We start from the raw sequence: 123,350 nt of genomic DNA, 5'->3' as shown, positions 1-123,350 counted from the left end.
CTTCTATTGACTTTCAATGCAAACACCATAAACCATTCTTTCGACCCTTTCAACCTTCCACCACCAATTATTTACCCTCTACTTCTAAACCAATTTTATCAACCCTCACCACTCCACCTAAACCATCTTTTTCAAACACAAAGCCAATTATTACACTTCCTCCTACACCCACTAAACTTGAACCCAATACACCTCCAATTAGGAGACCTACCCCAGCTGAGATGAAAGTAAGAAGAGACAAGGGTTTGTGTTATAATTGTGATGAACTTTATAAACAGGGTCACATGTGCAAGACTCAACAATTGTTTATGTTGGGAGCTTCAGATGATGTTGCATTACCTTCTTCTGAAGAAATTGAAGATGAGGTTGCATCTCCTCCTTCCCCTGCAGTGTCTACCATGGAAATATCCTTACATGCCTTAACTGGATTGGTAACCCAGAATACTATCATAGTACCTGGCCAACTTTATTCTCATGACATACTTATCCTGATAAACACAGGCAGCACCCACAATTTTGTTGATGCTAAATTAGCTGAGCAGTTACAACTTCCTATTGAGCCCACAGGTCAAATGCTAGTGACAGTTTCTATTGGTGATTCAACTATCATTAGAGGTATCTGCAATCTATTGGAACGGCATATGCAGGACTACCAATTCAGGGGAGACTTAAGGGTTTTACCACTTGATGGGTGTGACATGGTTCTTGGTGTAGATTGGTTCAAAAAATTGGGTGACATCACCTTCAATTTGGCTGAACTGAAGCTTACATTCTTCCATCAAGGGCACCAAATTACTTTACAAGGCAGCTCCACATTACCTTCTTGTCACTTGATTAGTGGTAACTCTTTTCTTAAATTCTTAAAAAATAATACCCCCACTATTATTGACCAATTCTTTTCTATTTCCATTACTCCCCTAGAGCCAATTCACCCTAACATTTCTGCTTTATTGGACTCCTATGCTGATTTCTTTGAACCACCTACTTCCTTACGTCCTCAAAGAGCTATAGATCACCAAATACCTTTGAAGCCTAATTCTGCCCCTATTTCTCAAAGGCTTTATAGATGCCCTCATCTACAAAAGTGAGTGGTTGAAAAGTTAATTCAAGAAATGCTTGATGCTGGATTTACCTTTGCTTCACCTATACTTTTAATCAAGAAGAAATATGGCTCTTGGATATTTTGAGTGGATTACGGAAAGCTTGATGATATCACATCAAAGATAAGTACCCAATTCCTTTGATTGATGATTTACTAGATGAACTTCATGGTGCTGTCATTTTTACAAAAATTGATCTTAAATCTGGGTAATATCAAATCTTAATGAATGTTGCTGATATTCAAAAGACTGCTTTTAGAACCCATCAGGGGCACTATGAATTTAGAGTCATGCCATTTGGATTAACAAATGCACCTGCCACATTTCAGTCACTCATGAACACTATTTTTAAACCATTCTTGAGGAAGTTTGTATTGGTGTTTTTTGATGACATCTTGATTTATAGTAAATCTTTGGAGGAACATACAGTGCATTTGGCTCAAACCCTTTCATTATTGAGATAGAATTCTTTATTTTACAACAATAACAAATATTTTTTTGCTCAGTCCAGGCTCTCTTAGTTAGGGAATTTAATCACTTCTGAGGGTGTGGTTGCTGATCCTGACAAGATAGATGCAATGCAACAATGTCCCCAACCCACTACCTTAAAGCAATTGAGAGGATTTTTGGGTTTGACTGGTTACTACAGAAGGTTTATCAAGGGTTATGGAAACATTAGCAAACTATTAACTGGTATGCTGAAAAAGGATTGTTTCTCTTGGTCACCATCAGCTCTGCAAGCATTTTTATCTCTTAAAAAGTCCATGACGTCTGCACCAGTTTTAGCCTTACCTGATTTCTCTCAACCTTTTGTTCCTGAGATTGATGCTTTTTCTACTGGAGTTGGAGCAGTTTTGATGCAATCTGGTCAACCTATAGCATTCTACAGCAAGCCATTGGGACCACAAGCTTTAGCCTTGTCCACTTATGAGAAGGAATTATTGGCTATTGTAATGTCTGTGCAGAAATGGAAGCATTATTTATCTCACCATCAGTTCATTATTCACACTGACCACCAGAGCTTGAAATACTTCATGGAACAGAGAATCACTACTGTGTTACGACAGAAATGGCTCATGAAACTTTTAGGTCTGGACTACATATTCAAGTACAAGAAGGGGCTGGAGAATAAAGCAGCTGATGCTTTATCAAGAGTTCACCATGATACTTCTGTTTGTCAATCTCTATCATTGGTTCAACCACAATGGCTCAACACATCATTTCAAGTTACACTAATGATATTGTTGTGCAACAACTCATCTCCCAATTGCTTATTTCACCAGACCATCCTCATTACTTAGTGCACAATGGCATACTCAGGTACAAAACAAGAATTTATGTGGGCAATTCTTTACAGCTTAGAAATAAAATTATACATTTTATGCATGCCTCAGCTGTGGGTGGCCATTCTGGCATGTTGGGTACTTATAACAGAGCAATTGATTATTTTTATTGGCATAAGATGAAAGAAGATATTTTTCAATTTGTTGCTCAATGTGATATCTGTGAATGCAACAAAAATGAACACTCTTCACCAGCTGGTCTCCTTCAAACTTTGCCAATTCCAGACACAGCTTGGAAACACATATCAATGGACTTTATCGAAGGTCTACCCATGTCTTACAGAAAGAATGTCATATTGGTTGTGTTTGACAGGCTGACTAAATACAATCACTTTATTACCTTGAGCCATCCATTCACTGCAATATCTGTGGCAAAGGAGTTCATGCATCACATTTTTAAGCTTCATGGCTTACCCAGCTCAATTGTGTCAGACAGGGATAAGGTATTTCTCAGCCACTTTTGGCAGCATCTATTTAAATCTCTAGGTACTCAGTTAACCCTAAACAATTCTTATCACCCACAAACTGATGGGAAAACTGAGAGAACAAATGCGTGCCTTGAAAAATATCTTAGATACATGACTGGATCAACCCCCATATTGTGGATCAATTGGTTGGCCTTAGCAGAATGGTGGTTTAACACAAACTACCACACCAGTCTCAAGATGACTCCATTTCAGGCCTTATATGGTTACACTCCACCTCACTTGGAATTTCCAGTCCAAGCTACTACTTCAGTTGCTGATGTTCATGACTACCTCCTTGAGAGAGATCACATGCTCCAATTACTAAAGGAAGACCTCTCTAAAGCTCAACACAGGATGAAACATTTTGTAGATATCCATAGGACTGACAGATTCTTTGCAGTGGGAGATTGGGTATTCTTGAAGTTGCAAACTTATAGACAGTCTTTTGTTGCTCTGAGAACCAATATGAAGTTGTCTGCTAAATACTTTGGGCCATTTGAAGTGTTACAGAGGATTAACAATGTGGCTTACAAGCTCAAACTACCAGTGGAGTCCAGAATTCACCCTGTTTTTCATGTGTCTCAACTGAAGAAAAAGGTAGGCCAACATATTACCACTGCCACTATAGTGCCACTAGTTGATGCTTCTGGTTCTTTCATAGTTACACCAATAGCAGTTCTAGATTCCAGACATATTCTTAGGGGCAACAATACAATTCTACAACTACTCATCAGTGGGCTGGAAATCCTTCAGAAGATGCAACATGGGAAGATGCCAGCCACATTCACTCTCAGTACAGACTTTATCCTTGAGGACAAGGATCTTTCAAAGGAGGGGGTATTGTCATGTAACTAGTAACACTTGAACCTAGTTAGTGGGTCTTTAGCCTTTGGTCTTTGTTTTTACGCACACAAGCCCATGTTTGGGTACTCCTTTCTATTCAGTTTATTTCCTTAGTTAGGGTTACTCATTGGATGTTTACACCCGTTGGGTGATTGGTTAGAAAGAAGTCGGCTATTTATTGGCCGTGCTTGCTGTAAGAGAAACCAATGAGAAATTTAATGAAATTCAGGCTCTATCCTTAAGTTAGGAATATAAGGTATTGTTGTTAGTGAATCTGCAATTTTGTTTCATGACACATTGATTGCAAACCCTGATTTGAAGACTATATAAGGGAGAACTCTAGCAAATGGGAATCTAATCCCCACACTTCCTGTGTGATACTAGTTGCGACTAGAGTCGATTCTCCTTTAACATAGGTTTTTATAAAACCATTATAGGTTAACGACTTAAACACTTCATTGGGATTCTGAAGCCAGAACCAACTATTTTCTCTGTAGTTAGTGTGTGTTCTGATCTTACTTTGTTCTATCTTATTGAGTACTATCTTCTCTAAGATTTGCTCGAGATTCAATCTCCGATAGGTAAGATAAAAAGTAGTCACAAACATTTTCGTCACATCATTTGTGATTCCACAAATATCTTGTATTGCTACCATACGATTAAGATCATTGTGAGGTAATTGGTATTACTAGGATGTTCTTCGGGAATATAAGTCTGGTGTATCAATTGGTTCCTGTTCACCTTGATTTATCAAAATACGGAACAAAAACTCGTAGGTATTTCCGTGGGAGACAAATTTATCTATTCAATTGACTTTTCTGTGTGAGACAGATTTGTTTATCAAGTCTTCGACTTTGGGTCATAGCAACTCTTAGTTATGGGTGAGATCAGCTAAGGGAATCAAGTGCGTAGAGTCCTGCTGGGATTCAAAGGCGTAAGGAACGCGACTGTACCTCAATCAATGTGATATTGGTTAGGGCTCAACTACATTCCAGTCCGAAGTTAACATGTAGTAGGCTAGAGTATGTAGCGGCTTAATACAGTGTGGTGTTCAAATCTGGACTAGGTCCCGTGTTTTTTTTGCATTTGCGGTTTCCTCGTTAACAAAATTTCTGGTGCCCGTGTTATTTCTTTTTCGCATTATATTTTCTATATAATTGAAATATCACAGGTTGTGCGTAGTTCAATCAATTGGTGAATCCAATCTTTGGTTTTTGATTGAAATTGATTGACGCTTGGATATTGGTCTTTGGTACCATCCAAGTTATTTCTCATATAATCCGGCTCATAGATTTCTATCTGTTCGATTGCATATTTTTTAATAAGTTAAGATATAACTCTTGGATGTACTTTCCTTGATTGAGTCTGACTGTCTAGTTGATTCTCTTGGATATATATTGGATTTAATCCATACGGATTGCCTAAACGAGATATTGGATGTGGTTGTTAGACCCTCACTTTTTCAATTAGCAATGTGGGACTATTTCCACAATTATTCATTAATCATCGTTGTTACCATTCAATAAAATTATCAAATAAAAAAGTATCATTATAGTGGTCAGTATTAGGATTTTATCTTATAACAGGCAACACTTCCATCTTGATTTAATATATCCATACAGTGACAATCAATTGGCGCAACATTTTTTCCTCTTTGCCTTAAATCTCTAGATCATGATCTCACCGCGTCATCTATTGGTGGTACTGAGGTTTCTCTATCTATTATATGGTGTATCCATTTGTTGTGTAGATTTATTTTCTTATATGCACGATAATAATTGCAAGTTTATTGTGATTATAATGGCAAGAACAAAATTCACCGCCATTAATGAAAAGTTTAAGTTTTGGTAATGGCAATTAGGGTTAGAGTGAAAATCAATACGGAATAAGAGAGTAGATCTGATAATGGCTCGGTGGGAATGTGTTAGAGCATAGTTCGGTTGAACTCACCAAGCGTTGGTATGTCAAGTTTGGTTGTCATATTTTAGTGTGTCTAAACTCATCTAAAGTCGCTTGATTGTATACTAGAGTCAACTTCGCTTAGGTTAGACTAGAAAATCTAGGAATGTTGAGACATACAAGTATTACTATGAAGACCTGAAGAATGTGAAGAAGAAGAGAACTACAACGACGACGACATCATCCTTCCTCTTGAGGTTAGTAATATTGACTTGAACTGTTTAATTCCTAACATATCTTTCAAGTCGTACATGCTATATTGAAAACATAACTGCGAAGCTGTATATACTGTACATATTGTATAATACTATAGTGATATGACATGGTCATATTTGTATGATCATAATATTAGGGAAATAGAATACGAAGTATAACGCTTATCTTTTGAACTTCGTAGATATGGCATCGACATAATCTTGTATATACCTTTATGATTATGTGAATGGGTTATGGTGAAGACTTCATCCTAGGAAACAATGTTTTACATTTGTTTAAAGAAAGTACATTCATGAACTTGTTTTATGAATCTAAAGGGAAATCATTAGGCTTATTGGTACGACTATTCATTGCAAATCTTTGGATTACCAATATGTGTGAGATGGTAGAAACCAATCGTAACTTTGTTATGTATCTTGGTATAACTAATCAGAAGACCCGACTTACTATTTGTTATGACTAGTTTTTATTAATTGGTGTAACCGAACCTAAGTAATCACCATGACATGGTATGATCGATATTTGTAATTGGTGTGACCGATCCTAGTAATTGGTGTAACCAATCCTAGTAATTGGTGTAATCGATCCTAGAGTGTTGTGTAATCGATCCTTGTAACTGGTTCTGGTAATTGGTGTAAATGATCTTGGTATCTAGTGTGACCATTCACAAGCAATACCATGGGAATATGGTAACCTATCCTGGTAACTGATGTAACCGGTCCTGGTAACTTGTGTGACCGATCACAAGTATTTCTATATTGAGGTATAACCGATCCTAGTAATTGGTAGAACCGATTGAACCCATGTATGTGATTTGATATTTGATCAATCACTTAAGTATTTTGGAATACAGGTCAACCAATTCTAAACTTGTTTGGAAGTGTGGTATAACCGATTCCAAAAATGTAAATCCATGTAAATATGAATAAGGATTTACCGTGAAAAGATGTTAACATACTTTGAACACGTACAATAACTCTTATCATTTATTGTTCAAAGATATTCCTCAGTACTCAAGGAGATCCTGTGCCGAAATAAATTGAGAATCTTTTAATTAAGGTTTTTGGTTTTATATGCTCTAATTACCAGCAATTAAATGCATATCTATAGAGAATAAAAATTAGTAATGTGCATTTACTAATTGGAGATTCTCTATTGAGAGATTTCAGAAATTTTGGACAAACAATTTTTAGAATTAGGAAAACCAAAATTTTCTATTCACTGCATATCTTGAGAATATTTTCGGTTTTGGAAATTCCATGGTGTACAAACATCCTTGGTCTATAAATACATAAGTTTGCATTTCTAGCAAACTATCCTAAGAGCCAGGAAAACTTCATTTCTTGTTGTTTCTGGTGGAGTCGTCTAATCGGAGTGTAAAATATCCTAATTAGGTGAAATCTCTTACGACCGCTCGTTTAAAGACTTCTGTGGAATCAAGAAGCTCTACGAGTACCGTTGGTGGGAAACTAGATAATTGCAGTGTTATTAGTTTTCGATTGATTTGATTGACTAATGGTTGTTGAAACTTTGATTGTACCTAGTTTGTTTATTCTTGATAATCTTCTCTTCTGATATAAGATTCACTCAAACTAGATAGAAGTACCGACGGGATCTTTAGAACTGTTTGTAGATCTAAAGACATCTTGTGATAATCCATTGTTAACCGACTCCGTTCTGTGTGTGATTGATCACAAGAGATTCAAGTGGTGTTGTACAGGTGTTTATTGAAGATTAAAGAAGTTTTGAAGACGAAAAAGATTTCTTATTAGTTCCCATATCTTTGTGTGTGCACAAACCTTGATCGGCTGGGATCCAACTAGAATCGTATTTATTCGATTGATTAGTTGCATGAGATCGGCATTCTCAATATATCTCTTTGAGATTTATTTTGATTGAGTGCGAATCTAAAGTTAACTACTTTGTAGTTATTGGATAGATTGATCTAACCAGGCAAAGAAGGTTATTAGATTAAACGGAAGAGCCTTTGCGTATGTCTTGAGATATCTTTATCTTGAAAGTATTAATAGAGTTGTTACCAAACATATTTGTGTTCCTTTACTGTTTGGAATACGATCCAAAGAAATCGTACCAGTGCGTGACCTTCGAAGTCGGAAGCGCAGGGATACTGAGGAAACTAAGTAAAATAGGGGTAGTTGTTTGGTCTCAACTATACGAAGTTGGTGTAGATTTTGTGTAGCGACTTAATTCTGAGAGTATTCAATGCTTGACTAGATTCCGGGGTTTTTCTGCACTTGCAGTCTTCCTCGTTAACAAAATCTTGTTGTGTCTTTTATTTTTCTATTGCCGAAATTATAATTGTTTTTTATAATTAAAAGTAAAATACACAAATGTTAACTCCGTTATACTTGATAGTGATCGTATAGAGTTTCGTTAAGTCCGAACCTATTATCAAGTATCACACTTTGGTAGTCGTATTGTCTCGATCACGTATCCATATACAATCACACAAAGTGTGAATACCGAAGTTGTTGTATTGTCTCGACTTTGTCCATAGACGATCACACTTGGTAAGAGGACTTATAGGTTGAAACAAAAAGATTGTGGTGTACTTGGGTGCCCTCCTCTTTTCAGTATGTGAAAAGTTCGTGTGGCTAAAAAGGGTAATTCAGTCCGACTCATACATATATATATATATAACCATGTTTAATTAGTGAGTTGACAACGATTTTCGCACTCCTCAAATCATTTTTTTTCCCCTCTAACAAAAATCAAATTCAAAATCACTAGTAGATTTTGAGAGCATTTGCTCATATTCCTTCAGTTGCAGTCGTCCGAGTTGCCTCCTGATGAGTAAATTTTTGATGGGGCGTTTTATGATGGGGGCATGGGGGACAAATCATGTCTTGACATGTGTTTTTCCAATTGATTATTTTAACAAATTCTGCTACCAAAAATATAAAGGATAAAATATCACCAATTAAGATAACCAATATTTTCACCAAATATACACTTCTTTTATATATTTGGAAACAAAATTTGATGGAATCAATTTATAACAAAGACACGTGTCATGACATGATTTGTCCCCCATGCCCCCATCAGAAAACGCCCCATCAAATATTTTTCCCCTCCTGATACTCACAGTGAGACCCATCTGGTCATGACAATGTTTTCTCTACATATGTATTCCATCAGCATTTCGCATTAAGATACCAGAACATGTTTACAATGGGAAGGGAACATACTTTTTAAGTTCACAAGTCTCTTTCTCTTTAGAAAAGTGAAGCATTGACAACACTTAGAAACACTAAAGTATAATCCAATACAAAACACACATTATTACCAAACTTCATATCATCCGGCCCTTATTGTTTCATTTTTAAAAATGACAACTTATGAACAAGAATACAGTCTGATTTCGTGTATTTAAAGTAACGGACAACTAAGACGACGGCTTGGAACTGCCACAAGACGGACAACTCTAGGTGCAGTGAGCCCAAACACATCCATCATATCCATTTCACTAGGTTTCATTCCATTAGGTAACTCCCATGAAAAACAATGAATCAGATGAGCTACAGAAGATTCCAGTGCATAAAGCCCGAGTTGCATACCTGGACAAGATCGTCGACCGGACCCAAATGAGAGAAACTCAAAATTATTACCCTTAAAATCAGCTGCGCCTTCTTTACAAAATCTAGATGGCTTATATGTTTCTGCATCTTCCCATGAATTCTGGTCTCTTCCGACTGCCCATACATTTATCATAACTCGAGAACCTCTTGGAATCCTATACCCATCAACCTCTGTATCTTCAGATGTTTCGTGAAGGAGTAATGGTATTGGTGGGTGTAATCGTAGTGTCTCTCTAACAACAAATTTTAAATATGTCAAGTTTTCAAGATCTCTCTCTTGGAGTCTTTTGTCAACACCAACAACTTCGTCTAGTTCCTGTTGTACTTTCGATAGATCTTGCGGGCTTTTCATTAGCTCAGCCATGGTCCATTCGATTGCAGATGCAACTGTTTCTGTACCACCAAACATGACATCCTGCAGAGAAACCATAACATCCAATTAACATCAAATCAAAGTGAATCAAGTTATTTTTTATTAAAGAATGACATATCAAGCACAAAAGTTTGATATAAAAATGCAGCCGATGTCATTGTAGTACAGTGCGATTAAGTCATTGAATTATGGTATCAGTGATTTGAGTTTGAAACTCTTCAACACCAAATCAGAATTCTTTACCGGTCAAGATAAATAAATAGAAGAAATGCATTATAGTAAGTATAAATTCGTTAGTACCAAGTTCTTTACGGATCAAAATCAGAAAGAAAAAGAAGAAGAAAAGTGCATTACTAAAGTATAAAATTAAATGCTTCGGAAAAAAAAGTATTAAAAAAATTCTAAAACTAATAGATTAATTAGATAATATTAAAAAAAATCTAAAACTAATAAATTAATTAGTTTGCTAAAAATTAGATTTACGCACCATAATGATAGCTTTGATATTATCTCTAGTAAGATTAATTGAAGTTTCGTTCTTATTTGCAGCAAGAAGTTCATCAACCATATCAGCCTCTACTCCTAAAGTTCCATCACCGTTTCCATTCCGCTTTTGCATCATTTTATTTTCATGATCATCAATAATACTGTCAATAAACCGATCCAAAGACAGCCGAGCTTTAACGAGTCGTTTATTTAATCCCTGTGGATCGATCCATCCAAGTCCAGGGAAAAAATCAGCAAGATTGAAAGCACCAAATAGTTTAGAAAACTCTTGCATTATAGAAACAAACTCATCCTGACCCTCATTTGAAGCTGTTCCAAAAGCAGCTCTAAAAATTATATTCTTCATAAGGTTAAACACTAATTCCCCTATGTTAACCGGTGATCCAACTTTAGAATCAATAAATCGAACCATCGACTCAACTTCATCACGTACCGATACCCAAGACTCGGCACGTTTTCTGCTGAACAGATTAACTACACAAATCTTTCTCATTTGACGCCAAAACGGGCCATAATGAGCGAAAGCCATATCAGCACGATCATAAGTTAAGTATTTAATCGCGATATTTGCTGGACGGTTTGAAAAAATACTGTCTTGGACTTGAAGAACTTGACGAGCCATTTCAGGTGTTGAGATAGAAACCATATGAAGAAACCCGATCCTGAGATACATGAGACCATTTTTGCCATGTTGTTTACTTAATTTAGCAAGTCCGCGATGAGTAAGTTGATCCATCATGAACATGTTTCCTAAAAGTGGTAACCCTTTCGGACCAGGTGGGTATGGAAGCTTTTTACGTGCAGTAAGCAAAATAGTCATTGAGAATATGAGTACTGGAAGTATGGTGAAGTAGAGTAACCATTGTAAATCAAGAACCATTGCTGCTGATTGTTTCTTGTTCTTCCTTTTCTCTTCTCACTTTTTAGTTTTCTCAAATGTTTATCCTTGATTTTACATTTTGGATGTAGGAACAATATGTGAAGTCCATTTATAGAGAGAAGGTGGATTTTTCTTCTACTATTAATGGTTGATTGTGTCAAGTCGTCCAGAAAGGTGCTTATTTTCTTGATTGGAAACTGTATTTGTTTCTATTACCAAATACTTAAGTTAGCATTACGTCATCATCCAACCCAAGACCACAGTACTTAGGCAGGTAGGTCCATATGAATGTTCCAGACAGGCACACTGCGCAGCTGCAGAAGAAGTTACAAGACTGGAAAATCGTGGGGCAGAACTTACAGTGGTGCTAGACGTACAGGCCTCAGCTAATAACGCATTAGAAGATTCTCGTGTTTTACTTCGCGCCTGGTCGTCTGAAAATTTTGAGAAATCTGATATACTGAATAGTATAGGGAGATTCTAAACATGTCGGACACGGTAAAAACATGTTCGGCACCGAAAGAGTTTGTGAATTTCCGCAACTGGATTGTGATAATCTAGCTTGTTAGGTACATCTTACTATCTTAGTCTTACTATTTTGGGCTTCCAAAGCTTTTCTTTCTTTTTCTCGTTGTTCACATGAGATGAGGTAGACTCGAGAAAATGAAAGCGAAGTTGTTCTGATACCAATAAGATTTGGTGGTAGGTGACGGATTCATCCCCACCGTTGCCTGATACTGGTTTTTTGCCCTGTTGATCCATATATGCTGTTGCAATCTCAAGCTACCTAATATTCATAATTAATTTCCAAAGCTAACACATTATGTATAATCAAGATATTGATGTTTAACCTCTAATATTGTATTTATTTGGGTCATTATCACTGTGATTAGTGTGATAATATCACTTGCCAATTTTTATCCAGAAACCAATTCCAGTAAAGCAAGTTAGGTACTCAACTAATGCAAATCGCAAGCCCAACAGTCCCATGAATTTAGATTATGAAGATTTGAAATTAAGACAATCTTAATGGTTGTCGCATTTTATTTCCTTTTGGTACTTTGTTGGGCAACCTTTTCTTTAATGGCTGATCTTTTATGTGGTTTTAATCGGTCCTTGTAAGTTGTAAATGATACAGGACCAGTATCGATCATCAACATCCATTTTTGCGCGTTTTCTCCCTTCTTCTTTTTCTTCTTTTTTGATAATGAAATAAACGCATGTTTTCTCGCCTCTGAAAATGAGAATTGCATATTATGGGCCTCTCAAAAACACCAAAGTCGTCAGCAATGATAGAATAGTCAAGATTTTGGACTTGGGTTGTTTTGTAGTGGAACGTCCACAAACTAAAGAGTGTGCATGATGAATATATTGGCACTAGACAAGTTTTTAAGCTATCTGGGTATAGTGATTTTATTTGTCAACTTCCGAGCTGGTTCTAGAGTGGTACCGACTGCGAATTTCTACTTAATTTCGGACTACCTTTATTTCCTTCCATTTGGTGTGATTGTGAAAGACTACCCTTTCTTCTAAAGGCATGCATAAATTATTCGGCTTGGGGTTTGCGGTTGCAGATAATTTAAGGGTTGACAACTTGACATCCTACCAAACGAAATCTCCAGTACTGTTGGACCAATTGGTCTTATCAACGGCACCAGATTACTAGCTAAGAGGTGGTGTGAGGTAGGAACTAGGAAGGCCTTAGTTCCGTAAGACCACTAAGCAAGGATTTTATTTATTCTAGTACCTGCATGGCTGCATTAGTTTGGTTTGGAAGGGTGTTGTCATTTTGTGTCACTAGGGTCAATAATGCTACTTTTGGTTGTGTCAACGGGTGCCTCAAAGAATTGGGGGCTTTGCATGTGGAATCAAATATGGCCGAAACTTTGTTTGATTTGCTGAGGGATCTGGCCAACAATTTCAAAATGAAGAAAAATTGGCACGAGGTTATAGGCTAGTGCATACAACTGTACAAGTTTCATCATTAAGTCCATCATAATCACTTGAGAAATGAACGTATTGAATCTATCGACATTGAATAGTATAAAAATTAATTCACAATTTAGGCTTATTTATTCAACCCATTCATTAAACAACAGAAATGAGGCCCGTTCAACTGAGAATTTGTCAAGACTTGGACAAACTAGATTTTTCGTGTTTGCTTTTCTTTCTCATTATTCCTTTCACATGGAAGAAACTTCAAAAACCAAACTGGTAAACTCCATCGACGCTGTAAGACCGTGGTTTGTATCGGTCCACACATATACAGTGCAATATAGTTAGTGATCTCTGTTTATTCTGCAACACAGAAAGAGAAACAATAGAGCATATGTTATTGCTTCTGAAATTTGGGATTATTCCACTGAGGCTTTTAAGATTTCTTGGCCTATGCCCGGAATTTTGATTGAGCTATCAGATGCATGATCTTGTAATGGCCTATCCCTGTTAGTCGTCCGTGAACAATCATTTTGGGGTGGGTAACAATTTGAATCTGACAAACGAACCTCGTCTGTTGGACCATCATGATCTTACCCCCATTCCACGTTTGGTCCTAGCCGCTCGTGACACGGTAACTAGGTGTTTTTCACATCCCTGATCATTGATTGAATTACCCTCATCTGAAATATAAAGACACGTGTTTAAGAAGCTACCAGGTGCATGCAACGTGTAATATCTTGTGTGTTGCCGCATAAGATAATGGCTATCACTGCATTCTGTTGCCACTTTTGTTTGCTTGTTCATGAAATACGGTGCTGGGCCTGCTGCTGGCTATATATGTATAGTGGCTGTGGTTATAGTTTTTGTAATCATTTTGAAGGGGAAATTTAAGTTCTAACATTCATTTCTTCTATTATTCAGCCAACATTTTGAAAATATTCTTCCTCGGCTTGGATTTGCATTCCTTCTACTGCTCTTTATACATATATTTTGTGTTCTTTGTTCATTTTTCTCTATTAGAAGAAAGAAAGAAATGTGTGGAATATTAGCAGTTTTGGGTTGCTCTGATGAATCACAAGCTAAAAGGGTTCGAGTGTTAGAGCTTTCACGAAGGTTTTTCTTCATTCTAAAAAATCTTTGATTGCAATTCATTTAAGCGGCATTCATCTCATATCATTGTAGAATTGACGATATTATAAAATTTGTGTGTTTAGGTTGAAACACCGCGGACCTGACTGGAGTGGAATGTACCAACACGGAGACTTTTATTTGTGCCATCAACGTCTTGCGATCGTGGATCCAGCGTCCGGTGATCAACCTATGTATAATGAAAACAAAGCCATTGTTGTAACTGTAAGTGTGAACACATAAATCATGAAGTCATCCACGTGTTCACAAACAATATTCGTATGCATTCTGATTCTAGAATTGTACGTCGTATGCGTAAAGGGATGATTATATCGATTCATCGACTCGAAGCCTTCGAGCTTGTCATTGTCTAGTCGAATATTATCATAAATAATGTTCGTATAAAGGAATAAACAGAGAATCAAGTACAAATGTAAAGCACATATAGTTCAACGCTGAATGTAAGGTGCTGAAATGTAAACAAGATAAAGATTTACGTGGTTCGGCACTAAAGCCTACATCCACGGGGCTGGTGTTTCACTATGTATTGAATGATTAAAAAGATAGTCGAATGACTTTAGAGTATACATAGGTCTGCGGAAGTAGGGGGATTACTTACTCTTCCTATTTCTATCTCCTATATTCTCCTATAATTGCCCTCGATTGGTCGACCCCTTCTCTCTTAGTGGAGAGGGGTATTTATAGGGTTGGAACGTGGGTCCTACTTCTGAGGTGCCGTTGTAATCTTATCTTCTTGTGCTTTGTGCCCATTACGCAGAGGTCTTCGGCATATGCTGCGGCCTGAGCTTGAATACGAAGGGTTATCCTCGCCTCTTCCACGAGCTGATTGACACGTGTATATCTCTTTGGTATTTAATGCGGGTAGATGGATGTCTGCTCGTGTCAGGCAAGTGTCTCTTTGTCTGGTCACATCTGTGTCAGTCAAACTTCCTCTCAGCCGTTGATCTGGGATCTTCCTTGGGATTGGGTGTTTTAACACCCAAGGGGAATTATCTGGTGCTCCTCTGAGCCATCATACCTCTGTGATCCTCTGCCCCTGACCGTCAGATCTGCTGACCGGTGGAATCTTCTGATGAGATGCTTGCTATCATGTTTTGATATCTTGTTTTGCATGCCTTCCACGTGTCTCTTTCTGTACACGTGGTGGATGATGAAAGGTGTACATACAATTTGCCCCTCTTCTTCTGACTTGGGCGTATTTTGCAATTTAGAAGAAGAAAGGTCGTCCTACACGTTTCCCACTTTGCATTAACTTTCCCCATAACTTCTCCTTGGTACGAGGAACGGTTATTGTCTTCTCTAGCTTCATAAATAGGAAAGAGAATGTGAAAAAAAAACTTTTATCCTCTTTTTATCGGTGTTAATCCTCTTCTTGTTTTCTATTCTTGTTCTTTTGTCATTTATTATCGCCATTCTTGTGAGGAAGATAACATCATTCAATTTTCTGTCTCTTTCGCTCTCGATTATTGTTGCCCCCTGTATCAGCATTAAATTTTGATATCTCCGATCCTCCTTTCTTCGACTGTGGTTGGTGCTTGTCGTCCTCTTCTATACATGTATGGGGTTTTTCATTAACTGCTCATCATTGATTTATCTATGTATCTACCCGTTTGTTTCCTGTTGCTGTATTCTTGGCTTTGTGATGAAGAATACACATGTCGAAGCATATATGCTTGCCCCTGTTCTTTCTTACAAAGTCTGTGAGTCTGTATCTAAGTATTATCCCTGGAGTTGGATGGAGTATTTCTGGTTATTTTTGGTTCTTAGGGTTTTTAACGTTTATCCGGATGAACCATAAATTATGGGTTTTTTGATATTTAGTGATCTCCTCGTATTCTTCTCTAAACTGTTTTTGTGTTTCCTTGTAGATATGTCTGATCGTCCGCGGGCTCCTTACCAAACCTCGCCATCTAGTCCGCCAAGATCCCCTCCGCGTCGAGATTCTGACAGATCTCCACTTGGGGAAGGTCCTTACAAGTCTTCGCAATCGGATCCTCGGGGTCATAGGGTTTCGTCTTCCTCTGGTGCGAAGGTTGTGCCTACTAAGAAAGGGGATGTGCCGAAGGGTCCTTCTGGATCTAGGTATGTTGTTAACCGTGCCCCTTCTCGTCCTCGTGAAGATCCTAGGAGTACGAAGGATCCTCCTCGTGATGACTCTAGGAGTGCGCGGGCTCCTCCTCCTCGTACTGAAACACTGGATGTTCCGCCCCTTCGTTCAATGGCTCCTCCTTTAGTGCCTCCGCAGAAATCTTTGCCGCCTCCTCCCGCGGTTTCTTTCAAAGGGAAGTACTCCAAGGGTACTATGTCGAGAGCTGATCCTTCTAAAAATCTTCCTTCTAAAAGGAAAGCTTCGGAATTGAGTCCTACTTCTGATTCCGCAGACGAAGAAGAAATTGTCCCCGTGATACGCAGCATTTCCGTTGGTAAGAAGAAGGTCACTTTCAAGCATATTGATCTTGAGATGTTCAAGGAAAAACATGAGCTTCAAGCTTTTGAGGTTCTCTTCTATGCCCCTGACGATGATATCACTTACGAGCTCCTTGCTAAGTATCAGTTTGACGAGTTTCATCTGTTGACTACTGTTGGAGCCTTCGAGGCGGGTCTCATGTTTCCCCTATATAAGTCGGGTGACTCCTTTTATTATGACGTATTGGCTAGTCGCGAAGGCTCTCCTACGAACAATCATAATCGTTCCGTGTCACAACTATCTGGGAATTATCTTCGTTCACTGAAGGAATGTTACCTGCGAAGCAAGGGGGAGACTATGATGACCTGCTATGTTCCAAATCCTGCTGAGAGAGAGTGGTACACTCCTCAGGATTTTAACAGTTCCTTTGGGGATTATGTCAACAGTAGAAACCGTAAGCCGTGGAGTGTTAGTCTTCGTAATATCGCTGCTCCCCGTGGTGAAATTCGTCTTTTGAGTGAGGTATGTTCCTGGTACTGAGGGATCTGCTAAACGGAAACTCTTTCCTGCTCGTGAAAGGATTAAGCGTGACCATGATTATGAATGGCATGCTACTGTTATTGAGGTAGTTGGTCCTTGGGCTTATGGTTGGATTCCTGGTCCGCGCGGCTGGCGTCCTTCTGAAAACAACAAGCCTCGTGAAACTCCTCCTGCTCGTTATGGAGATTTCTGTCCTTGGCGTCCGAATTTTGCGGGCATGAATTTTCCTTACGCTCTTGATGTTGTTGATGGAGATGAGGAGGAGGGTTCTGGTGATACCCATCCACCGAAGAGTGCTGCTGCTGCCAAGGTATAGTTTCTTCTTATATTATCTATTCTATTTGCCCCTTTTTCCCGAAATGAAACGGGCGTACAGTAATACCGCAAGTGCACGGTCGTCGGTTGTAGCTCGTGCAAGTACGGGTCGATCCACAGAGACTGGGTGTGTTTGGAGTATTTAGCTACTTTGGGCTCTAAATTTCTATTGGGATATGAATAATCAATGGGCTTTTGAGTGCTAATGGGTTATGAATACCCTTGGAATGAGTTGGGCTTTCAGTGGTTTTGATGGGCTGAACTTGGGTTCAGTTGGTTTCTGATGTGAATTGAACTGGGCTTGATCTTTGGATTGAACTGGGTCTTTGCCTCAGTGAACTGGGCTTCAGTTTGTACAAACAATGGACAGTGGGCTTAGAGAGTTTTTGGTCAAGAAGAAAAGAAGTGACCAGGAGAGACAGGTAACAGTGAGCAACAATGGCTCTAGGCCAAAACAGCAAAGATAGAGGAAGAAGGCAGTGAGGCAATAATACAAAGGCAGTTAGCCTAAGGCAAAGACAATGAAGAAAATTAAACAAGACAATGACTAAACAGCAAAGAACTAAACAACAATGCACTAAACAAAGCAGTGACAAAAGATTGTGAAAGTGATGAAGATAGTAGTGAAATAATGAGGCAATGGATGATAAAACAATAAACACAAGGTAATAGTGAAGTAAATGTGACAGTACAATGAAACTACAAGCAGAGAACAATGGAACCAAGGCCTAAGCCAAGGGCAGGGGAGATGGTGAAGGTGAAATGGTGAAGGTGAGCCTAGGCATACTACTAGAGTGGGAAGAGAACTAGTTTGCTCACAGTCACTAGTGAGCACTAGTTTCTCCCCACTGCTCAATCAATACAGTGCCTCAAAGCTAAACTTCTACCACTAACAGTGAACAAAACATGAATTTAAACACAATAACATAACATGGGAAGCACATAACAGTGAAGGTGAAATGGTGAAGGTGAAATGGTGAAGGTGAAATGGTGAAGGTGAGATGGTGAAGGTGAAATGGTGAAGGTGAGCCTAGGCATACAACTAGAGTGGGAAGAGAACTAGTTTGCTCACAGTCACTAGTGAGCACTAGTTTCTCCCCACTGCTCAATCAATACAGTGCCTCAAAGCTTCTAGCCTAACATTCCATCACTTCTTGACAGTGAATTGAAACAACAGTTGAGGAACTAAACCTTTAAACACTAAACATAACATTGAACTAACATTAAACACAAAACTAAATTGAAATTAGAAACAAACAGAAATTATAAGAACATAAATTAAATGAACATGGAATTAAACATGAAATAAAACGGAAATTGAAAATTAACTAAAATTGATTTGAAACTGAAATTGAACATTAACAGAACTTCACAGTCCTGGACACTGGCTAGTCCAGCATAAGCCAATTTCACACCCACAGTCCCCTTTTTATACCCAATACCCAATTTAGGGTTTATAGAAAAATACCCAAATTCAAACAGTGAAATTAGGTATATGATTTACCTAATTTTTGACAGTACAAATTGAACCCATAACTAATTCATTGCTTCTCCTAACAGAAATTAGGGTTTTCTATAAAAATCCCAAAAATTGAGAAATTAGGGTTTCGTAAAATCTTACTTTGATGGCGCAATTTCTTCAATCAATCGCTGACCCATCCTTCCTCTGACTTCACTGCTCCTTCCCATGCCTTTTCTAGCTTCGATTGATAACATGCAATCATTCTCATCAATTCCACATGTCACTGAAATCGTGTGATGTTGATGAAGTTGATTGAAAGTTACCATGTGCGGTAGGTGGTGGTGATGATAAAGAAGGTGGTGTGGTTGTGGCAGAGGTATGGTGGCGGAATGGGTGTTGCAGTTGCAGCTCTGCAACTGTCGGGTGGAGGAGAAGAAGAAAGAAAGAGGAGAAGAATGGGTCGACAGTTTAGGGTATAGGGTATCCGTTTTTAGGGTGTTGAGCGGGCGCATCAAAGTTAGATGTTGGCGAAGCTGAGCCACTGGAATCGAAGCTGGTAGGTGAATCGGACGGCTCCGCCTGAAGAGGCTGGTATCGACCGTCGGATGTCTTGATACAACGAAGTTAACGGCTCTAGATGGGGTTAGGTGTTGAAGTGTTAAGCGGAAGTATCGAGATTTGATGCGCAGGCAAAGAAGCGACCGTAGGATCTAAATGTGATCTAATCTGAAGGCTTGGAATTTAGGCACTATGGTGTTTTGCAGGTACTTCAGATTTTGATGAACGATGAAGAAGCGACCATTGGATGATGAGATGGATCCAATCTAACGGCTGATAATGGAGGCGGGTATGGATATAGAAAATGGGTTTGGGTAAGGGTTTTGGGCCTTGGGTATGCCAAGCCCATATCTTCTTTAAGAACAATTCTTCCTTCTTGAGCCCATTCCTAGCTTTTTGGACGTGCGCTCCATTCTTTGCGGCTTCCTTGCGTAATTTCTTCCGGATTTTCACCACTCTTCCGCTCTTTTCCGCTCCGCAAGTCATCCAGACTTTATTTATTACCTAAAAATGCAAAATTAAGTAAGAAAAATATTTATTCTTGAAAACAATGAAAATACAGAATATGGGATAAAATGTAGAATTACTGCACAAAAGATGAGTTAAATGCCAACAAAAAGGGATAAATATATACAATATTTGGCACTCATCAAATACCCCCAAACCTGAATTTTACTTGTCCTCAAGTAAAACAAAACTAAGGAAATCCTAACTATACCACTGTCGCTGGTCTCTCGAATGCATTTAGCTATGCACTAAGCCTTTTAAACCACTAAGTGTCCCTAGTGGACGAGTTGAAGTCTCGTGAAGGTTTGCTTAGAACGTACCTACAAAGTTCTAGGTCAAAATATAAGCTCAGATTCCATCAAATGTGATATGTGCAAGTCAGTTTAAGCTCACAGCAAAATGGAGATGTCAATCTAGCTATCAAAGGCACAATCCTAGCACTGATAACAAAAAAAGACATGTGATAAGAGTGTAAAGTGTATCTACACATGTGTAAAGAAAGATCGGATGTTATGACTACTAATCACCAAGAGATAGTTTCTCAGGCTAAGAACCAAGGTCGAAATCTAGCTAGCTGTCCGGACTTTACGAGAATTGTGAATGAGTTGGAGGTATTTCACAATTACTCGCGTTGTACATCAATGGCATACACCCTCCTTGCTTATTACAATGAAACAACAAAATGACTATTTACATGACTCTTATTTACATTGACTACTCTCTTTTAATTTTGGAACAAGAAAGAATGGAATTGATAAATACTTGATTATTATTTATTTTTTTTGTATTTTTTTTTTCCTGAATATATACATTTTTTTTTTATTTTTTTTTGAATAAAGAAACACTTTTGATACATAAACAAAAGGAAACAAAAGATTACATGACACTTTGCAAGAGGTAGCCCTTTTTGATGCACCCAGTTAAATTCGATGGTTGTCTTTCTTAATGTAACCTCCACCTTCTATCCCAACCAACCAAAGAACAAGCTAGTCAAGTTTCGTTCAGTATTCTAAAGTGATTGGCAATCGTAACTTCCTATCAAACACCTTGAAGATCGAGGCCATACATGTATTGGTAGATCGTGCGCGTGCAAATTTCTTATCACAATGTGAATTGTGCTAGAATCAGGGTGCCTAAATATCTAGACTAAGACTCCTAATAATTACATATTTGCACAAGAGTCAACATTTCAAGGTAAATGAGCTCCATTTTTTATGTTTTTTTTTTCAATTTTTAATTTTTAATTTTGATTTTTTTTTTTAATTTTTTTGGAATTTTTCAATTTTTTCAAAAAGAATGAGTTCTTGTTTTCAATTATGGCATATTATCAAAGTATCTACTTTTCACCCCCAAACCTAAACTAAACATTGTCCTCAATGTTTCAAAATATGAACAAAATTATAATACAACATATGAAGAGGATCATGTTGAGTAGAGAAAAAGGAAAGAGAATACCCGATTTCGGCGAAAGCAATATTAGAACTCCGTTATTCAAGGTAAGAATCCAACATATGTCAGCCGAGATCATATTGGATTAGAAAAATATATACAAAAGGAACAAAAGGGTTTTAAGAAATTTTATCTACTGGATTATATACAAAAAATTCACCATACACTAACAATCTAAAGAGTTGAGGATCAACCCAAAATACGAAGTGTAGAGGTTTCAACAGCTTCACACAATAATAAAATGGAAAAAATGCACGTGAAACTGTGAAACAAAATGAGCTACCCCCAAACCTGGATTTTACAGAAGATATAGTTTTGAATACTAAATCTCGCAGTTTTGGGGGTTCATCATGCACAAGGTCTAACTCGAAATGGACTGTGCTAGGGACGGGCAAACATGCTATTTCCAACTGTGGTTCCTCAAATGTATTATACTTAGAAGCAAAATAATCCAAGAGGACTTGGGAAGCATACAGTTCCAATCCTAGATTAGGAATTTTCAGAAAAATCGGTTTGACAATATGGGTACAAACCAAATCTAGGTTGGGTGGAAGGCCATCAGATTGTGACTTAGGTAGAAGAATATGCATATCATTATCAATCAAATCAAAATCTCCTAACTCATCTACACATGTCACATCATGCTCACAATCATCAATCAAATTGGCAAGATCACAATCAGAATCATCAACATCATCAACAGATTTATTCTCGTGTATCGGCACATCAGGGGAAACATCACATGGAATACTAGAAGAAATATCATGCATTAAGGTCGGGGCAGAGAAGCCTAATGTATTTGAACCCAAAGGTTCCATAACATTTTCAGTATAGACATTTTCTTCTAACATAACATCATAATCATCATCATCATCATGATAGGGATTTTGCAATCTAGGATAATTTTCAATCCTAAGGTCGGAGCCATTACAAGAATAAAACTCTAATTCATGGGGGTGACTCATATCATGTGGTGTTGTTCCTGTTTCCCTAACGGATTCCCATTGATGGGTTTTCTCTGCAATCTCGGCTAAAAAATTCCATGCATCATCCACAGATTTATCAATAAACTCACCATTACACATAGACTCAACCATGGTTCGAGATTTAAAGTCTAGTCCTTCATAGAGGATGACGACAAGTCTCCACTTCTCAAATCTATGGTGCGGACATTCGCTCAACAAATCATTAAAACGTTCAAAATAGTGAAAAACAGTTTCCTCATCCAATTGGACAAAACAATTGATACTTTGACGAATAGCGATGGTCCTATGATGTGGAAAGAATTTTCTGAAAAATAGATCTGTGAGTTGGTCCCAAGTGTTGATTGATTGTGGTCTCAAACCGTAAAACCATGTTTTGGCCCTTTCCTTTAAAGAAAATGTAAACAAACGCAATTTCAGAGAGTCTTCGGACATATGATCAGGTTGCATAGTCCGACAAATTTGTTCAAACTCTCTTACATGAGTATAGGGGTTCTCAGAATCGAACCCTCGAAATATAGGAAGTATTTGTATCATGCTTGCATTTATTTTAAAAGGGTTATTGGTTTGAGGTAATACAATACATGATAATGGAATTTTTATTGACGGATACATGTATTCATGGAGAGCACGAGGTTGGCCCATATTGAAAAGACACAAGCCCACTATTTGGTTTTAATGGGTTTTCAAAAATTAGGTTTTTTATGGGAAAATTTTGGTTTTGATGGGATATATTTGAAAAAGAAAATTTGGTTTAAAAATGGGAGCAAAGTAGAAATTTGGTTTTAAAATTGGGAGCAAAAGAAAATTTTGGTTTTTTTTTTTTTTTTTTTGAAATTATCCTAGCATAAATTAGCACAACCCATAAAAGAAAATAAAAACAACAATAATAATTACAAACCCATAAAAGAAAGAAAAAGAAGAAAAACAAAAATTATTACAAGCCCACAAATTAAAAAATAAAGAAAAACAAAAATTATTACAAGCCCACAAATTAAAAATGGAAGCCCACAGGTTGGGTTCTCTTAATGGGTTTAGGCTTACCTTTGAAGCACAGCCCAGCTGTTCAGTTTGGTTGCAAAAGCCCAGTTGGGCTTTGGATCATCCTAAGCTTTGGCTTTTCTGAGGCCCAGTTGGGTCACGACTTCTACTCCAACAGCACCAGCCCAGCCCAGATCAACAGATCAGCAGCTCATCAAGGCAGGTTCAGGCTTCAAGCAACAGTTCTGGCACCAGCAGTGTTTTGTTTAACTCAAGCCCACAGAACTGACTGTGTAGCAACTTCAACAGCTGCAGTCTTTGGTTCTCAGTGCTGCTAGCAACAGCTTCTCAAGTCCATTAACAGCTCCTCAGGTACCTGCACCAGATAGAGTTAATTAGTTCTTGCAACAACTCAAAATTGGCTCAACAGAGATAGCCAACATAGCACAGAAACAATGGTTCAGTGCACAACAATGGGAATGAACATAGAAATTGCAGAGATTACAGTTCTTAGGAACCAATTTGAACTGGTGCAAAGTGACTATTGCATAGCCAAGAAGAACAAGATTCAGGTGCAGTGCAGCTACGTTACACTATGATACAATCAGATTTGTAACTGAGATGCTGCTGTAAGCAAGAAAAGAAATGGAGAACATGACAAGATGCAGTGATGCAGTGATGAAAAGTATGCAAGTTATGATGCAGAACAGTATGCAAAGAAGATGCAAAATGCAAATGCTACTAGAGCAGAGAAGATGAAGATGTAGTGATGATGCAAATGAACAGCAAGAGAAAAAGCTAAAAGATAAATGCAAGTACAGCTAAGAAAGTGCAAGAATAGCTAAGATACAAGCCAAGAAACTTCAACACACAACGCCAAGTCCCCGGCAGAGGCGCCAAAAACTTGGTGGGCCCGGGAAAGCGTATAGAATTAAGCGAAATGAAACGGGCCTACAGTAATACCGCAAGTGCACGGTCGTCGGTTGTAGCTCGTGCAAGTACGGGTCGATCCACAGAGACTGGGTGTGTTTGGAGTATTTAGCTACTTTGGGCTCTAAATTGCTATTGGGCTATGAATAATCAATGGGCTTTTGAGTGCTAATGGGTTATGAATACCCTTGGAATGAGTTGGGCTTTCAGTGGTTTTGATGGGCTGAACTTGGGTTCAGTTGGTTTCTGATGTGAATTGAACTGGGCTTGATCTTTGGATTGAACTGGGTCTTTGCCTCAGTGAACTGGGCTTCAGTTTGTACAAACAATGGACAGTGGGCTTAGAGAGTTTTTGGTCAAGAAGAAAAGAAGTGACCAGGAGAGACAGGTAACAGTGAGCAACAATGGCTCTAGGCCAAAACAACAAAGATAGAGGAAGAAGGCAGTGAGGCAATAATACAAAGGCAGTTAGCCTAAGGCAAAGACAATGAAGAAAATTAAACAAGACAATGACTAAACAGCAAAGAACTAAACAACAATGCACTAAACAAAGCAGTGACAAAAGATTGTGAAAGTGATGAAGATAGTAGTGAAATAATGAGGCAATGGATGATAAAAAATAAACACACAGGTAATAGTGAAGTAAATGTGACAGTACAATGAAACTACAAGCAGAGAACAATGGAACCAAGGCCTAAGCCAAGGGCAGGGGAGATGGTGAAGGTGAAATGGTGAAGGTGAGCCTAGGCATACTACTAGAGTGGGAAGAGAACTAGTTTGCTCACAGTCACTAGTGAGCACTAGTTTCTCCCCACTGCTCAATCAATACAGTGCCTCAAAGCTAAACTTCTACCACTAACAGTGAACAAAACATGAATTTAAACACAATAACATAACATGGGAAGCACATAACAGTGAAGGTGAAATGGTGAAGGTGAAATGGTGAAGGTGAAATGGTGAAGGTGAGATGGTGAAGGTGAAATGGTGAAGGTGAGCCTAGGCATACAACTAGAGTGGGAAGAGAACTAGTTTGCTCACAGTCACTAGTGAGCACTAGTTTCTCCCCACTGCTCAATCAATACAGTGCCTCAAAGCTTCTAGCCTAACATTCCATCACTTCTTGACAGTGAATTGAAACAACAGTTGAGGAACTAAACCTTTAAACACTAAACATAACATTGAACTAACATTAAACACAAAACTAAATTGAAATTAGAAACAAACAGAAATTATAAGAACATAAATTAAATGAACATGGAATTAAACATGAAATAAAACGGAAATTGAAAATTAACTAAAATTGATTTGAAACTGAAATTGAACATTAACAGAACTTCACAGTCCTGGACACTGGCTAGTCCAGCATAAGCCAATTTCACACCCACAGTCCCCTTTTTATGCCCAATACCCAATTTAGGGTTTATAGAAAAATACCCAAATTCAAACAGTGAAATTAGGTATATGATTTACCTAATTTTTGACAGTACAAATTGAACCCATAACTAATTCATTGCTTCTCCTAACAGAAATTAGGGTTTTCTATAAAAATCCCAAAAATTGAGAAATTAGGGTTTCGTAAAATCTTACTTTGATGGCGCAATTTCTTCAATCAATCGCTGACCCATCCTTCCTCTGACTTCACTGCTCCTTCCCATGCCTTTTCTAGCTTCGATTGATAACATGCAATCATTCTCATCAATTCCACACGTCACTGAATCGTGTGATGTTGATGAAGTTGATTGAAAGTTACCATGTGCGGTAGGTGGTGGTGATGATAAAGAAGGTGGTGTGGTTGTGGCAGAGGTATGGTGGCGGAATGGGTGTTGCAGTTGCAGCTCTGCAACTGTCGGGTGGAGGAGAAGAAGAAAGAAAGAGGAGAAGAATGGGTCGACAGTTTAGGGTATAGGGTATCCGTTTTTAGGGTGTTGAGCGGGCTCATCAAAGTTAGATGTTGGCGAAGCTGAGCCACTGGAATCGAAGCTGGTAGGTGAATCGGACGGCTCCGCCTGAAGAGGCTGGTATCGACCGTCGGATGTCTTGATACAACGAAGTTAACGGCTCTAGATGGGGTTAGGTGTTGAAGTGTTAAGCGGAAGTATCGAGATTTGATGAGCAGGCAAAGAAGCGACCGTAGGATCTAAATGTGATCTAATCTGAAGGCTTGGAATTTAGGCACTATGGTGTTTTGCAGGTACTTCAGATTTTGATGAACGATGAAGAAGCGACCATTGGATGATGAGATGGATCCAATCTAACGGCTGATAATGGAGGCGGGTATGGATATAGAAAATGGGTTTGGGTAAGGGTTTTGGGCCTTGGGTATGCCAAGCCCATATCTTCTTTAAGAACAATTCTTCCTTCTTGAGCCCATTCCTAGCTTTTTGGACGTGCGCTCCATTCTTTGCGGCTTCCTTGCGTAATTTCTTCCGGCTTTTCACCACTCTTCAGCTCTTTTCCGCTCCGCAAGTCATCCAGACTTTATTTATTACCTAAAAATGCAAAATTAAGTAAGAAAAATATTTATTCTTGAAAACAATGAAAATACAGAATATGGGATAAAATGTAGAATTACTGCACAAAAGATGAGTTAAATGCCAACAAAAAGGGATAAATATATACAATATTTGGCACTCATCAATGTGTACTGGTTTGTAGGGGTCGAAGAAGAAGAAACTTGGACCCAAACAATATTCTACTGTGGTTACCGGTGAGGCTGAGGTTTATGAGGAGGTTACGAGTCCTGTAAACGAAGGGTATGCTGAGGATGAACAAATGTATGATGGGGAAGAGCGTACCGACACTTCTCACCCTGATGACGAAGGTGGTAATGGTGAAGAAGAAGTTGCCGCGGGTGGTGATGGTGAAGAAGGAATTGTCGCGGGTGGTGATGGTGAGTCTGAGGGCAATATTACCGTTGGTGGTACTGGCGGGGGTGGATCTGCCCCTGTTGGCGATAATACCGTGGGTACTCTGCCCGTTATTTCCCCTGAATTTTCTTTCGGTAGGATATATTCCGCGGGGGAATCCTTTGATGTGAATGCTGCCATGGGTCTTGCCGAAGACTTCTCATTTCTTTCCCCAAATGATGATTGGGATGTGCTTGGGGATGTTGGTAAAGAAGATGTCGCCGGTCAGCAGGATGAAAACGCCGGTAGTCATACTGAGGCTGGTGATGTCGAGACTTGCGTGAGTGAGGGGAGAACAGCCAAAGGGAAGTCTGCGGTTGAATCTCCTTCAGAGGATTTCCCTTACTCTCTAATGCCTGAAGGCGAAGATGCCATTTTGGCTTGGCTTAAGAAGAAAAATATGATGTTCGTCCCCAACCCTGCCCCAGTGGTCCCCGGTGAGAAGAATTCTGACGCTTATACTCGTCAGATGATGCAAGTGTCTTCTGAAGTCCGCGTTGCTGAGATGTGGGAGAAGAGTCTGAGAGCTTCAGAAACTAACCTAGTGGTTGACCCTCCCTCCTCCGTTGCTGATATGATGGCCATAGCTGATGGGTATCAATACGGTTTTCCCCAGCAGCGTGTCTTAGAGGTAAATCCTTGTACTGATTCCCTCATGATGTACGAACATTGTATTCTTCGCGATATCCGATCCCTTGGGTATAATAATGTTTGTCGTTTGTGACATAGATGATGAGGAGCGAACATTGTAACCATGTTCTATACCAGTTCTTTAAAGCAAAGTCTTTAAAGTTGGAGGCTAAGCTTCGTCATAGAGAAGAAGAACTATCCGCGGCTGAGATGGAAATAAGTGAACTGAAGGATCGCCTGAAGGAAAAGGAGCGGCTGGGTAATGCCGAGGAGAGTCTCCGTTCGGAACTTGCTATAGTCTGCAACGAATTGGAGCAAGCTCGCAGAAATGTATCGTCCCTCACAGGTTCGTATTTTTTATTGGTCTTTTATTCCTCGTGATTCCCTATTTGTACTTTGGTGTTCTGTCTCAGTCTCCCCACCCTATCTTCAGTGGGTGGAGTCCCCGAGCTCATATGGCTTCGAAAAGAAAGGGAACGACAGAAATCCCGCATTGCAGAGTTGGTGGGTTAGTTAAAAAGAGAAGCCGTAAAGTGGAATGCTCGTGCTGATGAGCACAACTCCTTAACAGCTGAGTGGCGTGAAAAGCGAACACTGATGGTTGATATGCAAAATAAGTACAATCATGACCGTTGTCTGTTTAATGGTACGCTGCTATGGACGCGTGACAACCTGCGTGATGCTCGAGGACATGCTTCGGACCTAGAGGCTAGGGTGCGCTTTTTGGAAGGAGAGTTACAACAGGCTCGTTCTTTCTTAGGCCCCAGGGTTAGGGATAGTATGCTGCGTCTTTCCGAGGAAAGAGATAATGCTAGGGCTGAGGTTGGTGCTCTTAGTAAAGCCCTAGCAGCGTCTCGAGCTGATGTTTCTCGCCAAGTGGAATCTGAAAGAGATCTTGAAGTGAATTTGTATCGAATCCATAAAAGGATGGGGGAGATGAATGACGAAGTCAACCATCTTCGTCACTTGGATTCAATGAAGTAGGTAGACTAAGACGCGAGTCAATTTGCTCTTACGAACCTTCAAACGGATTATAAGAAACTATCCGACGAATATGACTTTCTTGATGAGGCTCGGGACGCAGTTGTTAATGATTATGAAGAGGCTTTGGATAATGTAGAAGGTATAACCTCGTTTTATCGAGTGTGATTCTGTTATTTCTTCGTTTTAACCCCTTGGTATTTCTTGTTTTCAGCACTCGAGGGACAGCTTCACGCAGCAAATGATGAGCTTAAAAAAACTCAATCTGCCTTAGTGCAGCAGGAAGGACAAGCCAACTATTTCAAAGGGTTGGCCGCGTCTCGTGAGGAAGCAGCGGATATTGCCTCCAAAGAGGCGGAACGCCTATCTGCATTGCTGTCTCAGGCCAACCTGCGGACCGTTGTTATCACTTATAAAGCTCGATGTCAGTTGGCTGAAGAGACCAACAAAGTCCTAGATAAGATCGAACTTGATCTTAAAGTCGAACATGGTTTTGTCAAGAATTATCTGCGTCGTCCGCTTCCCGCGCCCTTGCCTAGTTCTTCTGGGCCTTCTTCAGGTGGCAGCGTACCTTCATCTCGCAGAGACAACCCTATTGATGGAGTTGTATCGTCCAAGTAGATTTCTTTTATTAGTCATAGAAAGTTGATCCTTGTTGATTATATAATTTCAGATCATTTTTTGATGTGTTTCCTGCTTTATCTTATTTGCTGAATCTTGTAATCAACCCTTTATGAAATGGATCATCCTTTTGGCATACATGCGTTATCAATTCATCTTTATTTTAAGTATTGTGAAGTGTTAAATTAGAAATAACTTGCTTTGTAAAAAGTTGAGAGTGTTTGGGTGCGACACCGAAGGTAAATACCTTCGTGATCGTCTTGAGACATGTCACCCCGCTGGCGAATCCTGGGCCAGAGGATTCCCAAACGGTGGGGGCCGAGGCAGCATTCTAGGATATGAAATGCTTATTTGAAATGTTTACATGCACCCATTCCGTCGACCCGCTGCCTTAAAATTGGTTGGGTATCTCTTTCTGCTGGGTGCCTTCCCCCTGGTCTTACACTCATGGACACTGATAGGGGAGCCCGAGAGATTGTAGATTAACTACTTTCCCCAATATTGTTAATTTATTATGTAATGTACATGCGTTTACCCAGCGGGCCTTTTGACCATTTCGTTTGCTTGAATATTTTCCAAAAAGTTTGTTTGATTGATAGGTTGAGGCCTGCTACTCCTCGTCCAGAGATAGAAACATGTAAAGCGGTTACGCTGCCTTCTTCTTCTGGTATTCATCACGCAGATGCAAAGCTGCGCTGTTCCTATGGGTAGTACGGTTTGAGCCATTTAGCATTCCAAGGGTGACGGAGTACCTCGCCTTTCAGATTGCGAAGATAGTAGGAACCGCTTCCCGCAATGTCGTGTATTATAAAAGGTCCGCCCCATGTAGGTGCTAACTTTCTCCATTTCTTCTCTCGTTGATACTGCGGGATTGTTCTTAGCACATACTGCCCTTCTACAAAATTTCGAAGCTTAACCTTTTTGTTGTACTCTCTCGCTAGTCTCCGTTGATAATTTTCCATCTTTTGCAATGCTGCTTCCCTCCTTTCTTCCAGGTCGTCCAGTCTCTCTAACATCATGTCTGTTGTGAGATTTTTCTCACATGCTTCGGTCTTTGTGGTTGGCATGAGGATATTTGTTGGGATGACTGCTTCAGCTCCATAAGTGAGGAGAAATGGGGACTCCCCAGTGGCAGATCTTCGTGTTGTCATGTATGCCCATAATACATTGTGTAGCTGTTCACACCATCGCCCCTTGTGTTCATCTAATTGCTTTTTGAGGATAAGGGAGAGGGTCTTGTTAGTAGCTTCCGCTTGTCCGTTGCTTTGAGGGTAAATGGGGGTGGACTTGTTTTTCCTTATTTTGAAAGTGTCGAAGAGCATGTCTATGTTTTTCCCCTGTAATTGTTTACCATTATCGGACACGATTTCCGCTGGTATGCCGAACCTGCAAATAATGTTTTGGAATATGAAAGTAAACACGTCCACGTCTCTGATCCTGGCTAAGGCTTTGGCTTCCACCCATTTACTGAATTAGTCCGTGGCTACTATCAAAAATCGTCTTTTCCCTGATCCTTCGATGAAAGGCCCAACGATATCTATGACCCATTTTGCAAATGGCCACGGGCTATCCACAGAATTCAACGTTGTTGCTGGTGCGTGTATCTTTTTGGCGAAACGCTGACATTCTTCGCATCGTCGGGACATTCTTGCAGCATCTTGTATCATTGTGGGCCAGTAATATCCTTGCGTTTTTGCTTTGTCGGCTATGATCTCATGCCGCTATGATTCCTTGCGTCACCATGTCGTTTAGAATTCGATGCCCCTCTTTCCTGGATAAGCAACGTAGTAACGGTCCGAGGAAAGATTTCTTGTACATGATCCCATCCCGAAGATCATATCTTCCTACTTTGGAGAGTATTTTCCTGGTTTGTTTGTGATCCGCGGGTAAGGTTCCTGGTGGGCCCGGAGGTGTGTGAAAATTAAGCGCAATCAAAACGCGGGCCTACAGTAATACCGCAAGTGCACGGTCGTCAGATGTAGCTCGTGCAAGTACGGGTCGATCCACAGAGACTGGGGGTGTTTGGAGTTTCTAGCTATTTGAGCTCTAAATTGCTATTGGGCTTCTAATTGTGCTTTGGGCTTTGGGCCTTTGAGCCTGGCAGTGAACTAGGCTTTGGTTTTGAATTTGGGCTTGGGCTCAGTGTAGTGAACTGAGCCCTGGATCTCTAAACTTGATTCTGGACCTTTGCAAGTGCGTTGGGCTTTGAGTTCACAGTGAACTGGGCCTGTCTTTAACCTTAAGAGTTTACAGTGGGCTTAAAGAAGAAGAGAAGTGACAGAGCTGAGAGCAAAGTGGGCATTAACAAGAGAGCAGTGAACAAGAATGGTAAAGAAAGACAGTGAGCAAACAGAAAGTGACAGTGAGGAAGTAACAAAGTGAAACAATGTATGTACAAGGCCAACATGAGAGGGTATTTACAGGGCAGTGACAAGAGAGGACTGGTACTGTGGACAGCACAGGCAAAGGAAGAGAGGCACAACAGCAGCAGTAGGGTAATGCAGGCTGGGCAGGGAAGCAAAACAGGGCAGAACAAGGAAAAACAGGGCAATATATCAGAGGGAAAGTGGACAATGGCAATGGAGATAGTGTCATTATATACAATGTGGCAATATATACAATGATAAAACAACAGTGATCTACATGTGCATATTAACAATGGCATGGTAGTGGCAATGTGGTAGTGATAAATCAAGACAGTTGCAAACCAAGGCCTAAGCCAAGGGCAATGGCAGGGGAGCAAAACTACAGATACAAACAGATAAACAACACAACTAGGTTATGAATCCACCTTGTGACCTAGCCAGATAGTGTAATTCTATGTTAAATCCCTGTCAATCCCTGTCCCTAATGGAGCTAGGTGAAGGTTCAAGCCTGCCTATGTTCCAGGGTATACATAAATGGAATGGAAGGAGAAGAAGCTTGCTCAACTGTTTACTCCTAGCATTGACTGTCTTTTGACAGCACAATCAATCACAAGCACAGTTGAGCACTAAATTCCTCCATTACTCAATCAACTCAATTTACATGAATTATAACCTAGCATTCCACCACTAACAGTGACTTAAGGCATCATCTCAGCCTAGCTATACACATACACATGTGAGCTCACATAACAGCAACAAAAACAAAACAATTACTAAACAGAGCATTGAACTGAACATAAACAAACACAGAAGACATAAAACAAAAACATGAACTGAATTGAAACTAAATAAGAGCAACTGAACTGAAACTAAACAAGAGTAATGGAATAAACATAAAGATAGTTGCAAAATAAACACTAACCCTTGAGGCACTAGCTATTCCAGTGCTCTTGGGTGACACACTGGCTAATCCAGGCATAATTCATTACACACACCACAGTCCCCTTTTTATACCCAATTACATAATTAGGGTTTACACCCTTTTCACCCAAAAATTCCCAAAACAGTAGACATTAGGGTTCTACCTAATGTGACAGAAAATCACAGTTAGGTTCAATTACCTACCCTATATCACCCACTTTATCTTCTCCATGCTCTATCTCAACCTAATTAGGATTTATGTAAAAACCCCCAAATTGACAGAACTAGGGTTTGGTAAATTCTTACCCAAATTGATGCGATTACACGCTACTGACTTCGACCCATTCTTCTCCTTAGTCTCCTGCTCTTCTCCATGCCTCTGATTTCTTCTCTAGCCCTAGCTATTGTACCAATTTCTTTCCTAGGGTTTTCTGAGAAAGAAAAGAAAAGAAATTGGTAGGATAGATGGCTAGAAGATGGGGGGAATGATTATAGTGGAGTTGGTGGTGGTGTTTAGGTGTCTATGGAGTAGGTGGTGGCGATGGCAGTGGCAGGGTGATGGTGGTGGTTCTGCACAGGGTATGGTGGAGAGGAAGAAGGTGAAGGTCGATTGTTTTGGGAAGAAGGGGATGTTTGGTTAGGTCATAGGGTTCGGTCGCTATGGTGTGTAGCGGGATCATCGAGTTCGATGTTTGGCGAATCCCGACCATGGGATGTGGAGATGAAATATCAATCTGACGGTGAGATGAAGTGGATCCTGAAGCGACCGTTGGATTATACAATACAACAAAATTAACGACACCAAATGGAGTTAGGTGTTGTAGTGTTAAGAGGAAGTATCGAGGTTTGATGCGCAGGAAAAGAAGCGATCGTTGGATTCAACTACAATCTAATCTGAAGGCTTGGAATTTAAGCGCTGTGGTGTTTTGCAGAGACTTCAGATTTTGATGCTCTACGAAGGAGCGACCGTAGGATTTCGATGTAGTCCCATCTAACGGCTGAGAATGGAGGCGGTTATGGATATAAAAAATGGGTTTGGGTAAGGGTTTTGGGCCCTGGGTATGCCAAGCCCATATCTTCTTTAAGAACAATTCTTCCTTCTTGAGCCCATTCCTAGCTTTTTGGACGTGTGCTCCATTCTTTGCGGCTTCCTTGCGTAATTCTTCCCGGCTTTTCACTACTTTTCTGCTCTTTTCGCTCCGCGACTCATCCGAACTTCATTAATTACCTAAAAATGCAAGATTAAGTAAGAAAAATATTTATTCTTGAAAACAATGAAAATACAGAATATGGGATAAAATGTAGAATTAATGCACAAAAGATGAGTTAAATGCCAAGAAAAATATATAAAAATATGCACTTTTAGCACTCATCAAATACCCCCCAAACCTGAATTTTACTTGTCCTCAAGTAAAACAAAACTAAGGAAATCCTAACTATACCACTGTCGCTGGTCTCTCGAATGCATTTAGCGTATGCACTAAGCCTTTTAAACCACTAAGTGTCCCTAGTGGACGAGTTAAGTCTCGTGAAGGTTTGCTTAGAACGTACCTACAAAGTTCTAGGTCAAAATATAAGCTCATATTCCATCAAATGTGACATGTGCAAGACAGTTTAAGCTCACAGCAAAATGGAGATGTCAATCTAGCTATCTAAGGCACAATCCTAGCACTGATAACAAAAAAAGACATGTGATAAGAGTGTAAAGTGTATCTACACATGTGTAAAGAAAGATCTGAAGTTATGACTACTAATCACCAAGAGATAGTTTCTCAGGCTAAGAACCAAGGTCGAAATCTAGCTAGCTGTCCGGACTTTACGAGAATTGTGAATGAGTTGGAGGAATTTCACAATTACTCGCGTTGTACATCAATGGCATACACCCTTCCTTGCTTATTACAATGAAACAACAAAATGACTCTTTACATGACTCTTATTTACATTGACTACTCTCTTTTATTTTTGGAACAAGAGAGAATGGAATTGATAAATACTTGATTTTTTTATTTATTTATTTATTTATTTTTTTGAATAAAGAAACACTTTTGATACATATACAAAAGGAAACAAAAGATTACATGACACTTTGCAAGAGGTAGCCCTTTTTGATGCACCCAGTTAAATTCGATGGTTGTCTTTCTTAATGTAACCTCCACCTTCTATCCCAACCAACCAAAGAACAAGCTAGTCAAGTTTCGTTCAGTATTCTAAAGTGATTGGCAATCGTGACTTCCTATCAAACACCTTGAAGATCGAGGCTATACATGTATTGGTAGATCGTGCGCGTGCAAATTTCTTATCACTATGTGAATTGTGCTAGAATCAGGGTGCCTAAATATCTAGACTAAGACTCCTAATAATTACATATTTGCACAAGAGTCAACATTTCAAGGTAAATGAGCTCCATTTTTATGTTTTTATCATTTTTCTAATTTTTTTTTTGGAATTTTTCAAATTTTTTCAAAAAGAGGGAGTTCTTGTTTTCAATTATGGCATATTATCATGGTATCTACTCTATACCCCCAAACCTAAACTAAACATTGTCCTCAATGTTTAAAAATATGGAAAGAATTAAAATGCAACATATGGAAAGGGACATGCTGAGTAGAGTAAAAGGAGAGAGAATACCCGATTTCGGCGAAAGCAGAATTAAAACTCCGTTATCCAAGGCAAAACTCCAACATATTCGGAGTCACAATGGATGAGCACAAAGGAAATTGAACTAACACATTATCTACAAGAAAATTTGGTTTTTAATGGGATTGGACTTTTTGGGAAAAATTTGGTTTTGTCGGGAGACATTTGGTTTTGATGGGAAAAAGAAAAATTTTGGTTTTTAGGGAAACATTTGGAAAACTTTGGTTTTTATGGGAGAAATTTTTGGTTTTTGAATGGGAGAGAAAATATTTATTTAAGAAAATAAATTTTTTTTTTTTTTTTTTTTTTGAATTTGGGAGCAAGCCCACTGTTGGTCCTCTAATGGAATGGGAGGAAGGCTGCGGCCCACGAAACACTAAGTTTTAATTTTGAAAGTTTAATTTGGCCCAGTTGGTTAAGGCCCGACGTTTGTTTTAAAACTTTGGTTTCGAGGTCCACTCTTGAGTGGAAACAAGCCCACAATCGGTTACAAGCTCAGCTGGGTTTAAACCCAGATTCCAAAATACAAGTCCAATGAAAGAATTTAAACAAGCCCACAAATTAAACAAACAAGCCCACAAAAATTAATTACAAACCCAACAGAAAATAAAAAAAAGCCCAAAAATTGGCTTTAATATTACAAGCCCACAATTAAAAATTGGAAGCCCACAATTCGGGTTCTCTTAAATGGGTTACCTTTTAAGCACAGCCCAGCTGCTCTGATATTGTTGCAAAAACCCAGTTGGGCTTTGGTTCTTTTCCTTGGTGGCGTCCCAGCAGAGGAAAACAGGTTCAGAACAGCAGGCCCAACAGCAAATGAAGTGAAGCAGATGCAGATGCAAATGCTATGCAGTGAAATGCAAAAATAGCTAATAAAACTACAAGAAAAACACAACACCAATCCCCGGCAGCGGCGCCAAAAACTTGGTGGGCCCGGAGGTGTGTGAAAATTAAGCGCAATCAAAACGCGGGCCTACAGTAATACCGCAAGTGCACGGTCGTCAGATGTAGCTCGTGCAAGTACGGGTCGATCCACAGAGACTGGGGGTGTTTGGAGTTTCTAGCTATTTGAGCTCTAAATTGCTATTGGGCTTCTAATTGTGCTTTGGGCCTTTGAGCCTGGCAGTGAACTAGGCTTTGGTTTTGAATTTGGGCTTGGGCTCAGTGTAGTGAACTGAGCCCTGGATCTCTAAACTTGATTCTGGACCTTTGCAAGTGCGTTGGGCTTTGAGTTCACAGTGAACTGGGCCTGTCTTTAACCTTAAGAGTTTACAGTGGGCTTAAAGAAGAAGAGAAGTGACAGAGCTGAGAGCAAAGTGGGCATTAACAAGAGAGCAGTGAACAAGAATGGTAAAGAAAGACAGTGAGCAAACAGAAAGTGACAGTGAGGAAGTAACAAAGTGAAACAATGTATGTACAAGGTCAACATGAGAGGGTATTTACAGGGCAGTGACAAGAGAGGACTGGTACTGTGGACAGCACAGGCAAAGGAAGAGAGGCACAACAGCAGCAGTAGGGTAATGCAGGCTGGGCAGGGAAGCAAAACAGGGCAGAACAAGGCAAAACAGGGCAATATATCAGAGGGAAAGTGGACAATGGAAATGGAGATAGTGTCATTATATAAAATGTGGCAATATATACAATGATAAAACAACAGTGATCTACATGTGCATATTAACAATGGCATGGTAGTGGCAATGTGGTAGTGATAAATCAAGACAGTTGCAAACCAAGGCCTAAGCCAAGGGCAATGGCAGGGGAGCAAAACTACAGATACAAAACAGAGAAACAACACAACTAGGTTATGAATCCACCTTGTGACCTAGCCAGATAGTGTAATTCTATGTTAAATCCCTGTCCCTAATGGAGCTAGGTGAAGGTTCAAGACTGCCTATGTTCCAGGGTATACATAAATGGAATGGAAGGAGAAGAAGCTTGCTCAACTGTTTACTCCTAGCATTGACTGTCTTTTGACAGCACAATCAATCACAAGCACAGTTGAGCACTAAATTCCTCCATTACTCAATCAACTCAATTTACATGAATTATAACCTAGCATTCCACCACTAACAGTGACTTAAGGCATCATCTCAGCCTAGCTATACACATACACATGTGATCTCACATAACAGCAACAAAAACAAAACAATTACTAAACAGAGCATTGAACTGAACATAAACAAACACAGAAGACATAAAACAAAAACATGAACTGAATTGAAACTAAATAAGAGCAACTGAACTGAAACTAAACAAGAGTAATGGAATAAACATAAAGATAGTTGCAAAATAAACACTAACCCTTGAGACACTGGCTATTCCAGTGCTCTTGGGTGACACACTGGCTAATCCAGGCATAATTCATTACACACACCACAGTCCCCTTTTTATACCCAATTACATAATTAGGGTTTACACCCTTTTCACCCAAAAATTCCCAAAACAGTAGACATTAGGGTTCTACCTAATGTGACAGAAAATCACAGTTAGGTTCAATTACCTACCCTATATCACCCACTTTATCTTCTCCATGCTCTATCTCAACCTAATTAGGATTTATGTAAAAACCCCCAAATTGACAGAACTAGGGTATGGTAAATTCTTACCCAAATTGATGTGATTTGACGAGTTTTTCTTCGACCCATTCTTCTCCTTGGTCCTCTATTCCATTCCCATGCTTCTATTTCTTCTCTAGCCCTAGCTATTGTACCAATTTCTTTCCTAGGGTTTTCTGAGAAAGAAAAGAAAAGAAATTGGTAGGATAGATGGCTAGAAGATGGGGGGAATGATTATAGTGGAGTTGGTGGTGGTGTTTAGGTGGCTATGGAGTAGGTGGTGGCGATGGCAGTGGCAGGGTGATGGTGGTGGTTCTGCACAGGGTATGGTGGAGAGGAAGAAGGTAAAGGTCGATTGTTTTGGGAAGAAGGGGATGTTTGGTTAGGTCATAGGGTTCGGTCGCTATGGTGTGTAGCGGGATCATCGAGTTCGATGTTTGGCGAATCCCGACCGTGGGATATGGAGATGAAAGATCAATCTGACGGTGAGATGAAGTGGATCCTGAAGCGACCGTTGGATTATACAATACAACAAAATTAACGACACCAAATGGAGTTAGGTGTTGTAGTGTTAAGCGGAAGTATCGAGGTTTGATGCGCAGGCAAAGAAGCGATCGTTGGATTCAACTACAATCTAATCTGAAGGCTTGGAATTTAAGCGCTGTGGTGTTTTGTAGAGACTTCAGATTTTGATGCTCTACGAAGGAGCGACCGTAGGATTTCGATGTAGTCCCATCTAACGGCTGAGAATGGAGGCGGTTATGGATATAGAAAATGGGTTTGGGTAAGGGTTTTGGGCCCTGGGTATGCCAAGCCCATATCTTCTTTAAGAACAATTCTTCCTTCTTGAGCCCATTCCTAGCTTTTTGGACGTGTGCTCCATTCTTTGCGGCTTCCTTACGTAATTCTTCCCGGCTTTTCACTACTTTTCTGCTCTTTTCGCTCCGCGACTCATCTGAACTTCATTTATTACCTAAAAATGCAAGATTAAGTAAGAAAAATATTTATTCTTGAAAACAATGAAAATACAGAATATGGGATAAAATGTAGAATTAATGCACAAAAGATGAGTTAAATGCCAAGAAAAATATATAAAAATATGCACTTTTTAGCACTCATCAGTTCCATATTTGAGAAACGCATGGATCATCATTCTCCAATCATCTTCATTGTTGAAATCTTCGTCTTGATTTGCTCTTGACAGGATATCTTCTTCATCAAAATCGTCACGGATGTCTTCTCCCACCCGATCTTCGATATTTTCTTCCACTGTATCTTGATTTGTAGCAACGGAAAATTGTGATGCAATCGAAGGCTCGTATACCCTTGTTATTTTGATAGCTTCGATACTCTTGTCCTTCAGCATGGATGATATATATGTTAGGGCATCCGCGTGCCTGAGATCCCTTCTGCATAAGTGCCGGAACTTGATGTTCGGAATTTGTGATGCCAATGTTTGGACCAAGGACATGTACGCTGAGAGGGTGTCGTCGTACACATTGTATTCGAGCCCTATTTTACGTATGACAAGCTGCGAATCACTTGTCAGTCTTACATCAGTTACCCCCATCTCTATTATTAAGCGGAGGGCATGTACGACTGCCTCGTATTGGACGATGTTGTTAGTATGCTCTTTGAATTCTAACATGAGTGCCTGTACGATCCTTTCTCCGGTTGGGGATGTGATGACAATGCATATTCCTTCCCCTTCCTTATTTTTGGAACCATCAACGAAGACTTCCCATTGTCTTTGACTCGCGGGTTCGAGGACATCAACTGGATCCTTGCTTTCCTCGTCGGCTTCTGGTATTCCCCTAATCTCTTCATCGTTGTCCAGGGGGAGATCTGCTAAGAAATCTGCCAAAACTTGGGATTTTTGGGAATGTTGAATTTCATGAATGATGTTGAACTGGTCCAGGTGGGTGTTCCACTTGGCTATTCTACCTACTTTTCCGTGCTTTTAAGGACTGCTTCCAGTGGTGCTTTGCATGGGACGCGGATGAAGTGAGTTAGGAAATAGGTTCTCAGCTTTTGAGTAGCCCATACTAATGCCAGGATGAGTTGTTCGATCTTCGTGTAATTCCTTTCCGAAGAATTGAGGGTCTTGCTGACATAATAGATAGTCTGTTCTATCTTCGTATTGGTTTTGACCAACACTGCGCTAATTGCGTCTTCTGTCGCTGCTATGTACAATGCCAAAACCTCATCAGGATCAGGCTTCTGCAGGATTGGAATTGAAGCCAGGTGTTCCTTGATTCTTTGGAAGGCTTCTTCACATTCTGCGGTCCATTCAAACTTACTCCCTTTTTTGAGAATATTGAAAAAATGTTTGCATTTGTCCGAGGATCGGGCAATAAATCTTCCCAAGGATGCTAAGGACCCATTGAGCTTTTGCACTTCTTTTAAATTCTTCGGAGATGGCATTTCCACTATGGCCTGAATCTTCGCGGGGTCTACCTCAATACCTCTTTTTGTTACCAGATATCCGAGGAATTTCCCTGAGGTGACACCGAAGGTGCATTTTTCTGGATTTACTTTCATGTGATGTTTCCTCATTGCTTCGAAAATATCTCTCAGGTCCTGGTGGTGATCTTTGCGCAGCCTAATTTTGACGAGCATGTCATCTACGTAGACTTCTAGGGTACTACTAATCCATGGCCTGAAGATAGCATCGACCATTCTCTGGTAAGTTTCCCCTGCGTTTCGAAGTCCAAAGGACATTCTAGTGTAGCAATAAAGGTCATGCGGGGTGTATAATGCTGTGTGTAGTTGATCTTCTTCTGCCAGGGCTACTTGGTTGTAACCAGAATATCCGTCCATGAAAGACAGCTCTTTGTACCCTTCCACTGCTTCAACCAGTTGATCTATGCTCGGTAGGGGATAGCTGTCTTTTGGACATGCCTTGTTGAGGTTAGTAAAGTCGATGCATATCCTAACCCCTCCATTCTTCTTAGGAACGACGACCATGTTGGAGATCCATGTAGGGTATTTGACTTCCTTGATGAATCCTGCTTCTAGTAGTTTCCGAAGTTCTTTTTCTACTGCCTTATGATACTCTGGTGCAACTTTTCTTATTTTCTGCCTGAAAGGTGGCGTGCCTGGTTTGATGCGCAGCTCGTGTTGGATTATTTTTGGATCAATCCCCGGCATGTCTCCTAACTTCTAGGCGAATAATTACTTAAATTATTCTTTAAGTAATTTGGTTAAGGAATCTTCTCTTTCTTCGTCCATTATGGTCCCTACTTTGATCATCTTCGGGTTTTCTTCCGTTCCTATGTTGATTTCTTTTACGGGCTCCACTGGTGTGAACACCGGCTTCGGGTCCCCAAGGACTGGGACGTTATTTAATTGCTATTTGGTATGTTTCTGTCCTTCGTTGGATGCTGAAGTACTTGCCTATGTGTTAAGGACATTATCATCCTTTGCCAAGCCCTTCCCTGTGGTTTCCTTGAGGAACAGGTCTATGGATTTTTTCTTTCGCAGCTTCTTTATTTTTGATCCTTCGGGTTTTTCGCTCCTCTTCCTGTTCGTTGTTGATACGATCCTGAGTGATCTGGCACTCTTTTGAAGAGACCCGATCTCCCTTGATTTCCATCACTCCCTCGGGTGTAGGGAACCTGAGATATTGGTAGTAAGTTTCTGCCGCTCCCTTGAGTTTATGTACCCACTTTCGTCCAATAATGGCGTTATAGGGGGATGGGGCATCTACCACGCTGAATCGTGTTTCTACTTTCATGGGCCCGACGTTCACCTGCAACACGATGTCTCCCAATGGCTTTGTGGGCGCTCCGTTGAACTCGTAGATGGTGTAATAAGAGGTCATCAGCTGTTCATCATGGATCTCCATCCGTTTGAAGGTGTCGTAGAATAGAACGTTCACTGAGCTTCCCCCGTCGATGAGGATCTTTATGAGGTTACATCCGGCCACTGGTAGTGTGAGGACCAAGGGATCGTTATGGTCTCCCATATCTTCTTCGATATCTTCAGTATCGAAGATGATAGGCGTGTCCATCCACTCTTCGTGCTTGTCCACCTCTACGCCATCAATCTTATATAATTCGCAGTGGTCTTCGAATTGCTTTCGTAGCCTCTTTCCTATCTACGCTGTAAGTGAGGGCCCTGCGGCTTCGGAAAACGAGATGGTGTTGATTGTGCGGTTTTCCTCTGGAAGTTGGACTTGCTTGGTTCGTTTGGATATGTCCTCGTTGACCTCCTTTCGTATGTATTTCTTGAGTTCGCCAGCATCAATCAATTTTTGGATCATTATTTTGAGGTTTTTGCATTTCTCGGTCTGGTGTCCATTGAAGCAATGATACTCAAAGTAATCTTTAGACTTCTCGGTTCTTGGGGGATGTTTTCCCTTAGACTACGGCCACTCCAAATTTTCCCTTCCTTTGATCTCTTGCAAAATCCGAGCGTAGCTATCATTGAGCTTCGTGTAAACCTGATCTTCGAATTTTCGATCGTCTTTTCGTCGTTCATCTCTTCGTTCCTTCCTATCTTCGTGAGGTCGTTCCACTGAGCTATTTCTTTTGGCCCCGCTGGTTTGTTCTATGGAATTGGTACGGTGAGACCTCTGCGTTTGTGCCCTCGGGTTCTCACGCTGGATTTCTTCAAGACGATCATACTTCTCAATAATTATTCGAAGATCTCCTTCTGCTTTAGGTATGCTTCCGTGGATCTCAAAAAATAGTGGACTCATTCGGTCTAATCCCCACTTGTAGCAGTTGATGCTTACTACGGGATCTACACTCCCTATGGCTTGGCAGATCTTGTGCCATCTGTTGGTGTATTCCCTCGTGTTCTCCTTGTAACCAATTGCCAGAGAAAAAAGTTTATCCATTCCGGTGTTGACAGCTTTTTTGTACATGTAGGTTCTCAAGAATTTCTCTGCGAGTTGATCGTAGGAGTTGATGGAATCAGGTGGCAGGTTGTCAAACCAAGACAAAGCCGATATCTTCAGACTTGATGGGAAATACCTACAGAGGACGGCGTCGTTTTGACTCCATCTGTCTTAGATACGATTATAATACCGGATATGTGCCGCGGGATCACTGGATCCGTCATAGCATTCAAAAGTGGGGACAGGGCACTTTAACGGAATGGGGGTATTTTCCAGGCGATGAGTTAGGGGCGTGGAGTTAGCTTCTTTCATCACCTCTTCAAGCCTTCCTCCGCCTTGTCTGGCTTTTAACTGCCTGATCTCAGTCATCATTTCATCACGCAGCTCCTCCATTGCGCGGTAATATCCCACGTTCTCATGCTTAGTTGAGCGTTTCTTTCTTCGAACTTCACTGTCATAATAGTCTAAGTCTTCGGCGGCATATTCCGGATCGGATGCAATGCTTCCCCTGGCGGCGTTTGCTAGGATGATTCTTCAGTCTCTATTAGGCTCCGGTGCTTTAGAATTTGCTTCGTCCAGTTGTTGGCTAGTCTTCGTTCTTTGGGAAATCCTATCTTTCAAGTCTTGGTTCTCCCTGGCCAGAAGAGCTACGACATCTGCGTATACCTGTTGGCTCTTTTTCAATTCTTCAAGCTCTACCATCAGTCGGTGGGACTGGTTTGATCCCTGATTGGGAGTTCCTACTTGTACCCCTACGGACATAGTTCCCCCTTCGTCTACTGTGTGTATTAAGGGTGGAAGAGGATCAGCTTCAATTGTTGGTATCTCCAAGTTTGGTCCCCTCGGTTGAGCTTCCACCCGCGGTACTAAAACCACTGGTATGGTTTGATTCTGACCGTTGGTTGACGGCATTCCGAAGATTGGTGGATGTGCGGGCTGGTGTGTCATAGATTCTGCCACCCCTTCTCTTTGTTGATGGATTTGGTTTGAAACCAAAGTCTTGTTAGCTTCTGTAGCATGGAGGGCCACAACAGTTGCGTTGTTCTTTGTGGCTGCTGCTTTGAGAGCGCCGCTGCAATGGAGTTAGTGTTCATAGGTGAGGTGATTTTCGCAGCATCCTGCCTCTGAGTAGCTGTTTTAGATTTGTCTCATTTCTGCTTGCTTCGGGTCATGACCGGGGTAATCCTCGGTGTCTCCTTTGATGATGCTTTGGTTTTTCCTGCCTCTAGTATCTTTTCCATTTTTAATCTTTTTTCTACATAGGGGAATAAATAGAGAGAACCAAAGATATCCACGAGGATCGGGTTAGTGCCATTCGTATCCGCAAAATTATTGGAATAGAAGGAAATGAACTGCCCAAGGGCCTTAATAAAAGAGAAACGTAAAAACTCCATCGGTCTAGTTTTCGCAATACAAATCCTCTAATAAACAATCATAGACCTTGTTTTCAGACTACTTTTGAAAAAGAAAACTCTTGAAACGGCAGATCCGTCGCGAGAACTCAGGAATCTGGATTATTAAGTCTTAGTTTTAAAAGAAAAACGCCTCACGTGCAAATCTGTGATAGATAGTCGTGGATTTTTCTGCTTTGAAATGGTGTTTGTTAAAATGAAGACCATGAACCCAGAATAATAAAGGTTTTGAAAGCACGCTGAACCCAGAATAAAAAAGGTTTTGAAAGCACGTTGAACCCAGAATAAAAAAGGTTTTGAAAGCACGCTGAACCCAGAATAGGGCACAACCATAATGCGCGTTTAAGGTGAAATCACAGGATAAGATAAATCTTTTACCGGGACAAACACATAAATCACGAAGCCATCCACGTGTTCACAAACAATATTCGCATGCATTCTGATTCTAGAATTGTACGTCGTATGCGTAAAGGGGAGGATTATATCGATTCATCGACTCGAAGCCTTCGAGCTTGTCATTGTCTAGTCGAATATTATCATAAATAATGTTCGTATAAAGGAATAAACAGAGAATCAAGTACAAATGTAAAGCACATGTAGTTCAACGCTGAATGTAAGGTGCTGAAATGTAAACAAGACAAAGATTTTACGTGGTTCGGCACTAAGGCCTACATCCACGGGGCTGGTGTTTCACTATGTATTGAATGATTACAAAGATATTCGAATGACTTTAGAGTATACATAGGTCTGCGGAAGTAGGGGGATTACTTACTCTTCATATTTCTCTCTCCTATATTCTCCTATAATTGCCCTCGATTGGTCGACCCCTTCTCTCTTAGTGGAGAGGGGTATTTATAGGGTTGGAACGTGGGTCCTACTTCTGAGGTGCCGTTGTAATCTTATCTTCTTGTGCTTTGTGCCCATTACGCAGAGGTCTTCGGCATATGCTGCGGCCTGAGCTTGAATACGAAGGGTTATCCTCGCCTCTTCCACGAGCTGATTGACACGTGTATATCTCTTTGGTATTTAATGCGGGTAGATGGATGTCTGCTCGTGTCAGGCAAGTGTCTCTTTGTCTGGTCACATCTGTGTCAGTCAAACTTCCTCTCAGCCGTTGATCTGGGATCTTCCTTGGGATTGGGTGTTTTAACACCCAAGGGGCATTATCTGGTGTTCCTCTGAGCCATCATACCTCTGTGATCCTCTGTCCCTGACCGTCAGATCTGCTGACCGGTGACATCTTCTGATGAGATGCTTGCTATCATGTTTTGATATCTTGTTTTGCATGCCTTCCACGTGTCTCTTTCTGTACACGTGGTGGATGATGAAAGGTGTACATACAAAGCCATTGTTGTATAATTGACGATATTATAAAATTTGTGTGTTTAGGTTGAAACACCGCGGACCTGACTGGAGTGGAATGTACCAACACGGAGACTTTTATTTGTGCCATCAACGTCTTGCGATCATGGATCCAGCGTCCGGTGATTAACCTCTATATAATGAAGATAAAGCCATTGTTGTAACTGTAAGCTACAAATTTATCATGCATAAATTTATTTTTTTCATTTACACACAATTTTAAAGATAGAAGAGATTATGATTTCCTTAGTTTCTTCAAATGGGAAAAAAAGATTAAAAATGTTAACTCAAGGACAAAACAAAATTGGCAGTTTTGCAAACAATTGATCAAAAATTGGATCCTTCCAAGAAAATTTGGTTTTCCCTACGTAGTATAGGACAAAGGTGATGTTTCTTATGGCCATATTAAAGAAAGGACTCCGATTCCAAAAAGATAGACTTGTGGCATGATTTATCTTTTTGAAACGAAGATGATATAAACATAAGTCGACTATCTGAAAAAAAAAATCTATAACTAAAAGCAAACCATAAATTTTAGCTACAGAATTTTGTAACTTGGACAATTTGCTTTTCTTTCCTATGTCAACAAATATCAGTTGAAGTTATTATGGATTTTGATTTATATCCAAAAAAAAAAATTTATATCCCAGTTTTAATTAGAATTCTGTTATTTTACTTTCGAAGTAAAAAATTATATTTTTTTTGATGAAGAAAAAAAAATATAATTTCGAAGAGAAAAATTATATTATAAAAGACTAACACCGAAAAAATTAGCGTCCGATGGAAGATTTGTAACCGAAAAGAACATGGTAAGTAGCCAAAAACCCCTTTCCTGGTGTCCAGTCTTCCACCAAAAACAACCTTGTTCGAAAGTTCCAACATATATAACAACTAGTAAAAAACTTATAAAAAGGTAAAATATTACTTATCTTAGGCAAAAATAAAAAGGAAATGATCAATTATGTTGACCAAGGGAGCCATGTTATGAAAGGCGGGCTAGGTGCCTAAATAATAAAACGCCCTGAGCGCAAAAGTGTGAACAAACTTTTTTATTTTATTTTTCTGGGCGTGCATTGCCTCCCCTAGCGCCTAATAAAACATAGGACATGAATATGTCTCAGTGTTTTAGTTTTAAGTTTGTCAGAACTAAGGAGAATTTTCTCGTGTTGAGAAACAGGTGAATGGAGAGATATACAACCACGAAGACTTGAGGAAGCGTTTACCGAATCATCGTTTCCGTACAGGAAGTGACTGCGAAGTCATAGCTCATCTGGTTGGCTTCCATTCTGATGATTCTCTTTCTTTTGAAACGTTCCGGTTCGTGTTTTTTGGTTTAATGGGTAGTTTTTTAAATTTTTGGCTGCATTTCGCTTACTAGTATGAGGAACATGGAGAAGATTTTGTGAACCTGTTGGATGGGATATTTTCATTTGTATTGTTGGACACCCGTGACAACAGTTTCATTGTTGCTCGAGATGCAATTGGGATCACCTCCCTCTATATTGGTTGGGGACTGGATGGTATGTCTCTGATTAACTTGCATATCTAGTTGCAGCTTCTTTTGTTTATAGGAACTTGATTGCAATACTCAATAATTGACGGCTGTTATTTGTCAGGTTCCATATGGGTTGCGTCAGAAATGAAAGGACTGAATGACGAGTGTGAACATTTTGAATACTTTCCTCCTGGTCAACCCGGCATGGATGTCGGAAACTATTCCCACTACTCCGTATGATCCATTGGTTCTCAGACATGCTTTCCAAAAAGTAAGCTAATTGAGCTTGCAATGGACAACTGCTGTAAATTTGATTGCAATTTACCTCCCAATAAGACCCGACTCTTTTGCAAGTATCTAAAGGAGTAATCAACGTTTTTATAGGCTGTCATTAAGAGGCTAATGACTGATGTACCTTTTCGGAGTTCTGCTCTCGGGTGGACTAGACTCATCCTTGGTTGCCTCTGTCACTGCTCGCCACTTTGCTGCGTCAAAAGCAGCAAAGAATTGGGGACCTCAACTTCATTCCTTTTGCATAGGCCTTGAGGTTACTTCTAATTTCATTAAGATTTCAGGTGTTGCCTTGTGGGTTTGTAAAACAAATGACAATATATTCCTTACTTGCTTTGATCAGGGCTCGCCAGATTTGGAGGCAAGAGAGGTTGCAGATTATCTGGTACCATTCATCATGAATTTCACTTTTCAGTTCAGGTATTCAAAACTACATTATCAACTTTAATAAATTTCTTTTCTCTTCTTTCTCACTGAATTACATGGGAATTGTAATAGGACGGAATCGACGCGATTGAAGATGTTATATACCATATTGAAACGTATGATGTGACCACGGTAAGAGCAAGCACTCCAATGTTTCTTTTGGCCCGCAAGATTAAGTCACTAGGAGTGAAAATGGTGATATCTGGCGAAGGCTCCGATGAGATATTTTCACAAGGCACCGAATAAAGTAGAGTTCCACCGCGAAACATGTCGTAAGGTAACCAATCTCCGATTTTAGCTACAAATTGGAACAGAAGATGAGTTTTGTTCTTCCGTTTTGCAGATTAATGCTCTCCATCAGTATGATTGTTTGAGAGCTAGTAAATCAACTTCTGCTTGGGGTTTGGAGGTCCGGGTTCCATTTTTGGACAAAAGAATTTATCAATGTAGTAATGGATATCGGCCCTGAGTGGAAAATGGTACGTTGGAAAATGAGACATTCTCAACTAAACTGTCCCTTTTCTCGTTTCTCCGCAACATAAAAGCGAGTTCGCCTTTTTTTTTTTTTTATCAGATTAATAAGAGTCAGGGGCGTATTGAGAAATGGATTCTGCGAAGGGCCTTCGATGATGAAGAGCGTCCTTACCTTCCAAAGGTTAGGCAAAATCTTGTCTTGTTCCGTCTTTTCTATACCACCACTGAGAAAATTACTGACACAATCCGTTTTGGTTTTGCAGCACATTCTCTACAGGCAGAAAGAACAAGTTCAGTGACGGTGTTGGCTACGACTGGATTGATGGGCTTAAAGAACACGCTGCAGAAAATGTATTATAATCTCTTTAGTGTTCGCATTTATATGTTGATATCTGCATAGGTATGATTTCTTAAAATATAAAATGCGCATCATTAATTCTTTCCAGGTGACGGACAAAATGATGCTTCAGGCAGAGCACATTTACCCTCATAATACACCCCCAAGTAAAGAAGGTTACTACTACAGAATGATCTTTGAGAGGTTCTTCCCACAGGTGATAAAATCGGTTCAACGGTAGAACAGAACAAGTTTACTCTTGATTAGAGCATTTAGTTACCCATTTTATTTTCTTAATGCAGAAGTCGGCAACGCTAACGGTTCCTGGAGGTGCAAGCGTAGCCTGCAGCACAGCCAAGGCCATTGAGTGGGACTCTAATTGGTCCAACAATCTCGACCCCTCTGGCCGAGCTGCCTTAGGAGTTCATCTTTTGAATGTTAACAATCATTAGGAATTTCAGAGAGTGAGGTTCAAGAAAAGGGTGTTTTGTAATATTTTCTTTATTACAAGTATGTGAAGAAGAGTTAGAAATGCGCAAGTGCAGCTTGATACAGTTGAAGTTAATTTGTTCTCTTTTGATTTGTGTGCGAGTGCTTTTATCTTCCGTATGATGTAAAATGATTAGTTGTGACGGTGCTTTGAAAAGCTTCTTTATAGATCAACAGAAAAATATTTGAAAAGCCTGCATGCAGTAAAACAATCCCCAAAGGCCCATTAAAAAGATTATTATTTTTTTTATCATAGGAAGGAAAAAAACATAACATGAAAAAAAAAAATCACCTCATATGCCAAGCACCACCGAAGAAGGAAAATGGGTGATCGTTGATCATGTTCATCCAAAAGGATCAAAGAACTCATCATGAGAAAGTGCTTTTCTAGGGTTCACAACAGTTGCTGGCTGTAGTTGGTTCAGGTGAAAGAAATTTTTGTCTAGCATGCAAAAGGGAGTGATGAAGACCTTTTATGTTTGCATAGGGTGCCTGCCTCCATCTCAAGCCTCAAGGCATGTAAAACACCGCAAACCAACAAAGATGACACATTGTTAGGCGCAGTCACTATGAGCCATCTGGAGAAGCAATCCTGCTTCGGGAGATGGTTACAATGAAAGGGGATTGTTTTCACTACCTAATAACGCGTCTGGATACACATCTGGAAATAATTTTTTGACTTATAAAAGTAAAAAAGAATATTTTGTGTAAAATATTTTTGCTTGTTTCTGGAGAAGTAGAAGTACTTCTGCTTTTGATATCCAAACGCGCTGAAGGAACCTGATCAACAATCGTAAGTGACCAATTTGGTCCTCTAGCTAGTCCTCTCATAGAAATCTTGCTTAAAGGCATGCCCAAACTTCTGGAAGAGATGTATGTAAGTGTAACCACTCTCCTAAGAGCAACTGCAGTGGTGCGAGTATAACCAAAGACCAAAGACTAAAAAAAAAGATCAAATTTGGGTTTAGTCCGTCGTGTGGCGTAACAGGGGAGAGTAAATTTGGTCTCGCGTTGATAAAAAATTCGTTTAATCGTCAAGCGTTGATAAAGATTACGCCTGGAATCAGACATTGGTAAAGATAACGCCTGAAATGGGACATTTATAAAGATTACGCCCGAATGTTGGGCGTTTATATAGTTAATTAGGGAGGTGTCATGTTTTAGTGGGTTAATAACAACAGATGTTAAAAGGGTAAGTTAGCTGGGTTGAATGATAAAGCATTAGCAAGTTGTTAACTTTATCAACGCCTGGAATTTGAGCGCACACTATATCAACGCCCCATTCAGGTGTTAACTTTATCCCCGCCTGGAAGTCAAGCGTTAACTATACGAACGCACGATGAATGGCAAAGATTATATCAACGCCCGTTGTGTAAGCGAAGATTATATCAACGCCCGATTATATTTGGGTTTGGTCTTGGTCGGCGACCAAATTTAGTCTGGGTTTTAGTCTTTGATCAAAATTTGATCGATAGTCCGTCCCACTACGTATGTCCACTGAATCAAATATTTGGGTTTAGTCGTCCACCGTGGACACTCTAAACACTACTTTAGTTAGGTCTCTAATTGATGATTAATTGGGAAAGAAAACCACTTTTATGATGATGATATATTATGTGATGGGGTTGCTAAAACACTTCAATTATTGAGAGATAAAGCAGCTATTGTGGAAAATCACTAAAGTTTTGACGAATAAACAGTTGAGTCAATTAACCAATTCAAATCACAATCAATGAAAAAGAATATCAATTGTAAGTTTAAAGGCAGCAAATTGGCCAGCCATTACTTGAAAATAGACCAATCCGAGTGTGACGCTCACATCACAAACCAAATTAGTTTTTGGAATTATTATTATGATACTAGAAAGAGTAGAGAGATAGATATTTGTAACAGAAATAGCTAGTGACATTCTTAAACTGATGACATCAATGGTGTGAACGAGATGGCATCATTCTCAAAATACTGTGGCAGGTGCTTGGGCCAAATATGCTGGTCCGAACGATGTTCTTGAGACCGGGTCTTATGGCTTCATATTACAAGGTTCATAAACCAAGTCATATCAGATTTTGGAATAGACTGGTTCATACACTTATGAATAAAAAAAATGTACAAGTTTAACTATTAGAAGCTATACATAAATAGTGCAAAAGGAATTCAACTCAAACAAAAACAATAAGAAAACAGGAAAAAATAGTGGTTGCTCGTTTAAAACTCAACTCTACGATGAGGTACCAGTTTACCCGGGGAGGCTACACTCCATTGCCAACCATGCAATTTAGGGGTTTCCCGTAAAAAGCGTCGAGCCATAGGTCGCAACTAGCGTTGAAATAAGTTATCAGTTTTCACACATTGGATTATTATTTTATTTCTTTTTGTAAACTCAAACTGGAAAATGATTTCCTCAAATCCTCTCCGTTAGATGCCTACTCTTCCTCATATGTCTTGTCTGCTACACTACTTATTTAGGGTACCGAATTTCTCAGACCCTATCCCACAATAGTAAACCATGAAGAAACTCAAAAACTCTATATATATCTCTATAAATGGAGTATAAAAATGAGTTGTATTGATTTGATCTATGGGTTACTGTACAACAGTGGGTACCACTTACACACCCTTTGATCCTCAGAAAACATAAAACAAAATTTGGGGAATAGTTGATTGTGGGGTTCAATTTTGTGTCTCAAAGTGAACTACTTGCAATGTGATGAAGTGATAAGATTGTTAAGAGCAAGAATAGAATAGGACCACCACTGACAATTAGCCCAATTTGGTCTCATGAAAAGAGTTTAAGCTAGGATCAGAATATGGGTCTAATTAGTAGTGGATGGATATTAAATGCCATGCCATTTTTGAAGTGATAATGCATCTCTTCTTTCTAATGCCAACCACATATTACATCCATCTTAGCTAAGTTAATTAAGATCAAACCAAGAAGAGATACTCTGATAATACGAAACAACCTAGATTTTTAAACTTTAAATTGAAATATTTCAGATTTCATAATCAATGACATTCAGAGTCTAGATTTACAACATTGTTGAGAGATATTTGAAATCTCCGACTAATAACCTGTTTGGATTGCATAGCAGAAGTAATTTTTCGATTTTTAGAAATCGAAAATTCAGAAATCAATTTGGTTATTAAATTTCAAAACGACTTCTAAAAGTCGAAAAATTAATTTTATTTCTGTTTCTGGAAAATCAAAAGTCGGAAACAGATTTGTATCCAAACGCTTTATAAGGTTTTTATTTTTGATTTTTATGGTGATGGATACCAGGGAGTTTGTTTTACATTTTCTTTTCATTATCGCCACGAGTCATGTCAATATCGGACCATCACGCGGATCATCTTATCGCATCTAATCAATAATTACCCGCGTCTCTCGTCCTTTTTTTCTCTTTTCCTGGTGTTGAATCCACTAATCAAATCCAAAGTCATAACATTGTGGCTAATCGAAAATATTGTTGGATTGTTTGTTTTGGTTCAACTCATTCATTTCACATCAAAGTCCTTTTTGCTTTTTCTGACTTTTTATTTTTCTTTCATCATTATAGTTGGGATTGAGTGCGGTTTGAAAGCATAGATTGACTATTTATATGATCTCTCGATAGTAAAATTCTAAACGGAATGAAAAAGTTTAGTACTGAAATCCACACGTACAAAGCATATTGACTTGACAAAATTCAGGCCCTTTTACTTATCTTAGCTTTTAGCTTCTACCGCCGTGGCCACCCAAAGCTAACCGGAGAAAAGTGCTGTACCGCCGTACCATATAAGGGTTGTTTGGATACTATATCACAACTAGCTTTTCGTCTCTTTAAAATAAAAAGTCGAAAGGTAGTTGTTGGACTAAAATTCAGAATGATTTTTAAAAGCAAAAAATGTGTTACTAAATAAATTTTGCTTATTACTTCCTAAAACTATTTTGGCCAACTATTTTTACGTTTGGAGAAAAGAAAGCATTTCTATTTTCAGTTGCAAAACAAAATATTACTATCTCCATTTTAGGGAACATGGTATTTTCATTTTCTTCATTTTTCTCTTAAGATTAAGTCAGACTAAAAAAAGGTAAAAGTAACATCTTTCTAATGAATATACATCCATGAATAAGTATGAAAAGTTAGTTTGAGTGTAATATTTCAAAACGACGTTTAGAAGCGAAAAAATCGGCTTTTTGTGAAGCAAAATATCTATGCTCACGACTTCTGCTCCTGACATCAAATCGCGGTATAATAGGTTATATGGATATATACCTAGAAGTTGCGTTTTAACTTCTAAAAACAAAAATTTCAAAAATTAGTTCGGATACACAATTTCAAAATGACTTTTAGAAACAAAAAAATTAATTTTTACTTAATTATGATATTCAAACGTGCTATAAAATAATAATTCCATCGAGGATACTCCTGCACTGGCTTAGTTTATTATGTAATCATTCGAAATAAGACAAGACATATTAAAAAAAATAGAATAACATTGTAGAGGGGTCATAAGATTTTAGTGAGTCATTTTAGTGTTTGATTTCTACATAAAATGGGTACAATGCTCCCACCTTAAATATTTGTTAAATCAACTTTCAATTACCAGACAAACAGATCTCTATTAGAATAATCACAAAAGATAAAACAAAATAAAAATACCTAACCTAGAAAGACTTTTCCATTAAATATGGACCTTTTCCTTGATGCTTACGAAAAAAACTCATAACCTTGTACCGGATTCTAATGGCATGACTAATCTCACCATTAAGTATGACACGTTTCATGTCATTAGTGGTTGGCCGCTTGTAATCCTTGTAGTATATCTTGGTGGCAAGCAACGAAGCGGGTGCCTCACGAAACCTAGACAAGGATGCTCGGATACCATATTCCATATAAATGGCGCCAACTGTTCTTAACTATGCCATGTGTCTTTTAATTGGCCGTTAATTTTATAGAAGATGATTTGTTCTTAACTATGCCCTGCCACTGTTTTGGCCGGCTTGAAAGCGTTGCTTGAATGGTTTGAACTTTGAAGTGGATTGACATCAGATATGTACACCTTTGGAAGTTTGTTCTCGGTTCAACGAACTCATTTGAATCCTGTTTATTAAATCTGAATCAAATTTTCAATTTATTTTTTACTTTTTAAAATGGTAAGAAGATTTTATTGATAGAAAAAATGGGATTCCAAAAATTGAACCACCTAATGGAACATATATATTTAAAAAAAAAAACAATAATAAAGGGTCAAAGACCAGTATTACAGAAGCAGAAATACAGCTAAGATGGCTTAAGGTGAATTGATTAAATTGTGGCCTGCCAGTTTTGTTTGAACTCTACCAGATATTCCACCAAGATGAGGGGATAAGAGACGTCTAGAAATGTGGGAACTACTAAATTAACCTCACTGTTAGAAACAAAAAAGCTAAACCAAATACATTTTAGTTCCACTCTCTCGTATACATTGTTACCAATCCAGTTTTCTTAGTTAGGATTTTGATTCATTCATGTATTCGAAACTCAAATACTTCAGAAATTCAGCTTTTCTGGAATTAACTAGAAATGACAAATATTAATATTCATTTCAGCCGACTTTTAATAATCGGTAGATATGTATATACACGTCGGCCGATTCTGGTTGATGTTTTTCGTGGTTAAAGAACATCAACACATAATTGGTCCATTGAACATTTCATACGATCTATTCAAGTTAATGAAAACAAAGACACAATCGTTCGTCGTGGACATTCGTATCGAGCAATTCATGGTTAAGGAAATATTGATTTATTCAGTAGGTTTTAGGCTATAATTGGTCGATATGAACATGCATATTATCCCATTATTGTTAACCAATTTTCTGGTTGCAGCCGGTCTATATACTAACCAATATCCAATGATTTTTGATGTTCTTCACGGGTGAAGAACAACAAACCTGATTCGTTATATAAATTTGCAGTATCCACAGATTCTAGTTTGATGTTCCAAGGAAAAAAAATCAAATTTTCTCAATTGTTCTTTTCATGTTTTGAATATTTATTTACATTAATCAATTATATAACTAACATAGTTAGCAAGTAACATAATTAATTAATACTAACTATAAAAAGCAAATTAGCCAATAATACCAACTTCTTATAGTTGAGACCAAGTAGACTACCCCTAACTACTTAGTTTCCTAGTATCCCTACGCCTTCGACTTCTAGAGTCACGCACGTGTAGCTACTCCATTGGATCGTATTCCAAACAACAAAGGAATTGATTTGTTTGGCAACCACTCCAATCAATCTTTGGTAAAAGATATTTTGAGTTGTTGACAAAGGCTCTTCTGTTTAAACTAATAAACTCATTTGTATGGTTAGATCAATCCAAAACTTGCTTACAGAAATAACCAATTTCTAGATTCGCAATCAATCAATATAGAACTCGAAAAGTAACTATAAAATGATGTCGATTTTACACAACTAGACAATCAAGTATATCAAAGATAAACATGATTCTAGTTGGATCACATCCGATCAAGGTATGTGCATAAATTCACAAGATACGGAAACTAATAAGAAAATCTTCTTCATCTACTTCGTCTTCAATTGCCTTCTCAATAACCTGCACAACACAAACTTGAAATCATGTTGTGATCAACCACGCACAAAACGGAGTCTGTTAACAAGGGATTATCACAAGATGTCTTTAGATCCGCAAATGGTTCTAAAGATCTCGACGATACTTTGATCTAGTTTGAGTGACCCTTATATGTCATAAGAGAAGGTTCTCAACAATAATCAAACTAGGTACACAATCAAAGTTTCAACAACCATTAGTCAATCAAATCAATATTCGAAAACTAAAATAACAATGCAATTATCTAGTTTCCCACCAGTGGTACTCGTAGAGCTTATTGATCCAACATGCAGAAGTATTTAAACGAGCAGTCATAAGAGATATCGCCTAATTAGGGTACATTTCTCTCCGGATAGACGACTCCACCAGAAACAACACGAACCAAGTTTGCTTGGTTCTTATTATATGTTTTGATCTCTGTACCTTGGTGGCTATTATTATAGAGGCGTAATTCAGAATAATAATAGACGAAAAGACTTAGAAGACAAAGACATAAGAAAGTAGTTCGAGAAAATATCTTCTCTAGATTATGAACAAGAAAACGATTACAATTCTCTCTTTGTTACGCTCACAATCTTCTCTAAACAGTAGATCAACCTTAAACTGTTTGCCAAGTTTTAGGGTGCTTGGAATTATATCCCCTTAACAATCACCTCACAATAATCTTAATCGTATGGTAGCGAAACAAGATATTGTGGAATTACAAACAATGAGAGGAAGATGTTTGCAACTACTTTTTATCTTACCTATCGAAGATTAAATCTCGAGCAAATCTTAGATAAGATAGTACTTAATACGATAGAACAAAGTAAGTTCAGAACACGCATCTACAGAGAAATAGTTGGGTCTGGCATCAGAATTGCAATGAAGTCTTTAAGTCGTTAACCTATAATGGCTTTAGGAAAACCTAGGTTAAAGAAGAATCGACTCTAGTCGTAACTAGTATCACACAAGAGGTGTGTGGATTAGGTTTTTCAGTTGCTAGAGTTTTCCCTTATATAGTCTTCATATCAGGGTTTGCAATCAATGCTACCATGGTAACAAAATATTCAATATTCACCGTTAGATTAAAACATGATTAGAGTCAAACTAATATCTTTCAATCATTAGGTCGAACTTAGCTTGTTATACACACATGAAATGTACCTTCATTTAGATATGGGTAACCGTACCTAAACCTGTACACTTGGTTGACTCAATAATAGTTAACCGAAGTTAGCCATATGAACACTTTCATATCAACCTTGTTCATCTTAATCACAACTAGTTCAAATGACTCAAATGGAACTAGTTATAGAGTTGTTCAATTGTTTATATTCTCATAGAAGTATACAAGACGCAATTGAAGCTAAATCGATTTTGATTCACTTGAATCAATTCATGAACATTATAGCCACGTTTTTCAAAATATTGCATTCCTTATTATATAAATGTATTTGTTCATGAAAAAACCGATTTTAGAACTTAACCCACTCAAGTATGCAAACGGGTACGCATACCTAAGTAGTCGGACTTGCTCTGGGTTCACTAGTATGCGAACGAGTACGAATACTGTCGTACATGACCAAACTCAGTTGAAATCCCGGACTTGAACTTTTGAGCCGGTACGCATATGGGTATGCATACTAAGTTCCCGGACTTCAACTATCAAACCCGTAAGCATACGGGTATGCATACTATGGTTCCCAAACTTGGAATAACTTGCAACAGTTAGCATATAAGCACGCATATTGTGCCATATCCCAACAATGGTTAATTTTTCTAAATTCTATGTTAATCATTGAAACATTCTTAGAAGACTGGAATAGTTGTCTCACATAAGCTATTAACTTCAAAGAAATTTTCAAGTGATCAATAGCTCAATACGAAACATTCTGAGTCTACATCAAATGACTGTCTCACACAAATTATGTAAGATGTTACCAGGCGATTTTTCACATGATCATCTTTTGACTTTTCTTCAGGAGAAGCAATGGCGATTCTCTGCAAGTATCTGTTTCTCACTCAGTTTCTATCCCAATCTCTCCGTATCCCCTATACAACTCCTCAGTGATCTAGGTATACTCGACATGGCCTCAGAATCACTGTAATAACACCAGAATAATTCCCAATAACTCTGCCGGAATATTCTTTCATTTTTCTTCTCCAGTACGCATTTTACAGCTGCAAACTCTCCTTGTTTATCTCTGCTACGCTCCAAACTGTTGCGCGATCCAAATAACATGCACAGAACACGTCCAAACTCTGATCACACACACAGAACTCGGGATGCTATAATAAAGACCCGAGATACCCTGATTTCAAAGAATCCACGTAACAACCCTTTACTTTTGAAATCAAAAGACTTACCATCCATGTTTAGTCGTAACAGCGTGGTGTCAATCCAAAAAAAAGCCACAAATCCGACCAGATCACGTTGAAATTCAATGCAGAAAATCTCGAGAAATCCCGTGAATACCCACTGCTCTCTTTTCTTCAATCCGAATCTCCATCCAAATCTAATCCGACCTTGTTTAGCTCTCACAAACCAAGCCCATCAAATTCAGCCATTGAATCTCATGAAATCACGTCCAATTCTTGAATCTAACTCTGACAATTCACTGCAGCACTTTCCCGCCAAAAGTATTGTTTGTGTTTTGCTTCAAATCGATCACTCTAGACAAATTGGATCAATTTCAAAGACCCTAACAAGCCTGTTTAACCCAAAGGAAGATACCCATTCAATTTCAGCCATTAAGTCTCACTCGAATACCTCCAAAAGCTAAACCCTAAATCTGCCACCATTTTTCCCTCCAAAATTGAAAATTCAAACGAAGAAGAAGGTCCCCCCTTATCCTGAGTGGTGGAGTGCCGGTAGTAATTAGTGTACCCCATATCAAATGAGGCACCCCTTATCCAAAATTGGGGTCTGTTTAGTAGTTGTCCTCCGGGTGCCTTTAGTACTTTTTACAGAGGTCCAAATACCACTTTTCGATCAACTTTTTCCATACGAGTTTATTTTTCCAAAGACACCTATACACACATAAAAACACCATAATTAGTACAAAAATCGAGCAATAACAATACATACATTGAGGACAATTCAGACACAAAAATATGTCTATCACAGAGTCACTTTCTAGGTTCTCTAATATGAAATATGGTGGATTAGTGTACCATTCACTCATAGGTTGAGTTTTTGCATTTTTTGCAAGTTTATCAGCAACACTATTTGCATCTCATTTAACATGAAAGCATTTCCAACTAACAAAACTAACAAAATATTAATGAGAGCGTTAATTCACTTTGAAATAGTGTCCTACGCTACTCCTATAAGATTTGCTCTTATCCAAATCCAAATCCAAAGTATTTTCCAGTAATAAGTACCGGGTCGATTAGAGAATATCTCCTAAGAGTCGAACATAGGTTTTACGCCGGCTTGTCCGAGCCTCGCACAACTTGCACTATGGCAAGCAAAAGATTTGCTCTTATCAACCAGTGGAAAATAAAAAAGAAAGGATTTGTCAATTATTACGGGGAAATTTTCTCTAAAGAAAACTAGCATAAATCGTCTCATGCACTTGTAATCTCTACCTCTCCACAAAGCTCTTGATATTGTCGACATTGTCGCCGTGCTATGCGGCCAAATCGACAGAACTGATGAGGGAGCTTGTTTCTTCACTTCTCATTGTCCTTCCGACTTTGGTAAGTCATACCATGTCTTATACATTACAGGGCAAAACACTTGACTAGTGGATAGACAGAACTTACACGGCCGTCCTATCAACTCAAATGTCACTTCTTGATTGAGCCACATTATTAGTTATTCAACTTATTTTGTACTTGGTAAGATGACCATTCAAACTTATAGTCAAAAGACTCAAAGATTCAAGCTGGTTCACGAGTTAAAAATTAATTTTACCACAAGGTGAACTCGTGCTTCTGCCATGTTCTTCTTGTGCCATGTTCTTTTTGATGAACATACACCGGCAGGCAGCAGGGTAACTTTTCCAGTTACAAAAGACTGCGATAAAAAAAAGTAAAATCAGTCAGCCTTTGTTAGTTTTGTATCTTGCTTGACACGAGTAAACCGTAAAATGCCGTCGGACTGACGGCAGAGATTAGAAAGGGGACCATTCTACAAAAAAATGGTAGTACCGTAGTAGCCACGAGTAATCTGTACAGTGATCAAATGGTCACCACACAAAAACCTTCCCTATGATAAATAGTGTGCATCGTGGTCCTGCCTTCTGCTTTCTTTCTCCTTTACATTTTGGGACCACAACAAATAATTAAAAGAAAAAATAATTCTGCAAGATATGAGCGTGATTAAGCCGGCGGCGCCACAGACAATGGTAGCGATAAAGTCAATGGTCCCCCGGAACACTCTTAGATGCTTTATTTACACGTGTATATATGGTTATGATACGCCAATCCAATTCGCGTGCTAACTTCATACGTGGTCCCCGCCCCCTTGTGGTCCGGCTGTAGATTTATCCGCCGCGTGTCTTCCGGAAAAAAAGATTAGGTCCTCCTTTTGTCAGTGTGTGGATACGCGGGAAGCGACGCAATTTTAATTTTTCTGCTAATTTTTCAATTTTCATGGATTTCTCGTGTACGTTCAGACCAACGTCGACCGTATTTATGACTACCGCCTATACCAAGTTTCAAAAAACTTGATTAACTGCCTATAGCCAGTCACATACTCATTACCGACTCTACATGTACGGGCCAAGTTGCGAACTGTTGGATTATCTCTTACATGTAAAAGTCCCGAGAAAAAATCATTTCTTTTCCCCAAGTCAGGGCCGGCCCTAACATTTTGCTGTCCCAAAAAAAACCAAAAAAATGTTGCCCCCTTCCATATAAGTCTGTACATATATATGTTTACTAGACAAACCTTTCCATAAGTATATCATTCTCATCATGTAAATATGTCAAGCAAATTATAGTTCAGAAAACAATAAAAGTAAAGGGTTCAGATAATCATACAAATAACATCTATTGAAAGTTGATTTTTCTTACATTTCTAGATGCAAAATCATTAAGTATAACTTTAAAATCAACTTGCATAACCATATCTGTTTCAATTGCCAGCATAGACAATCCAATTAATCTCTCTTCTGACATAGTTGATCGAAGATACGATAAAATCAACTTTAGCTTAGAAAAACTTCTTTCTGCCGATGCAACTGTTACCGGAATTGTGAGCAGTATCCTATAAGCAATCCACGCATTTGGGTAGCAACCATCCATTCTTAGTAAAAATTGTAAAACCTCCATTGGTTTGCTATAAGCCTTAGATAATGCAACTCTCATGACTAACAATTCCAAATATAACTCCCTGCCATCAATATCTCTAGATGTACCATGCTTCAAATAACCTTCAAGTGCGAGACATGACCTCATCAATTCATTCTCACTCATAGTTCTTAACTTGTTCGAGTCAAACAGAAAACCAAATATTTTTTCATATATTCGAAACTGTTCAAACCTGGCCTTGAATGATGATATAGCACTGTCCATTATATATAAAAAGTAAGGTCTTCTAAAAAATTCCTCACCTGATATTGGTTCGCAAGTACGAGTGGTGCGAACTTCACGAAATGTAGGTTCAATATTCATACCATCTGCAATCTCCTTCGCTTCTTCCATTGCCTTTTGGAACCCATCTTTTCTATACTCTTTAAAAAAAACAATTAGACCTTTTGTTTTTTCTATAGAAACACCAATATCCATATTTTCAGATTGCAAAGATATACTCACGGTATTAACAACAAATAAAAGTTTATACCAGATTGTCAAGCTAACATAAAATTCAAAATTATGCATATCAAAACTTACTAGGCTCTCGGCTGTGCTGACTTCTTGAGAAATAGAAGATGAATCTCGCAACTTCTCTAAAGCTTTGCGTATTTCAGGATCTTGGTATCTTATCGCTTTGATACTTGCTACACGGCTTTCCCACCTAGTATCGCATAATGGTTTAAGAGTCAAACCTTTCTCTCCAATCTCTTCTTTGAACAAATCCCATCGATTAGTAGAAGCCGAGAATAACGTATAAATACGTTGTATGGATCCAAAAAAAGACAATCCTTTAGGACATGACTTATCCATATCACAAAGTATTAGATTTAGACTATGACAAGCACACGGTGTGTAGAATGCTCTTGGATTAATCTCGAGTAGTCTTGCTTGTACACCTTTGTGTTTTCCTTTCATATTTGCTCCATTGTCATATCCCTGCCCTCTTATATCATCAATATTTAATCCAAGGTTTATCAATGCTTCTTGAAGTTCAAAAAACAAACCTTCTCCTGTTTTATCTTCAACTTTCAAAAACCCAAGAAAATATTCCTCAATTCTTGATGTTGAAACATCTACGCATCTGATTATAATGGACATTTGTTCCCTGCGAGAAACATCCGGAGTACAATCAAGAATAATTGAGAAGTATTTCGCCTCGTGGATTTTTTTCAGAATAATCTTTCGCGTCTCATCAGCAAGCATTGAAATCAGTTCATTCTGAATTTTGTGGATAAGATAATGATACCGCATTTCATTCTTTTTGATACTCTCCAAGTGATACTTTAACACGGGATCATATTTTGCAAGTACCTCTATGAAACTTAAGAAGTTTCCATTATTTTTTGTATAAATTTTCTCACTATCCCCACGAAATGCTAAACCATTCTTCGCTAGGAACAAGATGCCGTCCACCATCCTCTCCAAAACATCTTTATAATGTATCTTCTCTCTATTGATCTGTTCTTGTATTCTCTTATCAATGTTTTTTTCCTTTCTCAATCGTAATTCCAACTCAAGCCAATTAAACATACAAACAACATGTTCTCCACTGTTTTCATGAGTACTAAGTCTTCCACTTAGGTTATTACAATCATTGAACCCACTTTCACACAACTGATAATTAGTTTCCCTCTTCTTAAACAATTTACAACAAAAACAGAATACCTTATCCAAAGATGTCGAATACACTAGCCATCTCCTTTCTTGTTTCTCAAAATTGTTCATTCTCCGAAAGTAATAAGTGCTAGAGAAATGATCGCCCTTGGAATCTCTAGGGAACTTGATATTATCAATTCTCACTGGACCCTTCTCTACCAAAAAATCAACAAGCTTTTTATCAATTGTATTCCAATTAGCCGGATCAAACATATCTATATGGCTTAACTCTTCACAATAATTACCAACTTCATTCGTTCCTACCGTCTTGTTGACATTATCCCCCCTTCTGTCATTCTCATTGATATCATTCATACCATTCTCAACACCACCATCATTCACATTTCCCTCATTTACACTATTATCAGCATCACCCTCATTCTCATTGCCCTCATTCATACCATTATCAGCAACACCATCATCTCCATTCCCCTCATTCATACTATTATCAGCAGCACCATCATCCCCATTCCCCTCATTTAAACCATTATCAGCAGCACCATCATCCCCATTCCCCTCATTCTTACCATTATCATCTGTAGCATTATCCTCATCGCTCTTATTCTCAATTGCTGGTTGATTCCTAATCAAAAACTTATCAAAAGAACCTACTAGAGATTTAGTAGATTCCAATCTCTTTTTCTTTTTCTTCCTATTTTGACATCCAGAAGATTGCTTTCTTTTCAGAACCATGCCTGCAATTAATCAAATACATATATTACAAAACAAGCAAAAAAATATGTTAAACAGCAAAAACAGTACACAATTTATTTCTTCAAAATAATCCTAACCCTAAATGCCTAAATTGTAGCTCTTTTAAAATCAACAAATTATTTAGATCCTGTAACTAAGATATATATATATGATCGTTGGGTATTTAGAAATCAAAAGATTAATTGGGGTTTTGAATTTTTTTGCCATAAAAATACAATTTAGGTTTTCTAGCAGAAATCAAAAGATTAAAAAGAAAACTAATCATATAATATAAGTGATAATCTGTTTTTCATAAACTTACCGTAAAGATTTAATTGTTGTTGACTTGTTGGGAAGAAAAATAGGAAGGATCACACCATCATGGAGGCTGGAAGCCTGGAGCAATGGGGTTTTCAGCCGACGGAGAGAACGAGAAGTTTAACAAAAAAAAATTCAGAAGTGAAAATGTGAAATCCGTCCCACTTGTTATGTATTTAGTGTTAACTCCTTAGATATTTTAGTATTAACCCCTCTTATAACTCCTTCTTTATAACATGCCCTTTGTTCTTTTAAAAATGCATCATATTTTGTATTTATAATTCTTTTCTAGACCCCCAGTTTTCTGCTATAACATAAAACTCCCCTAATAATTTTTTTTTTTTGCTGCCCCCTGATCGTGATGCCCCAAAGATAGCCTTTGACTGCATTGCCTCAGGGCCGGCCCTGCCCCAAGTATTTAGTTTTTTTTCTTCTGATACGTATGAATTAAACTCGACCGGCAGTCATGATCGTACTGATGTTTAAGCTAGCTATGGCTATAACCACTTGTTACTCCTAGTCCTTGAATTAACTGTCTATCACCTATACTCGTATCTAACGTGTATGGTAGTAGCCTGGGCTATGAATACGTAGAAATTAAGAATCCAAATAGTATGTTGACGGTCACGGGACAGTGGGGAGATAAACGGCGGTTGGATTTGAAAAAACATTGTACAAAGTAGAGTCAGTACAGTAGACAGTAGTATCAGAAAACCACTTTTTCCTATACGTATGCAATGTATGTCTCATGTTGTCTTACTTTAATTTTTTCATTTTTCTGCCAGAGATAAAAAAAGAAAAAGAAAAAGAGAAAACTCTTTGTATAGTCTACTCATTCTTCTTCTCCTTCCAATTCTCTCAATAATTTATTAATCTCTCTCTCAACTCTACACAAATATCTGCTATGTATAAATAAACTCTCTCTTTCTTACGTTCTCATAAATATTTGTATTAAAAAAAAAAGGTCTAAAAGAAGAGGATTATTTATTTTTATTATGAAGGAGGAGAAAAACTTGTTGTGAGAAAAGAAAAATTCATTCATTTTCTTCTTGTTTATCATCATTATTAATGGCTTCTTTTCATAATCATAATCATCTATCACATGAAATGGCTTTACAACATCAACAATACTCATCAGCAGAAGAACATGTAGTAGTAGGAGGTGGAGCAACATCAACAGTATTAAGAAGTATAAATATACCAGAACAACATCATCATAATCATCATCAACATCATCATCAATCTTCACCAAGACATACAAGCAGAGATCATAAAGATATTCAACGGTTGATGATTGAGACTGGAGGTGGAGGAGGAGGACCGAAATCTCAGCAACAAGGAGGGCCGAATTGGTTGAGTAATGCAATTTTGAGGCAGCAGAATAATAATAATAATAGCAGTAGTAGTAACAGTAATACTACTAATAATAATAATCAGCAGCAGTATGGTGATGGAAGTTTTTTACATTTACAGACAACAAATAATAATAATAATACGGATTCTAGTAATAATTCTCCTGTTGGTGTAACTGGTTCGAATCAATGGTTACCGAGATCAATATTGCAAAGAAATACAAGTGATGTTGGTGGTGGTGTTGTTGGAGTAGATTCTGTACCTGTTGTTTCCGGTGATTCCATGATGGCTGGAACAGATTTGATGAATAGAAATGATAATAGTGGAACAGATTTAGCAGCTGAGAGTGAAACTGGAGGTGGCGGTGTTGGTGGTGGAGATGTTGGAGGAGGAGGTGGTGGTTTAGGAGTTTCGTCTATAGGAAGTTGGCAAACAGCAAGATATAAAGCAGATATATTAGGTCATCCTTTGTATGATCAATTGTTATCTGCACATGTAGCTTGTTTACGCATTGCAACACCAGTAGATCAATTGCCGAGAATTGATGCTCAACTTGCACAATCTCAACATGTTGTTGCTAAGTATTCTGTACTTGGCGGTGCTGCTGCCGCTGCTGGTGGTGCTACTGCTGGTGATGATAAAGAACTTGATCAGTTCATGGTTAGTAGTTTCTTTCCAACTTTTTTTTTGGCATTCTTCAAATCTTGCAACCAATTTATCGTTGAATTTTTTGAATTTATATTAGTTAATTACGGCCAAAATTCTCTCTGTCGGATGGAATTTCGATTTGGGGATGAAAAAAACATTATTATGATATTATTTTCCTGGTTCAATTTTCAAGTTGAGTTGTTTAATTGAGGAGGTCTGAATTTTGCTCAGATAATTTTTTTTTTTTTAAAAAACTAATTATTTGGGGGATTTTGGTTCAAATTTGTGTTTGATTTCAAGTATGGACTAGAAAAATACTCAAGGGACAAAGCTTAAAGGGAAGCATCTTTACTGTCTATACTTTTGTATGCAATACTACTATACTCTGTTTGGTGTTTACAAAATCTGAAATAATGATTTTTAATTTGATGGATTGTTGGGCATAATACATACTAGAACAATTATCGGTTCCCCACACCTTGATATGAAGTGAAGGAATTGATCTAAACCAAATGCCTTAGTTTCGCCAATTCCGGAGAATGAAACATTATTGTGTTAGCTTTTAGTCTCAATCTGTTATGAACAAGGATTTGACAAACAAGATTGGTTGAAACTGGGGCAGTAAAAAGTTGTGTAACAATAATGCTTCTGTTGAAAATAAAAATGAATTCAAATGAGTGTTGGGAAAGACATGGTAGGATTTTTTTTTGCATCCCAGTTTCATAGATGGATAAGTATATAGATAGGTAGGACCAAATTTGATGCAGCATATCGGTATCTTGGATCTACATAAACCACAACAATAGATAGATAGATAGATAGATAGGTAGGTTGAGAGATGGAAAGGGAATTTCTTTTTAGGATTCTCGGGTGTTCTCTCTTATTGTACCCTCAGAATTTTTAGGATTCTTTTTTTTCCCACTACCTTGTTCACTCTTATTATTGTATCTCCATTCAGTTTTATACTGTACTAACTTTCACTTATTAACTAAACGAATCGAATTATCAACTAGGAAGCATCTTTAATAATTGGTTTGGATAATATAATAATATCCTTTTAAGGTTGCTTGCTGTTATACAACATGTTGCAGTTTTATACTGAGAGAGATTATGTGCCAAATATGTTCACCTGTTTCTGTTTTTTTTTTAAGCTTAGTAACATGCTTAGCAACATTTTCTTACTTTCATGGCATATCTTACGTTTCGAATGCATAGGTCCAAGTCAAATATACACTATTATGTAGAGTAACATATAGGACATCACAATGGCACATGGATCAAGCATTGGGAAAACTCCATCCCAGACCTTTTGGGACCTCCTAGGGTAATATTTTGTTTACAATTATTTGTTGAAAAATTATCAGGAGACATAAGTTAATTCCAGCATACACTCAAGGATTGCTAAGCCATCAAGCAAGACCTAGATTCTTTTTTACTTGAGCCAATCGCAGTAGCTTAAACTGATTGAGAGAGTACAGCATGTTCACCCCGTGTTCTTAAAACTATATGACAGAAGAAAACATGGCAAAGGGTCCAGAAGCCTATAGAGGATTTCACAAGTTTGTGTTTAAACAAGATGTTCTGAGCAAATTTACCAGAACACGGAAATGGATGCATAAAATATGTATGAGAATTTGTTGTTTATTTTTGCATGGAATTTTCTTTTTGTATCCCAAGTATTGTTGAGAGTTAATTCAAAATGGAGAAGTTACGGTGAAGAGAAGTATTGGTTGGATGTGAGAGTTAAAGAGGTTTTCCTTGGTAATCCTATTACTTCAAAGTTTTGTTTTGGAAATGAGAGAGAAATCCAGCTTAATCATATGTATCTCAACGAAGTGAGTTCCATGCTTTACGTTACAGATCATCATTGAGAAAATAGGGTAGATGTCTCTCCCTGATTTCATTTTCCTCCCACGGTCATAATGGAAAAACAACAACATAGAAGTTCAGAGAGATACCTTTGAACACCGTTGTTCAAACTGAAAATGATTTACTTTTCTTTGTTAGGGTGCACTTTTCTATTTTGAGTAGTGGGTATCTCTAATCTTTTGCAAGTCTAAGTGCATATGCACTCATTTGATAAACATAAGAGATAACTAGCAATATGACTGATGATGAATGTGTACACATGCATCTTAAAGTCATTTTTAGATACTCCTTTGTGATTACGTATTAACGTCACTTGATAGTCCCTGAAGATATTTGTTTTACTTGTATAGCCAATCCGAGTTTCTATTGTTTCCTGAGCAAGTTTTTTATGGTGTGCAGACGCATTATGTTCTTTTGCTCTGTTCCTTTAAAGAGCAACTGCAACAGCATGTTCGTGTTCATGCAATGGAAGCTGTAATGGCGTGCTGGCAGCTTGAGCAATCTCTCCAAAGCTTAACAGGTGACTTATATTTATTCTTTTATATAATCCGCTTCAAGGCTTTCTTCGGTGATGGATTGTGTTTAGAAGCTTGAGAATAAGCTTTTCCATGTGTGTAGAAGTTACTGCATAATAATTACTTGCTTATGCATGGTATCTTTTTTAGTGATCTGTGAACTGGTTTAATGTGAAATACATTAGGTTATCATAGACCCGAACCCGAAGCAGAGAAATCGCTGCAGAGTCTTGGTTTCTCTTTCATATCTAACCCATGTTACAGAATTTCGAAGACTACTGATGCCATGGTTTCTCTTCTATTATACTTGTTTGAAGGTTAGATGTACCGTGACTGAGGAAATTACATTGGAGTCTGAATTTTTCTTTTTGCTGGGAACAGTTCACCAATTGATCTAGGAGGATTTGATGCATCTACAACTGAACTGATGTATCAAATGTGACATATACTGACATCTTCGGGTTCTGTTGTTCTTTTTGTGTCTCGTCTCCCCCTTCGTTTTCCTTCTGTTCACCTCAATTAAAAGGAAAGAAAAACTGTAGAAAAATGTGTGGGATTATTGCATGACGCATCATCATATTCTATCTTTGATCTTCAATTTTCTCATCACTGTCTACTTATTGTACATTATAATACAATTTCTTGTCAATACTCAATACATATCAATTCATTGGATCACACACATACAGAGGGTTTTCTGATCTTATCATTTCTCATCCAAACAACTTCCTTATTTTCCTAATTTTTTCTAACAAATTATTATGCATAAACAGGTGTCTCTCCAGGTGAAGGAACTGGTGCAACAATGTCGGATGATGATGACGACCAGGCCGACAGTGATACCCATTTATTTGATGGAAGTCTAGACGGTGCAGACAACATGGGCTTTGGTCCTCTTATCCCCACAGAGAGTGAGAGATCCTTGATGGAACGTGTTAGGCAAGAGCTAAAACATGAGCTAAAACAGGTAAGTCAGTAATTTTTTTATTAGTATCCCTGTCTGTGATGTTAATTTATTTATTTTTGGTGTATTGTGCTAAAGATTTCCATGAACTTTATGTCTTAAAGGGATACAAGGAGAAAATTGTGGACATAAGAGAGGAGATTCTGCGTAAAAGGAGAGCAGGAAAACTCCCCGGAGACACCACCTCTCTCTTAAAGGCTTGGTGGCAGTCACATTCCAAGTGGCCGTATCCAACAGTAAGTATTTTGTTATCCTAGTACCAGTAGAACATAATTTTTGTCATCTAGCCCTGAATCTTTGATACCATTTTGGTTGCTGAATCTTGTTTTCAGGAGGAAGACAAGGCAAGGCTGGTCCAAGAAACAGGTTTGCAGTTGAAGCAGATTAATAATTGGTTTATCAATCAAAGGAAGAGGAATTGGCACAACAACCCTTCATCCTCTACTGTTCTAAAAGGCAACAAACGGAAGAGGTAATTCTCTATACAGTCTAATACTGGTAACTCTTTAAGTGAAATTGATCATCAAAAAGGACCCCAACCAACTTAATTTTGGAAAAGAAGTAATGCAGGTGAAAACAGTTCTGGTGACCACTTCATGTAGTTGATATTCCACAGTCAAACGTCTCAACAATCAATTTACCTGGTACGGTAAAAAATCTAGCCAGCAAAAATCTCAAACACACAAGCTGGTGACATTTTGGAGGGTCTAATTGGAAATCCATTTACCTTGCTTCGATTGAAAATCGGAAGTACGAAAAAGTATACTAGTTAATATTTTGGAAGTGATTATTCGAAGGAAGATCAGTGCCATCGACATGTATGACTGAAAAACAAACAATATTTATAGGATGTACTTAAGCCGTTCTAGTTTCGGAAATAGGTTCTCTTTTGTCTCTCATATATCAAGTTTATGAGAAGATTTTCAAGTTTTCTCATATATATTATTACTGTGTATAAGAAGATTTTATCATAGTTGTTTATGTACAATGTAATAATCTTTTAATCTTTGCTCAGCACTGTAATTATTTGTTTTCTGTTTTTGACCGATAAAGGAAAATATGTTGATCAAAGAAAGGGTACAAAAGACTGTACCACCAAAAATAAACAAAAAACTCACCTGCTAACCAAGAGCAGGTGAGAAAGATCTATTTCCGTTCACTGTTAACATGAGTTTTTTCTGCAAAGTTGCAGCTGAAAGAGATTTGTGGATGCAACTCCTGGATATTACACATTGTCTACTAGTTCAAATCCTGTCCTGGCAAAACGAGCATAGGACAGAAGGCTTATTCAAAAAAGATCCCAAAGGCTTCTGTATAGATTATGTCCCACAGCTCCTTCAACTCCCCAATTTCCTTTAGTTTATAGTCCTTATCTTGTAGAAGACTTGCGACATGATATGCAGCCACATTCTTTTCACTGTCACGCATAGAGAACCAAGGTAGACCTCGCCTCTTAAGTTTAGAAATATCTGAGAAAATACCTTCGGTGAGTTCAAAAGCAGCTTCATGGTCTTTGTGATCTCCATGAAACATCAGCCGTTTCGAACAAGCTTTGCAGCGATTTTCGACAGTTTCCCATATGCCACTACATCGACACTTACCTTTGCGGCTCCAATTTTGCTCAACAAAGTAACAAACACTTTCAGATGGACAGTAAAGATAGAAAGGAAAAGCGTCATACTGCATAGCAAGTTTTACCCCTAAAGCAACCCCTTCCAACTGTAGAATAAATGGTGAGACACACTTCCCTACAGAAAACACCTTCGACCTGGCAACTATTGGTCTATGATGAAAGTCATGTAAAATAGCCCCACAACCAGAATCTCCCTTGACATCATATGAACCATTTGTAAAAATTTCAAAAAGTTGTGTTGTAGCTTTCACTTGGGATATAATATCAGCATCATCTTCCTTTCCCCATACACCCAAACATATATCCAACCAATAATGTTTTGCTGGAACCTGAATTTCTTCATCACTATCAGTGCCACTATCTTCAGAACCATCTTCACTGTTAAAAGCATTGAAAACGGTATTCAATAGAGAGGAGTAGTAAACAAACTTTTCAAAGCAAACAAAATTCTGAAGGAACAGGGTTTATTTGTAGTCACAGAAATATACCACTGATTGTCGTCACATTGTTCCAACTGCAATGCAGCTCTTTTTATAAGTCTTTTCTGTGTCGCTTTAAAATCAGCACTATAAGCATCTGGAAATTTCTTAGGCTTATATTTGATATCCTGCAAAAAATGATGTTACAAAGTATCAAGAATCGAAACAAACACCAGATTGGTGGCGAAACAACATAAATTTCAAACAAGAACATATTAAGAAAGGGAGCTTAATTACAGGATGACTGTGGCCCCGTACTGATCTGAGCGCGCACTTAGTGCTCTCTTTGCTTTCTTCTTCATACTTTTTGCACTCTTCTCCATAAGCTTCTCTTCTTCTTCTTCTTCGTCGTCTTCTTCTTCTTCCTCCTGGGGCTGAATGCTCTGTGGAAGTCCCTGCAAAGGTTGTTGGAAATTAAGTATATCTGCTAAATTGGTGATTCCGCAACATTTAACTTGAAACAAATGAGGGATGAAGCTTACCAGATCAGATTCATGCTCTGCAAGTGGTAATTGCTCTCTCCGGCTCAGTTTGATTTCAGGTGAAAATCCCTGCAAAAGTAGTTGCTGAGTATCATGAAACTGATCACACTGACACCATAGACTTAGAAAGAAAAACAGTGTTGATTTTGTAGTCTATTGTTGTTATAAGTGTCTAATTGATTTACCCGCCTCTGGTAACAAGAAAAAGAACATGACTAAGATTTGATCAATTGACTGGAATATAAAACAGTAGTGATAAGCTTACATTCGGTGGTGGTGCAACTTCTTCAATTGTTTCAGCAAATATATCCTCCTCCTCCAACATGATAAGCAGTGGTGAACCCAAATCAGATATTCGTCTACCTGTAACCAAACCAAACCCTAATAAGAAATATTACGACGCAAAGAAACCCTAACAAACAAAATTAGAAACAAAAATTGGGGTGAATCCATATCAGATTTTGCTTGTTGGTGGATTATGCTAAAGATTTTCATGAACTGTGTCTTACAGGTGGAGAGATGAGATTCTGCGTTGAAGGAGAGCGGGAGCTGGCAATCGCATTCCGAGTGGCCTTGGTGGGTTTTATGGCATTCCTTTTTTTTAATAGAAAAAAGAGTATGGAGCTCAGAAGAGCTATCCACCTCGGTTTACATCCAAGGATCACCTGCGCCAAGGCTGGCATCAGGTTCAAAAGAAGGGTATTAAAATTGCAGTTATCCGTAGCAGTAGTAATGTTTGTAGGATACTGCAAAGCATTCAAAAGAGACTGGAGATTAGGACCTTTCCCGTTAAAGTTTTGGAATGAAGTACAATGACTAGCTATCCTAGCTAAATTTGTTGTAGTATTTTGTTGAGACGTTTTCTTGATTAATCTCCCTAAAACCATATCAACTGGTTCTATTCTTCTGGCAGTACTTTGTATGTTAGCACCTTGGAATCTTTCCTGAACTTGGACTTCATAAAGATGTTGAATGGTTTGTAGAATTTCTTCTTCCTCTGCTGCATAATCAATGTGTTGCTGATGCAGCTCCTTCCCCCAGTTCAGCGCTAGTTGAGCTCCTCTGCTTGCTCTGTCTGAGCTGCTGAGTTCTGTTGTGGTGCCTTTGATATTTCTTGCTCACATGCATTGATCTGTAAAGGAGATTTCCAAAAACGCAAAGTTAGTATATGATTGTAAATCACTATTATCCATTTCATTGTTGACTTGTAGAATATGTGTGCTAATAGTGATGCCAAATTTCCCCTTAGGTTTCTGTTCAGACTGATGGGGCTTGTGTTCTGATCATTGATATCCTTTTGATAGTAGGCATTGTTTAGGATATGGCTTGGGTTGTGATGCACTCTATTGAAGGTACATAGGTGCTGGGTGATCTTCAAAGCGGTTGCTACAGCAGAGGGTTGAATATTCCTGAAGATGTGATCACATCTAGCTTTCCAGATGAACCAACAGATGGTAGCAAAAGTGTCATTCCAGCTAGCTATGGGGTTGTTCTGAGTAAACCAGCTATTGAACCAATCATGAAAGGATCTGAAGTTAGTAAAAAGTTGATGATTTCCCCCAAAAAGATGAGCCCAAACATCAGAGGCTGCTTGACAAGCTAGTAGGACATGAGTGATAGCTTCAGAAGAATTCTTGCAGAAGGAACATATGGGATCAATATAATGCAATATACTAGCAGTCTTGGCATTCGTGGGAAGAATGCCATGAACACATTTCCAGATGAAAAGATAGATAGCTGGGGTGGTGTCTAGGTTCCATATCTGCATCCAGGGAGCAATTATAGCATCATTTGCATACTTTTCATTAATCTGCTTGTCATATAGGGATTTGACAGAAAATTTCCCTATATTTGTCAGGCTCCAAATAATAGTATCTTCAGTATTGGGGTTATGGTGGGTATTGGTAATGAAATTTTGGATGTCTTGAGTGAACCAAAGAGCTAGGAGATTAGTATCCCATTCTCCATGAGTATTGAGAAGTTGATTGACAGTTTTGAGGTTAGGGGGCAAAGAGGAGGTTTTTGGATGATGTCATGGTAGCCTTCAGTCCATCTGTCTTCCCAGTTATGTATTTTTGTTCCATTTCCAATCTTCCAAATGTAGTTCTGTTGAATGCAAGAGATATCTTCTAGAATTCCTTTCCATATCTAAGAGTCAGTGGTTTTTAGTGTGATGTCCATTCTGATAACTTCTTGGTTAGGGTAGTGAGAAGCTTTCATAGTAGTGCTCCAGAGAGAGTTTGGCTCTTCAACTAATCTCCATGTTATTCTGGAGAGCAGAACTATATTGAACAATTCCATATTTTTGAAACTCAAGCCTCCTAGCTCCTTTGGTTTATTGACAACATCCCAAGTAATATAGAATAGACCTTTAGATTTATCTTGCTCCTTGTTCCAGAAGAAGTCCCTTTGAAATGCATTTAGTTCTTTGAAGATTCCTTTGTGGATCTTGAAGCAATTCATTTGGTATATACTGGAGGTGGAAGTAACTGTTTGGATGAGAGTAACTTTGCCAGCTTTAGATAGATTGGTTTTCCAGCCAGCAAACTGTTTGAGTTTATCCACACATGGTTTAAAAGCTTGAATCTTGCTTATGTTGGTGAAGAGGGGTGATCCTAAGTACTTATCAGTCTTGTTGATTCTTTGAACATGCATGGCTTCACTGATTTCATCTGCAATTTCAGGAGCAGTGTTTTTACTAGAGAAGATCCCAGATTTGGAAAAATTTATTAGTTGCCTAGATGAGTGGCCAAATTCTTGGAATATCTTGATGAGGTTGTTGCATTCTGTCATGTTAACTTTGCAGAAGATCATGCAGTCATCAGCAAAGAGAAGATGGTTGATAGCAGGAGCATTATTACATATTTTGATTCCATGAATGAGCTCTTGTGATTCAGCAGAGATTAGATATCTAGATAGAGCCTCCATGCAGAAGAGAAAGAGGTATGAGGATAAAGGATCTCCTTGTCTAAGCCCTCTAGTAGGTTTGAAGAATTTCCCAGGAGATCCATTAATAAAAACAACAAGGCTAGTAGTAGAGATGCATTGGTGTACAAAACACCATTGATTGCTGAAGCCCATCTGTTTCATCACCTTGATAAGGAAGTCCCAGTTGAATCTGTCAAAGGCTTTTGCCATATCAATCTTAATTCCCATGGTGCCATTATCTCCTTTTTTCCCTTGTCTGGTGTTCATATGGTGAATAATTTCATGTGCAGTGGCAATATTGTCAGAGATTTGTCTCCCATGGATGAAGGCGGATTGAAAGGGAGAAATGAGTTTAGGAAGAAGGGGTTTGAGCCTTTGAGCAAGAAGTTTGGATATAATTTTATAGGTGGTATTACATAGGGATATAGGCCTGAATTGAGCAGGAGTAGTTGGCTTATCAGTTTTAGGGATGAGAGAAATGAAAGTAGAGTTCATCTCTTTAAGAATGAAGCCAGAAGTGAAGAAAGTTTGAACCATACTGATGATGTCTTCACCAACCACCTCCCAGTTTGCTTGGAAGAAGTTTGGTGGAAAGCCATTGGGACCTGGTGCTTTATCTCCATCAATGATGAAGAGAATGTTTTTGATTTCCATAGCATCAAGGGTTTTTAGAAGGTTGATGTTCTCACTGGCGGTGATGGTTGTAGGTATGAGGTCTATAAGGGATTGATTGATTGTTATTGGGTTCAGCAGTAGCCATATTGGCAAAGTGGTTTGTGAAGCAAAGATGGATTTCATTACTATCGTGGAGCCAGGTACCATTTTCTTGTTGGATGGAGACAATTTTGTTTCTTCTATATCTTTTCTTAGAAGAAATATGGAAGAAGCTGGTGTTTTTTTCACTAAGTTTGATGAGTTGGTCCCTGCTTTTGGTCTTCCAGAACTTTTCTTGAATGTCCTGCCAGTGTTCCACTTGTTTCTTGGCCTCTCTTATATCTTGACCTCTGTTGTTGTTGAAGTTGTGCTTGGTAATCCAATCCAAATGATTAATGCTTTCTTCTAGTTGAGTCTTGATATTGCCATAGACTTCTTTGTTCCATCTCTTTAGCTTGATTTTAATATCTCTTAACTTCCTAGCTATCTTAATGGATAGGGAGCCTTTGTGATGTGCCTTCCAACATTCAGCTATGATCTCTTTGCAATCTTTGTGGTGTAACCAGGGACCAAAGAATTTAAAGGAAATGTGACCTTGTTTCCATGAAGGGTTGGTATTGACAAGAATGGGGTTATGATCACAGCCAATGGCAGGTTGGTTGGAAATGGTGGAATTTGGGTGTGATTCAAGCCAACTTTCAGTAGCAAGACCTCTATCTAATCTTTGTTCAGTTAACTGAGGACCAACTCTTTTGTTAGTCCAAGTGAAGGGACATTCAGTATATCCAAGATCAGTAAGATTAGCTGCTTCTATTTTCTCCAAAAAGATGTTAGCTTCATTAAAATCAATAGAGTGTTGACTGAATTTTTCAAGATCATGCAGTAAAAAGTTCATATCACCCATTATCAACCAGGGAAGAGTATTTCGAGAATGAGTTTTTTCTATCATTTTCCAGGAGTTTAATTTATCTAGGGTAGTATAGGGGCTGCCATAGTAGCCTGCGAAGAGCAAGGGTTCTCCCTTTGTAGGATAGACAGTAGCACTGATGTGGTGATTGGAGAAGTCCTCTATAATGACATTAAGATTGGTTTTCCAAGCTAAGAAAAGCCCTCCAACAGTTTTTGATTTTCCTCTAGGTTTTACAAACCAAAAATTAGTGACTCCTATGCTGCTAAGGATAACTTTTAGGTTTCTGGTTTGTTGTTTAGTTTCAGAAAGAAAAAATATGTCAGGATTATGCTTGTTTAACATACTATTCAGTTGTTTAATAGTTTGTGGTTGGCCTAGACCTTTACATTTCCAAGCTAATATATAATAAAATTTCCAGAAGTATGAAACATTAGGATAAGTGAAAATTATGATGGTGTAACCTTCATAGGATTTACTAATTAATATAGTGCAAGTATGTATGGTTATACTGATAGTAATGAAAGAGTGCATAGCAATGGTAAGTTTGGTGCAAAGGAAATGTAAACTATGATAACTTTAGTTGAGGATAGAGATGGATACCTGGGTTGATATGAAAGGATTTTCTCCCTCAAGGATACCGGTAGTCAAGTATTTTAGCTGGTCCTCTTCCATTTGCATCATTTGACTATTGTTTCTTTTGGAAGGTTGAGTTTGTTTCCAGGGAAGAAGGGGGTTTCCAGTGGAGGCCTCTGGGTGAAAGAGCTTTCTTTTTGGATCAATTAAATGAGGGTGAAGGTTAGTATCAACAAACTTGAGTTTGAAATCCTGTTTCCTTCTTTATCATACCAGTTGTTTCTGTTTACGGAATTCTTCATTAATATGGTGTTATATTTCAGATAAAGAGGGAACAGTTTCATGGACAGATTGGATAACATCAGTTGGGTTTGGGTATTGATGTTGATTATTAATTTTTGGGAAGAAGTATTCAGGAGTAGAAGAGGTTTCCACTCCATCAGTATTTGTAGAGTTCATTTTTCTAGCAGCAGCTTTAATGTTGATGCCATTTTTCTTCAGAAATTTCTCTTTGTGCTTGTTACTCTCAATGATATTTTTGTGCTTCTTTTGGGAGGCAAGAGCTTCAGAGTTAGTAGTAGGGATTTCTCCACTGATGGGTTGGTGCAGGCCAGCTTTGAAGATTATGTATTCCTTAGGTCCATCAAGTTCTTCACAGCTATTTTTGAGTATGATATGTCTTTGAGCTATTTTCATTTTGATGGAAAATTCATCAGCAACATCTTTATCCGAGTAGTGTCTAATTTTGATGAGAATTTGAGGGTTGCTGGTAGTGAAGTTGGTGGGGGTGTGAGGATTGGTAGGTGTGTTTGAAGTTGAGGGGTATTGGTTATTAAGGTTTGAGGGATGCTTATGCTGAGGGGTGTTTTGAGTATTCTTTTTCTTCACAGAGAGGTCCAGGATGGTTAAGGATTCTGCAGACTTTGTAGAAAGCAATACCATTCAGAGCATAAGCTATCTCTAACCAATAGGAAGTTGTAAGGTTTTCATAAGCATCAATACCATATTTCAGATCTCTTGTAACATCAATAGTTAGGAGGACTTCCAAGTTCTTTTCATCATCATCTCTGTCATAGGATTTCCTTGAGTCTTGAAAGATTCCAGCTAGTTTAATGATGTTTTTGATATCAAGGATGGTGTTTTTGGGATCATTTTAACCAAAGACCAAATCCAAACCTTGTAGAAGTTGGCATCATCAATGAAATCAGGTCCAGATGGTGGCACTTCTGTTAGAACTATGAGTTTATCAAAGATTCCCCTAGTACCTCCTTTTCTGAAAAATTTATAATCCTCTACGTTGCAAGCTTAATTGAGTAGTAGTTTCTTCTCTTTCTCCAAAGATTGACTTCAGCATTTCTTCTAAGCTCCCAGTTTGAGTTGATGAACCTTGAGATTGTTCGAGTTTCATGGGATATCTAGCTGCAATATCTGCCAATGAAGACCCATTTCCAATCTTCTTTCTTTTTTGGAAGAGTATTCTCAGCATTGATAAAGACTTTTGAGAATAGGTCTTCATGGATATTCAAAGATGAGTTAATTTGATCTACCAGGTTTGCAACTGGATCAGAAGATTTAGTTCCTGAGGAAGAGGCCATGAACTGATTTTTAGCGATGGTTATGGTTGTGTAGGTTTGGGATAGAGTGATGTTATGAGTAGTACTGGAGGTCAACACTTTAATTTGAAATTCGAGGTGTAGGTGTATGATGCTCCGGAAGTACTCTTTTTTGTTTTGAAGCAGGTGACAAGTATGTATTTCTATAGTGATTATAGTTATGAAAAACTCAGTTGTCATATGAGAAGTACCAGAGCTAGCAGATTTAATTTGAAATTTCTGTAGAGTGAGAGATTTGTGCTTAGTATGGATTTTGTATTTTTGTTGTGTACAGTGTTGGTGATGCTCTAAATTCCAAATATAATCAGACGAGGGGTACAAGTGCCATGTGATGACCCAGTAAGTCTTATACTTGTAGTAGATGCCTTGAATGACTATGTTGGAGTTGATGACTACCAGTAAGCCTTGTGAGAGGGACCTGTTAAAGAAAAGGATTCCAGAGCTAAACAAACTGTATTTATGGTATAAGGTTAGCTTGCACTTTCCCTTGATGGTGAGAGAGCAATCATAGGGTTCCAAGTTACTAATGTGAGCATATAAAGAGTTTTGATATGTGACTAAGATGGTAAGGTTATGAGCATTCTGTATAGTTGATTTTTTTTTTATTAAGGTAATGATGTAAGGTATAGAAGAGCCAAAATGTATGAAGGTCATACCATTGGGTTAGAAAGGGACTTAGCTTGGTTTGATTGACCTTGTATTTTGCTTAGACACGTCCTCATTCCTTTCATTCGGCCCGACAATGTTGGTGAATTGTAGTATAATAGATTGGCCCGAGAGCGTGAAATTGGTACGTTTGTGAGAGTCAGATGGAATCCGAATCAGATACGCTAAGAGATGAGTCATGACCATATAGGAGCATCGTGGGAAGGATGTTGCAGTGAAGGTTGTCGCTAGAATTGGACTGCCAAGTGTAACGCTGAGTCTTCTCCTTATTCCACCTGTCACATTTTGAAATATAGGATTAGATGGTTTAGTAGTGTTGCAGTTAGGTTCTGTAGGTTGTAGGTAATGTTGCTTCAGATGCATGCAGGCTGAAACGATTAAAAAGAAAGAAGAGGTGTGGGATACGAAAGGGTTTACGCTTTGGGAACCATCACCACTTAATGATGCGGTTACCCAATACCAATCGAAGATAGCCTTTAAAAGAATTTCTGCCGGAGATAAGAAATCTTTCAGTTTCTTGTTCTGAGATTTGCTACATTCGCTGCTCCGTGTGATTGAATTCCATTCAATCCAATCACTATGCCGGGGACTGATAAGAACTTTGATCGAAAGGGTAAGCATAAATTGGTTGATGTCGATGGAGAGCCTCAAATTCACTGGTACCACGGGAGCATTGCGTGACTCGATTGCCTTATGGGATCGCATTTCCCCAAGGATGTGAATCTCCCGGTCGTGAGTTTGATTTCTCTTGGTATTTGGACGATCTTCAGCATAATGTTGAAGTGAAGATTGAGGAGTGTCTGCAATAGGATGGGCCAGCAGGAGTAATTCATTAATTGATTTTGGATTCTCTAGTAGAGCGTCTTCGGAATCATTTCAAGGAACCAAAGCCATCTCCCATTAATCAAGATACCAGAAACCCTTTTTTTGAGTTGGAGACCCAATTTGGGATTGGAAGCAGCAATGAACATGCATCTGGTGCAGGTATACAAGGATCGTTTGGGGGAAGTGTTGGTGATGAAGAATATTATGTTACTTGTGTACCAAAGTCTAAAGAGCATCCACAGATGGGTGCTAGAGATCATTGGGTATTGTATTCTTTCCATCCCCGATATGGTCTATTCAAGGTTCATGAAGGCGTTGTCGTCGTTGCAGATCATTTTTTGATCTCTGGTGTAAGTCGAGTTGGTTATCAGTCTATAACTCTTGATGAAAGGGAGAGGATGATGGTTCGTCAGGTGGCTGGTCAACCTTGGCATCATGATGAGCCTATGCACTTTCCGGTGATGGATTCTCTGTTCCCTGCTACTGGTAGGATAGGTCGTGCAATTTTTGCAGGATTTGAGACTCCAGGAAACGTTCCAGCTACCGATCCAGCCACTGTTCCAACTGCTTCTCCATTTGTAGATGGTGGATTTTCGACAAGAGAAAAATCGTAAAACCATAATTATACATACTTCGGATCCGGCAATCGGATGAGTATTGAGACTCATGTTTCTCAATAAAGCGTGAAAGCTCATGCCATAAAACCTCTGACTGAGAAGGATGTCTCTCAGAGTATATGTAGATGTGTAGCCTCCCACCTGAGGCCACGACACATCTCATGAATACTGAGCAATTTCAGTAATTATTTCTATATAGAATCGAAAGATTGGACGACTCCTAGACAACGTGCCTGCTAGTATAGAGCAACAACGTTTTCAGGATGCAACCAGGTTTTCCCTGACTATATAGGAGAGATATGACACTCCAGCAAGTTCATATTGCTCAAGTATCAGATAATTAATGCTCCTAGATAGGAAGACCAGCTAGTATAGAGCCGTCAATTAATTATCTCTGATCGTAGCCGAATATTCAACTATATTCTACGATTCTTCGAATATTTCGTTACTTCAATTTATGGTTTTCCCAGCAGAATTCCATGGGTTAGTAATAAATATTCAACGTACAGGCATCTGAGCATCGAGTAAGCCCTGACTAAAAGGTGCAAGTGTACTTAGAAATAATGCACATACCACCATTTGAATGCGCAAACGAGCATTTCAAAATACGAATGAACGATGAACCTATGCAAAATAAGAAGGAAAAAAAATAAATAAAATACTAGCAAAGGCGCCAGGGGACTGGGCTCACCAGCCGGCTGGTCATGCCATGACCAGTCCCACGCCAAATTTTATATTTTTATCATATTTTATTATCTTTCACTGATCTCATGAGAATTCTCTCATTCGAGCAAATCTCCTTCATTTCAAGGAAATTATCTAATCTCATGATATTTCTTTATGTCAAAGAAAATAATAAAATTAGGGAAAGGTGTCCCGGGACCGAGTACCAGACGGCCGGCCATGCCCTATCCGTGGATGGTCCCACACCTCACGGTTCCCCATTATTTTATTATTTCCTCCAATCCATGAAAATTCTCCGATTTCATGAATTTTCCCTAAACCCATGAAAAATATTATAAAATTAAGAAAACTCGTGGGACCCGACTCTAACCGGCCAGTCATGCCCTAGCCGGTCCCGCACGCCTCTTATTTTATTATTATTATTTGTTTTGTTTTCCTCATTCCATGAAATCTCCCCGATTTCAACAAAATACTTAGGTTTCAACAAATCTCTTTGATTTTATGAAAATTCCCTAAAATCATGAAAATTACATAAAATTGGGAAGAGTGCCCTGGGACCGTGCCCGTTTGCCGGCCGGCCATGCCTTGGCCAATACCGGTCCCAAACTCCATCATTCCCTATTTTATTATTATTTTATTTCTCTCATCTCATGGAAGCTCCTTAATTTCATAAAACTCTCCAGTTTCATGGAATTTCCCTCAATTCAGAAAAAAAACATAAAATTACATAAAACTGGGAAAGTGTGGGACCGTACTTGTCAGCCGGCCATCCATGCCCTAGACGTGGCCGGTCCCATACCTTGCAATTCCCTGTTTTATTTATTATTTTTCATCATCTCATGTATTTTCCTAGTTTCAGCAAAACCCTGGATTCAGCATATTTTCTCAAAATATTGCTCGAACGCGCATCGAAAAATATTGAAACTCTCAGGACTGAGACACAAACTATGGTGACACGGGTACATCCCCTTGACCGACCAAGGGTGGACCTAAGGCTTGCAAACAGCCGGTCCAACACGTTTTAATGATTTTAACCTAATTTGCTCAATTGCTCATATTAGGTTCAAACTCTTTCCAAACAAAAGAAGGTTTGCCAAAACGACCATCAATTGGTCCCGCGGCCACCAAGAGCCGGTCTCATGACCTTTTGGTCGGACCCTCATCTTTTCATGACTAGGTTTTATTATCTGACGCTCACACGAGCATTATTTTAATAAATGATTAAACCATCATTTAATCATTCTTTCACCAACTGGTCTTCAAGATATTTTGGTATTTTGCTCATTCGAGCATCTGGGGGTTACATGGTGGACTTATCATCCCAGGTAGTCGGTTCCTTCATTCTGTGCGGTTGATTTTCAATAAATCATCAATTTAATTAAAATTAGTGTTTTTAAATCCAGAGCTATGCAAAAACGTGATTCTGAGCAGATTTAAATACTGATAATTTTATGTTGATCCCACGATCAACGCTTTTATTTATTGCACTCGACCCAGCAGTTAGTATCTTAAATTAATATTTTATTTGGTCTTGCTACCAACAATGTATCAAACGAGTAATATTTGCTCAAACCGGCAATACTTGCTCAAACTAGTAATATTTGCTCAAGCCAGCAATATTTGCTCAGATTAAAGAATATTGGTTCAAATATCAATATTCAACAATTCAGCAACACTTGCTCGTCTTACGTTATCAACATAATAATACCTCGTCTCAGCAGACACTTAATTCATGAGTCTCAGAACATTTGAAAATTATGTTCAACTCAGCAAATAGAAGGACTCATCATCCCATAAAGTCAACAACTGACTCCACAATCACGAGGCATCAATCGTGTCACATGGGGGATATTAACTAGGGTTTTGGTCTGGAGGTCTACGACACGTGTGTTCATACACACGATGAGAATGTAGGCAAGTCGTGCAATCAGTTGGAAGAGTCAGCAAAGTAGTGGGTGGAATATTAACCAAGTCTCCGCACGATGAGCAACTGGTTTTGACATGATTTTACACTTCCCCACTCTCTGATTCCAGGAACTGTCACATTTCATGGGATCATGGTGTTTTCAACTCCGGCATTGTAAGATGTACCTGAATCCTGATTGAAAGGACAAGGATTTGAATACTCGAACATTCATCTAAAACAAGGATTTTCTCGGCAGGTTCATATAGACAATCTTTCGTCTACACGAACTCATCGTCTGAGCAATCACTCTCAATTGGGTAAAATTCAATCATTCAGACCGTTCATACGCTGAGTTCACAGCACACCTGCAATATCAGATTACCATTGATCCCACACATTTCTCAGCTTCCCTCCTATAGATCAACCCATCCTCTCTTGTGACCGAACTGACTCTAGAACGACCATTGTTCATGATTTAGGCCGGAGTACTATAGATTGATCTCTCGAACTTAAAGCACTCCATTCTTGCAGTGCATCTGTGTGAGGTTCAACATTTCACTCGGTTCAAGGAGTCTCCACACGGTCGTGTCCTCAATTCCGTAAAAACCCGCAAATCGTTTTTCCCCATCTACAGATTAGCGACCACAGTGGGAGATTATTCTCTCGGTTGCAATCTCACATTCTCACAAAGATGGCTGGTCTTAGGTCTGGGTTAGTTACAGGTTCAGCACAAACAACGCTAGCACTAGCAACAATAACAATGAGGATATCCCGAAAACCATTCCGGCCTCTAACGCTGACGGTGGTAACGTTATTCCTCCTCACGCTAACATGGAAGATCATCCCTTGTTCGGCCGACACCCTGAAGAAGTCAGGGGGAATCCACCACCTACTATGGCTGATCTCATCAAGGTGCAGGAGACTCTTGCAAAGAATCAAAATGACATGGCTACAACACAGAAGGAGCTATTTAACCAACTGAAGGTTCACACTGATCCTGAGGTGATTCCAATTCATACAGTAGATGATGACGAAGTACGCAAAGCTGGAGACGATCCATCAACAAAGGAATCATCAAATTTCATTACTCGGGAAGATTTGGAGCGCCTTTTGGAGAATCATGGAAAAGATAATACATCTCATGTCCATCGTCACCAGCCTCCATATCCTGCCTCTATGCAAAGAATCCATCTTCCGAAAGGTTATACTCCTACGACCTTCACTCTGTATGATGGAACTGGTAATGCTCGAGAACATGTTTCTCGTTTCCTGGAAGCTTTGGGAGAACACGAACACAACCATGTTGTTCGCCTCAAGGAATTTCCAAAATCTTTGAAAGGCAGGGCATACACCTGGTACAAAAATATCGCACCAGGGACCACCAATAATTGGGGAGAGATGATCAATTCTTTATACAGAAAGTACTTCTTTGTATCAGGACAAGTCACTCTCTCTGATCTTGGAATAATGTTTCAGAGGGTCAGTGAAAATCCCAATGACTACGTGAAAAGATTCAGAGTCCAGGCTCTGGACTGACATGATCCAAATGTCATGGAGCAGCAGCTGGTGGACTTATGCATCAATGGCATGATCCCGGTCTACAAAACTTTACTGGAAAATCTTCATTTCCAAACTTTCTCGGAGCTTCACGAGGCTGCGAAGAGATCGACAACTACTGCACCTGCTCTGTTGGAAAGAGAATAATCTACAAAGACTGAAGAATTGCGAGACACTCGAGGAAGAAGACGTCTGATCAACAAGCAGTACAACCTTCAGTCCTTCACGAACATTGTCGCAGAAGGGAGCAATTCCAAGGACGAACCTACGAGTAAGCATACCTCTGCTCCTCCAAAAACACAAAAGAAGGACAAACCAGAGGCACAAGCCCCTGGCCAACGCACAGAGACTCCTGATCAATATGAACCTGACTTTCTTCTTCCCATTGGAGAAGTGCTCGAGCTGCTGGACGCCTGGATCCAAGATGGTGCAATCAAATTGCCATTTGTCAGGAGAGAGCCAACAGGGGAAGACATGGAAAATCCTCGTTCGCTTCCACAGGTTCGTCAATCACCCCACAAGTAGCTGCACAATTTTGAAACACATATTTAGGGAAAAGGTTGAGTCAGGAGAACTTAATCTGGGGGCATAAGGGGTGCACAGAGACCCCCTCCCAGTCAGGACATTCTCCATCTTTGAAGAACCAGTCAAGGAAGCGGTCCAGTCATTGATAGAGCACGTCTGCGAATTACTCTATTTGTAAAAGGCGCAAAGGGGGGATATGTTCAAAGCTTTGAACCACATAGTATCTGGAAAACGCCTGCTGATTCTATAAGTACCTCCTGAACCTTCAACCACTGACAAAGAAATGTATGACTGGGGACTGCTCACTACAGTGCATATTAAAGGAAATAAATTAAAGAGAGCATTTTTTGATGTCGACATTGCCGACAACATTTTTCCTTTGAAAACTCTCAGAGCCGCTGGCATTACTCGACAAGAGGCTACTCACGCTCCCATGGCAATCAAGGATCATGAAGGGACTTCCAGAGATGTATATGGCTATATCGTCCTCAAAGTCAAAGAAAATTTGGCCTGCACCGAGACCAAGTTTTACATAATCCGAGAAGACCTGGGATATGACATGATCCTTGGACGAGCTTGGATTCACGCTGGAAAGAGGGATCCAATGTCTTCAGCACGTCCTGCTGTCGAAGAGGGCTCTGACTCAGAAGAAATAGAGGATACTCTACCTTTTGAGCATCTGGAAGAAGTTAAATCTTTGACGGAACTCACACATAAGCCTGGAGAAAGTGCACATTCTTTCATCAAAAGCATCCGAACTCAGGCAAGTCTTATTCCTCTTCATGCGCCAATAATACCAATGTTGAAATATGCTACTCTGGTCTGGGGACTTCTCCCTACTAAAAACTTAGCGATTACCAAAAGCTACGAGTGGATAGTTTCACCTCAGCAATATTACACCAAATGGTTACGCTCAGAGCCCCTTCAAATTGGTCATTCTATCGAGAGGTTTATTGATGAAGACATGGCTAAGCATGACCGACAATATGCTGGATACTCCCCTCTGCACGAGTGTCCATATACGCCACAACCATGGAGTCAACAGAAGATATTCAAGGCACGAACTACTAAACCGAACAAATTCGAGGAAGGAGATTTGGTTCTCAAGGCAACTAAACGTGATCTCTATTCTACAAGAATCTCCAATTGGGAAGGACCATTTATGGTTGCTAAATCCATAACCGGTGGATACTACAAATTGATCAACACAGATAGCAGATCCCTGCCAGTAATTCACGAAAATTGGCTTAAGGCATTTTTCTGAAATTATTGGGCGTTTGAGGTATTGGACGTTTGAGCATTCATGACGTCTGGATTTGGCATTTAGGATTTTATTTCATTGTATTTCAATTCCTCCAAAACGTTTCCAATGCTTGCAATCAGTATTTGAATTCAGCAATTTATCAAAATTCAGTTCATTTTACTTAAAAGAAAATCTCTATTAAATCCAAAAGAAAATCCCCAATCATCTACCAATTCAAAGCAATATCAAAACCCAAATAAAAACCTCACATCTCTCAGAAGTTCAGAAGTTCAAGAGATTATGAAAAGGAAATCAAAGAAAATCAACAAAGAAAGATTTTCGCTCCTCTACATCCTTCAAGACTTGCAAGGCCGCTTTCTCCTTGCTCAGCTTTTCAATCAGTCTGGCAATCTTGTCTTCTTTCTCCATCACAACATCGTTGGGAAAGGGTATGTTGTTCTCATATGAGTCCTTGGTAGCATTTATTTTCTTACGAAGCCACTTTACATTGAAGCCAAGTCTTTCGGAATTCTCCAAGTTGAACTCCCAATCAAAGAGTACATCTGGAGTCACAGTATTTCTGGCGCTAGTGCATATATCACTTATAACACGCAAGATAACATTTACTTGCATGGTTAAGGCATAAGCACGTCCAGGATTCCTATCAACAATTATGTGTCCGAACTTCTTCCATATTTTCTCGTACAAGCCCGCATATCTAGTGGGAACGCTGAACCTACCAACTAATTCATGATACGGGAGTGATGCATCAAATGGAGGATCAAAAGCAACTCATGCACTTGGATATTCATGCACCACTATAAGGTTCTCGATTACTGGAGCAACTTCTACAATCGTGGCAACAGTTTCTTCAGTCTCCTCTACTAGTGGTTCGGTTTCTTCTGTTATTGAAGCAACATCAATCGAGGTTTCCATAACTTCAGTGACAACCTTCTCATGGCCTTGAAGTGCATGGATGGTTGTGTCTTCATTAATAACTCCAGAGCATCTTGAGTTATCCTTATTGGTTTCAATATCCTCAATTTCGGTATTTGGCACCTAATGCGAAGATTACATGAGGTTAGAGAAATCTAAACATGAAACCAAATAAGATCATAAAATACAGTATACAAGAAGTCCTACATCATCAAGGTTCATCATTATACACTCAAGGTACGAGCAAATAGCATGAAAGTCATGAAAATACGTTTTGCGGCAAGCTCGTCTGAAGAGACTGTACTCTGCCCTGTACTAAATGACGAACTAGAATCAATCCACAAGGAATCTGAGGATGCGTCATATACCATTCTCTTCGTATGTATGTCCTATACCACATGTCAAAATTTCATAACAATATGATGAATGATCAAGGAGATGTGGTCGAAACATTAGACAACGTACAGTCTGAAAAAGTTCTGAAAGTCTCCTGGAAGTTTACTGTTTCTCCCTTTTCAGGCCCTAAACGTGCTCAAAATTTAAAAAGCTTCTTCGTTAGAGCTTGAAAATTCTCTGGGATTAAAGATACATATGCAGATCACGAAAATCCGACTTCAGATGAAGGTTTTATAGTGCTTTTGTTAAAAAGCTGGGTTCTGAATTTTCTGACGACGAATTTCGACAAAGTTTTTCGTATATGTACATGGATTTTTATTCGTTCATTCACAAATCAGCAATTTCATACTTCTATGAAGAAGTTACAAGATATGTACTTACTTGGGAAGTCTCCGAAGTGTTCAAGGAATTGAGATTTCCCGTGTCAGCATCAAGAGTATCATCGCTTCCATTCGGTTCAGAACCCTGGGAATTTTATTTATCTCCATCCTTCGAAGGTGAACGAGCATCAACACTCTCCACTTCCACGGTGACATCCTCCTAAACATATATTAAAACAATTAGTATTTTATTTACAAAGCATCATATTTGGCTATGTGAAGGAGTACTCACGTCATTCTCTTCTTCAACACTCAAGTCAGAAGCCGTCTTCCCAACAGAAGGGAATTTAAGACCATCAATATTTGATGGAGCAAAGTTCTGTAACCGAATAACGAATGTTGGTTTACGATCCTAATAATACGGATAAGAAAAAGTCACGGCAGAAAAGTGTTGACAACTCACCAAGGAAACAACTGGGGACTTTATGGTGTTAGGAAATAACTTACAATTCTCGTTCCTTACTTCTCCACCGTGAATGACTGTTTCTTCTTCCGAGAAGTTTACTTCAATTCGAGGTCTCACAACGCGACCCTCTTGCAAAACAGAAATTAGTACCACAATCAGAAAGGAAATTATTTTAATTCTACTATGCAAAAGATACATACTGGTGAACATCCTGGAGATACTTTTCGCTTATCGCCACCGCCAGAAATATGTTCCAATCTTGGTCGAGAAGCAATCATCTCAGCTGAAGGAGGCTCTTTCACTAAAGGTTGGTTGATCTTTACAAAGTCGCGCAAACGCTCAAGCTGTTGATCCCAGAAATCTATGTAACCCGGAGTTACATATGTGATTCATTCAGAACAAGGGAACCAATAAGAGCTTCATTCCACATGTGTGCGATCTAAACAAGTCATTAGCTTCTCCACTGATGGTTTCCTCCTTCAAAAAGTTGGAACACATTGGTCCATACCCATTTGACGAACTGCTCTATCGATGTTGTATTCTTCTATTAAAAAGCCTCCGTACATTGTTGATATCAGATGACCCGGAGTACAACTCAACATAAAGGACCTCTCGACGTCGCTCAAGTTAGCACCGGATTTCAAATTCATACTCTCTTCGGTATTGAAGGTCGACAACTGAGAAACATAGGAAGGAACTGACAGCCAGGGGCGAAAATTAAACTCTGATTCATTGTCTAATACATCAACGAAACATGTCTTGGATTGGGGTTGATTTGTGGACCAGCGCATAATCCTGGCATTGTCATTCTCAGGGAAAATGCGATGAGAATCAGCAGCGTTCAGCCCTTGCAAGATACTACGAGGAATAGGTGCATAGTTCTTGAAACGCTCCCACATCAATGCTTGAAGAAACATCGTGTTGGCGTAGCATTCAATCTTCATGAAACCATTCGAAATGATGGAGTCTATAACCAAGGAGTCAAGATTAGAATACAAAGAACCCAGGAACAGACTACCTATGGGAAGTTGTTCACCTTGGTCTATCTTAACGACAAGAGGGACTACAAATGGCTTTAGCAAAGTCCCAACATCCTCAAATATGTCCCTGGATAACCATAAACACAAGAGCGCAACAATGGAAACATACCATCGAAGAGTCTATCAAGAGGAGTATCTCTCGGCCACCAGTGTGTTAACTAGTGGGCATAACAACCTTTACTAGATGCTTTATTAATTCTCTCCATTTCGGTTGTTAAGATGTTGGAAACTGCTGCCTCCTCTGTCGAAAGATTTCCAGAAAAGTTACATGTGATTTGGAGATGCAACAAAGCAACTACATCCTCCAAAGTGATGGTAAACTCTCCCCACCTGCATATGAAGGTATGGGTTGGAATGCACCAACGAGCAAGAAGAGATACAATACCTCGCGCATCATGGAAAATGAACAAGTCTTCAGATACTTGGATAGCCCTGGTCACCTGTGCTCTATCCAACATGGCTCTAACACGAGGAAAACCCAGCATATGTCTCGCCCATACAGAGAATTTTTCTAAAGGTCGTCGAAAAAATCTTGAATTCTATAATTGACGCAAGGAAAAGTCCTCGTTCAAGACAAAACCGAATAGCTGCTCGAGGAGTCACCAGTTTCTTCTGAACAACCTCTTTGGGATTTATTAGAAGACGAAATGCTGGAGATTGAAGACGCTTTTCAGTTCCCTGATGAACCTCGAAAAATGCATCATCTATATTTGGAACGTTTTTGAGCCCAAGAGTTTCTTCTTCTTCTTCTTCACTAGCAGAAGTCTCATCCATGCATGCATCGTCTCTGAAGGTATCATTTTCTTGAGAGTCAGACATCCTTGCGGAGTAGCTGCAATATGCACACAATACTCTACTTCATTCTATCATCCACACAAGATACAAACTTCGACAAGATGATGGAATCATGCACGTGTCAATTTCGCAACGAAATGGTAATTCTTAAACCCTTACCTTTTACAATTCCACTAACAGTGATTGTGATGCAAGGGTTAGCACCTCAAAACTAGTTCGTTCTTTGAAACCTGCAATAACGAACAAAACCTTATCATAAGATTGAAACCGGTTTTTCATAAAATCGTGGACACAATTTTCATAGTATAAACATCCACAACTGAGCTATGAAATTTACACCAAGACAATATTTCATCATAAATAAATTGTCTAAATTCGAGGGTTACTCAAAACCCATGTTTTGATTTTACGAAACAATGAAAACCGTGATTAACTCACGTAAAAAATAAAAATTTTGACGTGAGTTCAGGCTTACGTGAGTTTATCAAAAAGAAAATATCCTTGTACAGTCCCACGGTTTCACATATGTAACAAAAGAATCTATTTTCCTTCGTACGAGCATTTTTCTTTAAAACGAAGGTTTATTTTAGTTTTGTGAAAGCTCACATTTTTTAGGATAAAGTTTTGGTTTCTATGAAAGCTCATAATTTTTTTTATTACTGGACATAGGTCTATTTCAAAAGAAAAATCTCTCTCAAGTTAGGGATTATTGCTAGTCTCTTGAACTAATGATCGAACGAACATACGTTTAACAAATAAGGGTTTTTCTACAAAACTCACACTAATATATACACATGTATAGAATTTCAATGTGATCAAAGCATGAACAACTCATGGAATCAGCAAACCAAAGCAAAAAAAAAAAAAATTTGGCCGCGTACCTGGTCGGCACCGGACGGACGGTGCTTGCTCCGGTCGGACGGCGGCGTCGCTCCGGCAAATTTTTTTTCTTCTCCTACTGCTGACGTGGGGGAGATGGTGAATTGATGAAGGTGGTGGTCGGCCAAGGTGAGAGAAAATAGAAAAAAAAAGAAGGGATTAATTCCCCTTTATATCAAATTTTATTTCCAAAACCTAATTTCCTAAGGATTTCCTTATCGGGCCCGGCCCGTGAATCTTAAAACGACCAAGGACCCTTCATCAAATCAGCGGTTCTACACCAATTTGTGCTCACCGGATGACACTCTATTATTCCACTGGAGTTTTCGCTCAAACCATGGTTTGTTCATTCGGTCGAAATCCGGTAACGTCTTATCTTATGACTAAGTTCAATTACTTATTTTTGTCTGTACCTGGAAAATCACCATTCAATGCTGACTGAGGAACATGACTATTCCTCACTAATCAGGGGACTTAATATAGATGGTGGATTTTCGACAAGGGAAAAATCGTAAAACCATAATTATACATACTTCGGATCCGGCAATCGGATGAGTATTGAGACTCATGTCTCTCAATAAAGCGTGAAAGCTCATGCCATAAAACCTCTGACTGAGAAGGATGTCTCTCAGAGTATATGTAGATGTGTATCCTCCCAGCTGAGGCCACGACACATCTCATGAATACTGAGCAATTTCAGTAATTATTTCTATATAGAATCGAAAGATTGGACGGCTCCTAGACAGCGTGCCTGCTTGGATAGAGCAACAACGTCTTCAGGATGCAACCAAGTTTTCCCTGAATATATAGGAGAGATATGACACTCCAGCAAGTTCATATTGCTCAACTCTCAGATAATTAATGCTCATAGATAGGAATCCCTTCTAGTATAGAGCCGTCAATTAATTATCTCTGATCGTATCCGAATATTCAACTATATTCTACGATTCTTCGAATGTTTCGTTACTTTAATTTATGGTTTTCCCAGCATAATCCATGAGTTAGTAATAAATATTCAACGTGCAAGCATTTGAGCATCGAATAAGCCTTGACTAAAAAGGTGCAAGTGTACTTAGCAATAATGCACATACCAGCATTTGAATGCGCAAACGAGCATTTCAAAATACGAATGAACGATGAACTTATGCAAAATAGAAAGGAAAATAATAATAATAAAATATTAGCAAAGGCGCCAGGGGACTGGGCTCACCAGCTGGACGGTCATGCCGTGACCAGTCCCACACCCAATTTTATATTTTTATCATATTTTATTATTTTTCACTGATCTCATGAAAATTCTCTCATTCGAGCAAATCTCATTCGTTTCAAGGAAATTCTCTAATCTCATGATATTTCTTTATGTCAAGGAAAATAATAAAATTAGGGAAAGGTGTCACGGGACCGAGCACCAGCCGGCCGACCATGCCCTAGCGGTGGCCGGTCCCACACCTCACGGTTCCCTATTATTTTATTATTTCCCTCAATCCATGAAAATTCTCTGATTTCATGAATTTTCCTTAAACCCATGAAAAATATTATAAAATTAAGAAAACTCGTGGGACCGGGCTCTAGCCGGAGGGTCATGCCCTAGCCGGTCTCGCACGCCTCTTATTTTATTATTATTATTTGTTTTGTTTTCCTCATTCCATGTAAACTCTCTGATTTCAACAAAATACTTTGGTTTCAACAAATCTCTTTGATTTTATGAAAGTAAAATCATGAAAATTACATAAAATTGGGAAGAGTGCCCTGAGACCATGCCCGTTGGCCGGCCGGCCATGCCTTGGCCATTGCTGGTCCCAAACTCCATCATTCCCTATTTTATTATTATTTTATTTCTCTCATCTCATAGAAGTTCCCTAATTTCATAAAACTCTTCAGTTTAATGGAATTTCCCTCAATTCAGAGAAAATACATAAAATTACATAAAACTGGGAAAGTGTGAGACCGTACTTGTCAGCTGGACGGCCATGCCCTGGCCGTGGACGGTCCCACACCTTGCAATTCCCTGTTTTATTTATTATTTTTCATCATCTCATGTATTTTCCTAGTTTCAGCAAAACCCTGGATTCAACATATTTTCTCAAAATGTTACTCGAACGCTCATCGAAAACTATTGAAACTCTCAGGACTGAGACACGGAAACTATGGTGACATAGGCACATCCCCTTGACCGACTAAGGGTGGCCCTAAGGCTTGCAAACATCCGGTCTCACACGTTTTAATGATTTTAACCTAATTTGCTCAATTGCTCATATTAGGTTCAAACTCTTTCCAAACAAAGGAAGGGTTGCTCAAACGACCACCAATTGGTCCCGCGGCCACCAAGAGCCGGTCTCATGACCTTATGGTCGGACCCTCATCTTTTCATGACTAGGTTTTATTATCTGACGCCCACACGAGCATTATTTTAATAAATGATTAAACCAGCATTTAATCATTCTTTCACCAACTGGTCTTCAAGAGACTTTGGTATTTTGCTCATTCGAGCATCTGTGGGTTACATGGTGGACTTATCATCCCAGGTATCCGGTCCCTTCGTTCTATGCAGTTGATTTTCAATAAATCATCAATTTAATTAAAATTAGGGTTTTTAAATCCAGAGGTCTGCAAAAACGTGATTCTGAGCAGATTTAAATACTAATAATTTTATGTTGATCCCACGATCAACGATTTTATTTATTGCACTCGACCCAGCAGTCAGTATCTTAAATTAATATTTTATTTGGTCCTGCTACCAACAATTTATCAAACGAGTAATATTTGATCAAACCGGCAATACTTGCTCAGATTAAAGAATATTGGTTCAACTATCAATATTCAACAATTCAACAACACTTGCTCGTCTTAGGTTATCAACATAATAATACCTCGTCTCAGCAGACATTTAATTCATGAGTCTCAGAACATTTGCAAATTATGTTCAACTCAGCAAATACAAGGACTCATCGTCCCATAAAGTCAGCAACTGACTCCACAATCACGAGACATCAATCGTGTCACATGGGGGATATTAACTAGGGTTTTGGTCTGGCGGTCTACGGCACGTGTGTTCATACACACGATGAGAATGTAGGCAAGTCGTGCAATCAATTGGAAGAGTCAGCAAAGTAGTGGGTGGAAAATTAACCAAGTCTCCGCACGATGAGCAACTGGTTTTGACATGATTTCCCACTTCCCCACTCTGTGATTCCAGCAACTGTCACACTTCATGGGATCATGATGTTTTCAACTCCGGCATTATAAGATGTCTCTGAATCCTGATTGAAAGGACAAGGATTCGAATACTCGAACATTCGTCTAAACACAAGGATTTTCTTGGCAGGTTCATACATACAATATTTAGTATACACGAACTCATCTTCTGAGCAATCACTCTCAATTGAGTAAAATTCAATCATTCAGAGCGTTCTTACGCTGAGTTTACAACACACCTACAATAGCAGATCACCATTGATCCCACACATTTCTCAGCTTCCTTCTTACAGATCAAACCATCCTCTCTTGTGACCGAATTGACTCTGGAACGACCACTGTTCTTGGTTTAGGCCGGAGTCCTACAGATTGATCTCTCGAACTTAAAGAACTCTCTTATTGCAGTGCATCTGTGTGAGGTTCAACATTTTGCTCGGTTCAAGGAGTCTCCAAACCGCCGTCTCCTCAATTCTTTAAAAACCAGCAAATCGTTTTCCCTCATCTATACTAGTTGACCCTGATGATGTGCCTGAGGATAGTGTACCTTCTGCTTCGATTGATGAGGCCATGGGTATGCCGAATGAGGAAGATGTTGATGATAGAGTTTCCCAAGAGGCGCATCATACTCCAGTACTAGTGGGGCGAGATGCAGAGCCTAGGATTTATATGAATCGAAGTAGGACTCGTGATGTGAGCCAGGAAACTCGGACAAAAACTCGTCTCTTCCCTCAGTAAGGATTTGATCGATCTTTCACTTATGACTTCAATCTTATAATTCTCCTGGGTTCTTAAATTTGGTTTAGGATGAAGTTTGGTTTGGATATTTTTATTTTTAAGGTTTGAACTTTTGTGGTTGGGAATTTGGTTTGTGAAGAACAATTGTGTTTCTTTTCCTGTCGAATTCTATTTGAATGGTGTTTGTCTGTTTTACTGATGGTTAAATTGGGGTTTCTATGTTTGGGATGGATTTGATTTTGGGTGTAATGGTTTTTATTGTGATGATTTTGATAGTATCTTGATTGAGGCTGGTGGGTGAGAACAGCTAAGTATTGTTTTAGAGAATTGGTTATAGGGAAGGATATGGCTCTTAAGGTGAATTCCTCAGGGAAACTGGCCAGGTGAAGGTAGTAAGAAATCATAGAGCCCCTCCTGATTAGTTTATATCTATGAGAGATTGGTAGTTCAACTTTTCTCCTGTAGGTGTGTTTAGTTCTGAGTTTAGGGATTTTTCCATAACACTGGGTTCTGTAGGTTTTGATTGTATTACTGAGTGTAGAAATAGTTGAGAGTTCTATAGTGATTTTGTATCCATTGATTCCTGTAATGCTTGTGATTCCTGTGATACTTGTGATATTTGTGATGTTTTTGATGCCGGAGACAATTTTGTGATTAGAATAAGTCATGTGGCTCATGTAAAAACAGAGAACAATAGCAGGAGAGTTGAGGAGCAGCTAACGAAGATCATAGACGGAGAGGAGAAGACTTAGCAGTGATTGAATTCCAGCATTGGATACCAGAGTCCGGTAGAAACTAGCCGTTAAATGACCGTTGAGAGGCTAGAAGATAAAAATTAACGGCTAGAAGATGTCGGAGAGATCAGAAGACGGCAAAGGACTTAGGAGGGGAAGAGATAGAAGGAGTCGTACATCTCGTCCATGAAATATCTTGACAAGGGCCAACGAATTGCCAACTTGTTTTCCGGTTTTATAGCATTCCGAGTGGCCTTGGTGGGTTTTATAGGGATGCATATGTAGGTAAGGCGCTTTGTTTCGGAAATAGGCTCTCTTTCTTTTATTTGGCAAGTCCAAAATTTACAAGAAAAGAGGCACCAAAAACTTACAAACTTACTGAATCTACAATAGGAGACATTTAGAAATTCAATAGAGTTTAGGAAATCAGGTCTCCAAGTATAATGCATCCCTTCTCCATTGTTTAAAAAACATCCTCTTTTTGCCATGACATCAGCTGCAAAGTTTGCTTCACGATAATTGTACACCAAACAGACTGAAACATATCCGTCTCGTATCGTTATCCAATGCTGCTTAATAAACCAATTTCAGAAGTTGTTAAAATCCGTAACTGCACCTACATAATTGTTAAGATGTGGTCAAGATATTATATTATATGGTTGTAACTGCATATATATTCTTGTTGTGTATATCGTAGATATTATAAGGTGTATCTTTTAGTTGCCTTATCGAGTCCTGTAAAGTTTTATAAATAAGGCTTTTGCCTATCAATGAAACACACAGAGTAAATCTCACAACAACATTAGAATCTCTATGCTCATGTTTACATGGTGTCAGAGCTAGGATAGATCTGACAATCAGTTTTCCGCTGCAATACAATCCTGAGAAAACATTAGTCACTGTCTTTTGATTAAAAACTTTTTCAATATATAAACCCTACATTCAGAAACAAAGTAGCCATGTCAAAAGAAGATTTTCAACCTATCACTGTTCGATTTGATGGAATTAACTACAATCACTGGTCATTTCTCAAGAGGAGTTTTCTTAAAGGCAAGAGTATTGGAAGTATGTTGATGGCACACAAAAAGATCCCACAACAAGCAGTTCTGGTATCACAATAACTTATGGCAAAACAAAAGAAACACAAAAAAAAGATTAAAAAGAAGAATGAGAGATTAACAATCACAAGATTCTCACTTGGATTGGAAACACAGTTATTCCTTCTATAAGCATGCAACTCACTAGTTTTGAGGTAGCCAAAGATGCATGGTGATAGACACATTTTTGTGTCTAATTTGTCCTCAATGTCCGTATTGTTGGCACTCGATTTTGTACTAATTTTGTTATTTTATGTATGTGTAGGTATTTTTTGGAAATAAATATTTTAAGAAAATTCGGCTCGAAAAGTTGATTTTGGCACCCGGAGGACAAGTGTTATTCGGACTCTCGCTTTTGGATAAGGGGCGACCACTGGATAAGGGGCGACCTTCTTTCAAAATTCAAAATTTGTTTTGGCGGGAAAATTCTTTCCTTTACTGGCAGATTTTCAATTCGACATTTGAAGGTGTTTTAACGAGATTAAAGAGCTGAGACTTAATGGGTATATGTGATATGAGTATATGAAGATATTATGGTGGTTGGGATCGATCAAATTTGTCCAGAAAATCAATTCCCAATCAAAACAGAGAAAAGAATATCGTTTCATTTTTGGAAAGAAAATCACGTAAAAGATGTTGCATGTTTGTGTAGTTAAGCCCAGATATTCTCCTAGGATGCGTATCAATCAGTTTATGAAGATTTCCAAGACAATTAACGTACACAGAGGAAGAAATAAGAAATTATTCTCAAAAATATTTTTCTTCATTGTGAAGATTTTTGAGGAGTTATGGCGAGATTCAATGAGTCTTATGTGTATAAATAGGTTGCTACTATCACAGGGAAGGGCTGTCGAGAGTTTGGAGTCGAAAGGAGGGAGTGTAGACTCCACGGAATTGAGAGAAAAATTGACAGAGAAACTGCTGCTGCTGCTGTCTGAAGAACAAGGAATCGGCCACGGTTTCTCCATCCGATGCGCAACAGTTTCTTCATCTTCGCAACAGTTTCTTCAACCGATTTGCAACAGCATATTCAGCCACAGAACTTCATTTTCCGTCACCATTTGTTTCTCTGTATCAGTCCAACATCGTCTTCGCAACAGGAACTGCTGTTGCGATTTCTCTGTTGCATTGTTTACTCATTTGTAATCAACTTTGGAGCAATAATAATATATTTTGAGATGAATTACACCATGATGAGCTAAACCCCAACACTGGGGTGATGGAGGAAGCCTTATTTCACACTTGGGTAATTATATTTAATTCTTCTCATGACTTTTGCACTAATTTTAATTGAAATTATGATTTGAAAAAATTAGTTGTCATTTGATTTGATGCGGCATGCTTAGCTTAGATGATTTGATGCCTCATGCATAACATTTACATCTAATATTTGGAGAATTTATCTTGGCAAATATAAGAGTCAATATATTTTATATATTTACTGAGCTATAATTGTTAAAAGAATCATTATTTGAACCTTAAGAAATGAATTCGGTGGAATCCTAAACCCCAGTACCTCTTGCACCATTGTTAATATTTTTGTGTATATAATGTTTATAAATCTAAAAATCCATTACCTTCACAAGTCCGAGTTTGAACGATACCCCTTATCATCATTACTACAACCACGAAAAATTTTAATCATTTTGGCGCCGCCGACGCGGATTTGTGCTTAGGTAGAATTTTTTTTTTTTTTAGGTTTACTATTTTTTTTTAGAATTATTTGTTCCTTTTTACTTTGTCTTTTTGTCTTTGATTTACAGGTTCGAAGTGGAGCACTAAGGACTTGGAGAGGAAAAGCTTAAAGCGAAAAGCGAAAAGAGAAGAAAAAGGACAATTTTAGGATTTAATTTTTAATTTTTTTTTAGAGTGTGTGAGGAAAACTGTAATTTTTTTTTATTTTGGACTTTCTTTTTATTTGGACTTTATTCTGGACTTTGGACATTATTTTAAAACCCTACGGAAGGGTTATAAATTAAAAAAAAAATTAAATAAAAACTGTTTGCAGGGAAGGACGACGATTACTATATCGTCTCGGCCCCTCGGGTTCGCACACGGCATAGGAGTCGTGGCCCGAGTCGACGACAACGGTTCATCGCCCGTCTGGTACGGGAGGTAAGTCCAATCGAAACACCCGCGAATCTCCTGCAAGCGGGTTACTGTCTGCCTTAAGGTGATAATTGTTTGAGGACGAACCGGACTGTCTTTATTTTCCTAGTAAAGGGCAAGGCCTGGCCTAAAAAAAGATAAGGGTTCGGATTTCATCACCGCTCCCTTCTTGCCCGCCTTAGGAAAACGAAACCTAACGCGAACCCAAGCTTAAAATTTGGAATAGAACGAGACCGATAGGGTAACGAGCTTAATAGGAAACTCGTTCGAAAAATATTGGTTGCTCTTTAAGCACACTCCAAAGTTCATGATGGTTTCTGTGGGTTGAATGCGTGACTGCGCCGCCTTGTGATAGCGGTGAGGCCTTGGGTATCAAAGCTCCACTGAGCTTCCCTCGCCTCAATTCAACTTACTTTGACTCGGATTGATTCCAGAGGGGTTTGCTCAAATTGCAACGAATTCCCTTTCGAAAGATAGAAGCTGATCTAGAAACAATCTAAGTGGAGCCATCATGCTTTTTGTTTGCTAGAAATCTTTAGGTTTGTTTTGGTGGAGTCGAGTCGGCCTTGTTTGTGATTGTATAGAATCCCTCTGTAGTTTATATTTCTTCGGTGATGAATCCTTTTGAGGAGACGCCACCTGCGATGACGTTGCGAGAATATATGTCTAGAAATTCTCGTTATCAAGAGACGTCTTCGAAAATGACTCTTGGTGAATATATGCGTGGGCAGCGATATATGGATACTCCAACTTTTATTGAGGAATCACCTCTAACGATCTATGAGAAATATTATAAACATAGACCATGTAGTTTGGAACAAAGATTGAGAATTCTTGAATTTCAAAAATTGTATCATGATGATGAGGATAGTGATGATGAAGAATCTGAAATATGTGGGAATAGTGATCAGGAATTTGTTACCCCAAGTTGAGCCTTATAATGATTATATTATTTCTGATTCAGATCCTAATAATTTTAAAAATTATTCACCTATTCAAAAGGACAAGGATTTGACTAGAGATACCCCCGTTTCAGACGATGTAGTATGTCCTGTTTACGAAACCGATGATGGTTTAGAGGAACCAGTTTATCTTGAGATCGAGTCAAACGATTTAGAAACAATAGTCTTAGATGAACTCGTAGAGATTAGCGAGGATGAACCTGACTTAGAAAAATCAATTGCCGACCTAGAAATTAGGGAGGTTATGACTAGTCTATCTAGAGACGCCGAAAACTCTAAGTTTGGGGGTGAGTATCATTCTCCATGTGCTTTAACTCTTAGTAAGGTCCCTCACTTGGGACTTGACATCAATGCCTCAACCATCTTACAAGATTATCTTCATAATCGTTTTCCAGAACCTAATGATATCCAACAAGAGTCTCAAATGTTAGAAACCCATCCTCTGGTTGATGTGGTTAACCCATGCAATAATACCAAGATTGATTTTGTTTTCCCACCAAATAGTTTTCTTCCAATTGTGGGAACGTATAGATTTCAAATGTGTCACTTATTAAGTTTTGAGACTAAGCCTAAGTACTTTAGGTTAATGGAATCGACACATTTTCCTAAGAATGACCACTACTCTCACTGTGGTCAACTATGGAAGTCATATCTGATTGACTTAGAGGATCCGCAATTATTTAGGTTATTACTTCGTGATTCTAAGATCGTATTTGAGTTTTTACAGACTCTAAGACCTAGTGATTCGGATCCCATCTATGAAGAAACGCAGCCAATGAAAATATTCTATCAAGATCCTTTCATAGAACCTGAACCTGAACCACAATGGGACATAGGTATCTTCATCAGGAAACTAGATAAGGGTATGCAGTACATGTTCACTTTCTTGGGTTATTGTAGTTTCCTTTGGTCAGCTCTATTTAGTTTTGAAGACCCACAGTTATTTCGACTGTTACTTTATGGTTCGAGTTGACTAATCCTTTCCTAAGTCTGGCTGAAGACTTTAAACTTAGCACTTCTTGGGAGGTAACCCAATCTCACGCAACACGGTAATATCCTTCCTTAACTCTTTTACTTCAAATAGTAACCGTTTCTCCTTGTTCATGTTTTTAATTTTATCTTTAGAACATTGAGGACAATGTTAGATTTAAGTTTGGGGTTTGGGGGAGAAACTTTTTAGTTGCGTAATAAATAAACTCCAGAGCCTAGAAATTTATGCGTATTTAGGATAGCACTAACCAATCTAAGTGGATGGAAACATTTTTGTTTTAGGAGTTGAGGAACCAATCTGACTAGATGGAAACATCTATAGAGTCTATTCATAAAAGCACAGAGCTCAGGTGTTAGAAATAACATGATAGTTTCGCCATATCTCGGTCGATCCTTTTCACTTCTATTTTTCTTTTATTTCAAGTGATTTGGTGGGGCACACGATTCAAGTTGTTACCTTTGCTAGGGTGAAATAGAGTGACTGAGTTACCTTTTCAAAAAAAAAAAAAAAAAAAAAAAAAAAAAAAAAAGACCGGACCAGTTAGACCAATCGGAATAAGTATTAACACTTGGATAGCAATATGCGTGTGTTCTCCCTGTTTCCGTCGCCTAAGCAAGCGTGGAATGCAGGACCCGTGGGAACTATCGTGTAATCTGCTGACAAGAAGCATGCGCTTGGATCCAAAAGATCTATTCATGCCGTTAAGTTAAAAAAAAAAAAAAATGGTTATTGTTATGTGTAGTCAACTGCTGGTTCCCTTGTATTTGCCAGTTTGTTGATCTAGATTTAAGTTATTGACCACTGGTTCCCTTGTATATGCCAGTGTGTTAATATTAGTCAGACCGGTATCTCAGTCATTTAGGTTAGGTTCATCTTGGCAGAGGCCTTCAGACAGATATGGGAAACACCGTTCACTTTTCAACCATCTACATTTTTCTTTTCCATCTTCTTAATCTTTTCATGTGATTAGTCTGACTCCGAGTATGATGTCCATCGTGAAACTATCTTAGTAGAGCTCTGTCACTTATATGAATTTTAGTATGCTTGAGTGCAAACTCGTGTACAGCAATTGGAATTTCGCATCAGGGTTCTTCCTCTTAGAGTCAATAATTGTATGCCAACCAAGGAGGTTCTTTAGTGCTTTCCAAGGTTTTGCGTAGATAGCTAGGGTCTGGAGTATTGGTTTTTGTGGGTACACCTCTGATAAACCCACCCGAGATTAACTCGGTCACTTTTCAAGAATAAATTTTGCTCGAGGACTAGCAAATAATAAGTTTGGGGGTATTTGATAGACACATTTTTGTGTCTAATTTGTCCTCAATGTCCGTATTGTTGGCACTCGATTTTGTACTAATTTTGTTATTTTATGTATTGTAGGTATTTTTGGAAATAAATATTTTAAGAAAATTCGGCTCGAAAAGTTGATTTTGGCACCCGGAGGACAAGTGTTATTCGGACTCTCGCTTTTGGATAAGGGGCGACCACTGGATAAGGGGCGACCTTCTTTCAAAATTCAAAATTTGTTTTGGCGGGAAAATTCTTTCCTTTACTGGCAGATTTTCAATTCGACATTTGAAGGTGTTTTAACGAGATTAAAGAGCTGAGACTTAATGGGTATATGTGATATGAGTATATGAAGATATTATGGTGGTTGGGATCGATCAAATTTGTCCAGAAAATCAATTCCCAATCAAAACAGAGAAAAGAATATCGTCTCATTTTTGGAAAGAAAATCACGTAAAAGATGTTGCATGTTTGTGTAGTTAAGCCCAGATATTCTCCTAGGATGCGTATCAATCAGTTTATGAAGATTTCCAAGACAATTAACGTACACAGAGGAAGAAATAAGAAATTATTCTCAAAAATATTTTTCTTCATTGTGAAGATTTTTGAGGAGTTATGGCGAGATTCAATGAGGCTTAGGTGTATAAATAGGTTTTACTATCACAGGGAAGGGCTGTCGAGAGTTTGGGGTCTATAGGAGGAGTGTAGACTCCACAGGAATTGAGAGAAAAATTGACAGAAACTGCTGCTGCTGCTGTCTGAAGAACAAGGAATCGGCCACGGTTTCCATCCGATGCGCAACAGTTTCTTCATCTTCGCAACAGTTTCTTCAACCGATTTGCAACAGCATATTCAGCCACAGAACTTCATTTTCCGTCACCATTTGTTTCTCTGTATCAGTCCAACATCGTCTTCGCAACAGGAACTGCTGTTGCGATTTCTCTGTTGCATTGTTTACTCATTTGTAATCAACTTTGGAGCAATAATAATATATTTTGAGATGAATTACACCATGATGAGCTAAACCCCAACACTGGGGTGATGGAGGAAGCCTTATTTCACACTTGGGTAATTATATTTAATTCTTCTCATGACTTTTGCACTAATTTTAATTGAAATTATGATTTGAAAAAATTAGTTGTCATTTGATTTGATGCGGCATGCTTAGCTTAGATGATTTGATGCCTCATGCATAACATTTACATCTAATATTTGGAGAATTTATCTTGGCAAATATAAGAGTCAATATATTTTATATATTTACTGAGCTATAATTGTTAAAAGAATCATTATTTGAACCTTAAGAAATGAATTCGGTGGAATCCTAAACCCCAGTACCTCTTGCACCATTGTTAATATTTTTGTGTATATAATGTTTTATAAATCTAAAAATCCATTACCTTCACAAGTCCGAGTTTGAACGATACCCCTTATCATCATTACTACAACCACGAAAAATATTTAATCACATGGGACTTTCTTTCAAAAAGGTACACACAAATCAACTTTGTTCAGGAATATAAAGTCGAACAAGATATTGGAACTATGGCATAAGTATAGAGAAGAAACACGCTTAGTTTAGTTTCTAATGGATTTACGTGATGAGTTTGAGTCTGCTAGGGCATCATTTCTTCATCGTTCACCTCTTCCCATGGTAGAAGTTGCTTTGTCTGAACTTCTTGCAGAAGAAACAAGAAAAAGAATTGCACCGGATATATCAGGAGTGTTTGTTGCCTTCAGTCCCAGTTCTAATAAATTTTCAAGAAAATCAAATGCTCTAGTGCAACGTGATATCTCTCAAGTACAGTGCCATAATTGCAAGACTTTTGGACACTTTGCAAGGAATTGTAATCTCCGATTAACTAATTCCTCACCTGCTGGAACAATACCTGATACACCCACAACTCAGTGTGGATATTGCAAGGAACTTGGTCACTCGTCCAGATTCTGCACCTCACCGACCTCAAGAAATATGAGAAGGATCAATTCTAATGGAGGAAAAAAATTCAGCACACCAACCAGATTCACATCAGCTCTAGTGTCATCTTCAACAGTTCCATATGCTCCGCCATCAAACACATCTGTATTAGTACCTGGTAGCAGTTCAACACCAAACCTTGCTGATATTCAAGAGATGATTAAACAAGCACTCTCAATTGGTAACAATTTCACATCTACATCTGCATTTTCTATCTCCTCAGGTATTTACTCAACCGAATGGTTTCTCGACTCATGATCATCAAATCATATGAATTTTAATCAAAAGTTCTTTGAAACTCTCCATCCTGTCATCACTCCTAAGATACATACTGCTGATGGATCAACAGTAACTGCAAGTCATATAGGATTGGTCAACAATTCAAATAACCTTTGTGTACTAGATGTGATTCTTGTACCAAATATTACAATGAATCTTATTTTAGTTGGTCAGTTATGTGATCAAGGTTAGAACACATGTTGTTTTCCTTTTGGCCGTGCTACAAAGGATCTCAAAACCGAGAAGCTAGTTGGGATAGGCCGTAGAGTTGGTCGATTGTATCTTCTCCAATCTCTTATTATTCCAGCAAAATCCAAAAGCCATGTCGTAGTGCTACTCCTACTAGATCAGTTTCAATATCTCCTTTCATGTCTTGGCATTCTATATTAGGTCATGTTTCCTTTTCTTGTCTTTCATATATGATCAATAAAGGTTTACTAGGGGACACTCAAATAGAAAAGGAACCCAATTGCATCTCTTGTAAACTGGCTAAGCAACCAGCACTTCCTTTTAATATCAGTACCATAGTTTCAAAAGAACCATTTGAACTTGTCCATTCAGATGTTTGGGTTAAATATCCAGTTACCTCCAAAGGTAGAACTCTATATTATGTCAGCTTTATAGATGATTTTTCTCGTTACACTTGGGTCTATTTATTTTCCTCAAGAGAAGAGTTTCTCAAAATATATGTTGTTTTCTCCACCATGATAAAAACTCAATTTTCAAAACCAATTAAAACATTTCGTGCAGATAAAGGGGGGGAGTACATATCCAATTCTTTTCGAGAATTTCTCAAAACTCAAGGCATTGTTCTTCAACTTTCTTATACTGAAACACCAGAACAAAACGGAATTGCAGAGCGCAAGCACCGTCATATCATTGAAACAACCAGAACTCAGTTAATTTTAGCCTTAGTTCCTTCAATTTTCTGGGGTGAATCTGTTCACACAACAGTGTATACAATCAATCGTGTGCCAACAACTGTTATAGATGGTATTTCACCCTACGAGTGTCTGTATGGAAACAAACCCAACTAATCTGAGCTTAAAACTTTTGGTTCCACATGTTTCGTTCTTTTACCTGAACGAGAACGAAACAAACTTAGTCAGAAGAATGTCATGTGTGTTTTTCTTGGGTACAGATTTGAGCATAAGAGATACCGTTCCTATGATCCAGTTAACCGCAAACTGCGTGTATCACGTCATGTTACCTTCTGGGAAAAGATACCTTTTTGGAATCTCCCTAACACTAAGTCTTAAACTTTTGAAAACTTTATGTATTTAGATCCCTTTCCATTAGAGGTCACTAACCCTTCACCAGAGTCCTTAGTAAACACTGAGAATTTCCATATAATTTCTGTAGAACTAGACCACTCTACGACTCAATATGACATTGCAACTCAAGAACAAGATCCTTGTTCTGAAGAGATTATTTTGCCACCACGCAATCGAAGACCACCAGCTAAGTATGCAGATTATCATTGTTCTTTGTCTTCTATCTTGTCATTTTATGAACCAAAAGCATACAGAGAAGCAGCAGCCATTCCAGAATGGAATGATTCAATGCATGATGAATTGGATGCTCATAAAGAGGCAGGGACATGGGAAATGGTGGATCTTCCTCCTGGAAAGACAGTTGTTGGAAGCAGATGGGTCTATAAAGTTAAAACCAAGTCAGATGGTGAGTTTGAAAGACGTAAATCACGAGTTATTGCAAAAAGGTATACACAAGAGCATGGTGTTGACTATGAAGAAACATTTGCACCAGTGGCTAGAATGCTTACAGTTCGTACATTACTTGTTGTTTTGTAGCACGACAATGGAAACTTCATCAAATGGACGTGAAAAACGCTTTTCTTCATGATGAGTTACAAGAGGAGGTGTACATGCAACCTCCCCTGGTTTTCCCCATGGACCAAATCAAGTATGTAAACTTTGACGGGCGTTGTATAGACTCAAACAAGCACCTCGTTCTTGGTTTGAGAAGTTTAGCAATGCAATTCTTCAATATGGTTTTAGACAAAGCTTATATGATTCAACTATGTTCATTAGATAATCAGACAAATGTATTTTTCTTCTTTTTTTGTATGTTGACGACATGGTTATTACTGGAAGTGACACACAAGGTATTGATGATCTCAAGTCATATCTCAGTGAATGTTTTAAGATGAAAGATCTTGGATCCTTGAGTTATTTTATTGGCACGTCTTCCACTGGATACTTCTTATCACAAGTGAAATACGCATCTGAGATTGTACAACGAGCAGGATTATCTGACAATAAGGTAACTGACACACCTCTTGAATTGAATATTAAATACAGTTCTACAGATGGGACTTTATTGTCCAATCCAACATTGTATAGTAAGTTAGTAGGGAGTCTTAATTATCTGACCATTACAAGATCATATATAAGTCATGTTGTTCACATTGTCAGTCAGTTTATGTCTGCTCCAAGGTCTACTCGTTATGCAGCTGTTCTCAAAATTCTGAGATACATCAAGGGGTCTCTGTATCAAGGCCTATGTTTCTCTTCCAAGTCTGATCACACTCTTCCTGCATACTCTGATTTAGATTGGGCTGGGGATGTTACAGACAGAAGATCTATTACAGGTTATTGTGTGTTCTTGGGGGATTCTTTGATTTCCTGGAGAAGTAAAAAGAAAAGTGTGGTTTCTCGTTCTAGTGCTGAAGCAAAGTATAAATCTCTTGTTCACACCATGTCTGAGCTGATTTGGTTACGATGGCTCCTTTGTGATATGAGAGTTCAACTTTCTACTTCTACACCAGTGTACTGTGATAACAAGGCTACTATTCAGATTACACACAATGATGTTTTCCATGAACGTACAAAACATATCGACATAGATTGCCATTTTACTCGCCATCATTTAAAAAAAAAGGTACAATCACTCTTCCGCATGTCAAATCAGAATTTCAAGTGGCTGATATCTTCACCAAGACTTACTCTGCATCTCGTCTTCAATTTTTAGTTTCCAGACTGAAGATGTGTACTCCACCACCTTGAGTCCGGGGGGTGGTGGTGGTGGTGGTGTTAATATATGGTCAAGATATTGTATTATATGATTGTAACTGCATATATATTCTTGCTGTGTATATTATAAATATTATAGGGTGTATCTTTTAGTTGCCTTATCGAGTCCTTTAAAGTTGTATAAATCAGGCTTTTGCCTCTCAATGAAACACACAGAGTAAATCTCACAACAACATTAGAATCTCTATGCTCATGTTTACAAGAATCAGATCGCACTAAAATGCTGTCCACTTCCCATTGTAACGCCCATTCAAGACCAACTATAAATTCACATAGTTCAGCAATGTAGTTGTTCGTAATGCCAAGTCCAATGCACACAGCCCCAACGACGTTGCAGTCAGCATCCCTAGAAATAGGTTGTCTTGCAAAGACCGAAGCACAAGTATCAAGGTACGTATTGAAAGCGTGAAGCGGAGCGTGATTCTTTTTCTATTTTTGAGAAGCGATGCGTAGGTTGAAGCGTGAAGTAGCGATTCATGGTTGGCGATGAGTCGTAAAATATAAAATTTGATATATTATAAATATGTATGAAAATATTTATAAATATATTTATAAATATAAAATATAGTCATATATTATCTTAAATAACCATGTAGAACAGTGGTTGAGCATTCACATGCCACACACAAGGTGGTAGGTTTGCATCCCACCATCCTTTGTTAAGTTTTAGAACATTATTTCTTGAAGTTTGACCATTTTACGATTCTGACTTTGGTCAAAATCACTGAATACACGCTTCACAGGCAGAACGCTTCATAGGTACGCTTCAGAGTGTTTTTGAAAAAAATTGAAGCGAAGTGTAAAGCGTGCGCTTTTAAAAACCATCTCAAGTAGGAATGATTACCTCCAGGACTTGATGCGCACTTCTCAATCTGCCACCAAAAAAAACAACCTTGTATTTCTCTCGTTCCATACTGCCAACAAGCAGCAATTGGAATTAGGTTCCTGATATTGCAGATCCTCAACTAGAGATTGTAAAGTGAAAAAAGAGCTGTAATAACATCATTAGGGGTTGCAAGGCTTCAGTAAAGTGATGCCACAACTCCTAGACAATCATCAGAACAATATTAGGCTTACTACTATGACTGAGGCTTACTACTATGGCTGTTCGGATATGGCGAGCTTTCGTGGCCTATATATGAATGTAAAATTGGAGTGTCTAGACCTAGGTTGTATTAGGCTCTAGGCGTTCTTTTTTGGTCTAGGCCTCCCTTGCACTACTTACTCGTGCGCCTTTCACAATACAGGTCTAAGAGTGCCGTTCCCAAAAGAGTTCACAACCCTAAATTTAGGATCAACACAAAATTTTAAGTGCTCCATCAACTACTCGTATCTCAATTTCTCAAATTCTATGTATTAATCAAAAATCAATTAAAGTTTCCAATATATACGATTTTTTTTTAATGAATTTGACAACGATAAACGATCCCACAAAAGGTTCAACTCGAATTCCTCCGTCGCCCCGGCTAGTGATGAGCGTCATAAACTTCTTCTTCATTACCATCATCAAAGTTCAAAGCATAACTCTGTGCATCATACGACGTACTCATTCGCTTGCGATTATTCTTTCGGTTGTCGTTGCAATAACTTCCAACCTTCCGAATGAATGTTTTCCACTTTGGTCCAGCTATCAACTCCGATATTTCTCTTAGTTTCTTGCCTCTCTTTACAAACCAATTACTCTGAGTCTCGCTGCTATTGTAATACTGATCATCTCCTCCGTCTTCTTGTTGTATCATACCATAATTTCGTGTACCAGCCCTTTTCGATTTGAAGCAAAAAAGATCAAAACCCCAGCAACGACCAGCACCAAACGTTTCTTCGAAATCATCATCACTATCTATGTATTCGTCGTCTGCATCACCTCTTCCCTTGTCTTCAGCTTCACCAAAAGTTTGTTTCATATGAGGCACCGTTATGGACTCCATGAAACTGTACGTAACACAAGAAGCTTTTTGAAAACTATATCAGAGAACGGAGAGATGTTCGAGACCTGAAAGAAAGAAAGACTGCTGCTATATAAATATTGGTTTGAGAAATTTCAAAGAAACCAAGAAGTTTGAAATAAGATGGGAAAGTCGAGAAGAGTAGAAAACGTGTTCAGAAGTATCTATCGGTTTGATTGAGGAAATGGTAGTAGTAGGAGGAGTCGTACTGCAACTTCGCCGGCTTGACCACATAAGTAGCTGTTCATCCAATATAACGTGTTTTGCTTTTTTTGTTTTATACTTTGATTTGACAAGGATAGGCATTAGCCAAGATCCAGAAGGATGGATTATGAGCTTCAGTTTATCCAACAACTAGAATCAAATCGAGAAATTGGAAATACGTGTTGCGCATAAACTCAAAGTCGATATGTAAGGTACCAACTACGAAACTTCCCAGCTGGTAGATATTTTAGGTTGGTTGAAATTAACTGGAAACCAACGGTTTCCGACTTTGCCGTTGTTTTCCGAAGAGACCTTTTTTCTTTTCCGACATGAACCGATACATCAAGGTAGACCTTTTTCTTTTCCGACTTGCGCATAATTTTCCCAACTTAAGATTCAACCTCGGTTATATCCATGAAAGGAAAAAAATCCGATGCCCTCTATTGAGAGTCGGTCTTTGTATGTCTCGCTCACAGAGGGGATGGGTATCCGTCCTAATAATGCTTTGGATTATGTGAGCTCCCACGTTAAACGGAGATCATTATTTACTAGTTGATAAAAAGAATTGATAAAAAAGAATTTAAACCATTCAATATTTTGGGAGGGACACTCAGCACATCCTAATTGGTACGAATATTCTAGGGGAACCTCACTAATATTAGCTATTCCGCGGAAAGGTACGGATATAGTTTAACTCTTTGAAAAGCAAACAACCATGTGCGTTCCAGACTCAGTCTAACCCAATGAGTTCATTATTTCCATTTCGGACCAAAATACCCTCTTAGTCGAGTCAGGTACATATATCCAAGAGCTGCACCAGCAGCACCACTCCTCACTTTCATGGAAAAACAAGTACGGTGATAATCTTGAAGATGAATGGTTTTTTGTTTTTCTTCTCTTTCAAGTTTCAAGAAAATTTTCTCAATTATCTATTCAAGTTTGGGATACTGATGGAGAGTTTCTTCTAATTGAAGCGGCGTTTCATCTGCCCAATTAGTTAAACCTTGAAACAAGCAAGAGTCGAGATTTTACCAGAAGAGGTGAGCTAAATATTCTACCTAAACATGCTTTTCCTTCAAACCCCAAATTAATTGATTCTTTACACTATAGGAGGATTACTTGATGATAAATAGGCAGTGACGGAAGTGGAATCATCAATATTTGTATTCCTTTATTCTAGCTAGGAGCTTCAAGAATCCGTTGCAGTGCTCAATCTCGGAAATATACTATCTTTAGGAATTTTAGTAGGTTATGTGTTTGGAAAATTACGTCAATGAATCCAAAGTTAATTCACTTAACTTTCATTAACATCGGTAGGTTAAGTGTTTGATGAATTGTACTAACGAAAAAAAGTTTCTTTTTTCAACTTTCATCAGTCTTAGTAGGTTGAGTGTTTGATGGATTTGTATTCCTGAACCTAAAGCTGTAGTTCTCAACTTCAATTTAGTAGTTTTAAGTGGTTAACTGTGTGTTGAATTTCCTATTTGTTTTGATGGTATAGTTGCAGGGAACATCAGCCGGCTCTATTGTTTAGACGGTAACTAATGCTGTGCTATTTTTACGCTGGATTGGTCAGCACAAGGTTCTCATTGCCTTATTCTTTTATTTTGTATGTTTTGCTCTTGTAATTCTTATCTATGTTACAAGTTTTTTCTATGTTCCATCTAGAATCAATGATGTGTTTTATTACAGTAATATATACCTACAGTTCATTGTTTTTTTGTTTTATGTATTTTCAATTATTCACTAGAAGTGAATCAAGAAGACAGTATCTATAAACTGTCTCATTAGGTACTTGTCAAGCTAAACATGAGAAGCATCTGTTCAAGGGGGACCTTTTAGTCCATAGCAACAGGTACATTTTTTCGGGGGGAAAGTTGCACCATTGTATTCTTTTTCCTTTCTGTTAATGAAAAACTGAGCTAAAAGTTTCCCTATTTTTATAACAATCTTAATAGATATTTATCTTTACTTTGAGTACTACAATGTGATGATAAACTTTTGTATTTCAATCAAATTTTAGCAGCTTCTCATATAGATATAGCATAAAACATTGTAGTCTTCAGTTCTTTCCTCCATCGTAGGCTGTTATGTGAATGGCACTTGATGGTCTTTGTGCATTTTTTTTATCCCATTATTGACTTTAATTTATAGCCCTTTTGGGTTCCTCTACTTTGCTAACCAAGTATTTTATTTGGTATATTTGCTGATCAGGTCCATTTTCTCGCACACTACGGCAGCCGGTCGTGTACTCCTTTATTTTTCGTTTATGTTACGTCTTTTGTTGAGGTTAGAATCGGGAAAATGAAACGCTCAAGCTTTGTAGTAGCAGGTATTCTACTCTCCCTTGTCACTACCATATTCTTTTTTTAGTTTCATGGTTCATCTGTTGGAAGAAAAGAAAAAATTTAGCCACCCCAAACATAAATTCCTGGATCTGTCGGGTTAGGGAACTAGAATCGATTCAATTAGCGATAAGGAATATAATTTTAGAGTATCCTAATAGAGCTAGGTTGAATATGCTTCGAGTTATGGTTCCTGTTAGCCAAGGTTTTGAAATATGAACCATGTTTGATTTCACTAGCGGTAGAGAGTTTCTATGATAGAGATGTTGATTCAATGAAACACGCTGCTAAAATAAAGAAATTTGTAAGTGCCGGAACTAGTGAAGAGATTTTTAGGTTTTTTATTAGAATGTCAAGGGCAATGTATGCACAATTAGTTCAGCAAACTTTTCAAGCCCCCAAATGTTATTCATTGTCGTCCAGGAACGATAGTTCTGTTTATGTTGAAGCTGAGCTGGGTATGAAAATAGCGTGTGGGTTTGAAATGATGTATAAACAAAGACGCCATGAAAATTTGGATGGCAAGGGAACTAGTACTTGGGAAGCTTTCAAAGAGAGCTTAGAGATTAGTGGGTATTTTAAACAACTACTTCCTGGATCAATTATTGCTTTTCCCGGGCAAGGTATTGTTGTTTTCATATAAACAATTTCCACTTTGCATATTCTTTCAATTCTTTTTGTGCTGTAAATTGTGTTCAATTGCTAGTAATTTCCATGCTCATCATGCAGGGTGTTTGAATGTCTTTTTTCAGTGAAATGATGTATTGACGAAATCTTTGCTTTGCCCCACTCCTCTGAAGAATTTAAGGGTCTTGAGCTTCCTCCTTCAGGTAATGATGCTTGTCTTTACTTTAGTGAAGATGAGTTAAAATTGGCCATGGTAGAGAGATAGAAAGAGTTGGAAGTCAATGAATTAAAGCAAAAATATAGTCAAAAGGCAAATACAAAGAAGGATGCGGATCATTCTGCTGAAAGTGCCGCAAATGATTCTGATCTTGGTGATATCGTGAATTCATTGACAAGGATATTGGCGTGTCCTTTAGCTTTAGGTGTTAAGCCTAATTATTAGTAGTTTTTAGACTGGTTGGAGCAACTTTCAGCTGAAGGGGTGAAATTGTTTCTCTACTGTAAATTGTTTTTCTACTGTAAACATAGTAATCGATGTAAATGTTTACATGTAATATATATATATATATATATAAATTTATTTTGCTACTGCGTTGTGTTTCATATTTGCGGGTCTAATTGCTCAGGGATATACTGCATAAATAAATCGGGTACGTTCCTTTATAGACTGCATAGACAACTCGGGTACCTTCACTGATAGACCGCAGAAATAACTCAGGTAGCCTTACTGATGGGCTACATAAATAACTCGGGTACCGTTACTGATATAGACTAACTAAATAAATCAGGTATCTTGACTGTTGGATCGCATAAATAAATTGGGTACCTAAAAAATGATTGATAGACCACGTAAATAATACCAACAAATCCATTTACAATTTTATTCAAAAACGTTATTCAAAAAAAAAAAAAGTATCAGGGACAGTTCAAGAGTTTAAATGCTATTCAAATGGACATTAGTTTCACTGTCAGCCTCTTGTGCCAAATCCAGGTTCTCTTCACTTGAAGCTTCCAGACTTCCAGTCGATGCAACCCAATGCAAACACAATTATACATAAGCATGAGACTTGTTGCTGCAACAAGCCCTAGCTATACTCCCTTGAACCTGCGGATGACTTCAACGACAATAGCATCCTTTTGCTCCTAATCCGCAGACCAGCCAAGTAAAACAATGGGTTAATCTTTGTTATTTTTTAGCGGCAAGCACAACCTCCCTGTCATCAACAAAAGTTAATTACCATCAATAGAGGAGTGGATGACCCTTGAAAAATATAAAAATTCATGCACAAACTGAAAGATATGCAAATGACATAAACTTTTGACTATTGAATTATAAATGCGAGATAGAAAGGATTACATGTCTACGGGAAACTTGCGGTTTGAGTGGATACTTACAATATAAAATACTTTTATGTGTGCTTAGAGAACGAGAGAGAGACTGCAGTTACAACTTTATATCCATTTAAATTCATTAAGCAAAACCAGCAAGTAAGACAATGAAAATATCAACCTGATGTGCGTAGTTTCCCAACTTCTCAGAATTCTCTCTGGGAATACTATGTTCAAGTTCTTGATTATCCACAGAGTCGGAACTCGAAGAAGATGCGATATGGTCGACCCTGCCCCAACTATCAATGGAACCACCATTGCATGGAAAGCTTACTGGCTTATGGTTTCCCAACTTCTCGGGAGCATCTAAATCATAGACGATGGGGTTTAATTCCATAGAGAATTCGGCTGCCACATTATCTAGCATTTTTCCACTTCCCTTCTTATTTAATTCAGCTAGGTGCTTATGTTTGGCCTCATTCTCGATTCTCCTTTGAGACTCAGTCTCTTCAAGCTTCCTTTTCTCCGCTTCAAGCTCAAGTTAACGCCTATAATCTTCTCAAGTTAACAACTCTTGTTCTTACCAAATGGTAACAACCTTGACAACTACAGCTTTGGGTTCAGGAATACAAATCCATCAAACACTCAACCTACTAAGACTAATGAAAGTTGAAAAAGGAAACTTTTTTTCGTTAGTACAACTCATCATACACTTAACCTACCAATGTTAATGAAAGTTAAGTGAATTAACTTTGGATTCATTGACGTAATTGTGGGCACCCGGACCACGAGGGGGTCTGAATGCTCACAATCAATCATTAACATCTAAAGAGATTATGATGATGGTACCCCGGTGTTGATTCATTGGCTCAAAACCTTCGGGTTTATCATGGCCTCATCCAACAACTCCATGCGTGGCGTTTGTGCATGGGATATAAGTATTAAGGAAAACAAAACATATAAGCAAACATGCGCGGAGCTAAATGAATGTAAAGTGCTGAAATGTAAATAAGACCAAGGTTTACGTGGTTCAGCACTAAGGCCTACATCCACGGGGTTTGTTGTTTTACTATGTTCTTCACGGTTACACGAATAGTTGAATGACTTTTGGGGTTTACATGTTTCTCTCCTCTAAGGGATTAACTTACACTTACTATTTCTCTCTTTCTCTCTCTCCTTCCCTTCCTGATATTTTCGATCCCCTTTCCTCTTGGTGGAGATTGGATATTTATAAGGTTAGAACGTGGGACCCATCTCTGAAGACCGTTGGAACCTTATCTTCTTGTGTCCTTGCGTCCATCACGCGGAGGTCTGCGTTTGCCCCTTGATCCCGCAGAGGCATCCTCGCTCGTTCCACAGGTTGGTCGACACGTACACTGCTCAGAGTGTTTAATGTGGGTAGTTGAGGGGTCTGATCGTGTCAGACAAGTGTTTTCTGCCCCTGTCAGTCCGTGTCAGCTAACTTTCTCTCCACCGTTGATCTTAGCTCCTCTTTGGGGATGAGATAAAGTAACTCCTCGGGGTTTATTCGGTGTTTCGTGACGCATCATGTTTTGATGTTTTGGCCTGCATGCTTTCCACGTACCTTTTTATATACACGTGTCTGATAGTGAGATATATGTGTACACAATTTGCCCCTTTTCTTCGGGCTTGAATGACTAATGGGTGCCTTGAAGAAAAACTATCGTCGCATATTCTTCTCACTCCTAATAACTTCTCCTAGATACTTGGGCACGTCTTTTATTCGTGCATTAACTGCTTATGTAACGGGCACGTTTCCCATTCCTCCCTTAATTTCCTTCTCTTTCTTTCGGGTATTTTAAGGATAGAAAGAAAATTTAATTTCATTCTTCCTAAACACTCTCTCAATTTTCATTCTTCCTTTAAATTTTCTGTCCGTCTTCATTGAACCTGTGACCTTAAATTCTCTGTCAGTCTTCATTGCACCTGTGATCTTAAATTTTCTGTCTGTCTTCATTGCACCTGTGATCTTAAATTCTCTGTCAGTCTTCATTGCACCTGTGATCTTAAATTCTCTCCACCTTAGCATTAACCACGCCCGCTTCTCCTGTTTGTTTCTTCTACTGCTGTTTTTGCCGGTAAGTTTTTCTTTTCTTTATTTCCACCGTTTTATGCTGTGTTGATTTGTGAATTTTCTGCTACTGTTGTTCCTTGTTTGTGATGAAGAACTTCTTCTGATGCTTGCATACTAGTTTGCCCCTGTTCTTCATCTTAAATTAAGGAAGCCATTACTTCAAGGGTGAAATTTTGAGCATGTATACTAATTTTAGGGTTGCTACGTTATCGTGGTTGTATTGCTATGGATGTGTTTTTTGATTGTGTGTAACTTGTTCTTGATTTTATTCTTTCCGCAGCCATGTCTGACCGTCCGCGGCCTACTTATCAGACTCCTGATTCTGGGTTATCGAGATCTCCTCCGCGTCGAGAGTCTCAAGATGATGTTCGTCGGAGTCGAGTTTCTTCTGGAGCGAAAGCCTCGTCCTCTAGGGAAGAGAATCCTCCGATAATTCCATCTGGTTCTCGAAGAGTCTTTGATCGCTCAATGGCTCGTCCTCGTGATGATACTAGGAGTACGCAGGCTCCGCCCCGCGCTGTTGCTTTTGACATTCCTCCTCTACGTTCGTTAGTGCCCGAGCATCATCTACGGTCTTCTCCAACTTTTAAAGGGAAGAATACGAAGGGCGTAGCTCATAGGGTTGAATCTTCAAAAAATCCCCCCCGTGAAGAGAAAAGCTTCGGAAGCGTTCGTTAGTTCATCCGGCCCCGCCGAGGAGGATGAGGCTGCTCCCTTGATACGCAGTGTCTCTGTTAGCAGGAAAAAAGTAACCTTCAAGCATATCGATCTTGAAATATTCAAGGAAAAGCATGAGCTTCAAGCCTTCGGGGTTCGTTTCTATGCCCCTAAGGATGATATTACGTATGAGCTTATCTCCAAGTATGAGTTCGATGCATTTCATTTGTTAACGACGGTTGGGGCATTCGAGGCTGGTCTGATGCTGCCGTTGTACAAATCAGGTGATTCCTTCTACTACGACGTGCTCGCTAGTCGTGAGGGTTCTTCCACCAATACTCACAGCCGTTCCGTATCCCAATTATCGGGGAATTATCTCCGCGCCCTGAAGGAATGCTATCTGCGGAGTAAGGGGGAAACGTCGATGACTTGTTACGTCCCCAATCCCATGGAGAAGGAATGGTATACTCCTGAGAATTTCAATAACTCCTTCGGTGATTACGTCAATAGTAGGAATCGCAAGCCGTGGAGTGTCAGCCTTCGGAATCTCCCTGCTCCTCGAGGCGAGATTCGTCTGTTAAATGAGGTCAGCGATGCCAAGCTGAAGTATGTTCCTGGCACGGAGGCGTCCAGTCGTCGGAAACTCTTCCCCGCGCGAGAGAGGATCAAGCGCGATCATGACTACGAGTGGCACGCCACCGTTATCGAGATAGTTGGTCCGTGGGCTTACGGTTGGATTCCTGGTCCCCGCGGTTGGCGGCCTACCGAGAATAGTAAGCCGCGCGAATCTCCTCCTGTTCGCTATGGAGATTTCTGCCCTGGCGTCTGAACTTTGCGGGCATGAATTTTCCTTATGCCCTGGACGTCGTAGAGGGAGACGAGGAGGATGGTTCCGGTGCTATACTCCCACCGAAGAATATCTCAGCTGCTCAGGTACGCAGATTCTAGCTGCGCTTCTTTTTTAGAACTTCCATCAGACGGGAAAAATAATTCTTTTGTGGTGTTGGTTTCAGGTATTGAAGAAGAAAAAGATTAGGCCGAAGCAGTCTTCTACTACGGTGATGGGCGAGGTTGAGCCCAAGAAGAAGTTACTAGTCCAGTGAACGAAGAGTTTGCTGAGGACGAGATTACAGATGGGGAGGAACGTACTGGTACCTCCCCTATCAATGTCGAAGAAGAGGTCTTCGCTGGTCACGCTGGTGATGAAGGAAGGAACAAAGCTGTGGTGGCTGATGACGTTGTCATCGGGGATGTTTCCGTCCCTGCTGGTGATGTCGCGGATACCCTTCCCACTTCTCAAGAATTTTCTTTTGATCGGATGTATTCCACGGGGGAGTTCTTTGACGAAGCCCTCGATTTTCCCGAGGACTTCTCTTTACTTTCCCCCAATGATGATTGGGATGTTCTTGGTGGTGATGGTAATGGGGATGCTACTGTAGAAGATGTTGGTGCGGAGGAGCCTGCTGTGCATGTAGGCGCGGAGGAGCATGCCAACATTCGTGCTGAGGGGGTCGTGTCAGAGAAAGGAAAATCTGTCGTTGACCGCCTGCCGATAGTCTTCCCCAGTCGCCGACGTCTGAGGGTGAGGACGCCATCATGGATTGGTTTAAGGAAAAGAATCTTCTGTTTGTCTCTCATCCCGCTCCTGTTGTTGCTGGGGAAAAGGAATCAACCGCGTATACCCGTCGCATGATGGAGATGTCTTCAAGGCGCAGGTGTCTGAAGCCTGGGGAAAAAGGTTGACTGTTCCCGAAGCTACCCTCGTGCCGGAGCCTCCTACTTCCGTTGCCGATATGATGGCTATCGCCGACGGGTATCAATATGGCTTTCCGCAGCAGCGTGTGCTGGAGGTAAATTTTCGTACATACTTCTACGTGACGATCAGACGCTTCGGTGAAATAATGTTTTGTCATCTTGATGTGTAGATGATGAGGAGCGAGCATTGTAACCACGTGCTGTATCAGTTCTTCAAAGCGAAATCTCTGAAGCTCGAGGCTAAGCTTCGTCACGAGAAAAGGAATTATCTGCGGCTGAGGTGGAAATAGAAGAGCTGAAGAAAAGCCTTAAGGAGAAAGAAAAGCTGGGTGAAGCAGAGGCTGATCTTCGTTCAGAACTTGTTGCAGTGCGCGCTGAGTTAGAGCAAACTCGTAGCCAAGTTTCCACTTTCACAGGTTTGGTTCTTTTCCCTCGCCGTATGTCGTCATTCTTTTATCTCTTAGTTGTTCTGTCTGAGTCTCCCCACCCTATCTCCAGTGGGTGGCGTCCCCGAGCTGATATGGCTTCGAAACGAAAGAGTTCGGCAAAAATCTCGTATTAGAGATTTGGTTGAGAAAATTAAGAGTGAAGCTAAGAAATGGGATGCTCGGGCTGAGGTATGGCGCGCGGGCATGTTCAGATGGTCGACATGCAAAATCTGTACAACCATGATCGTGCTTTATTTAATGGCACACTGCTGTGGACCCGTGATAATCTGCGGGAAGCCCGTGAGCGCACTTCCTTGTTGGAATCTAGGATTCAGCTGTTGGAAGAAGAATTACAGACGGCTCGATCCATTCCTCTTTCAGGGGTCCAGGATAATATGCTCTGTCTTGCCAGAGAAAGAGATGATGCTCGTGCTGAAGTCTACGCTCTCAGCAATGCTCTTTCCGCGTCTCGTGCCGACGTAGCTCGTCATGCTGAGTCTGAGAGGAATCTCGAAGTGTGCATGTACAGACTCAGCAAAGGGGTCTCAGAGATAAATAAAGAGGTCGACCACCTTCGTCATATGGACTCGATGAAGCAGGTAGATTAGATGCCTGTCATTTACTCTCACCAACCTTCAACTAGACTATAAGAAATTATCCGCGGAATATGATCATCTTGATGAAGCGCGAGATGCGGTTGTTAATGAGTATGAAGAGGCTTCGGCTTGTGTCGAAGGTATAATCCCATTTCATCGAGTGTGACCTTGTTTTTTTCTACGCTAACTCCGTGGTGTTGTCTTTTTCAGAGCTCGAGGGACGCCTTCGCGTCACAAATGAAAAACTTGAAAAGGCTCAATCTTCCTTAGCGCAGCAGGAAGAACAGACCAATCACTTCAAGAATTTAGCAGCAACCCGCGAGGAGGCCGTTGGTGCTGCTTCTAGAGAAGTGAATCGGCTATCTTCGTTATTATCCCAAGCCCAACAGCGGACAACAGTTATTAAACACAAGGCTCGTTGTCAATTGGCTGAGGAGACGAACAAGATGCTGGAGAGGATAGAACTTGGCCTAAGGAATGAACATGGTCTCGTGAAGAACTATCCTCGTCGTCCCGTTCCTTCTGCCTTGCCCAGCTCCTCGGGCCCTCTTCTGGTGGGAGCGTCCCATCAAGTCTTCGGAATAATCCTGCCGATGGGGCCGCCACTTAGGTAGAGATCGCAGCGTTTGTAGGATCCGCGGCATCATTATACTTTTTGTAATCATGTAACAAGGATATTTTTTGCTGATGATCCTGTAAAAGGAATATTTTTTGATTGTGTATCCTTGACTTTGGCCTTTCACTTCTTGTAATCACCCTTTATGAAATGAATCCTCTTCTTGATATACCTACAATGTTGTTTTGTTTTTTTTAAGTATTTGTGAAAAAAAACAAAAGTTTTTAAGTGTTTTTGAGTGCGATACTGAAGGAAGGTACCTTCGTGATCGTCTTGAGACCTGTCACCCCGCTGGCGAATCCTGGGCCAGAGGATTCCCAGACGGTGGGGGCCGGGGCAACGTTCTAGGATATGGGATTAAAATATTTACGCACCCATTCCGTCGACCCGTTGCCTTAAGATTGGTTGGGTATCTCTTTCTGCTGGGTGCCTTCCCCCTGGTCCTACACTTATGGACACTGATGGGGGAGCCCTGAGAGATTGTAGATTAACTACTTTCCCCAATATTGTAGGTAGATTCCACTGACTTGATAATTTGAAAGCTTGTTTGATTGATAAGTTGAGGTCTGCAATTCCTCTTCCAGAGATAGAAACATGTGGAGCGGTCAGGCTCCCTTCTTCTTCTGGTACACTCCAAGCAGATTCAAATCTGCGTTGCTTCTATGGGAAGTATGGTTTGAGCCATTTAGCATTCCAAGGATGCCGGAGGACCTCGCCTTTTAGATTACGAAGGTAGTAGGAACCGTTACCCGCAATGTCGTGGATCATAAAAGGTCCTCCCCATGTAGGTGCTAACTTTCCCCATTTCTTTTCTTGCTGATACCGTGGGATTGTTCTCAACACATACTGTCCCTCTACAAAATTCCGTAGCTTTACCTTTTTGTTGTACTCCCTTGCTAGTCTTCGTTGATAATTTTCCATCTTTTGCAATGCTACTTCCCTTCTTCCTTCCAAGTCGTCCAACCTTTCTAACATCATATCTGTTGTGAGGTTTTTCTCCCAAGCTTCGGTCTTCGTGGTTGGCATGAGGATTTCCGTAGGTATGACTGCTTCAGCTCCATAAGTTAGAAGAAACGGGGATTCCCCGGTAGCGGATCTTCGTGTTGTCCTGTATGCCCATAAGACATTGTGCAGTTGTTCGCACCATCTTCCCTTATGCTCGTCTAATTGTTTTTTGAGTATAAGGGCGAGGGTCTTGTTGGTAGCTTCCGCTTGTCCGTTGCTTTGAGGGTATAGGGGGTGGACTTGTTCTTTCTTATTTTGAAAGTGTCGAAGAGCATGTCTATATTTTTTCCCTGTAATTGCTTGCCGTTATCAGATACAATTTCAGCAGGTATACCAAATCTGCAAATGATGTTCTGGAATATGAAAGTGAACACATCCGCGTCTCTGATCCTGGCCAAGGCCTTAGCCTCCACCCATTTACTGAAGTAGTCCGTGGCTACTATCAAAAATCGTCTCTTCCCTGATCCTTCGATGAAAGGCCCGACGATGTCTACGCCCCATTTTGCAAATGGCCACGGGCTATCGACAGAGTTTAACATTGTTGCCGGCGCGTGGATTTTTTTCGCGAAGCGCTGACATTCTTCACATCGTCGGGACATCCTCGCGCATCTTGTATCATGTCGGCCAGTAATATCCTTGCGTTTTTGCTTGTCAGCTAGTGATCTCATGCCGCTATGATTCCCCGCGTCACCATAATGGATATCATTTAGAATTCGATGCCCCTCTTTCCGGGACAAGCAGCGTAGTAATGGTCCAAGGAAGGATTTCTATACAGGACCCCCTCCCGAAGATCATATCTTCCCACTTTGGAGAGCATCTTCCTAGCTTGTTTCCGATCCGCAGGTAAGCTTCCTTTTTCGAGAAAGGCATGTATTGTCACCCTCCAGTCATCTTCGTTGCTGAAGTCTTCGTCTTGATTTGCTCTTGACAGGATGTCCTCTTCATCAAAGTCATTATGGATGTCTTCTCCTACCTGGTCTTCGATATTTTCTTCCATCACATCTTGATTGGTAGCGAAGGAGAATTGAGATGCAATCGAAGGCTCGTATACCCTTGCTATTTTAATACCTTCGGCATTTTTATCCCTCAGCATGGATGATATATGCTAGGGCATCCGCGTGCCTGAGGTCCCTTCTGCATAAGTGCCGGAACTTAATGTTCGGGATTTGTGATGCCAATGTTTGGACCAAGGCCATGTAAGCTGAAAGGGTGTCATCGTACACATTATACTCGAGCCCATTTGCCGTATGACAAGCTGCGAATCACTTGTCAGCCTTACATCGGTTACCCCCATCTCTATTATTATACGTAGGGCATGTACGACAGCTTCGTATTCAACAATGTTGTTGGTATGCTCTTTGAATTCCAATCTAAGTGCCTGTATAATCCTTTCTCCAGTTGGGGTGATAATGACAATACCTATTCCTGCTCCTTCCTTATTTTTAGATCCGTCGACAAAGACTTCCCATTGTCTATGACTCGCAGGTTCGAGGATATCCATTGGATCCTTGATTTCTTCCTCGGCTTCTGGTATTCCCTTAATCTCTTCGTCGTTGTCTAGGGGGAGGTCTGCTAAGAAATCTGCCAGCACTTGGGACTTCTGAGAATGTTGAATTTCATGAATGATGTTGAATTGGTCCAGATGGGTGTTCCATTTGGCTATTCGGCCCACTTTTCCCGTGCTTTTGAGGACTGCTTCCAATGGTGCTTTGCATGGTACCCTGACGAGGTGAGTTAGGAAGTAGGTTCTCAGTTTTTGGGTAGCCCATACCAGTGCGAGGATGAGTTGTTCAATCTTAGTATAATTTCTTTCCGCGGAATTGAGTGTCTTGCTGACGTAATAGATAGGCTGTTCTACCTTTGTATTGGTTTTGACTAATACCGCGCTGACTGCGTCCTCCGTTGCTGCTATGTACAGTGCCAAAACTTCATCAGGGTCTGGCTTCTGCAGGATCGGGATTGAAGCTAGATGTTCTTTGATTTTTTGGAATGCTTCCTCGCATTCGCGGTCCATTCGAACCTGCTCCCTTTTTTAAGAATATTGAAG

General features: G+C 39.1%; 6 protein-coding genes, 1 long non-coding RNA gene and 1 pseudogene across 11 annotated transcripts; 4 read left to right on the top strand and 4 right to left on the bottom strand.

Moving 5' to 3' along the window:
* Positions 1–9,061: 9,061 nt before the first annotated feature.
* On the bottom strand, positions 9,062–11,406 carry LOC113355933 (cytochrome P450 84A1-like). The gene is made up of 2 exons (XM_026598918.1): positions 10,388–11,406; positions 9,062–9,942 (listed from the first exon to the last, which is right to left on the bottom strand). The coding sequence occupies exons 1-2, from the start codon at positions 11,285–11,287 to the stop codon at positions 9,319–9,321; spliced, it is 1,524 nt and encodes a 507-aa protein (XP_026454703.1). The 5' UTR covers positions 11,288–11,406; the 3' UTR covers positions 9,062–9,318.
* Positions 11,407–14,204: 2,798 nt separating this feature from the next.
* On the top strand, positions 14,205–51,300 carry LOC113359329 (annotated as a pseudogene).
* Positions 51,301–60,797: 9,497 nt separating this feature from the next.
* Positions 60,798–62,205, bottom strand: LOC113361170. Of its 2 annotated transcripts, none has more exons than XM_026604505.1 (3): positions 61,678–62,205; positions 61,398–61,517; positions 60,798–61,217 (listed from the first exon to the last, which is right to left on the bottom strand). In XM_026604505.1, exons 2-3 carry the CDS (start codon positions 61,486–61,488, stop codon positions 60,835–60,837), a joined length of 474 nt encoding a protein of 157 aa, XP_026460290.1. In that variant the 5' UTR covers positions 61,489–61,517; positions 61,678–62,205; the 3' UTR covers positions 60,798–60,834. The 2 variants fall into 2 exon arrangements, with proteins under 2 accessions (XP_026460290.1, XP_026460291.1); XM_026604506.1 differs by having other exon boundaries at positions 61,398–61,510.
* LOC113359328 (zinc finger MYM-type protein 1-like) lies at positions 61,533–63,906 on the bottom strand. The gene is made up of 3 exons (XM_026602983.1): positions 63,812–63,906; positions 61,678–63,491; positions 61,533–61,550 (listed from the first exon to the last, which is right to left on the bottom strand). The coding sequence occupies exons 2-3, from the start codon at positions 63,487–63,489 to the stop codon at positions 61,533–61,535; spliced, it is 1,830 nt and encodes a 609-aa protein (XP_026458768.1). The 5' UTR covers positions 63,490–63,491; positions 63,812–63,906.
* Positions 63,907–64,659: 753 nt separating this feature from the next.
* On the top strand, positions 64,660–70,164 carry LOC113355930 (homeobox protein knotted-1-like 11). 3 transcript variants are annotated; one of them, XM_026598914.1, is made up of 6 exons: positions 64,660–65,820; positions 68,077–68,197; positions 68,966–69,159; positions 69,261–69,392; positions 69,489–69,628; positions 69,716–70,164. In XM_026598914.1, exons 1-6 carry the CDS (start codon positions 64,876–64,878, stop codon positions 69,756–69,758), a joined length of 1,575 nt encoding a protein of 524 aa, XP_026454699.1. In that variant the 5' UTR covers positions 64,660–64,875; the 3' UTR covers positions 69,759–70,164. The 3 variants fall into 3 exon arrangements, with proteins under 3 accessions (XP_026454699.1, XP_026454701.1, XP_026454700.1); XM_026598916.1 differs by having other exon boundaries at positions 64,661–65,820; positions 69,727–70,164; XM_026598915.1 differs by having other exon boundaries at positions 64,663–65,820; positions 69,719–70,164.
* Positions 69,971–72,327, bottom strand: LOC113355932. Its single transcript, XM_026598917.1, has 6 exons — positions 72,260–72,327; positions 72,016–72,113; positions 71,751–71,819; positions 71,506–71,663; positions 71,278–71,396; positions 69,971–71,167 (listed from the first exon to the last, which is right to left on the bottom strand). Exons 2-5 carry the CDS (start codon positions 72,073–72,075, stop codon positions 71,321–71,323), a joined length of 363 nt encoding a protein of 120 aa, XP_026454702.1. The 5' UTR covers positions 72,076–72,113; positions 72,260–72,327; the 3' UTR covers positions 69,971–71,167; positions 71,278–71,320.
* Positions 72,328–106,744: 34,417 nt separating this feature from the next.
* Positions 106,745–107,638, top strand: LOC113359327 (uncharacterized mitochondrial protein AtMg00810-like). Its single transcript, XM_026602981.1, has one exon. The coding sequence runs from the start codon at positions 106,745–106,747 to the stop codon at positions 107,636–107,638; it is 894 nt and encodes a 297-aa protein (XP_026458766.1).
* Positions 107,639–110,698: 3,060 nt separating this feature from the next.
* LOC113355929 lies at positions 110,699–113,407 on the top strand. Of its 2 annotated transcripts, XR_003362669.1 has the most exons (4): positions 110,699–110,890; positions 111,352–111,705; positions 112,065–112,182; positions 112,619–113,407. It is a non-coding gene; the product is annotated as an uncharacterized LOC113355929 (long non-coding RNA). The 2 variants fall into 2 exon arrangements; XR_003362668.1 differs by having other exon boundaries at positions 112,065–113,407.
* The last annotated feature ends 9,943 nt before the right edge of the window (positions 113,408–123,350 follow it).

This window comes from Papaver somniferum, chromosome 3 (assembly GCF_003573695.1).
Source record: "Papaver somniferum cultivar HN1 chromosome 3, ASM357369v1, whole genome shotgun sequence".
NCBI lineage: Eukaryota > Viridiplantae > Streptophyta > Magnoliopsida > Ranunculales > Papaveraceae > Papaver > Papaver somniferum.
The sequence above is the reverse complement of the archived record's forward strand: the minus strand, read 5'-3'. Positions and strand labels throughout refer to the sequence as shown.

Excerpts from the sequence above, each read along its gene's own strand:
- LOC113355933 (XM_026598918.1), bottom strand. The coding sequence starts at position 11,287 with ATGGTTCTTGATTTACAATGGTTACTCTACTTCACCATACTTCCAGTA. Across the intron at positions 9,943-10,387 it reads ATATCAAAGCTATCATTATG|GATGTCATGTTTGGTGGTAC; the intron begins GTGCGTAAATCT and ends GTTTCTCTGCAG.
- LOC113361170 (XM_026604505.1), bottom strand. The coding sequence starts at position 61,488 with ATGGAAGAAGCGAAGGAGATTGCAGATGGTATGAATATTGAACCTACA. Across the intron at positions 61,218-61,397 it reads TACTTGCGAACCAATATCAG|GTTATTTGAAGCATGGTACA; the intron begins GTGAGGAATTTT and ends TCGCACTTGAAG.
- LOC113359328 (XM_026602983.1), bottom strand. The coding sequence starts at position 63,489 with ATGGTTCTGAAAAGAAAGCAATCTTCTGGATGTCAAAATAGGAAGAAA.
- LOC113355930 (XM_026598914.1), top strand. The coding sequence starts at position 64,876 with ATGGCTTCTTTTCATAATCATAATCATCTATCACATGAAATGGCTTTA. Across the intron at positions 65,821-68,076 it reads AAGAACTTGATCAGTTCATG|ACGCATTATGTTCTTTTGCT; the intron begins GTTAGTAGTTTC and ends TATGGTGTGCAG. Across the intron at positions 69,629-69,715 it reads AAAGGCAACAAACGGAAGAG|AAGTAATGCAGGTGAAAACA; the intron begins GTAATTCTCTAT and ends ATTTTGGAAAAG.
- LOC113355932 (XM_026598917.1), bottom strand. The coding sequence starts at position 72,075 with ATGTTGGAGGAGGAGGATATATTTGCTGAAACAATTGAAGAAGTTGCA. Across the intron at positions 71,820-72,015 it reads AAGTTGCACCACCACCGAAT|GGATTTTCACCTGAAATCAA; the intron begins GTAAGCTTATCA and ends CTACTTTTGCAG. Across the intron at positions 71,397-71,505 it reads TACGGGGCCACAGTCATCCT|GATATCAAATATAAGCCTAA; the intron begins GTAATTAAGCTC and ends CATTTTTTGCAG.
- LOC113359327 (XM_026602981.1), top strand. The coding sequence starts at position 106,745 with ATGGTTATTACTGGAAGTGACACACAAGGTATTGATGATCTCAAGTCA.